A 104,087-nucleotide genomic window follows, 5' to 3' on the forward strand; every position below is an offset into this window, starting at 1 on the left:
CAGAGAAGCATATTAGAAGAATATTAGGTAGAAGCTATATCATACAAGTACCTTTCTTAATTAATGAACATTAAAGTTTTGCTCATTTAATTGTTTCTTAGAAAGCTTGTTCTGCGGTTCGCTCCAAAATAGGTTGTAGCTACTCCTGCAACCATGAGGCATTGTCGTCAAACTGTAAAAAAAAAAAAAAAAAAAAATACACTGCAGAATTGAAAGCTAGTACAATCTGTTTTACAAATTTTTAAAATGTGAAGGGACAAACCATATGGCTAGGTTCTAATATTCAATTATTCAATTTAGATAGTAACTTCCGTCAAGAGAAAACGACCAAGCGACGACGATATATGAATTATGGCACTTATGTCTGATTAAAAGCGAAATTACCCTACAACTTCCTGGAAAATTTCTTGAAAAACCTTGTCTCTTATCAATACCTAAAAAGAATAATCATCGTTTGTGAATATGTGAACATGAAGCTTTAACCTATTCTAAATAGAAGTTTATCGGTTGAAGAATTGATCTTTTCAACCAAATTTGAAACAGAATCAAACCGAAAATTTACCGAAATTTACCAATCACACTTTAACTGAAAATTCAACTACTTTCAAAATATAGCTTGATAATGCTAAGGAAAGAGAAAATTGAAATGAATAAAAGAGAAACCGGACTTAGTTAACTAGACTGGTTTCTCTAAACTAAACTGGAATTATGAAAAACAACCTTTTTTTTTCTTTCATATTTTCAAGTAGTCTCTCTGTCCGGATTCAAACTATCCGGTAACTAAACTCTTAGTCAACCTAAATTAATAAACTGGTTTAGAGTTCAGGTTTAGATAAACCGGTTTAGTTATTTTAAGCATCACTGGCAGTTTAGTTACCGGATAGTTTGACTGCAAAGATACAGACAGACTCTATCAAAAAATGAAAGAGAAAAATAGAGATTGTATTTTATAATTATGTGGTTAAACAAAAAGAGTGTTTGAATTTGGTTGGTTTAAGTATGTGCAAAACAACCTTAATATTCTTTATTCTTATGCTAAAATAGCATAAAAAAAAATCCAAAAAATTTTTTTTTTTCTTGGAATTTACAGACACCAGCTTTTCTCTCACGATCTGTGACAATTTGACAGCTCATAATAGTGGCAATCTGACACAGTCATGACCACGAAGAAAAAGACAAGCCATGCTAATTGATCAACATATTGATACTGAACAAGTTAATTATTAAATTGTGAAACCGGACTTAGTTACCTGAACTGGTTTCTCCAAACTAAACTGGAAATATGGAATACAATCTCTCTTTTTCTCTTTCATATTTTCAAGTAGTGCCTGTGTATTACAACTATCCGGTAACTAAACTCTTAGTCAACCTAATAAACAAGTGTAGAGTTCTGGTTTAGTTAGTTAAGCATGACTATCAGTTTAGTTACCCGATAGTTGGACTGCAGAGAAACAGACAGACTCTTTCAAAAACTTAAAGAGAAAAAGAGACATTGAATTATATAATTCTGTGGTTAAAAAAAGCGTGTTTGAATTTGGTTGGCTTAAGTCTGTGTAAAACAACCCTGGTATTCCTTAAGCTTGTACTAGAAATAGCATAAAAACACCTTAAAAAGCGTCAGAGAAGCATATTAGAAGAATATTAGGTAGGGGCTATATCATACAAGTACCTTTCTTAATTAATGAACATTAAAGTTTTACTCATTTAATTGTTTCTTAGAAACCTTGTTCTGCGGTTCGCTCCTAAATAGGTTGTAGCTACTCCTGCAGCCACGAGGTATTGTCGTCAAACTGTAAAAAAAAATAAAATAAAAATAAAATACACTGCAGAATTGAAAGCTAGTACAATCTGTTTTACAAATTTTTAAAATGTGAAGGGACAAACCATATGGCTAGGTTCTAATATTCAATTATTCAATTTAGATAGTAACTTCCGTCAAGAGAAAACGACCAAGCGACGACGATATATGAATTAGGGCACATATGTCTGATTAAAAGCGAAATTACCCTACAACTTCCCGGAAAATTTCTTGAAAAACCTTGTCTCTTATCAATACCTAAAAAGAATAATCATCGTTTGTGAATATGTGAACATGAAGCTTTAACCTATTCTAAATAGAAGTTTATCGGTTGAAGAATTGATCTTTTCAACCAAATTTGAAACAGAATCAAACCGAAAATTTACCGAAATTTACCAATCACACTTTAACTGAAAATTCAACTACTTTCAAAATATAGCTTGATAATGCTAAGGAAAGAGAAAATTGAAATGAATAAAAGAGAAACCGGACTTAGTTAACTGGACTGGTTTCTCTAAACTAAACTGGAATTATGAAAAACAACCTCTTTTTTTTCTTTCATATTTTCAAGTAGTCTCTCTGTCCGGATTCAAACTATCCGGTAACTAAACTCTTAGTCAACCTAAATTAATAAACTGGTTTAGAGTTCAGGTTTAGATAAACCGGTTTAGTTATTTTAGCATCACTGGCAGTTTAGTTACCGGATAGTTTGACTGCAAAGAAACAGACAGACTCTATAAAAAATGAAAGAGAAAAAAAGAGATTGTATTTTATAGTTATGTGGTTAAACAAAAAGAGTGTTTGAATTTGGTTGGTTTAAGTATGTGCAAAACAACCTTAATATTCTTTATTCTTATGCTAAAATAGCATAAAAAAAATCCAGAAAATATTTTTTTTTTTCTTGGAATTTACAGACACCAGCTTTTCTCTCACGATCTGTGACAATCTGACAGCTCATAATAGTGGCAATCTGACACAGTCATGACCACGAAGAAAAAGACAATCCATGCTAATTGATCAACATATTGATACTGAACAAGTTAATTATCAAATTTTGAAACCGGACTTAGTTACCTGGACTGGTTTCTCTAAACTAAACTGGAAATATGGAATACAATCTCTCTTTTTCTCTTTCATATTTTCAAGTAGTGCCTGTGTATTCAAACTATCCGGTAACTAAACTCTTAGTCAACCTAATAAACAGGTTTAGAGTTCTGGTTTAGAGAAACTGGTTTAGTTAGTTAAGCATGACTATCAGGTTAGTTACCCGATAGTTGGACTGCAGAGAAACAGACAGACTCTTTCAAAAACTTAAAGAGAAAAAGAGACATTGAATTATATAATTCTGTGGTTAGAAAAAGCGTGTTTGAATTTGGTTGGCTTAAGTCTGTGTAAAACAGCCCTGGTATTCCTTAAGCTTGTACTAGAAATAGCATAAAAACACCTTAAAAATATTTTTTTCTTAAAATATGGAGACACTAGCTTTTCTCCACTGTATATAGATATAATACAGTATGATCATATCCCTATCTCAACCATTATACAAAGCCGGACAGAGATGCGAGTGGTCAGATTTCTTTTGAACGCGAAACTTGGCTTCATCTTTGTAACACTAAATTTTAAAAAATCTAATACTAAATTAAATCGTTCCATTACATATATAAAAATCGGCAATTAGATGTGCAATGTTATTATTAGATGTTTTTAAAATTACAAGTTGGCTTCGAAGTTTCAAGTTGATTTCGAAGGCATTTTGAGAAAGTTTCTACGAAAATACGTGTTCCAGGGTAATATACACTGGACCGCTGATGAGAGATCAAATGAGAGGAGGTGTTTGTACGTGCAGAGAATGTAGTAGCCAAAAATCACTGAGGCGTGATCTGACTGTTATATTATTTATATACAGTGCTTTTCTCTCACAATCTGTGACTATTTGGCAGCTCATATTAGTGGCAATCTGGCCACGTAGGAAAAGACAAGTTATGATAATTAATCAACTTGTTGATACTGAACTAGTTAGTGATCAAATTATGATAGTCGGAAGTTATCAAATTAAGTGTCAAATTTACCAGTGGGGTCATTTATTAAGAATACTATTTTCTAAAATATAACACGTACAGGGCCGAATAATTTTGCTAATTACGAGATTCACCTTTACCGATTATTAATTATCTTTTGTTGATATCACCAAGATTTGATATACTCTACTTTCATTTTCATTTTCAGTTATCTTATAGTTTTCTTTTATATAGAAAATGATAAGTAGTTATCAAATAATAAATATATGATACTAGATAAAAAAAACTAATAAATATCAATATTTAAACAACCAAAATAATATTTATAATATTATTATTATTAATATTTAACAATAATACTAATAACAGAGTAATAACAGTGATAATAATACTGGATAAAATGTATGTAAATGTATAATTTCATTAAAGATTCCTTTTCCTACAAATCTATCTGTTTTTTACAAATCTACTATTTGTAATAGCAATAGAGTACATTAGGTAAAAATGCTCATATTTCCAAATTCAGACTGCAGTTGAGTGCCGGATTGTCCTGGCAAAGCATGATGGGGGATAGAACGGACGGTGATGTTCGTTACTTGCATAGATGTGGTGGCGGCTGCAATGTCCCTGGCTTGGGGGGTTGGAGCAGCGGGGCTCCCCAACATGTGAGCAGCCATCCACTCTCTTCTCAGCTTTCTACCTGGCTGCACAGGGGCTGGCACGGATGGTCCTTGGGCAGGCAGTGCTGGTCTGGAATGGATGTGGGTGGCTCCCGATGGGCCAGCTATCTCCAGTTGTTGCATTGGAGTAGCACCATAACCTTAGCTCTCTTTTGAGGGGGAGGGATGCATTCTTCCAAATTGTCCTTAAAAAGAAGACAAAATTTAGTATGGAAAAACGATTCCCCTTTTTACAGAAGAAAAAATTAGTACCCCTCGCTGCATCAAAACCAATACAATCATTTAAAATATAGATCTAAAAATAGTCAGCCATAAATATGCTATATTTAGCAGCTAACCAAACACTAAACTTCAGTGTTGCGTGTCGGAATGAGCACGTTCGTTTTCTTGTCAAAGGGTATACGTGTCTGCACAAAGAATCCCCCTCCCCCTTCTAGAAATAGAAGTTCTAGAAATAGTTTGTTTTTCACCTTACAACGAAGGTGTTAGAATTGATACATTGCCTCCCTTCCCCACCTTATATTTTTATAAAAGCCTCTTAATCGTCTGTGAAATCCATTTGCTTTCATCAAATACAATTGAAAATAGATTATCTCGTCTAATTTGGCCAAAAAAACTCTTTGTCAACGTGTCTTGAATCACACAAGCGCATGTGGCATTAATTTATGCCGATCAGAGAAACGTGTGAAGTTTGTCTTATGAAACTGTCATTTTTGTAACAGGATTATAAACACAGATAGTTTTATTTAGACCGGAAAAAGACAGCACACTCTATTTTTGATAATGGGAAAAGGACATTTTGAACACAAGAACTATTTGTAATGAATGAATTAAACTCGTAAACAGAGGGGGTGAGGGAAGATGGGGTTTACATAATGGAAAAAAGAGCGTATTTTACGTTTTCTAGTGACTATAATCATCATATTGTAGAGTTTGTATTGTTGGGGGGAGGGCTATGCCCCTGAATTTGAATTTACCAGAGGGATGACTATAGATTTTATTTGGAAATAAATTAAGAAAATTTAGTAGACTGAACTCACATTATAGATCGATGTATCCATAGCTTCCAAGTCAATAATATCAAATATGTTATCCATGATGTGTTAAAACATTATGAAAATTTAATCGTAACGCATGAGCATTTTATACAAAATCTCAAGGACGAATGAAAATCACTCCTTTTTATTTGAATCCAATTACCGATCAAGTTATCGTATATGGAGTAACTTCCACTCTCTCTCTGATATGTCCTAAAAAATGGGTGTCGTCTCAAAAACCAGTCTGGTTGAAAACATGGAGTTGAAGCAAAATTGTGTAACAAGCTAGACTTCAGGAACCAGTGGTGAATCCCCGCTCGTAGTGCTCGCTTTATGGGTGTTGTCTCAAAAACCAGTCTGGTTGAAAACGTGGAGTTGAAGCAAACTTGTGTAACAAGCTATACCAGTGGGGAATCCCCGCTCGTACATGCTCTGGAAAGTTGCCAAGGAACGTAAAGTAAGCAAATAGCACAGGAAGGAACATAGTTCCATAGAAGTATAAGTTAGCACTCTACTGTTAGCAATTCTTACTATATTTTAAAAAAATAACTTTTCCAAAAATGAGGAACTTCATAAGCTTTTCCAGATACTTTTTGCTTTGGCTGGAAGAGAAAGGGTCTCTCTTGTTTCTCAGAAATAAAGAAAAACATAATAAAATTTATACTTGATCAATAAACGGCATGAATATATGGAATAACCAACACTTTTTCCCCGTCCTTCTACAAAATTGTACAATGCCATCACTTACGCCTCGACACCATAAAATTGTACAATGAGACTCAAAGCTTAGCATCGAATCCAATACAAGCCTTTCCCTAGTAATGCAACGGATAAAATTTCCGTCAAGCTCTCATTCTTTTTCTTATAAAGAGATTTGAATTTTCTAATTTCACTCTTTAAAGAGACATTCTTTTCCTGCAAGAATATCGGTCACAAATAATGTCATGTGAAGTATTTTATAGACCCTAAAGACAATAAATTTTTACACCCTCCTTGACAAATAAATTTACTGTATGAAGAAAAAGAAGTTCCAAAAAAAGGCTTTCCAGTTAATAAATAGTCTCTTTCACTCCGTTAATTCACTTTTGTGTTGAAAGGTTGTTCACAAACTTTTAGAAGCAATGTTATAGTGTTCATTAAGCATAAAGCAATGTGCTTTCAATCTATTATTTCTTAATTTTGTTTTTCTCCTTGGCCATTTCGCATTGAAGGGGTGGTCGTAGAAACTTCATAGGGGACCCATTTAATTGGTCAAAGGGATATTCAAGTGTACTTTTAAGAGTCGGAATGATTCAAGGGTAACTAGCCCCCTATCATATCCTTTTTTGCTATACCACCCCACAGCCCCACCACATTCGATGCAATTTTTGAGACAGTCATTCTGTTCATCAAACAGTCCAAGGTAACGAACTGTAAGTAAGGAGTGACCCGGCTCAATAGTGACCGAAACTCTAAAAAATACAATTTTGATACAAATAGGTACATCAAAAGAATCAGATTTTTATGCTGATTTCAAATATATAAGTTTCATCAATTTTAGGACCTTATTATAGAAGTGCTACCCATCAAAATTTACGCGCCTGAGAAAATTTACCTTATTAGTAGGGTGCCTCGTCTGGATTTGCTTGCCTGTATAGGAATTTCCATGTTATTTGCTTGCCTGTATAGGACCATGTTATTTGCTTGCCTGTATAGGAATTCCACATTCCATGGCACCTTTCCATGCTATGATTACCAGACTGGTTATTTGGCAGTGTATAATGTGGTCAAGCATGTTTTGAGAGTTTGGTCATAATAATGTAATTTAAAGCAAACAGGTTTTTTTCTGTCTTTGTTGTCAATTGCACAATGAATGTACGTCATGAATTCACGTGTACATTCTTAAAAAAACTGGTATGATATAAAGTAGTCAAACATGTTTTGCTGGCATGCACGAAATTATGTAGCTCAACATCCGTTTTTTATTCGTCCTTGAAATCCCGTATAAAATGTTCATATATCGTAATTTAATTTTCATTATAATTTAACATATTATACATAGTACACTGAATTTTATTAACTTTTGGAACAATGGATCCGTCAATTGTCAATGTGAGTACAGCTTACTAAATTTCTGAATTTATTTCCAGATAAATGGTATTTTACCAGTAAATTCAAATTTCAGGGGTACTTAGCCCCCCTCCCCTCCAACAATACAAAACCTTAACATATGATGAGTATATTCGATAGAAAACGCTAAGTATGCTTTTTCTATTATGCAAAACAAAAATCCCCTCCCCCATTGTTTTTTTAGGAGCATAACCCCTTACTTTTAATTATTTCGTTCAAAAAATGTCCCTTTTTCCCAATTATAAAAAAAAATCTTTTTTTCCTGGTCTAAATGGAAGCAGGTGTGTTGCAACGGAAGGGACAGTTTTAAGAGCAAATTTCACACACTCATGCTATCATGTGATTGTGTTATCACCGTGATTAGTAACATATGTCATTGTCTGTTTCAAGATATGTTGACTAGCAAAAAACCTGGGTGAATGAGTTGAAATAAAAAATTTTAACAGGAATTGTGTTTGGTTAGCTTTTAATATGGTTGACTATTTTTTAGATCTATATTTTAAATCATTGTATTGGATTTGATGCAGTGGGAGGGGTGGGAGAGGAGGGTTCTTTGTGCAGACTAATTTTATCTTCTGTGAAAAAGGAGGATCGTTTTTTTTTTCATGCTAAATTTTTACTTATTTTTAATGTGGAGGAAGATTCTTACAATTACTCCCCTCCATAAAAGAAACCAAGATGGGGTGATAACACATTGATGCAAGCTACAGGGCAATCCATTAAAAGTTCTCTGGACCAACCAGGGCCCTCTCATGACAGTGTCAAATCTGCAAAGAATTCGATGAGAGAAAGTGTTATTCGCTATGCACCACGGTCACTTTGTAAGGAGCTAACTGCAACTTCTATGGTAAGCCCTATTTATCATATAGCTAAGGAGGGTTCAGTTAAAGAGGGTTCAGTTGCATGGAGGGATTCAGTTAAAGAATACCTCCTCGATTGATTTTTTTTTTTAATGTATTTTATGGCTATTACCAAAGCGATTTATAGTAGTGAAAGTGGCTAGTATCTATGGGACTAAAAATTATGGGGCCCAGTATGTTTTTTAAGTACATTTGATTAAAATTATATTCAAACAAAACGTTTGTGGCAGTTCAGTTGGAATCCCTGATTTTCTGTTCAGTTGGAGCTTGTTCAATTGGAACTCCTAGTAAATATACGTGGTGTGTCAAGAAACTTGAACCTTTCACAATACAAAAATTTGAAAAGGTTTTTTGCAATATCTAATAACTTAACTCATTGGTATGAGTTTACTCTAAAAACAACCCTTTGGTAGATCATACCTGCTTTGAGGTCACAGCTACTAAGTAGACTTAACTGTCACCTTTTCAGCACTTACTGAGGAACTTTACGACTCTGGGCCCTGATACAGGGATGAAGCTTTCTTTTATATTTGATTATCAACGTTGAAAAAGTCAATCGCCTACCAACAACTGGGCCATACCGATCATCTGGACCTTAGAAATGGAAGTTAAGGAAATAACCACGTCTAATACTTTTCTTGTAAATAGATCTAAAGTAGTTCTAAAATAGTTCTGATTTTCTTTTAATCTATGAATTTTGTCAAAATGGATTGATTGATTCAATTTAATAAGTTGCAAAAATCAAAGAAGGGAAGGAAAAAAATAGAATGAGAAACAGGCTAATTTGCTTTTTAGGGAGATATTCAATTTCTTTTCTGTATTTCCTTTTAATTTTCAAATGACATTAGTTCTTTGTATAATTATCCTGTTTCATTATTATGTGTAGGTCTATGTAGTTTGTCAGAATGGAGAAGTCCCTAAAAAAGTGGAAAAATTGCTTCGTAGTTCTTCTTACAGTTGAAGGTTTTGCTTTGAATATGGAGGAAAGCCAGGGGTGATAATTAGAGAAAACGGCGGAAAATTTTCCCTATGTTTTGAAAAAAAAATTGTGCGTTTTTATTGGAACAAATAAAAAAATAGATTTCGACAATATGTTGTTTTTGTATATTCTTTAGTAAAAACTTAAAAATTCTTAGTCCCAAAAATTTCGTTAATGGATGTCTTTGTGGAGATCAAGATTGTTTTTAAATCAAACAGTTCGTGCTAACGAACTGTAAGTAAGGAGCGACCCGGCTCAATGGTAACCGTAACTCTAGAAAACGGGTTTTTGATACCAATAGATACATCAAAAGAATCAATTTTCAATGCTGAATTTCAATATATAACTTTCATCAAGTTTACTTCTATCCATCAAAAGTTACGTGCCTGAGAAAATTTGGCTGAGTTTTGAAAAAAGGGAGAAAGACCCCCTAAAAGTTCTAGAACCTTAATGAAAATCACACCATCATATTGTATTTTATAGCAATTACCAAAACGTTCATTCATATGGAAAATAAAGTCTTTTTTACCATTTCAAGCCTGAGAAGAAAAAACGACAGAAGAAAATAAGAATAGTGGAACTAAAAACACCGACTGACATCTGGGATAGTGTACCACTAAGCATGGAGGAGGAGGTACATCTCATAGAGCAAACAGCTTCAGTAGAAAGATGGTATAGTTTCATGAAGAGCTGGGACCATCAAGCACAGTGCTATGAGCTAGACTCCTATTATGCATTTTCATTTTAAATGTTATTACAGATGAGAGTAAAACCATTATCAATATACCTCATTTTTTCATTCTAACTTAACTTGTAGGAATAGGACTTCATTCAAACAATTAAATGGATTTTTCAAAGTACATTTTGAATTTCTTTCATTGAAATGCAAGAGTTGGAATATTTCAGTAGTGTTTTGTCGTGGTTTACCATGTCACAGTTACATTCTCTTGATTTTTCAATGTTCATTTTGGATTTCTTTCGTTGAAATGCAAGATCTGGTATATTTCAGTAGTGTTTTGTCGTGGTTTACCATGTCACAGTTACATTCTCTTGATTTCTCAAAGTTCATTTTGAATTTCTTTCATTGAAATGCAAGAGTTGGATTATTTCAGTAGTGCTTTGCCGTTGTTTACCTTGTCACAGTTAAATTCTCTTAATTTTTCAAAGTTCATTTTTAGTTTTTCTCATGGAAATGCAAGAGTTGGATTATTTCAGCAGTGTATTGTCATGGTTTACATTATCACACTTACATTATCTTAATTTTTCAAAGTTCATATTGTATTTCTTTCGTTGAAATGCAAGAATTGTAATATTTCAGAAGTTTTTTTGTCATGGTATACCTTGTCATAGTTAAATTCTCTTAATTTTTCAAAGTTCATTTTGAATTTCTTTCATTGAAATGCAGAGCTGGAATGTTTCAGTAGTGTTTTGTTGTGCTTTACCTTGTCACAGTTACATTCTCTTTATTTTTCAAAGTTCATTTTGAATTTTTTTCTTTAAAATGCAAAAGTTGAAATATTTCATTAGTGTTTTCTAGTGGCTGACCTTGTCAAAATTATTTTTTCTTAATTTTTCAAATTTAATTTGGAATTTCTTTCTTTTAAATGCAAGAGTTGGAATATTTCAGTAGTGTTTTGTTGTGCTTTACCTTGTCACAGTTACATTCTCTTGATTTTTCAAAGTTCAGTTTTAAATTCTTTCATTTAAATACAAGAGTTGGAATATTTTAGTAGTGTTTTGTCGTGGTTTACCTTGTCACAGTTACATTCTCTTAATTTTTCAAAGTTCATTTTGAATTTCTTCTCACAGTTACGTACGCGCGCGTACGTAACTGTAAGAAGAAATTCAAAATTAACTTTGAAAAATTAAGAGAATGTAACTGTGACAAGGTAAACCATGACAAGACACTATTGAAATATTCCATCTCTTGCATTTCAACGAAAGAAATTCAAAATAAACTTTGAAAAATCAAGAGAATGTAACTCTGACAAGGTAAAGCACAACAAAACACTACTGAAATATTCCAACTCTTGCATTTCAACGAAAGAAATTCAAAATGAACTTTGAAAAATTAAGAAAATGTAACTGTGACAAGGAAAACCACGACAAGACACAAGTGAAATATTCCAACTCTTGCATTTCAACGAAAGAAATCCAAAATTAACTTTGAAAAATCAAGAGACTGTAACTCTGACAAGGTGAACCACAATAAAACACTACTGAAACATTCCAACTCATGCATTTCAACGAAAAAAATTCAAAATGAAATTTGAAAAAATAAGAGAATATAACTTTGACAAGGTAAACCACGACAAAACACTACTGAAATATTCCAACTCTTGCATTTCAACGAAATAAATCCAAAATGAACGTTGAAAAATCAAGAGAATGTAACTGTGACAATGTAAAGCACGACAAAACACTACTGAAAAATTCAAACTCTTGCATTTCAAAGAAATAAAATCAAAATGAAATTTGCAAAAATCAAGATATTGTAGCTGTGACAAGGTAAACCATGACGAAACACTACTAAAATATTCCAGCTCTTGCATTTCAAGGAAAGAAATTCAAAATGAACTTTGAAAAATTAAAAGAATTTAACTGTGACAAGGTAAACCACGACAAAACACTACTGAAATAATCCAACTCTTGCATTTCAATGAAAGATATTCAAAATGAACTTTGAAAAATCAAGAGAATGTAACTCTGACATGGTAAACCATGACAAAACACTACTGAAATATTCCAACTCTTGCATTTCAACGAAAGAAATCCAAAATGAACATTGAAAAATCAAGAGAATGTAACTGTGACATGGTAAACCACGACAAAACACTACTGAAATATTCCAACTCTTGCATTTCAATGAAAGAAATTCAAAATGAACTTTGAAAAATCCATTTAATTGTTTGAATGAAGTCCTATTCCTACAAGTTAAGTTAAAATGAAAGAATGAGGTATATTGATAATGGTTTTACTCTGATCTGTAATAACATTTAAAATGAAAATACATAATAGGAGTCTAGCTCATAGCACTGTGCTTGATGGTCCCAGCTCTTCATGAAACTATACCATCTTTCGACTTAAGCTGTTTGCTCTATGAGATGCACCTCCTCCTCCATGCTTAATGGTACACTATCCCAGATTTCAGTCGGTGTTTTTAGTTCCACTATTCTTATTTTCTTCTGTCGTTTTTTCTTCTCAGGCTTGAAATGGTAAAAATTACTTTATTTTCCATGTGAATTAACGTTTTGGTAATTGCTATAAAATACAATATGATGGTGTGATTTTCATTAAGGTTCTAGAACTTCTAGGGGGTCTTTCCCCCTTTTTTTAAAACTCAGCCAAATTTTCTCAGGCGTGTAACTTTTGATGGATAGAAGTAAACTTAATGAAAGTTATATATTTGAATTTAGCATTGAAATCTGATTCTTTTGATGTATCTATTGGTATCAAAAACTCGTTTTCTAGAGTTACGGTTACGATTGAACCGGGTTGCTCCTTACTTACAGTTCGTTAGCACGAACTGTTTGATTTAAAAACAATCTTTATCTCCACAAAGACATCCATTAACGAAATTTTTGGACAAACAATTTTTAAGTTTTTACTAAAGAATATACAAAAACAACATATTGTCGAAATCTTTTTTTTTATTTGTTCCAATAAAAACGCACAAAATTTTTTTTTTTCAAAACCTAGGGGAAATTTCCCGCCGTTTTCTCTAATTATCACCCCTGGTTTTCCTCCATATTCAAAGCAAAACCTTCAACTGTAAGAAAAACTACGAAGCAATTTTTCCACTTTTTTAGGGACTTCTCCATTCTGACAAACTACATAGACCTACACATAATAATGAAACAGGATAATTATACAAAGAACTAATGTCATTTGAAAATTAAAAGGAAATACAGAAAAGAAATTGAATATCTCCCTAAAAAGCAAATTAGCCTGTTTCTCATTCTATTTTTTTCTTTCCCTTCTTTGATGTTTGCAACTTATTAAATTGAATCAATCAATCCATTTTGACAAAATTCATAGATTAAAAGAAAATCAGAACTATTTTAGAACTACTTTAGATCTATTTACAAGAAAAGTATTAGACGTGGTTATTTCCTTAACTTCCATTTCTAAGGTCCAGATGATCGGTATGGCCCAGTTGTTGGTAGGCGATTGACTTTTTCAACGTTGATAATCAAATATAAAAGAATGCTTCATCCCTGTATCAGGGCCCAGAGTCGTAAAGTTCCTCAGTGAGTGCTGAAAAGGTGACAGTTAAGTCTACTTAGTAGCTGTGACCGCAAAGCAGGTATGATCTACTAAATGGTTGTTTTTAGAGTAAAGTCATACCAATGAGTTAAGTTATTAGATATTGCAAAAAACCTTTTCAAATTTTTGTATTGTGAAAGGTTCAAGTTTCTTGACACACCACGTATATTTAATAGGAGTTCCAATTGAACAAGGTCCAACTGAACAGAAAATCAGGGATTCCAACTGAACTGCCACAAACGTTTTGTTTGAATAGATTTTAAGCAAATGTACTTAAAAAACATACTGGGTACCATAATTTTTAGTCCCATAGATACTAGCCACTTTCACTACTATAAATCGCTTTAGTAATAGCCATAAAATACATTTAAAAAAAATATATATATATCGAGGAGGTATTCTTTAACTGAATCCCTCCATGCAACTGAACCCTCTTTAACTGAACCCTCCTTAGCTATCTGATAAATGGCGCTTACCACAGAAGTTGCAGTTAGCTCCTTACAAAGTGACCGTGGTGCATAGCGAATAACGCTTTCTCTCATCGAATTCTTTGCAGAGTTGACACTGTCATGAGAGGGCCCTGGTTGGTCCAGAGAACTTGTAATGGATGGCCCTGTAGCTTGCATCAATGTGTTATCACCCCAGCTTGGTTTCTTTTCTGGAGGGGAGTAATTGTAAGAATCTTCCTCCACCTTAAAAAGAAGGAAAAATTTAGCATGAAAAAAAAAACGATCCTCCTTTTTCACAGAAGATAAAATTAGTCTGCACAAGGAGTCCTCCTCTCCCTCCCCACCCACTGCATCAAATATAAAACAAAGATTTAAAATATTTATATAAAAAATATTCAACCATATTAAAAGCTAACCAAACACAATTCCTGTTAAAATTTTTTATTTAAACTCATTCACCCAGGTTTTTCGCTAGTCAACATATCTTGAAACAGACAATGACATATGTTACTAATCACGGTGATAATACGATCACATGATAACATGAGTGTGTGAAATTTGCTCTTAAAACTGTCCCTTCCGTTGTAACACACCTGCTTCTATTTAGACCAGGAAAAAATTTTTTTTTTTTGATAATTGGGAAAAAGGGACATTTTTTGAACGAAATAATTAAAAGTAAGGGGTTATGCTCCTAACAAAACAATGGGGGAGGGGGTTTTTGTTTTGCATAATAGAAAAAAGTATATTTAGCGTTTTCTATCGAATATACTCATCGTATTTTAAGGTTTTGTATTGTTGGAGGGGAGGGGGGCTAAGTCCCCCTGAAATTTGAATTTACTGGTAAAATACCATTTATCTGGAAATAAATTCAGAAATTTAGTAAGCTGTACTCACATTGACAATTGACGGATCCATTGTTCCAAAAGTTAATAAAATTTAGTGTACTATGTATAATATGTTAAATTATAATGAAAATTAAATTACGATATATGAACATTTTATACGGGATTTCAAGGACGAATAAAAAACGGATGTTGAGTTACATAATTTCGTGCATGCCCCCAAAACATGTTTGACTACTTTATAACATACCAGTTTTTTTTAAGAATGTACACGTGAACTCATGACGTACATTCATTGTGAAATTGACAACAAAAACAGAAAAAAACCTGTTTGCTTTAAATTGTATTATTACGACCAAACTCTCAAAACATGCTTGACCACATTATACACTGCCAAATAACCAGTCTGGTAATCATAGCATGGAAAGGTGCTATGGAATGTGGAATTCCTATACACGCAAGCAAATAACATGGTCCTATACAGGCAAGCAAATAACATGGAAATTCCTATACAGGCAAGCAAATCCAGACGAGGCACCCTACTCTTATTTTCAATAAAAGGATGAAACAACCCCTAAGAGTCATAGCACTTTAATGAAACTCCCACCATCAGATTCACTGTATCAGAGAACCCTACTATAGAAGTTTCAAGCTCTTATCTGCAAAAATGTGGAATTAGTGTTTTTTTTCCAGAAGAAACATCACGGATGCGTGTTTATTAATTAATTTTTTTTCCAGGGGTGATCGTATCGATCCAGTAGTCCTAGAATATTTTGAGAGGGCTCATTCGAACGGAAATTAAAAGTTCTAGTGCCCTTTTAAGTGAGCAAAAAAAATTGGAAGGCAACTTGGCCCCCTCCCACGCTTATTTTTTTCCCGAAGTAACCCAATCAAAATTTTGAAATAGCCATTGTTTCAGCATAGTCAAAAATTTAAAAAAAATTGTCTTTTGGGATGACTTAATCCCCCATAATTCCTGGAGGAAGAGCTGCAAGTAATGAACTTTGCCCATTCTTTACAAATAGTATTGGTTATTGGGAAGTATACAGACGTTTTCAGGAGGGATCTTTTTCTGGCGGGGGGGGGGGGGGTCAGAGTAGGGGGTTACAGGGGAGGATCTTTCCATGGAGAATTTGTTCTTTGGAGAAAGGACTTTTCTATAAAGGGGGTGCCGGATTTCCCATCATTATTCAAAAATAATCAAAAATTGAATAAAAAAATAAGTTTTTTTCAACTGAAAGTAAGGAGCAACATTAAAACGTAAAACGAAGAGAAATTATTACGTATATGAGGGGGCTCACCCCCCATGTCTATACCTTGCTGTTTACGCTAAAGTTTTTTTTGTACTTTCAAAAGAGCTAACTATTCTTATTAACCGGTCTTTGTGATTCAGGGGTTTATGATTCGAACAAAATTCGAACTTTAGCGGAAAGGGCGAGGTATTGACCAGGGGAACATTCGAATATACGAATATAGAAGTTTGATACTTAAGTTAATTCGTAAGTTACGTCAGAACAAAATTTCGAGAAAGGCAATTAGCCACAAAAAAGTAAATTTAATATGCATATTTTGTTTTAATTATTCATGTACGGTGAGCCAAAATCAAAACTGCATTAATTCATAAACGTTCAGAAATTAAATTAAAAAAAAACAAGTTTTTTTTAACTGAAAGTAAGGAGCGACATTAAAACTTAAAACGAACAGAAATTATTCCGTATATGAAAACGGGTTGTCCCCCCCTCAAAGCCTCGTTCTTTACGCTAAAGTTTGACTCTGTCTCACAACTCTATTTTTCAACCCAATAAAAAACTTTAGCGTAAAGAGCGATGCGTTGAGAAGGGGACAGCCCCTTTAATATACGTAATATTTTCTGTTCGTTTTAATTTTTATGGCCGCTCCTTACTTTCAGTTTAAAAAACTTGTTTTTTTTTATTTAATAATAATAAGGTTCGATGAATATACTTTCAGGGATGACATAGCCCCCAAACTCATTGGAGCAAGGGCCGCAAATAAGTCAAATTGCTGACTGTTTGCGCACAGGTTTTGTAATGGGAAAAGGGAAGGTTATTTAGTCTTGGCTCTGCGATTGGTTCAAAACTTTCAGGGATTGTTCTCTGGTTCAAATGTATCATGCATTTTGCTATGGAAGGGTGGGTTTGCGTTTGTTTAAGGGTTCCGAAAATGGACAAAATAATTTGGCCCTCATAAGTTTGAAATTTAAAGCCATAAGTCTTTGGGTCAAAAGGTAAATAATATATAGAAAAAGCGTTCAAGGATTTGGGCCCTCGAAAGCGGGTCCCAAATTAGAGCAAATCACTTTTGTTTTGAGATCGGCTTGAAACTTATATTCTTAATTCCTTAGACCAAAATGAACAAACGCTATTTTTTCTTTGAATAATTAGCCAAAAATATTGGTATCCTTAAAACAGGGCCTGACAGAGGCCCACAAAAGGGTTAAAAAAAAAAGTTTTTGCTAAGGTGGCTTCAAATGGAGGAGATGGTTGTGGAAATTTGAGATAGAGCGAATTCAACTGAAAACTGAAAGTTCCAAGTGTCTTTTTATAGAATATAATTATTGGAGGGAAAACAGCCCCCTCCTGTGCACTTTTTTGCTACCTAGCCTTCTGACCACCCCATGGTATCAGTTTAAGATTTTGGGATAGCTGTTTTGTTGAAAAACACCAAAGGTCTAACAATTATGCCTCCCGGGTCAACATCGCCAGTTGCAGTTCCAGGATTAATGGCCGTAAATTATGTGCATTACCTATTACTTACAAATAGGTGGCCATGTGTGGCTTAGAACTCTTAAGGATCGTTTACTATGGCAATATTCTCTCAGTTTCTCAATTGTATAGCCTGTAAACAGCATGCGTGCTTATGTAAATTAAAGATGTAGCGTGCAACTCAGTTTTCATGCCATGTGCAATATCTTGGGAAAGGCTTGGGGGCTGGAGTTGAAACTTTCAGGGAATTTTGGCGAGGATGTGGCAAATTGACGTTGAATATTGACTTTGGGAAGGGGACATGTGCCAACCAAGAGAAACTATGTGTATTCAGGTTGCAGAAATAGCATATCCTTAAGATCCTAGTAAGATTCAAGGAACGGCTTATGGGAATGGAGTATAAGTTGTAATATATTATAAGTTATATGTTTTATAAGTTAATGATTAGTAACTAGCATAATTTATAGACCTTTCCCCGAGGGCTGGAGGGGGTGGGTTCCCATCCGGGATCATAGTTATTTGATAATTTGATTATTTTGGCCAAACACACATGATCTGCTCTTAAAAAGGCTTAGGGGGAATGTACTCTTTCTTCTTCGTTTTAAGCTTTATTCTTTGTTTTAAATTGTTTTAAGTTTTAATTGATGATTTGTTTTCATTTTTTTTTCGTTTTAGAATTCATTTGTGCATCTATAGAAGTATCTATTGTTTTTACGTTTAATGTGATTATTCATAGTTTGTTTTAGGTTTCATTTATTCATTGGTAGCAATTACTTTAGTTTAATTTTAAACTTTATTTAAACTTAAACTTTATTTAAACTTATTTAAACTTTATTTAAACTTAAGTTTATGACTTTATTTGTCTGTATTAATTACTGTATTTAATTACTTTTAATTTTATTACCTTTAATTTTATTGACTTTATTTGTCTGTATTAATAACTGTGTTTAATTACTTTTAATTTAATTAAATTTAATTACTTTATGTCTTAAGTCTAAAGTATTTCATGACTTTATTTGTGCTTGTACTAGGTTTTATTGTGACCTTTCTCGGGATCCCTTTTTTTTAGAAGAGTTTAAAAAAGAAAATGTTTTAGAAGACGCAATAGATTATGCAGATTTGAGTGTTTGCTATGATTAAAACAGTTATAAGTCAAAAGAAAAAAAAATTGGGTACTTGGCAAAGGGACAAAAATTGTGTTCAACGACGATTTTATCAAGGAAATTTAAATAGTGAATTCCGAATCTGCACAAACCCAGAATAGTGTAAAGCTTAGTTTTTCACAGCAATTCAATACTTCACTGCCGAAAAATACTTTTTTTTAACACTTGGGACCTAGGTCTGTCTTAAGCTGGAGCCTGCAGAAACAACCAGGTAAAAAGAAAAGAACCATTCCGAATATGAGAGCTCTAATAGTAGGTACCGTAATGTCCTTTCTTAGTATGTTGCTTAAGATCAAGAGACCAGACAGCCCTCTCGATTGTTAGAAATAGAGAAGATGCGGGGATCTCTAATATTTAGAAATCAGGATGTGGTATTTTCACAGACTTGTTCTCGCCATTCGTCCTGTGCTAGAAACTGGGCCAGGCCACTAAACTTCCGAAAGCTGTCGAAAAAATGACTTTTTAAAGAATAACAAATAAACTTTGAATATGAGAATTATCATACTAATTGTCTTTTTAAGCGTTCTCCTGGGTCAAACCGGGTCAAACTCAGAAACTCCTCCTGGATACGACCTCACCCATATCCCAAGCTTTAAAGGTTTGTATTTCTGCAAATATACAAGTTTAAAAATAAGCAAAGCAACGAAGCAACTAAAAATTTTTTTTGAAGAGTAAAGTGGTCGAAGAGGCCGTTGAATTAGAATAAGAAGCTTTTTAAAAGCACTAAAAATATTTAGGGCAACAGCGAGGGGCTGAGGGGGACAGCCCCCTCTGTTTGTCTTAAACTTTAGTGTTGCTCCTTTCTCTCACTTGAAAAAAAAAAGTTTTAGTGATGTATTTAAGGGGGACGAAATGTTTTAGGATTTTTTTAGAATAGACTTTTCTCTCACTTGCAGTATTTTGCTCTATTGGTGTTACTATTGTTTGACAATATATTTAAAGTGACTCTGAGCAATAAAAATTTTGCCCTTTACACATACGATTTTACTTTTGAACTTCTACTAAGACTTCACTGTTAAGATCTTTCTCTCGTCATTAGCTATTTGATGAAGTCATATAATAAGTAAACCTTGGAACAAATGGAAAATACTAAGAGCAAACTGATAAGAACCAAAACGGACAGGAGTTAAACGAAGAATTATTTAAATATAAAACATATAAATAGCAAACACTGCTAAATATGAATAAATAAGTCCTAAAATAAACAGAAATTAAACTGAACAATCAAGTCAAACCTAAAAACGAAGTAAAAATTACTACAAACAGAGCCGGGCTACCGCCCCTTAATCCTGCTAAACTTGAATGAAAAAACTTTCAAAGGAACGGAAATTAAAATAAATAATTAAGTCAAACCTAAAAACGGACAGAAATTACTACACACAGGAGCCGAAATACCACCCCTAATTTAACCTGACTAGACAAACAAAAATTGCCCACTGATGTTCTTCTAACTTATTATGATAGTTACTGTTGTCCCATAATCCTCTTGCAAGATCGTGGAATAAATAGTTGAAATAGAGTCAATTTCTCACCACTGTGAAAAAGAACACATTTTAAGCCACGTTTCGAACAGGCAATAAAAAGATGTCATTCGTTTGCTTGTACAATCTTACACATCCAATTTTTCTGCGAGTCCATTTATATCGTTACAGAATGTCGGGTTATTTTCTTGAGGGAGAAAGACTGCAAATCTCTTTGACAATAAATTATAATTCTGGTACCAGGAAAAAGTAGATACTTTTCCTTTACTGTGGATGCAAAGAATGTGGCTGACTCTTCTGAGGGGTCCAGGTCTCTCTTGAGATTGTTCACTTTATCCTGATAAAAACTGAGGCATTATAAAACTTGCGTTCAATGTAGCTTATTGTATTTGATTTTCGTCACTACCAGCCAATGAATACCAATTTCTTTCAAGGCCAATGCTTTTCATTAGGCGTCAGTGATAAAATAAATTTGCAATCGATCGTGAGAAGCTACGTATATTGAGCTCGAAGTAAATCTGTTTCGGTTACTGTGGTTTCCTTCATAGGGTATTGGTGTTTCGAGTATTATCTTCCAGCAGCGATGGAAAACCGCTGAATTGCATGGGCGCCCACAAGGGAGACAGGGGAGCCACCCCCCTGGATGAATCACACTGCCTTACATTTAATATTTTTGTTTTTAAATTTCTATTATACCACATAAAAAGTGCCGATTAGACCAGGTAAGCCCCCCACCCCTAAATTTCAGCTTATGGGCGCTCATGTTGAATTGGTACACCATACGCAAAGATAGATCAGACACGTCTATTCGTAATTTGTGTCTACTGTTTTTGTTAACACTTCCGATAATTGTTAACAAAATACACCTCCATAACACCTCCGATAAAGGGTGAAAAGTCGTAGTCATTGTGATGGTTTGGTGGTTTCCTCTAAACCACTGGAACCACAAACACAAGACACTGTATTTATTCCCACGATCCATTTTCGACATTCCAACTGAAAAGCAAAGTCTTTTATTTAACCTCTTTTCACAAAGTCAGCAATCGTTTTTCTGCTTTATTCCAACGGTACCACAAAATGTTGGGATAATTGATCCAGCTGAATCAAACAGTTCGTGGTAACGAACTGTAAGTAAGGAGTGACCCGGCTCAATAGTAACCAAAACTCTAAAAAACGGGATTTTGATACCAATAGATACATCAAAAGAATCAGATTTTTAGTCTGATTTCAAATTTATAAGTTTCATCAAGTATAGTTTTACCCATCAAAAGTTAAGTGCCTGAGAAAATTTGGCTGATTTTCGAAAAAAGGGGGAAAGACCCCGTAAAAGTTATAGAACCTTAATGAAAATCACACCATCATATTCAGCGTATCAGAGAACCCTACTGTAGAGGTTTCAAGCTCCTATCTACAAAAATGTGGAATTTTCCATTTTTTGCCAGAAGAAAGATCACGGATGCGTGTTTGTTTGTTTTTTTGTTTTTTTTTGTTTTTTTTTCCCGATGGGTGATCGTATCGACCCATTGATCCTAGAATATTGCGAGAGGGCTCACTGGAACACAAATACAAACTTATAGGGTTATATTTAAGGGACCAAAAAAATGGATGGCCGCTAGGCCCCCTCCCACACTCATTTTTCCCCAAAGTCGTCCGATAAAAGTTTTGAGATAGCATTTTTGTTCAGCATGGTCGAAAATATGATAAAAATGTCTTTTAGGATGACTTGATCCCCCAAAGTCCCCAGGGGGAGGGCTGAAAGTTATGAACTTTACTCAATGTTAACAGATAGTATTGGTTATTGGGAAGTATACAGACTTTTTCAGAGGAGATTTTTTCTGGTAGGTGGGGGACGGAGAGGGGCGGGGGCTATATGGAAGGATCTTTCCACGAAGGAAGTTTTCATGGGGGAAGGGACATTGCTATGAAGGGGGCGCCTGATTTCCCAGCATTATTAAAGAAAAAGATCAGGAATTAAATATAAAAAAACAAGTTTTTTAACTGATCAACTGATTGTGATTAAGAGGTCATTTTTAAAGAACTGGAAAAATAATTCGAACTATAGTTTAAAGAGCAGGGTATTGAATAGGGGGCGAACCCCCTAATATAGGTGTTAAAAATTTATGAATATAGAAGTTCGTTAAGTAATTTAATTCTAAGTTACGTATATTTATTACTAATAAAAGCGTTCGTAAATAAAATTAAACAAGTTTCGAGAAAGCCATTTAACCAAATATAATATGCAAATTTTGTTTTAATTATTCATATACGATGAGCCAAAATCAAAACCTGCATTAATTCAAAAACGTTCAAAAATTAAATAAAAAAAACAATTTTTTTTTTAACTGAAAGTAAGGAGCGGCGTTAAAACTTAAAACGAACAGAAATTATTCCGTATATGAAGGGGCTGTCCCCTCCTCAACGCCTCGCTCTTTACGCTAAAGTTTGACTTTCTCACAACTCTATTTTTTAAACAATAAAAAAACTTTAGCGTAAAGAGCGAGGCGTTGAGGAGGGGACAGCCCCCTTCATATACGGAATAATTTCTGTTCGTTTTAAGTTTTAACGTCGATCCTTACTTTCAGTTAAAAAAACTTGTTTTTTTTATTTAATCTACTTGCAGAAGCTAGGGCTTCTATACTAATCTATATAAAATAGCAGTACAATTTCACTCATAGAAGCTCAGTAGCATACTGGGCAGAAGCATGTGGAAGGTGACATAGGGCTAGAGAAAAAAAGAGAAAGACTAAGTAGGTTAGAGAAGGTAAATAGAATCCAGGACAATCCCAGGTAATTTTAGCTATTTGAATTATAATCTTTCGATATAATCAAAGGTAAAGCACTTGATACAAATCAAATTTGCTTCCAAGATGACTTTATTTAGATAGCCAGATTTCCCATCGCCCTATAAAAATAAATTTCAGGCGGGAGAATATTCGGCTCCCTTCTGTTTCGGATCAGTGTTATAAAAATTGTTTTAGTGTTCTGCACAAGTTCAATTACTCAATCCCTGTTTTAAAAATGAAAATCGCACATACACTAACATTAGAATGCCCATATTATCTGTCAGCTTTAAATCCAAGAAGAGTGTTTTTATCTAGAATTTTTCTAGGAGGATTTTAAAGAATTTTTCGTTCAATTGGATTTAGCAGGCAAAATTCCCATAGTGACGCCACTTAGTTGTTTCGGTTTGATACAATTTGCCGTTTGTCAAAAGTTATATTTAAAGATTAAATTTTGTTTAATTTTGGAAGCCTTTTTCACAAAAACCGTTTTTCAGGACTTGTTCCTCTTTACTTCTGAGCATTCCAACTTATAATCATTCCAACGTGATGACAAGATTTCTCTCCAAGTTGAATTTATTCAAAAATATGCTTGAAAGCGAAGTTCACCAGCTTTATGAGATTTCATGAAAATGTAATTGAATAAAAAAGTCGCGTGTTATATAAAGTTATTTAGAAGCACGTGTGCTGACTAATTTATATCATCATGCTTCTACACATTCACCAAAACCTCTTTAAATAATAAAAGTGAACAATAGTGGCAAAAAATGTACTTCTTTCGAATTCAGCGACCCTCTCCTACCAAAATATAAAATAAAAAATGGGTAACGAACTGTAAGTAAGTAGCGACGCAGCTGAATAGTAATCGAAACTCTAAAAAACGGAGTTTTGTTACCAATAAATAAATCAAAAGAATGGGCTTATTATGCTGATTTTAAATATACAAGTTTCATTATATTTAATTCCACCCATTAAAGTATACGATTTTTGAAAAAAATGGGGGAAAACCTCTAAAATTCAAGGAATCTTAATGAAAATCACGCCATCAGGTTCCGCGTATCAGAGAACTCTACTGTAGGGGTTTCAAGCTCGTATCTTCAAAAACGTTGAATTTTGCATTTTTTGCCAAAAGAAAGATCACGGATGCGTGTTTATTTGTTTGTTTGTTTTTGTTTTTCCCCAAGGTGTGATAGTATCGAGCCAGTGGTCTTAGAATATTGTCAGTGGCCTCATTCGAACGGATTAAAAGTTCTAGTGCCCTTTCAACAGATCAAAAGGATTGGAGGGCAGCTAGCCCACTCCAACGCTCTTTTTAGTCATAAACTTTAGACAAAAATTTCGAGATGGCCATTTGTTCAGCACAGTTGAAAGGCCAAATAACTATGTCTTTGGAGATAACACTCCCCCCCCCCAGATCTTTTGGGGATGAGTGAAATTTGCCCATTATTTACGTATAGTATTTGTTATCGGGAAGTACGCATACTTTTTGGGTGGGGGGAGCGTCAATTTTCTGCTTGGGGGAACTTTTCACGGGGAGAATTCTCCTTGGGGAGGCTGTTTGCGGGGGGGGGGGGAATGAAATTTTCAGGGGAAGTTTTACACCGGGGGATTTGCCAGAATTCCTATTCAAAATTCTTTTAATGTGTCTTACTTTCTCTTGACGACTCAATTTTACATATGGAGATGTTGAAAGCAATTGTTTAAAGTATATTTCCACGGGATGGAATTGTCTAGAGGATTTTGTTGTGGAGGGGGAGCCGGATTTCCAGACATTATCTTCTCAACACTTAGCTCTTTATGCTGAAATTTAACTTTGTGTCCCAATTCTTCAAGAACGACACGTGAAATACAAGGGTCGGTTATTTGGAACAATAAGAAGCTTTTTAAGAAGTACTGATATACTTTGGCGTAAAGAGCGAGGTATTGACGAGGGGGCAAACTCCCTCGTATACGTAATAATTTTCGTTCGTTTTAAGTTTTAATATTGTTCCTTACTTTCAGTTGAAAAAACTGATTTTACTACTTTTCAGTTTAACATCCAATAGAACTTGGCGTAGAAGTGCAATGTCTTAGCACAAAAAATTCAAAAAATTCATAAAATTTCATAAATTTTCTGAATAAAAGTTCCTGGTCAGTTTTCAGTTTTCTTATGTACAGGGGACTAAATTAAGTGTTGGCATTTTACTTTACGATTTTGGGATATGGGCTTTTTTACAAGTTTCAAGAATTTTTACAAGTCTTAATGGAATACTAAGTATTTGGAATCTACATAATTATAAATTTCTCTGCTAAAAATAACGTAGGGGGAGGGGGGAAGCTATATCTGGAGGCAAGCATTTATATAGGACTCCATTTCGGCCAAAAGTTATATCAAAACAAGGGGGGACTAAGAGACAAATATATCGAACCATGAAAGAAATCGTAAAGATTCTGGTCTTTAAGGTGGCCGGAGAATTATTCTTGAAAAATAAAAATTCCTTATATGTTGCTATCTGCACATCACTTCATCATTTTTTTAATTTTTTTTATAGAGAACAGAGCGAATAGTAGTATTTCGAAATCATGTTGTAGATCAAATCAAGTTTTTCAATAAGTCCAGTGGAAAGTTTGATACTCATTGTCTTTATTATAGTAGCTATTCCTAATAGCTAGAATTTAGAAAGCAGATAAACTTAATTTTGGAAGCTCGCAACAAGGATTTATTTCGGGAAAGTTGCACAACGAAAAACAGGCAAATTATACGGAAAATAGTATATGAAAACAGAACAAAAACGCAAAATCTTGAGTTTTTAGAGGGCTGTGAAATTTCTAGTTCGAAAAATGAATATTCACATATTCTATATATATGCCTAAAAGTTCAGCATCTTTATTTCTTGTAGACTTTTACTGTAGAGACTCGTAGCTAAAATTCAGCACTTTAAACTGCAACGAAAATTTCGGTTGTTGTTTTTTGAGAGAGTATTTAGATCTGAAAGCTAGCATTTATGCAAAGGTTTAATTTTTGAAGTGTTTTTATAGACAGGTTAATATCAAAAAGAAAAATAAACACCAGGAAATGTTTGGGACCCAAAACCCATCCATTCGCCCTCCCATCCTGCATACGCAGCTAGACGAATCGCGCTAAACGTGTATACGCGTAATATTTGTATAGTTGATGCTATTCAGTCTCTTAACTTCGAGAAGATTTTCAGTCTGATGTTCGACACTTCTAGCTTTGGACGTTTGTTGGTCTAAATGTCTTTTTTCCACCATTTTGTTGTTGCGGCTTCTTTAGCATTCTCATCCATTTTCCTAGTTTTCTTTGACTTTAATAAAAATAAAATGAATAATTAAATAATAAAATAGTTTCGTGTAAATTGGAAATAATCGGTGTTTATTTTTGTTATACTCTTCACCCTATCCAAATTACGATTACATACAATCCCTATGTCAAATCCATCAAAATATTGCATAAATTACTCAAATTCATTATATTGGCCAACGAAAGAGAAAGAGTGAAGACGACACGTTTTACGCAGTTGGAAATCTCGAATAATTAGGACTATACTAGTTACTCGACACATCAGAGAGAAATTGGTTTGATGCCAGTACCTAAACCGAGGGAAAAAATGTTTTAAGAAGAATGTGATTTCCGTTAGAGGAGCTTAGAATGGATGTTTGGGAACGGAACTACTCTAAGACTATAATAAGCTATTAGAACTATTAACAGAAGGTTATCGCTTTGAAATAATTTTGCGAGAAAATGATATTTTAGAAATTACCAGTTTACAACAGCCGTTCCATATGGCGATAAATACACTTAATGAAATTTTGATATACGTTTTTCTTTGTAAACAAGCTTTAAAACGAGGGGGCGCCACTTGGTTTGAATCTCAGAACGCCATGTGTGGCACACAGCCCCGCCACGTTTTATACGACTTCTACTACGCTTGGAACCGTTGACACCCCGCTTGCCCCCAGGGGCCGCCGGAGGGGGGGGGGGCAAGGGGTCTGCTGCCCCCCTAGAACTTCAAACTTACACTAGATATGGCTGAAAAAGCAGATGGTTGAAAAGTAGAAGGTTGAAAAAGCAGATGGTTGAAAAGCAGAAGGTTGAAAAAGCAGATGAAAAAAAAGGTAGATGGCTAAAAACAAAGTTGATAAAAGGTAGATGGTTGAAAAAGTTGGATATAAACAGCCGAAATGACAGAATGAAATTCAAACAAGAAGCAATTATCCATAATGTCTTGGAAAGATTTGGCTCTAATCCAAGAAGATTAACTTATTAATAAAGATTTCATAGGTATGATAGAACTTTCTGGTAATGTACGGTTTTGTGAACTGACAATATAACTTCAGCCCCCCCCCCGCCCTTCATCACAGAATCAGATCCCATTCTCCCCTAAACATTAAGCTACGTACGCCAATGCTTGGCACGCGTCTGGTGTACGTGATTTTTGAAAGTGGGCAACGCCTCGTTTCAATCTTTAAGAATTAATGCCTAAATCTAAGCTTATTTCATGAAGTTTTATAAAAGTAGATAGAAACCTGTAGTATAATTTAACCCCCCCCCCCATATTTTTTATTAAGTTAGAACAAATATCGTCTAACTCAAAACAATAGAAGATACTCATAATACGTCCTGATTTTAAGCATGCGAGAAATATTTACAGCGATGCACCCCCAGCCCCTCCTCGGGCTCCAACGGCACATTTCTTAGTTATACTAGACTGGCGAGTGCCTTAAATTAAATAAAAAACTGATGCGGGAGAGGGGTGTCCATGGCCAACATTTAATAATTGAAAAAAGGATTCAGTTTTCATGGATATAGATCATGGAAAAAAAAAATACATTTGAGGTTTTTTTTGTCCTTTTTTAATTTCTTAATTATTCTGTCTTTTAAAGTTTCTGTTTAAAGAATAATCATAGAACTTTGCGGAAATAATTGGTATATGATGGTAAGATTAGGCACTGTGGCATTCTAGCATGACAGGTTCAGCTTTCCCCATCAATTTCCATCATTTTCAGCCCATTTACATCATTTTAACTTCAAAATATTGCATATTTTGAACATTTTCTATCTATACATTCAAAATGAAAACATGTCCCTGTCAATCAAATTTGTTCTCATTTTTATACCTTTTCACAAATATGAACACGGGTTTCTGCCTCAGATAGCTCAGATAGATAGAAAGTGTAAAATTAAATCTAAACTTAAATATATCTATAGTTAGAAAAGAAGAAAAAAGTTTAAACTTAAATCAATACAAAGTTAGAAAAAAAGTTTAAGCTTGAATCTACATAAAGTAAGCAAAACGTAAATATATCTAAAGTTAGAAAAGAAGAAGAAAGTTTAAACTTAAATCAGTACCAAGTTAGAGAAAAAAGTTTAAGTTTAAATCTACTTAATGTTAGAAAATAAAGTTTAAACTTAAATCTAATTTTAGATCGATACCAAAGTTAGAAAAAAAAGAAGTTTAAACTTAAATCTGTACAAAGTTAGATAAGAAGACGAAGTTTAAGCTTGAATCTACATAGAGTTAGAAAATAGAAGAAGCTTAAACTTAAATCCGTACAAAGTTAGAAAAAAAGGAAGTTTGAGTTTGAATTCAAACTTAAGTCTACACCAAAGCTAGAAAAAAGAAGTTCAAAAAAAAAAAAATCATTTCTGGTCTTTATAGATATATTTTCTTTAAAATGTGACAGGTTTCTTAAAGAAATATATCATTTCCATTTCTAAGGAGAGTTTATACAATCTTTTTGTGTTTCATTTGACATATAGAATCACTAAAACATTTCCTGGCTACTGCGATTGAACGAGTTTCACCCCGGAGACTTGTTTTGAGTTATAGACTAATAGGATGGAAATCAAATTTAGGTCCTTGGAATCCAATTTAGGTCTTTGGACATCAAAGCGTAATTACAAATCAAATTTCGGCACTTAGAAATCTAATTAGGTCCTTGGACATTAAGACGGAATTAGAAATCAAATTTGGGTCCTTGCAAAACCAAATTTAGGTCCTTGGAAATCAAATTTAGGTCCTTGAAAATTAAGATGAAATTAGAAATCAGATTTAGGTCCATAAAAATAAAATTTAGCTCCTTAGACGTTAAGAAGGAATTAGAAATCAAATTTATGACCTTGGAAATCAGATTTAGGTCCTTGGACATTAAGGCAGAATTATAAATCAAATTTAGGTCCTTGGAAATCAAATTTAGGTCCTTGGACATTAAGGTGAAATTAGAAATCAAATTCAGGTCCTTGGAAATCACATTTAGTTCCTTGGACATTAAGGTAGAATTAGAAATCAAATTTAGGTCCTTGGAAATCATATTTAGGTCCTTGGAAATCAAATTTTGGTTCTTGGACATTAAGGCGGAATTAGAAATCAAATTTAGGTCCTTGGAAATAAAATTTAGGTCTTTAGACATTAAGACAGAATTAGAAATAAAATTTAGGTCCTTGGCCATTAAGACGGAAATAAAAATCCAATTTAGGTCCTTGGAAATCAAATTTAGGTCCTTCGACATTAAGGCAGACTTGGAAATTAAATTTAGGCCCTTTTAAATCAAATTTTTGTCCTTGGAAATTAAGGTGGAATTAACATCAAATTCAGGTCCTTGAAAATCAAATTTAGGCCCTTGGAAATCAAATTTAGGTCCTTGGGAATTAAGGAAGAATTAAAAACTATATGTGTCTTGATCCGTCCGTGCATGATTTTATTTCACTGCAATTTATTTTCATTTTCAATGCTGTAAGAACAGGAAACGTAACTATTTGTAATATAATTCGTTTTCAGTAAAGCGCCATTGACACAGTTGGCTTTAGATTTTTATATTAGGCTTTAGAGTTTATAATTTTTTGTGCGTTTCATTTGACATACAGAATCACTAAAACATTTGCTGGCTACTGCGATTGGACCTGTTTTGCCACTGAGACTTGTTTTGAGTCATATACTAATAGGATGGAATTCAAATTTAGGTCCTTGGAATCAAATTTAGGTCCTTGGACATTAACGCGTAATTAGAGATTAAATTTAGGTCCTTGGAAATCAAATTTAGGTCCTTGGAAATCAAATTTAGGTCCTTGGACAATCATACGAAATTAGAAATTAAATTTAGGTCCTTGGAAATAAAATTTAGGTGCTTGGAAATTAAGGCGGAATTAGAAATAAAATTTAGGTTCTTGGAAATAAAATTTAGGTCCTTAGACATTAAGACTGAATTAGAAATCAAATTTAGGTCCTTGGAAATCAAATTTAGGTCCTTGGACAATCATACGAAATTATAAATCAAATTTAGGTCCTTGGAAATCAAATTTAGGTCCTAGGAAATTAAGGCGGAATTAGAAATAAAATTTAGGTCCTTGGAAATAAAATTTAGGTCCTTAGACATTAAGACTGAATTAGAAATCAAATTTAGGTCCTTGGAAATCAAATTTAGGTCCTTGGACATTAAGGTAGAATCAGAAATCAAATTTAGGTTCTTGATAATCAAATTTAGGAATTTTGGAAATCAAACTTATGTCCTTGGACACTAAGGCGGAATTAGAAATCATATTTAGGTCCTTGGACATTAAGGCAGAATTAGAAATCAAATTTAGGTCTTTAGAAATCTTATTTAGGTCCTTGGACATTATGGTGAAATTATAAATCAAATTTAGGTCCTTGTAAATCACATTTCGGTCCTTGGAAGTCAAATTTAGGTTCTTGGACATTAAGGCGGAATTAGAAATCAAATTTACGTCTTTGGAAATCAAAATCAGGTCCCTGGACATTAAAATGGAATTGGAAATCAAATTTAGGTCCTTGGACATTAAGGCAGAATTAGAAATCAAATTTAGGTCTTTAGAAATCTTATTTAGGTCCTTGGACATTAAGGTGAAATTATAAATCAAATTTAGGTCCTTGGAAATCAAATTTCGGTCCTTGGAAGTCAAATTTAGGTTCTTGGACATTAAGGTGGAATTAGAAATTAAATGTAGGTCCTTTGACATTAAGGAGGAACTACAAATCAAATTTAAGTCCTTGGAAGTCAAATTTAGGTCCTTGGACATTAAGGTGGGATCAGAAATCAAATTAAGGTCCTTGAAAATCGAATTTAGGTCCTTGGACATTAAGGCAGGATTGGAAACCAAATTGAGGTCCTTAGAAATGAAATTTTAGGTCCATGGAAATCAAATTTAGGTCCTTGAAAACTAATTGGATTTTTATATATAATTTATGTTCGATTTGGAAATTTGTTTAATAAAATCATCAACAAATAAATGGAGAAACTTTTAAGTGAAATGAAAACGGAAAATAAATATATTCGAACCAATAAGAAAAAAGATTTAGACATTGGCATAGAAAACACATTCAAAGGAATGAAATGTGTAAAAACTAAATATGAAAAAAAATCATTATTATTATTGATTTTAAAGGTTAAATGGTTGACCTATTTGCGCCTAAGTGTTTTGATTATAAAGCAGCTATGATCTTGAAAAGAAATTAAACAAAATTAGATTACGGTATGATTTTAAAGGTTATTCAAAGAAAAAATAAAGATAATATAAATTATTTAAATATTGATATTGATCTATCCCAGTGGTCGGCAAAGTGCGGCTCCGGAGCCGCATGCGGCTCTTTGGCCCCTCAAATGCCGCTCCAGCACAAATATTTAAATGCAGGCAGCAGACGCACATGTCGCGCCGAGGGTATCGGTCGGTTGACGATTGAAGGAAACGCGGCGCGGGGGAGATTCGCGCGTTTCTACAGGCCAGCCACTACCCACTGTGCCAGTCAGTTGCAGGTAGTGGTCGGAGCTTATCGTGCCTGTGCGTGTTACAAGGATACCTTCTTGAAGACTAAAGTTGTTGTATTTTTCCATCTAGCTGCACATCTAACAGGTATTTTTCTCATCAATTTAAAAATGACAATAAGTTTGTATTGCTGGCTTTTGAAAAGATTATAATTTGAAATGTTTTTTTAGGTGCCTTGAAATGGATACCAAAAAAAAGCAAAGAAAAATAGAAGATGAAAACCGTGAAGTTATAGCTGAGTGGACCGAGAGTTTCGCATTTATGGTAAACTTAAATGGTCTTCCGACATGTCTTATTTGTAAGGAACAATTCACGCATAACAAGAAGTCAAATTTGGAGAGACACTGTACAGCTAAACACGCGTCATTTAGCACTAAATATCCTCTCGATGATGCAAGGAAGAAAGCAGTTGAGGAACTTCAGAAGAACCAAGAGACATCAGCTTCTGTATTTTAGAACTGGATGCAATCTTCCAGCAATGTTAATATGGCAAGTTTTGTTATCAGTCAAGAGATTGCTAACAGAGGGAAACCGTACACAGACGGTGAATACATAAAAAGTTGTTTTATAAATGCATCTGAAGAGCTATTTCGGGGTTTTAACAATAAAGCAGATATTCTAAAAAAAATTAATGAGGGACCGTTGTCTGCCAAAACAATGAAAGATAGAACAATTAAAATGTCTTCGAATATTACCATCCAGCTAATCGAAGATCTGAAATTGATTTCGGCTTTATCAATAGCAGTTGACGAGTCTTGTGACATAAATGATGCAGCGCAAGTTTCGCTTTTTATAAGATTTATTTCTCATACTGGTACTAAAGAAGAACTTTTAGGATTATTGCCACTCAAAGATCGGACACGTGGAGAGGATATCGCAAATGCTGTAATTGAGTGTATGGATAAACATCATATTCCTCTCGATAGAATTGTGTCGATTTCAACAGACGGGGCCAAAAGCATGACCGGCGTAAGAAAAGGGTTTGTCGCTATTTTGAAAGAAAAAATTAATCACGAGATACTGGCTTATCATTGCATCATTCATCAAGAAGCGCTTTGTGTGCAGACATTTCCAGAAGAAATTCGTAAAGTTATGGAATTGGTGATTACTATAATTAACTCCATTTTGGCTAAAGCTCTTAATCATCGTCAGTTCAAGGAATTTTTAGTTGAAATGGAGAGTGAGTACGCTGATCTTGTGCTTTATAACAAGGTACGTTGGTTATCAAGAGGATACGTTTTAAAACGTTTCGCATCACTATTACCAGAAATCAAATCATTTCTTCTTGAGAAGGGTGTTCACTATCCAGAACTAACGGACGATCAGTGGCTACAAAACTTTTATTTCATGATAGACGTTACGTCTCATCTAAACCAGCTTAATCATAAACTACGAGGAAAAGGAAATAGTATTTTTTCGATGTTAGAAGAAGTCAATTCATACGAAAATATATTATCTCTTTTTGCACAAGATTTTGAAAGGGAAACTGTTTCACTTTCCGAGCCTGTTGATGCATCGCCAAAAAAATAATTCCTCTATTGACAAACACTACTTCAAAACCACCATTTTAAAAATGAGAGAAGCATTTCTCAGCAGGTTTCAGGAATTTTAAAACAGCAAAGCGACCTTAGCATTCGCCAAAAACCCCTTAAAGCTACGATAGCAGAGTTAAATTTTTCTCCTTTTGGCATCGACATTAGTAACTTCGAAATACAATTGCTGGATTTAAAAAATAAGGAAATATGGAGCTCTAAATTTGAACGTCTTTGTGTTGATTTGGAAATACTGGAGAAGAACAAATGTGAGCTTAGTTCACAACACAAGTGGTCTGCTTTGAAAGACATGGAGAAGGAAGACATGATCATGTTCAATGCCTGGAATAGTATTCCTGACTCCTTATGATCAGCTGAAAAAACTCGGGTTTGGTGTTCTTTGCCTTTTCGGTTCTACATATTCATGCGAACAATCTTTTTCATGCATGAATTTTATCAAGAGTAAATTGAGAAGTCGTCTTATTGATGAGAACCTGGAATCGTGCCTAAAATTAAAAACAAGAGCATACAAACCTAACATACTCAAACTTTCCAAGGAGATGCAAGGACATTGTTCGCATTAAGTGTTTGTCAGTTATTGTCATAATTAAATTTATGGATATCTTACTTTAATTCTTTTTTTAATCAATAAATATAATCTTTATTAATTTGAAATCAAGTTTCATTCAGTGTACCCGTAATTTAATGAAGGGGTAAAATCATAATAAAGGTTTACTACATTAATAAACCGATCTGGCTCTCTAATTTTTTTTTAATCCTGGTAATGTACATATATGGCTCTTTGGCGAAAAAGTTTGCCGACCACTGATCTATCCACTAAATTTTAAATAATAGTAAATGATTACATTTTTATCAGTGGTGAAGTAAGAAATTCTTATTTCATAAAGCCTGTTTTTATCTTAAAGCTCATGAGGCGAAATTGTAAAAATGTCGGGAATTTTTTTTTTAAATGGTGTGAATACAATTGAAAAGGGGGTAGTTTGGTAAGGCAGAAAAGGCAAGGCAGAAATCCATGTTCATACTTTGAAAAAGTATAAAAATGAGACCAAATTTGACTGATTTTATTGATTTTAGAATTGAAAAATTTAAGCACAATTTTAAATAACTTTTTTTAAAAGGGTATAAATCTTTTAGATGCATACTTTTTTTATATTCTTGATTTCTTTAATTCATAAGAATTATTCTACGTTAAAAAACATTCTTAGAATGATTTATGTCAATTTTAAGAAACGATTTAACTCATTTTCAAAATAGAATAAATCACAATCTAAAAAAACCATTTCGGAAAAAAATCATTTCTGGTGAACTAGGTTGGGCAGAACCCGTGTTTCCTATACTATTAAGAATAAATGAAACCCAAAACGAACAGAATTAAATGAGCAGTAATAGCAAAAAACATACAACAAGTAATAATAGGCCTACAAATGAATAAATAAATCTCAAAAGCGAGTCATCCTTATATTGAATATACAAATCAAGCTTAAAGCGAAAAAAAAATGTGATTGAAGTATAAATGAAACCCAAAACGAACAAAAATTAAATAAACAATCAATGCAAACAAACATACAATAGATACTAAAATAAATTAACAGATCAATCTTAAAACGAGTGAAACCTTAAATTCAATATGGAAATCAAGCTTGAAACGAACAAAAATCACTACGAACAAGAGTTAGGGTATCGCCTCCTTCTCTCACTGTAAAATTCTAAAACTTACTTCGTCATTGGCGCTTTACTGCAAACGAATCGTATTACAAACATTTTCTTTTTTAATTAATATTGAAAATAAGCATTAAAATTACAGTTAAATTTTTAACTGATGAGCTTTCAGCAATTAATATCGTTTTACATCAAATATTCAGTGTAATTTATTAGTTCTTTCTAAAATTGCTCAAGACGAATATATTTTCACTACAAACAAGAGTTTGGATACTGCCCCCTTCCCTAACTGTAAAAACCTAAATCCTAATGCGTCATCGGAGCTTCAGTGAAAACGAATTATATTGCAAATATTTACTTTTCCTTTTCTTACAGCATTGAAAATGAAAATAAATTACAGTGAAATAGAATCTTGCACGGATGGATCAAGACACATGTAGTTTTCAGTAAAGCGCCAATACCCAAACTCTTGTTTGTAGTGATTATTTTTTGTTTCAAGCTTGATTCCCATATTTAATTTAAGTTTCACTGGTTTTAAAATTTATTTACTCATTTATTTTAGTGTGTATTGTATGTTAGTTTATTTAATTTCTGTTCGTTTTGGGTTTCATTTATACTTTAATAGCAATTTTTTTTCGTTTTAAGCTTCATATGCATAATAAATATAAGAATTAGTCACTTTTGAGATTTATTTATTCATTTAAATTATTAGTTGTTGTATGTTTTTGGTATGATTTTTTGTTTAATTTCTGTTCGTTTTGGGTTTCATTTATTCTTCAATAGTAATTTCTGGTCGTTTTGAAATCTCTCTGAAGTTTCTACGAGCATCCCTTCTATAAGAACCATATATGTCCCTAGGGCAAAACCTACAACGCCTGTTCCCGGGCCCTGGGGGTTGTGTTGACCCCGAAATTTGAATATCTTATCTTTGAACTATTTCTAACAAAAAAGTCACCTCAAAAATTTATCGGATGGGCTTAGGGAAAAAAGGCGAGGAGGGTGGAGGGGTTAGTTGCCCTCCGAACTCTTTTGACTCTGACAAACTGAACTAGAACTTTTAATTTCCAATAAAATGAGCCCTCTCCAAAGTTTACACCCTTTCACAAGAATCATATACGCCCCGAGGACATAACCTACAACACCTTTCCCCCAGGCCCTGGGGGGAGAGTTGTTTCGACACCGGATTTTTTTGTTATCTGGCCTTTGAAATATTTTAAAAAATGGCTGTCTCAAAATTTGTATCGGATGGACCTGTGGGAAAAGGGTGTGCGGGGGGGGGACCAGTTGCCCTCCGATCTCTTTTGACTCTTAAAAACTGAACTAGAAGTTTCAATTTTGAATCAAATGAGCCCTCTCTGAAGTTTATACGAGCATCCCTTCCATAATAATTATATATGCTCCCCGGGGATAACTTACATCGCCTAACCCGGAACCTCAGGGATTGTGTCGACCCCGGAGTTTTCGTTATCTGATCTTTGAAACATTGGAAACTTTTTTTTTAATGGCTCTCTCAAAGTTCTTATCGGATGGGTTTGCAGACAATAGGGCATGGAGGGGAGTGTAGTTGCCCTCCAAACTCTTTTGACTCTTGAAAGGTGAACTATAACTTTCAGTTTCAAATCAAGTGAGCCCTCTCCGAAGTTTATTCGAGAATCCCCTCCATAAAAACCATATATGCCAACAAAGCATGACTTACAACGCCTGCCCCCTTGGGGGGTTGTGTTGACCAAGGTGTTTTTCTGATCTGACCTTTGAACTATTTTTAACACAATATCTATCTCAAAATTTTTATCGGATGAGTGGGGAAAAAAGTGTGTGTTGGGGGGGGGAGCTAGTTGCACTCGGATCTCTTTTTTGACTCTTCAAAAATATGAACTAGATTTTTTAGTTTCCAATCAAATGAACCCTCTCTGTGTCGACAATGGAGTTTTTGTTGTCTAATTTTTATCTATTTAATAAAAAGGCTATCTCAAAAGTTGTAGCGGATGGGTTTTGGGGAAAAAAGGCGTAGGGTTGGACTAGTTGCCCTTCGATCTCTTGACTCTTAAAAAAGTGAACTAGAAATTTTGATTTCCAATCAAATGAGCCGTCTATGAAATTTACACTATAACTTAAAACACCTGCCCCCTGACCCTGGAGGGTTGTATTGACAACGGGGTTTTTCTTATCTGAACTTTTAACTTTTTTTTTACCATAATAGCTATCTCAAAACTTTTATCAGATGGGTTCGGGGAAAAAGACGTGGGGCGCTAGTTGCCCTTGGATCTCTTTTTACTCTTAAAAAAGTGAACTATAACTTTTAATTTCTAATCAAAAGAGCCCTCTCTGAAGTTTTTACGAGCATCCCTTCAATAAGAACCATATATGCCCCCAGGACATAACTTTCAATGCCTGTCCTCGGGCCCTGGGGTTTATGTCAACCCCAGATATTTCGTCATATGATATTTGAAATTTAAAAAAATTGTTATCTCAAAGTTTTTATCCGATGGGTTTGAGGAAAAAAGGGCATAGAGGGGAGAACTAGTTGCCCTCCGATCTCTTTTGACTCTTAAAAGGTGAACTAGAACTTTGCTTTCAATTTGGGGGTTTTGTCGACGCTGTAGTTTTTGTTACATGATCTTTGAACTATTTTTAACAAAATAAATATCTAAACATTTTTATCGGATGCATTTGGGAAAAAAGGGCGTGGGGGATGGTTACCCTCCAATCTCCTTTGACTGTTAAAAAGTGAACTATACTCTTAAAAATAATAAGAAATCATTGGAGCCGTATGGTATTTACGATAGGCAACGCTATAGCATTGCCTACAACGCTATAGCGTCAGAAAAGAAGGTGTGGATGGGGTGGGGGTGAAGTTTCCCTCCATTTTCTTTTGACTCTTAAAAAGTTAACTAGAACTTTCAGTTTCAAATTAAATGAGCCCTCTCCGAAGTTTATACGAACATCCCTTCCATAAGAACCATATATGCCCCAAGAGAACTACGAAAAGCGCCTGCCCCGGGCCAAGGGGGGTGGTATCAACACAGGAGTTGTTCTTATCTGATCTTTGAACTATTTTGAAGAGCATGGACATCTCAAATTTTTATCGGATGTGTCTGGGGAAAAAGGGGTCTGTTGGGGAGGGCTATTTGCCCTCGGACCTCTTTTGACCCTTATAAAGTGAACTAGAATTTTTAGTTTCAAATCAAATGAGCCCTCTCTGAAGTTTACACGAGCATCCCTTTCATAAGAACCATAAACGCCCCCAAGAAAACACTTACAACGCTTACCCCCCCCCCCCCCAGCCCTGGGGTGTTACGTCGAAAATAGAGTTTTTGTTGTCTAATTTTTGAACTATTTTAAAAAACAAGGCTATTTCAAAATTTGTAGCGGAAGAGGGGGAAAAGGGCGTGAGGTGGCTAGTTTCCCTTTGATCTCTTGACTCTTAAAAAGTGAACTAGAACTTTCAATTTCCAATAAAATGAGCCTTTTATGAAATTTATACGAGCATCCTTTTCATAAGAACCATATATACCCCCAGGGCATAACTTAGAGAACGCCTGCCCCCGGACAACGGTGGATTTTATCGACACTGGAATTTTTCTTAACCGACCATTGAACTATTTTTAACAAAATGGCTATCTCAAAATCTTCATCGGATGGGTTTGGGTAAAAAAGGCATGTGAAGGGGGGGGGGGGTAAATTGCCCTCAGATCTCTTTTTACTCTAAAAATGTGAAATGAAACTTTCTATTTCCAATCAAATGTGCTCTTTCTGGAGTTTATACGAGTTTTTCTTTCATAAGAACCATATTTACCCCCAGGGCATAACTTCAAACACCTACCCCCGGGCCCTGGAGGGTTGTATCAGTAGAAATGACCCTATTGATCGTGACAGCACACCAAATATGGGCATATAGTCCCTAGGGAGAACACGTGGTTAATGGGGTCAAGGTCAATCGATCTGTTGTTGTTTGGCCACGTGTAATGACATGAGGGGTGATTTACATAATCGCTGGGGGAATGTATTGATTCACGAAGGGGAATTAAGAAACAAACATTGCTTCTTTGTTGTTCGGCTAGCCTAACATGAGAAATTGATTTACGTAATCGGCGGGGGAATGTATTGATTCACAAAGGGGGAATTAAGAAACAAACCTTGAATCTTTGTTATTTAGACTAACCTAACCTGAGAAATTGATTTACATAATCGACGGCAAAATGTATTGATTCACTACGGGGGAAATAAGAAACATTATGGTTTGTTTGATCTTTAGGCTAACCTAACCTGAAAACTTGATTTACATAATCTGCGGGAGAATTACTGGTTCACGAAAGGGGAATTAAGAAAAAAACATTATGGCTTCTTTAATCTTAGGTCTGAGGGATAAACGTTCTTTATGTCAGAGAGAAAAATTAATATTCTATTTTTAAATAGGGCTTCATTGATCTTTAGTGTCAGGAATTAGAAATGACATCACTTTTTATCTTGGAATTATGCGGGAGTCTAAAGAGATAGAAATTCTATTTTTAAATACGGCTTCACTGAGCTTTAAGTCGGAGAGATAAATTTATATTCTAACGAAACCTTAATAGTGTAGCTAGGAACATTTATGAGATGAAGAGATTAACGTAGGAAAGGGTTTCCTAGAAATTTGAAATGTGGCAGCGCAGGGATGCCAAAAACAAAAGGAACACACAGAAATTACTTTTATGGGATTATTTGGGTGAAATGGTTTTAAACATTTTAGGGAATTATTTCGGCGAAACAGTTAGAGACATTTTAAAAGATGATTTTAGAAAAGGTTTTAGAAGAGGTTTTGAGTGTGGTCGTTATAGTAAACAAGTTCTATTTAAACAGTGTCGTGAGGTCCTCTACCCCAACCCCAAAGGGCTCCGATCCCCCTACCCCAACCCCGAAGGAAGCCTTCGGTCCCCACAGGTCCCCCCGGCTGCCCAAGGACCACCCCCTCCCCCTTTCAAACATTTTTTTAAAAAAATTTTTGAATTTTTTTAACATGGCATTTTTTTTAACTTTTTTACGTATCTTAAAATGAAATGAAATATGCTTACGGCTCTACCAATCGTACTCTGTGCTTGTTCATAGATACGACATGGCTTTCCCACTGGTACTCTGTGTGTAAGTTTCTGTGTGTGTGTAAGTTTTTGTGTGTGTGTAAGGTTTTGAGTGTGTAAGTTTTTGTGTGTGTGTTTGTTAGTTTGTGTGCGTGTGTGTAAGTTTTTGTGTGTGTGTATGTTTTGTGTTTGTTTAAGTTTTTGTGTGTGTGTGTAAGTTTTGTGTGTGTGTTAGTTTTTGTGTGTTTGTGTAAGTTTTTGTGTTTGTGTAAGTTTTTGTGTGTGTGTTAGTTTTAGTTTGTGTGTAAGTTCTTGCGTTTGTCTAAGTTTTGTGTGTGTGTAAGTTTTTATGTGTGTGTAAGTTTTTGTGTGTGTGTAAGTTTTTGTGTGTGTGTGTGTAAGTTTTTGTGTGTGTGTGTTTGTGTGTGTGTGTTTAATATTTTGTGTGTGTGTGTAAGTTTTTGTGTCTGTGCAAGTTTTTGTGTATGTGTGTATGCTTTTGTGTGCGTTTTAGTTTGTTTGTGTTTGTAAGTTTTTGTGTGTGTGTTTAAGTTTTTTTTGTTTGTTTAATTTTTTTTGTGTGTTTGTAATTTTTTTTTTGCGTATGTCAGTTTTTTTGTGTGTGTAAGTTTTTGTGTGTGTGTAAGTTTTTGTGTGTGTGTGAGTTTCTTTACGTGTGTAATTTTTTGTGTTTTTGTGTAAGTTTTTTTTTGTCTTTGTAAGTTTTTTTTTGTGTGTTTTTAAGTTTTTTTTTGTGTGTAAGTTTTTGTGTGTGTTTAAGTTTTTGTGTGAGTGTAAGTTTTTTTGCGTGTAAGTTTTTGTGTGTGTGTAAGTTTTTGTGAGTGTGTAAGTTTTTGTGTGTGTGTGTGTTTGTGTGTAAGTTTGTGTGAGTGTGTGTGTGTGTGTGTGTGTAAGTTTTTTTGTGTGTGTAAGTTTTTATGTGTGTGTAAGTTTTTGTGTATGTGTGTGTAATTGATTTTGTGAGTTTGTAAGTTTTTCTGTGTGTGTTTAAGTTTTTTTTGTGTGTGTAAGTTCTTTTGTGTGTATGTAAGTTTTTGTGGGTGTGTAAGTTTTTATGTGTGTGTGTGTAAGTTTTTGTGTGTGTGTGTTTAATTTTTTTTTTGTGTGTGTAATTTTTTGTGTGTGTAAGTTTTTATGTGTGTGTAAGTTTTTTTGTGTTTTTGTAATTTTTTGTTTTTTTGTAATTTTTTTTTTGTGTGCAATTTTTTTTTGTGTGTGTAAGTTTTTATGTTTGTGTAAGTTCTTGTGTTTGTGTGTAATTTTTTGTGTGTGTGTGTAAGTTTTTGTGTGTGTGTAAGTTTTTTTTTTGTGTGTAAGTTTTTGTAAGTGTGTAAATTTTTGTGTGTGTGTGTAAGTTTTTGTGTGCGTGTGTAAGTTTTGTGTGTGTGTAAGTTTTTTTGTGTGTGTAAGTTTGTTTGTGTCTGTTAGTTTTTGTGTGTGTGTTTGTGTGAGCTTTTGTATTTGTTTTAGTTTTTGTGTGTGTGTGTAATTTTTAGTGTGTGTTCTAGTTTTTGTGTGTGTGTAAGTTTTTGTTTGTGTGTTAGTTTTTTTGTGTGTTTAAGTTATTTTGTGTGTGCTAGTTAGTTTGTGTTTGTAAGTTTTTGTGTGTGTGTTTTATTTTTTTTTTGTGTAATTTTGTGTATTTGTGTAACTTTTTTTGTTTGTATTAGATTTTGTGTGTGTGTGTGTAAGTTTTTATGTGTGTTTAAGTGTTTTTGTGTGTGTGTAAGTTTTTGTGTGTGTGTAAGTTTTTGTGTGTGTGTAAGTTTTTTTTTTTTTTGTTTAAGTTTTTGTATGTGTTTAAGTTTTTTGTGTTTGTATTTTTTTGATTTTGTGTGAGTAAATTTGTTTGTTTTTTAAAGTTTTTGTTTGTGTTTTTGTGTTTGTAAGTTTTTTTGTGCATTCAAGTTTTTGTTCGTGTGTAAGTTTTTGTATGTTTGTAAGTTTTTTTGTGTGTGTAAGTTTTTGTGTGTGTGTGTCATTTTTTGTGAGTGTGTTTATTTTTGTGTGTTTGTGTAAGTTTTTGTGTGTGTAATTTTTCTTTGTTTTGCTTTTTTGTTTGTTTTTGTTAGTTTTTGTGTGTGTGTGTGTGTAAGTTTTTTTATGCGTAAGTTTTTGTGTGTGTGTAACTTTTTTTTTGTCTGCAACTTTTTTTGTGTGTTATAGTTTTTTTGTGTGAGTAATTTTTTGTGTGTGTGTGTAAGTTTTTTTTTTTGTGTAAGATTTTTTGTGTGTGTAATTTTTTGTGTTTGTGTAAGTTTTTTTGTTTGTGTAAGTTTTTTGTGTGTGTCTAAGTTTTTGTGTATGTGTAAGTTTTTGTGTGTGTGTAAGTTTTTGTGTGTGTGTGTAAGTTTTGTGTGTTTGTGTAAGTTTTTTGTGTGTGTGTGTGTAAGTTTTTATGTGTGTAAGTTTTTGTGTGTGTGTGTAAGTTTTTGTGTGTGTGTAAGTTTTTATGTGATTGTGATTATTTTCTATGAAGATAAAAAGTTTCACTTTAATTCTAAATTTTCTTAAATTCAGTTCCGACTTTTCTCAAAGAGATGAAAAAATTTTAAGTTCTGTTCCAAATATTTTCTCGGAAGAAAAAAAGTCCCAAGACATAAAAAATTTAAAGTTCACTTCTAAATTTTTCCGTAGAAGATAGGAAAAGTTATACTATGATTGTGATTATTTTCCATGAAGATAAAAAGTTTCACTTTAATTCTAAATTTTCTTAAATTCAGTTCCGACTTTTCTCATCGAGATGAAAAAATTTAAAGTTCTGTTCCAAATTTTTCATAGAAGATAGGAAAAGTTATACTTTGATCGTGAATATTCAAGTTCTCTTCTGAATTATACCAAAGAACATAATTCAATTCTAATTTCTCCAGAGAAAATAGAAAGCTTCCACTTCAGTTTTAAGTTCACCAAGACATAAAAAATTTAAAGTTCAGTTCTAAAATTTTCCTTAGAAGATAGGAAAAGTTATACTATGACTGTGATTATTTTCTATGAAGATAAAAAGTTTCACTTTAATTCTAAATTTTCTTAAATTCAGTTCTGACCTTTCTCAAAGAGATAAAAAAATTTAAAGTTCTGTTCCAAATATTTTCCCGGAAGAAGAAAAGTTCAACTTCGATTCTGAATTTTCTCAATGAAAATGAAATAAGCTATTGATCAATTCTATTTTCCTAAAATAATATAAAATTTTCCACTACAATTCATATTTTTCTCAGAGAGATGAAAAAATTAAAAATACTGTTCCAAATTTTTCATAGAAGATAGAAAAGTTCAAGTTCTCTTTTGAATTTTACCAAAGAACATAATTCAATTCTAATTTCTCCAGAGAAAATAAAAAGCTTCCACTTCAGTTTTAAGTTCACCAAGATATGAAAAATTTAAAGTTCACTTCAAAATTTTTCCGTAGAAGATAGGAAAAGTTATACTATGATTCTGATTATTTTCCATGAAGATAAAAAGTTTTACTTTAATTCTAAATTTTCTTAAAGTCAATTCCAACCTTTCTCAAAGAGATGAAAAAATTTAAAGTTCTGTTCCAAATATTTTCCCGGAAGAAGAAAAGTTCAACTTCGATTCTGAATTTTCTCAATGAAAATGAAATAAGTTATTGATCAATTCTATTTTCCCAAAATAATATAAAAAGTTTCCACTTCAGTTCAGATTTTTCTCAGAGATGAAAAAATTTTAAATACTGTTCCAAATTTTTCATAGAAGATAGAAAAGTTCAAGTTCTCTTCTGAATTTTACTAAAGAACACAATTCAATTCTAATTTCTCAAGAGAAACTAAAAAAGCTTCCACAGATTATTTTCCATTAAGATAAAAATTTTCACTTTAATTCTAAATTTTCTTAAATTCAATTCTAACCTTTCTCAAAGAGATGAAAAAATTTAAAGTTCTGTTCAAAATATTTTCCCGGAAGAAGAAAAGTTCAACTTCGATTCTGAATTTTCTCAATGAGAATGAAATAAGTTATTGATCAATTCTATTTTCCTAAAATAATATAAAATTTACCACTTCAATTCAGATTTTTCTCAAAGAGATGAAAAAATTTAAAATATTGTTCCAAATTTTTCTTAGAAGATAGAAAACTTCAAGTTCTCTTCTGAATTTTACCAAAGAACATAATTCAATTATAATTTCTCAAGAGAAAATAAAAAGCTTCCACTTCAGTTTTAAGTTCACCAAGACATGAAAAATTTAAAGTTCACTTCTAAATTTTTCCGTAGAAGATAGGAAAAGCTATGCTATGATTGTGATTATTTTCCATGAAGATAAAAAGTTTCACTTTAATTCTAAATTTTCTTAAATTCAATTCCGACCTTTCTCAAAGAGATGAAAGTTCTGTTCCAAATATTTTCCCGGAAGAAGAAAAGTTCAACTTCGATTCTGAATTTTCTCAATAAAAATGAAATAAATTATTGATCAATTCTATTTTCCCAAAATAATATAAAATGCTTCCACTTCAGTTCAGAATTATCTCAAAGAGATTAAAAAACTAAAAATACTTTTCCAAATTTTAATATAATATAGAAAAATTCATGTTCTCTTATGAATTTTACTAAAGAACATAATTCCTTTCTAATTTCTCCAGAGAAAAGAAAAAAGCTTCCACAGATTATTTTCCATTAATATAAAAAGTTTCACTTTAATTCTAAATTCTTTTAAATTCAATTCCGACCTTTCTCAAAGAGATGAAAAAATTTAAAGTTCTGTTCAAAATATTTTCCCCGAAGAAGAAAAGTTCAACTTCGATTCTGAATTTTCTCAATGAGAATGAAATAAGTTATTGATCAATTCTATTTTCCTAAAATAATATAAAATTTACCACTTCAATTCAGATTTTTCTCAAAGAGATGAAAAAATTTAAAATATTGTTCCAAATTTTTCTTAGAAGATAGAAAAGTTCAATTTATATTCTGAATTTTACCAAAGAACATAATTCAATTCTAATTTCTCAAGAGAAAATAAAAAGCTTCCACTTCAGTTTTAATTTCACCAAGACAAAAAAAATTTAAATATCAGTTCTAAATTTTTCCGTAGAAGATAGGAAAAGTTATACTACGATTGTGATTATTTTCTATGAAGATAAAAAGTTTTACTTTAATTCTAAATTTTCTTAAATTCAGTTCCGACTTTTCTCAAAGAGATGAAAAAATTTAAAGTTCGTTTCCAAATATTTTCCCGGAAGAAGAAAAGTTCAACTTCGATTCTGAATTTTCTCAATGAAAATGAAACAAGTTATTGATCAATTCTATTTCCCCAAAATAATATAAAAAGTTTCCACTTCAGTTCAAATTTTTCTCAAAGAGAGGAAAAAATTTTAAATACTGTTCCAAATTTTTCATAGAAGATAGAAAAGTTCAAGTTCTCTTCTGAATTTTACCAAAGAACACAATTCAATTCTAATTCCTCCAGATAAAATAAAAAGCTTCCAGTTCAGTTTTAATTTCACCAAGACATAAAAAATTTAAAGTTCAGTTCTAAAATTTTCCTTAGAAGATAGGAAAAGTTATACTATGACTGTGATTATTTTCTATGAAGATAAAAAGTTTCACTTTAATTCTAAATTTTCTTAAATTCAGTTCTGACCTTTTTCAAAGGGATGAAAAAATTTAAAGTTCTGTTCCAAATATTTTCCCGGAAGAAGAAAAGTTCAACTTCGATTCTGAATTTCCTCAATGAAAATGAAATAGGTTATTGATCAATTCTATTTTCCCAAAATAATATAAAAATTTTCCATTTCAGTTCAGATTTTTCTCAAAGAGATGAAAAATTTAAAATACTATTCCAAATTTTTCATAGAAGATAGAAAAGTTCAAGTTCTCTTCTGAATTTTACCAACAAACACTATTCAATTATAATTTTTCCAGAGAATATAAAAAGCTTCCACTTCAGTTTTAAGTTCACCAAGACATAAAAAATTTACATTTCTGTTCTAAATTTTCTGTAGAAGATAGGAAAATTATACTATGATTGTGATTATTTTCCATGAAGATAAAAAGTTTCACTTTGATTCTAAATTTTCTTAAATTCAGTTCCGACTTTTCACATAGAGATGAAAAAAATTTAAAGTTCTGTTCCAAATTTTTCATAGAAGATTGGAAAAGTTATACTTTGATCGTGAATATTCAAGTTCTCTTCTGAATTTTACCAAAGAACACAATTCAATTCTAATTTCTCCAGAGAAAATAAAAAGCTTCCACTTCAGTTTTAAGTTCACCAAGACATAGAAAATTTAAAGTTCAGTTCTAAATTTTTCCACAGAAGATAGATTGTTATTATTTTCTATGAAGATAACAAGTTTCACTTCAATTTTAAATTTTCTCAAAGAAGTGAAGAAAATCTCAACTTCGATTCTGAATTTTCTCAAAGAAAATGAAATAAGTTATTGATCAATTCTATTTTCCCAAAATAATATAAAATTTTCCACTTCAGTTCAGATTTTTCTCAAACAGATGAAAAAATTTAAAATACTGTTCCAAATTTTTCATAGAAGATAGAAAAGTTCAAGTTCTCTTCTGAATTTTACCAAAGAACATAATTCAATTCTAATTTCTCAAGAGAAAATAAAAAGCTTCCACGTCAGTTTTAAGTTCACCAAGAAATAAAAAATTTTAAGTTCAATTCTAAATTTTTCCGTAGAAGATAGGAAAAGTTATACTATGATTTTGATTATTTTCTATTAAGATAAAAAGTTTCACTTTAATTCTAAATTTTCTGAAATTCAATTTCAAGCTTTGTCAATGAGATGAACAAAATTAAATTTCTGTTCCAAATATTTTCCCGGAAGAAGAAAAGTTCAACTTCGATTCTGAATTTTCTCAATGAAAATGAAATAAGTTATTAATCAATTCTATTTTCCTAAAATAATATAAAATTTTCCACTTCAATTCAGATTTTTCTCAAAGAGATGAAAAAATTTAAAATATTGTTCCAAATTTTTCATAGAAGATAGGAAAAGTTATACTTTGATTGTGAATATTCTTCATGAAGATATGGATCTCCACTTTAATTCTGAGTTTTCTCGAAGAAGTGTAAAATGTACAAGTTCTCTTCTGAATTTTCATAGAGAAGAGAAAAAAGAGTTAGCTCAATTCTGAAATTTACCAATGAAAATGAAAAAGCTTCCATTTCAGTTCCTAACTTCTCAAAGTCATAAAAAATTTAAAGTTCAATTTTAAGTTTTTCCATAGAAGATAGGAATGGCTATACTATGATTGTGATTATTTACCATGAAGATAAAAAGTTTCACTTTATTTCTAATTTTTCTTAAATTCAGTTCATTCATCTAACCACCAAATACAATAGGTTAGGTTAGGTTAGGTGAAAATAAATATTAATAAATAATTAGAAACATTTCTCCATGTTTAAGTTAGGCTAGGTTAGGTTAACTTATCATGAGCGCTCATGATAAGCTAACCTAACTTAAACATGGTAAAAAGAATAAATTAGGTTAGGTTAGGCTAGATTAAGTTAGGTTAGGTTAAGTTAGGTTAGGTTAGCCTACGTACGCGCGCGTACGTAGCCTAACCTAACCTAATTTAATCTTTTTACCCTGTTTAAGTTTGGTTAGGTTAGCTTATCATGAGCGCTCATGATAAGTTAACCTAACCTAACCTAACTTAAAAAAGGAGAAAAGTTTATAATTATTTATTAATATTTATTTATACCTAACCTAACCTAACCTATTGTTTTTGGTGGTTAGATGAGTGAACTGAATTTAAGAAAAATTAGAAATAAAGTGAAACTTTTAATCTTCATGGTAAATAATCACAATCAGAGTATAGCCATTCCTATCTTCTATTGAAAAATGTAGAATTGAACTTTAAATTTTTTATGATTTTGAGAAAATAGGATCTGAAATGGAAGCTTTTTCATTTTCATTGGTAAATTTCAGAATTGAGCTAACTTTTTTTTTCTCTTCTCTATGAAAATTCAGAAGAGAACTTGTATATTTTACACTTCTTCGAGAAAACTCAGAATTAAAGTGGAGATCCATATCTTCATGAAGAATATTCACAATCAAAGTATAACTTTTTCTATCTTCTATGAAAAATTTGGAACAATATTTTAAATTTTTTCATCTCTTTGAGAAAGGTCGGAATTGAATTTAAGAAAATTTAGAAATAAAATTAAACTTTTTATCTTCATGGAAAATGATCACAATCATAGTATAATTTTCCTATCTTCTACGGAAAAACTTAGAACAGAACTTTAAATTTTTTATGTCTTGGTGAACTTAAAACTGAAGTGGAAGCTTTTTATTTTCTCTGGAAAAATTAGAATTGAATTGTGTTTGTTGGTAAAATTAAGAAGAGAACTTGAACTTTTCTATATTCTATGAAAAATTTGGAATAGTATTTTAAATTTTTCATCTCTTTGAGAAAAATCTGAACTGAAGTGGAAAATTTTTATATTATTTCGGGAAAATAGAATTGATCAATAACTTATTTCATTTTAATTGAGAAAATTCAGAATCGAAGTTGGACTTTTCTTCTTCCGTGAAAATATTTGGAACAGAACTTTAAATTTTTTCATCTCTTTGAGAAAGGTCGGAACTGAATTTAAGAAAATTTAGAATTAAAGTAAAACTTTTTATCTTCATAGAAAATAATCACAGTCATAGTATAACTTTTCCTATCTTCTAAGGAAAAATTTAGAACTAAACCTTAGATTTTTTATGTCCTGGTGAAATTAAAACTGAAGTGGAAGCTTTTTGTTTTTTCTGGAGGAATTAGAATTGAATTGTGTTCTTTGGTAAAATTCAGAAGAGAACTTGAACTTTTCTATCTTCTACCAAAAATTTGGAACAGTATATAAAATTGGTTCCTCTCTTTGAGAAAAATTTGAACTGAAGTGGAAACTTTTTATATTATTTTGGGGAAATAGAATTGATCAATAACTTATTTCATTTTCATTGAGAAAATTCAGAATCAAAGTTGAACTTTTCTTCTTCCGGGAAAATATTTGGAAACGAAATTTAAATTTTTTCATCTCTTTGAGAAAAGTCCGAACTGAATTTAAGAAAATTTATAATTAAAGTGAAACTATTTATCTTCATAGAAAATAATCACAATCGTTGCATAATTTTTCCTATCTTCTACGGAAAAATTTAGAACTGAACTTTAAATTTTGTATGTCTTGGTGAACTTAAAACTGAAGTGGAAGCTTTCTATTTTCTCTGGAGAAATTAGAATTGAATTATGTTCTTTGGTATAATTCAGAAGAGAACTTGAATATTCACGATCAAAGTATAACTTTTCCTATCTTCTATGAAAAATTTGGAACAGAACTTTAAATTTTTTCATCTCGATGTGAAAAGCCTGAACTGAATTTAAGAAAATTTAGAATTAAAGTGAAACTTTTTATCTTCATCGAAAATAATCACAATCATAGTATAACTTTTCCTATCTTCTATGGAAAAATTTAGAACTGAACTTTAAATTTTTTATGTCATGGTGAACTTCAAACTGACGTGGAAGCTTTTCATTTTCTCTGGAAAAATTAGAATTGAATTATGTTCTTTGGTAAAATTCAGAAGAGAACTTGAACTTTTCTATCTTCTAAGAAAAATTTGGAACAATATTTTAAATTTTTTCATCTCTTTGAGAAAAATCTGAATTGAAGTGGTAAATTTTATATTATTTTAGGAAAATAGAATTGATCAATAACTTATTTCATTCTCATTGAGAAAATTCAGAATCGAAGTTGAACTTTTCTTCTTCCGGGAAAATATTTTGAACAGAACTTTAAATTTTTTCATCTCTTTGAGAAAGGCCGGAATTGAATTTAAGAAAATTTAGAATTAAAGTGAAACTTTTTATCTTCATGGAAAATAATCTGTGGAAGCTTTTTTATTTTCTCTGGAGAAATTAGAATTGAATTGTGTTCTTTGGTAAAATTCAGAAGAGAACTTGAACTTTTCTATCTTCTATGAAAATTTGGAAAAGTATTTTAAATTTTTTCATCTCTTTGAGAAAAATCTGAACTGAAGTGGAAACTTTTTATATTATTTTGGGAAAATAGAATTGATCAATATATTATTTCTTTTTCATTGAGAAAATTCAGAATCGAAGTTGAACATTTCTTCTTCCGGGAAAATATTTGGAACAGAATTTTAAAATTTTTCATCTCTGAGAAAAGTCGGAACTGAATTTAAGAAAATTTAGAATTAAAGTGAAACTTTTTATCTTCACGGAAAATAATCACAATCATAGTATAACTTTTCCTATCTTCTACGGAAAAATTTAGAAGTGAACTTTGAATTTTTTATGTCTTTTATTTTTTATAATTTTTTATTACACACACACACAAAAAAAACTTACACACACACACAAAACTTACACACACACACAAAAACTTACACACACACAAAAACTTACACACACAAAAAAACTTCCACACTCACAAAAAAATTACAAACACAAAAAAACTTAAACAAAAACAAAAACTTACACACACACAAAAACTAACACACACACACAAAAACTTACTCACACTAAAAAACTTACACACACACAAAAAGTTACACACACACAAAAACTTACACACACAAAAACTTACACACACACACACACACAAAAACTTACACACACACAAAAACTTGCACACACACAAAAACTAACACACACAAAAACTTACACAGACACAAAAAATTTCACACACAAAAAAACTGACACACACAAAAAAAAAATAACACACACACACAAAAACTTACAAAAATAAAAAAAAATACACACACACAAAAAAAATTACACATACAAAAACAATCACAAACACACAAAAACTTACACACACACACACACACACACAACAACTTACACACACAAAAAAAAATACACACACACACAAAAAATAACACAAACTAAAACTTACACAAATAAAAAAAAACAAACAAAAAAAAAAAATAAAACAAACACAAAAAATTACAAACAAACAAAAAATTACACACACACACAAACTTACACACACACAAAAACTTACACACATAAAAAAACTTACACACACCCAAAAAACTTACAAATACACACACAAAAACTTACACATACACAAAAAAACTTACACACACAAAAAAAAACTAACACACACACACACACACAATGTTACACACACACAAAAACTTACACACACAGAAAATCTTACACACACAAAAAATTACACACACACAAAAAAACTTACACACACACAATAACTTGCAGACACAAAAAACATAAAGATACAAATACACTTACACACACAAAACCAATAAAACAGACACAAAAACCTCCACACAAAATGAAAAATACACACACACACACAAACTTACACCCATAAAAAATTACACACACACAAACAAACATACACACACGCAAAAACTTACAGACACAAAAAAACTTAGACACCCACACACAAAACTTACACACACACACAAAAACTTACACACACACAAAAACTTACACACTTAAAAAAACTTACACACACAGAAAAAAACTTACACACACACAAAAAAATACACATACAAAAACAAAATAACAAACAAACAGAAAACTAAACACACAAAAAAAATTACACACAAAAAAAAACTTACACACAAAAAAACACTAACACACACACAAAAAAATACACACACACAAAAAAAACATACACACAAATAAAAACTTAAAAACACACACAAACTTACATAAACACAAAAAAACTTACACACACACAAAAAAAAAACTTACACACACAAACACATAAAAACTTACACACACAAAAAAACTTACATAAACACAAAAAAACTTACACACACACAAAAAACTTAAACACACACACAAAAACTTACACACTCACACAAAAAAATTTCACACACATAAGAAAAAACGTACACACACATAAAAACTTACACACACAAAAAAACTTACACACACATACACATACAAACACACACACACAAATACACACAAACACACACACACACAAACTAAAAAACACAAAAGAAATTACACACACACAAAAAATTACACACACAAAAACTTACACGCAAACAAAAACTTAAACACACACACAAACTTACAAACACACAAAAAATTACACACACAAAAAAAACTTACACAGACAAAAAAAAAACTTACACACATACACAAAAACTTACACACATACAGAAACTTACAAACACAAAAAAAACTTACACACACAAAAAAACTTAAACACACAAAAAAAAAATTACACTCACACAAAAAAACTAACACACACACACAAAAAATTACACACAGACAAAAAATTACACACACGCAGAAAAAACTTACACAGACAAAAAAACTTACACACATACACAAAAACTTACACACATACAGAAACTCACACACACACACAAAAAAACTTACACACATACAAAAACTTACACACACAAAAAAATACACACACACACAAAAACTTTAACACACATAAAAACTTAAAAACACAAAAAACTTACAATAAAGTAAAAACTTACACACACACAAAAACTTACACACATACAAAAACTAAAACACACGAAAAAACTTACACACACACACAAAATTACACACACACAAAACAAAACCACAAAAAAACAAACATACACACACAAACAAAAAAACTTACACACACACAAAAACTTACACACACACACAAACTTACACACACACACACACAAAAACTTACACACTCAAAAACTTGCACACACACAAAAACTTACACACACACAGAAACTTACACACAGAGTACCAGTGTGAAAGCCATGTCGTGTCTATGAACAAGCACAGAGTACGATTGGTAGAGCCTTAAGCATATTTCATGTCATTTTAAGATACGTAAAAAAGTTTAAAAAAATGCCATGTTAAAAAAATTCAAAAATTATTTAAAAAAAAAGGTGGAAAGGGGGAGGGGGTGGTCCTTGGGGCGCCCGGGAGCCCTTTGGGGCCGGGGGGCTGCCTGGGGGGTGGGGTTAGGGGGATCGGAGTCCTTGGGGGTTGGGGTAGAGGACCTCACGACACTGTTTAAATAGAACTTGTTTACTATAACGACCACACTCAAAACCTCTTCTAAAACCTTTTCTAAAATCATCTTTTAAAATATCTCTAACTGTTTCGCCGAAATAATTCCCTAAAATGTTTAAAACCGTTTCACCCAAATAATCCCCTAAAAGTAATTTCTGTGTGTTCCTTTTGTTTTTGGCATCCCTGCGCTGTCACATTTCAAATTTCTAGGAAACCCTTTCCTACGTTAATCTCTTTATCTCATAAATGTTCCTAGCTACACTATTAAGGTTTCATTAGAATATCAATTTATCTCTCTGACTTAAAGCTCAGTGAAGCCGTATTTAAAAATAGAATTTCTATCTCTTTAGACTCCCGCATAATTCCAAGATAACAAGTGATGTCATTTCTAATTCCTGACACTAAAGATCAATGAAGCCCTATTTAAAAATAGAATATTAATTTTTCTCTCTGACTTAAAGAACGTTTATCCCTCAGACCTAAGATTAAAGAAGCCATAATGTTTGTTTCTTAATACCTCTTTCGTGAACCAGTAATTCCCCCGCAGATTATGTAAATCAATTTCTCCGGTTAGGTTAGCCTAAAGATCAAAGAAACCATAATGTTTCTTAATTCCCCTTTCGTGAATCAATACATTCCCCCGCCGATTATGTAAATCAATTTCTCAGGTTAGGTTCGCCTAAAGATCAAAGAAGCCATGTTTGTTTCTTAATTCCCCCTTCGTGAATCAAAACATTCCCCCGCCGATTATGTAAATCAATTTCTCAGGTTAGGCTAGGCTAGAAATCAAACAACAAAGAAGCCATGTTTGTTTCTTAATTCCCCTTCGTGAATCAATACATTCCCCCAGCGATTATGTAAATCACCCCTCATGTCATTACACGTGGCCAAACAACAACAGATCGATTGACCTTGACCCCATTAACCACGTGGTCTCCCTAGGGACTCTATGCCCATATTTGGTGTGCTGTCACGATCAATAGGGTCATTTCTACTTGTGTCAACACCTGAGATTTTGTTATCTGACTTTTCAACGATTTTTAACAAAATGGCTATCTCAAAATTTTTATCGGATGCATTTGAGGAAAGGGGGCGTGGGGGGCTAGTTGCGCTCCAATCTCTTTTGACTCTCAAAAATTGAACTAAAACATTCAATTTCCAATCAAATGAGCCCTCTCTGCATTTATACGAGCATCCCTTCTATAAGAACCATATATGCCCCAAGGGCGTAACTTAAAACGCCTGTCCCAGGGCCCTGGGAGGTTGTGTCGCCCGGGGAGTTTTAATATTTGCTGTTTGAACTATTTTTAACAAAACTTACACCTCAAAATTTTTATCGGATGGGTTAGGGGAAAAAAGGCGATGAGGGTGGAGAAGCTAGTTGCCCTCCGATCTCTTTTGACTCTAAGAAAGTGAACCAGAAATTTTAATTTCCGAAAAAATGAGCCCTCTCCATAGTTTATACGAACATCCCTCTCATAAGAACCATATACGCAGGACATAACTTACAGTACCTTTCCCCCAGGCCCTGGGGGGTTGTGTCGATACCGGAGTTTTTGTTATCTGACCTTTGAACTAATTTAAAAAATGGCTATCTCAAAATTTTGTTCGGATGAATTTGGGGAAAAAGGGCGTGGGGGGGGGGGGACTAGCTGCCCTTCGATCTGTTTTGACTGTTAAAAACTGAACTATAACTTTCATTTTCCAACCAAATGAGCCCTCTGTGAAGTTTATAAAAGCATCCTTTCCATAACAACTATATATGCCCCCGGGCATAACTACCCTACCCTGGCCCCTGAAAGACTGTGTCGACCCCGGAGTTTTCCTTATACGATCTTTGAACCACTTTTTTTTCAAATGACTCTCAAATTTCTTATCGGATGGGTTTGAGAAAAATAGGTCGTGAAGGGGGGGGGGGGGGGTAGTTGCCCCCAATCTCTTTTGACTCTTAAAAGTGAACTAGAACTTTCAATTTGAAATCAAATGAGACCTCTCCAAAATTTATATGAACATCCCCTCCATAAGAACCATATATGCGCCCTAAACATTACTTACAACGCATGCCCCCGGGCTCTTTGGGGTTGCCTTGACAAAGCAGTTTTTCTTATCTGACCTTTGAACTATTTTTAACAAAATGCCTATGTCAATTTTTTATCGGATGGGTTTGGGGAATAAAGAGTGTGAGGGCGGGGGGAGGGGGCTAGTTGCCCTTGGATCTCTTTTGACTCTTCAAAATTATGAACTAGAACTTTAACTTCGAATCAAAAGAGCCCTCTCTGAAGTTTATACGAGTATCCCTTTCATAAGAACCATATATGCCCCCAGGTCAACACTTACAACGCCTACCCCCCCCCCCGGCCCTAGGGGGTTGTGTTGACAATGGAGTTTTTGTTGTCTAATTTCTTAACTATTTACAAAAAGACTATATCAAAATTTGTTGCGGATGGGTTTGGGGGGAAAAGGGCGTGGGAGGGCTAGTTGTCCTCCAATCTTTTGACTCTTAAAAAGTGAACTAGAACTTTCACTTTCCAATCAAATGAGCCCTCTCCAAAGTTTATACTAGCATCCCTTTCATTAGAACCATACATGCCCCCAGGGCATAACTTAGAACGCCTGCCCCCGGGCTCTGAGGGGTTGTATCGACAGCGGAGATTTTCTTATCTGACCTTTGAACTATTTTTAACAAAATAGCTGTCTCAAAAATTTTATCGGACGTGTTTGGGGGAAAGAAGTGTGGGGGAGGGGGTAGTTGCCCTCGGATATCTTTTGAATCTTAAAAAGTGAACTAGAACTTTCAATGTTCAATCAAATGAGTCCTCTCTGAAGTTTTTACGAGCGTCCGTTCCATAAGAACCATATATTCCCCCAAAGCATAACTTACAACGCCTGACCTCTGGCCTGGGGGTTTATGTTGACCCAGGAGTTTTCGTTATGATCTATGAACTTTAAAAAACATGGCTATCTCAAAGTTCTTATCGGATGGGTTTGAGGAAAAAAGGCGTGGAGGGAGGGGGTCTAGTTGCCCTCCGATCTGTTTTGACGCTTAAAATGTGAAATAGAACTTTCATTTTCAAATCGAATGAGCTCTTTGAAGTTAGTACGAACATCCCTTCCATAAGAACTATATATGCCCCAGGGCATAACTTACAATGCCTTCCCCCGGTCCCTGGGGGGTTGTGTCGACACCGGAGTTTTTTATATGATCTATGAACTATTTTTAATAAAATGGCTATCTCAAAATTGTTATCGGATATATTTGGGAAAAAAGGGCGTGGGAAGATGATTACCCTTCGATCTCTTTAGACTCTTAAAAAGGGAACTAGCACTTTCAATTTGCAATCAAATGAGCCCACTCTGATGTTTATACAAGAATTCCTTACATAAGAACCATATATGCCTCCAGGGCATAACTTACAACGCCTGCCCTCAGGCCTTGGGGGCTGTGTTGACACCGGAGTTTTTTTTTATATTATCTTTGAACTATTTTTAACAAAATGGCTTTTTCAAAACTTTTATTGGATGCAGTCGAGAAAAAAAGCCGTTGGGGGGGTCTAGTTGCCCTACGGTCACTTTTGATTCTTAAAAGGGCACTAGAACTCTCGATTTCCAATCGAAAGAGCCCCCTCCAAAGTTTATGCGACGACCCCTTTCATATGAAGTGCCTCTTGGAAAAGAAATTAACAAATCAATAAATAATAAAATATCGGAGCCGTATGGCCTTTACTGTAGGCAACGCTATAGCGTTGCCTCTGATCTATACTCTTTAGTTTGAATACATTTCTTAGCATTAATGTACACCAAAATAAATTTCCAACACAATAGAATCCAATTACTCCTTTTCTAGTCAGTCATTATCTTTATTTTATCTATCCTGTTTAATTTGAGCACATATCTTAGCATTTAATGCATTAGGAGTTAAACTATCAACAAACAAATCGATTATATTACATTAGTTTAATCAAATAAAATTTAATCAACTTAAACTTTAATGGATGTCAAGCTCTGAAATTGCAAAATCTAACGAATTCTTTTCTAGTAATTGTCTTCATTTTATCTATCTTGTGTAATTTAAGCATATGTCTTTGCACAAGATTACAATGCACAAGAATTAAGATTACCAACAAAGTGAATTAATCACTGACAACTAGGAACTTATAACTACCGACTGACTACAGAACTGACATCGGCACAGCTAAAAGTACTGACACGGGATCTTGCATTTTAATAATAGAATCAAAAATTCCCCTCAACCTCCCCCCCGCCCAGCAAGATGGGTCTAAAAGATGTAAATCAAATCAATAAAGTTACAAAAATACACCCACAGAATTAATAATAGTCAATTTACCTTGAATCAATAGTCACTGACACACTTGAGTCATTTAGAACCAATTTTTCAATGGCACTTCGCAGCTCTGGTGTTTCTGATTGGTCCATGGGGAAAATGCCAGCAAATACCATTGGTTTCGCAGGTTTAATGGTTGTAACCGGCATTATGTTGCAATCTTTTTGACCTAGTGTGTCCCCTATTAATGCTTCTGATGCCGACCTCATGTTACACGTTATATATCCTACTTGACCAGCATGCCTGCAATATAAATAAGATTAAAGTATTTTATGTTATACATGTCACACAACTATACATTTTAGAACTAAAATACTAAACTATACAGCCAACAAAGCCGGATCAATTATAAAAAACTAGAAATGCAAAGTTGTAAGACTATAAAAGCCAAAATTATGAAAGCTAATGTATAGAACTAAACCATTTTCTAGAACATTAATTAAGAAAAATGTTTCCAAAAAAGTATTTTGCAAAGTAAAGTAAAGTGCAATATTAAAACGTAAAATAAGCCTAAAAAATCAGATCAAACTCAAGTTGAGCAGAAATTACTATGAATTGGTTAAACGAAACCTAAAATGAATAAAACTTGAAATGTATAATAGAATAAAACTTGAAATGAGCAGAGATTACTACAAATAAGAGTGGAGCTACCCCCATCCCACTCCCTAAACTCTATAATGGCGAAGCAGTCATTTAGGGTTTAATGAATACAATTTGTATTTTGAGGAGTGCCATTTATAATTACCATATCTACATTACAAAAACAACATTGTTCAAATGCTCCCTGTAAGCTCCTTGAATTCTTCTTAAATTTTCTATCTATAGGAAACCCACACACAATGATAGTTATTTGCATTTCTTGTCAAACGACCCTCCTTCTTTGAAAAGAGGGGTTGTAATCTCTTTAGTCGAGACGATCATGTAGCATGTGAATTAAATCATGTCAAAGATGTTTTATTATATAATGGTTACCCCATTAAATTTATTGAAAAAATCATAGATAGAGGATTGAAAAAGGTAAAACAAGAAAATAATGAACCCATCCCCCTGTGTTTAGTTACCCCACCAATTGAAAACAAAACCTTCCCCACTCTACCATTTATCCCGAAACTCAGCGACAAACTTGGGACAATTTTAAAGAAACATAATCTCCCTGTTTCTTTCAAAAATAAACTAAAGGTTGAACGTTTTTTCAACTCTTGAAAGGGTAAAAAGGATAACTGAACCTACATTGGGTAGTTGTATTTACAGATTCCCGTGTTTATCTGGGAAGTATTACATTGGCAGGACCCCTCAATAGCTAGGGGAGCAACTGCATGAACACAAGACTTTCATAGATAAATCTCTAAGATGTAAAAAAAAATGATGATTTTGATTCTACTTCGGACCTCCACATCTTTGAAAATTCAAATCACTAGGTTCTTTTTGATGAAGCCAAAAAAAATTCAATGATTCAAAGAATATGAAAATTGCAACATGGAATGTTACAATTTAAAAAAATACCTATCGTATCGAAATTTTGACTGAAGAATCCAGTCACTTCGAACTGGACCTATTAGGAGTTTCAGAAACTCATGTCCCAGGGGGTATGAACCATGAAATTAGGTGATATAGAATTTGTTTACTCAGGCAGGATGGATGGGTTACACTGAAAGAGAGCAGGGTTCATGGTGAATAAGGAAGCTGCTAAGTCTTGTGTAAGTTGGGAGGGTGTTAATAATAGAATGCAAGTCGCTCATTTTATGACTAAAAAGCGCAAGGTATCAGTCATTATAGTATATGCCCCTGTACGACAGATCGAAGGAGATCATGGCGAATCAGAAGAATTTTACTTAAAGCTAAAAGAACAGGGTCCCAGGTAAAAAAATATGGTGTTCTTATTAGGAGATTTTAACGCCAAAGTCGGTAGAAATAGGGATAGATGGTATTCTATATAATGGTTATGGATAATGGTTACAAACTACTGCAATTTTGTAGGTATAACAATTTAATTATAATCAATATACGAGTAGTATCTGGTCATAAAAAAGCCCGTAAGTTAACATGGTATTCGCATGATGGTAAGACAGCTAACCTTATTGATTAAGTTATTGCAAACCGAGGACCGGCAGGATCAATACAAAATACTAGAACACATAGGAAAGCTGATGCTGATGTCAAAAGCAAAGGTTACTATCTACGAGTGTCTAGAGTTAATTTAAAGCTGAAATTTAGGAAGAGTAACTACCTTCCGAGAAGCTATCACGTTGACAGGCTCCTGATGGGAATTTGAGATGAACTTTCCAGAAACAGTTGAATACTAAACTGAAGAGTTTAAAATTTGACAATGTAGAAGAAGAATGGAATAATCTTATGAAAATAGTTTGTGAAGTCGCTGATGTCTATGGGAAGAAAGTTGGGAATAATCATGAAAATACTTTATGTTTAATAGAGAGGAAGAGGATCTTGAACAATAATTATTTGAGTGATGGATCATATGAAAATAAGGGAAATACAAAGAAAGTGGAGAACGCATTAAAATATGAACTAAGGAGGTTTGAGGTGGAGGTCATGAATAAAACTGTCGAAGATCTGCAAGATGCAGCCAGACGGCATAATAGTAAAATAATGCACTGGCATATTAATAAAGTGAGAGGGAATAGTCAATCCAGACTTGTCCCTGTTAAATATAGGAACAGGGTCACAATTAGGGATTAGGAAAGAGTTAAAAAGACCTGGGTAGAACATTTTGAGAATGCGCTAAACCATGGTAAGAAAAAATGACAGTAAAAGACACAGAAAAAATGACAAATTTTGTGACACTTTCGATGTGAAGGAAGATTTTTTTTTGTGAGGAAGAATTAGTGACAGCAATAAAAGGATTATAAAATAATAAGACCCCAGGTGGTAACAGTGTGGTAAATGAGTTTCTTAAATATGGCGGTTATGAGGTTAGAAATAAGCTTCTGAAGATTATGAATATTAGTTTTGAAAAGGGTGAAGTACCTAGCGATTTTAGGATAACTATAATTAAAACCCCCTATAAGAAATGTGACAAGAGCGAATGGAGTAATTATAGAGGCATTAGCCTGGTTTCTGTGGGTAGCAAATTACTTAGTATTATAATACCCTTTAGACTTATAGGTGCTGTAGCTAATGTTTTAAGAGAAGTACAGAGAAATTTTTGGAAGGACTAAGGATGCACCGACCAAATTTTCACTCTTAGATTAATAATTGAGAAGTGCCTGAGTCATCAAACACCTTTAGTCCTCAATTTTATAGATTATGAGCAAGGGTTTGGTTCAAGTGATAGAAGAGCTTTAGTGAAGGCCTTATCCTTGTATAGTATACCGGACAAATACATTTGATTAAAGTGATTAGTAATATGTACGAGAATATCATTGCTGCGTTTAATGTAGGAAATGAGGTTAATAGCTAGATTCGTATTAAATCAGGAATTAAGAACGTGTTACGCTTTATCCCCATTTATAATGCCAAAGATCGTCCTTGCCGGCCTACCGTCTAGGGACCCAAACGAAAAGCAGGTCGTCTCTAGTTGGAGTGAGAGGATGTCGTAAGGAAAAATTTAAGGGAAATGGGAATTCCCTAGGAGGGTGTAAAGTTGGAGTCTTTGATTGGATTGGGATGGAGATGCAGCGTGCGTAGCTATGTTAGCCTCAGGCGGCTTGATGCTGCAGTAAGTTGTTAGTAGCAGTAGTAATATAACCTGGGTACATATGTTGTCTGCTGATATCGCTGTTTTACTATGAATAGATTCTAGTCCCATAGGGGCGTAAAGTGCAAACAAAAAAAAAATCAGGCAAATTAAAACAAAGTATGTTTACCCCTCCTCTGCCTATTTTCCAAGTTAAAATTCAACCATATCATTTTTGTAACCATTCTTTGTTGTTTATAATTAGATTGCTGTACGTACAAAATTGCTGCTTCAATCCCTACACCAAACATAACTAAGTTAGGATGCAATCTATTCCCATTTGTACCAATCTTGGCAAAAAGTCCCCGAAAAAAAACACTGTACTTCTACCTGTGATCCTGTCTATCTGTTTCTGTAACTTAATATGCAATTCAGCAGAATCACTATTGTCTCCATCAGTCATAGAAGTGATCAGCTAGAATTCTATTATTAATCCCCTGCCAACCTAACCAAGACTTAGTACTTATCAAAACTTGCGTTCTATATTCTCTTGTCCCTTATAAAGGGGGAAAGTGGAAAGCACTAGAATAACTTAAAGACTGTAAAAGAATATATATTTTTATAGCTTCTATATATTTCTGGGAATTGTATGTGAAAGAGCAACATTTCCACGCGAATAAGGAATGCACGTGGATGAACTTCCAATGCATATGCAAACAAACAGACCGGATTCATTGTATATTCAGAGCAGACAATCTATGTTAGCACAGCTAATAAATTTTTCCAATCTCAGCAATTTTCTTAGAAAGAAATTTATGGGAATAAATTGCCCAGTTTAGTTTAAATATTAAAGTATCTTTTTAAAAGAGAATATAAATGAGAAACCAATTGAGGACAATAATTTGGAAAAAATACATCTGACCCTAATTCCTTGCTGTTACAATCTGCATTATCACCACAAATGTCCATCTTTGATTCTTTTCGAATTAAATAAAAAAAAAAAATTTTTTTTTAACTGAAAGTAAGGAGCTACATTAAAACTTAAAACGAACAGAAATTACAACGTGTATGAGGGGGTTCGCCCCCAAGGCAATACCTCGCTCTTACACTAAAGTTCGAATTCTGTTCGAATAACATCCCTGAATCACAAAGCCCGTTTAATTAGAATAGATAGCTCTTTTGAAAGTACTAAAAAAAACTTTAGCGCAAAGAACGAGGTATTGACTTGGGGGAGAACTCCCTCATATACGTAATAATTTATGTTTGTTTTAAGTTTTAATTTTGCTCCTTACTTTCAGTTGAAAAAACTTGTTTTTTTCATTTAATTTCTGATCGTTTTTAAATAATGTCGGGAAATCCGGCACCCCCTTCATAGAAATGTCCCTTCCCACAAGGAAACATCCTCCATGGAAAGATACTACCACGTTCCCCCCTCCTCCGACACCCCCCTAGAAAAAAATCCCTCCTGAAAACGTTTGTATACTTCCCAATAACCAACACTATATGTAAACAATGGGCAAAGTTCAAAACTTGCAGCCCTTCCCTCGGAAACTAAGGGGGACTATGTCATCCTCAAAGACATATTTATTAGATTTTCTACTATGCTGAAAAAAATAGCTAAATGCTGAACAAAATGGCACCCAATCAAAATTTTGACTGGGTGACTTTGGGAGAAAATGAGCGGGGAAGGGGGCCAAGTTGCCCTTAATTTTTTTGATAACTTAAAAAGGGCACTAAAACTTTTAATTTTCTTTCGAATTAGCCCTCTCATGATATTCTAGGACTACTGGATCGATACGATCACCCCTGGGAAAAAAAAATAAAAATAAATAAATAAACACGCATCCGTGTTCTTTCTTCTGGCAAAAAATACAAAATTCCACATTTTTGCGAATATGAGCTTAAAATATCTACAGTAGGGTTTTATGTTACGCTGAATCTGATGGTTTTATTTTCATTCAGATTGTATTACTTTTACGGGGTGTTATATTTCAACTTATATATTTGAAATCAGCATAAAAATCCAATTCTTTTGGTGTATCTACTGGTATCAAAATTCCGTATTTTAGAGTTCAAGTTACTATTGAGCCGGGTCGCCTCCTCAACGCCTCACTCTTTACGCCAAAGTTTTTTATTGTTTTAAAAAACAGAGTTGTGAGAAAGAGTCAAACTTTAGCGTAAAGAGCGAGGTGTTGAGGAGAAGATAGCTCCTTTCATGTACAGAATAATTTCTGTTGGTTTTAAGTTTTAAAGTTGCTCCTTACACTCAGTAGAAAATTTTTTTTATTTAATTTCTGAAAGTTTTAGTATTAATGCAGGTTTTTATTTTGGATCACCGCACATGAATAATTAAAACAAAATTTGCATATTAATTTTCCTTTATTTTGGCTAAATTGCTTTCTCGAAAGTTGTTTAATTTTATTTAAGAACGTTTTTATTAGTAATAAATATACGTAACTTACGAAATAACTTACGTAACGAACTTCTATATTTGTATATTTTTATTACGTATATTAGAGGGTTCGCCCCCTACTCAAAACCTAGCTCTATACACTAGTTCGTTTTAAGTTTTGATGTTGCTCCTTACTTTCAGTTGAAAAGATTATTTTTTTTAAATTTAATTTCTGATCTTTTTTTTAAATTGCTGTGAAATCCGGCGCCCCCTTCATAGCAATGTCCCTTCCCCCATGAAAACTTTCTCCATGGAAAGATCCTCCCATATAACCCCCGACAAATCCACCCTCCACTACCAGAAAAAATACCCCCTGAAAACGTCTGTATACTTCCCAATAACCAATACTATATGTAAACATTGGGCAAAGTTCATAATTTGCAGCCCTTCCACCGGGGACCGTAGGGGATTAGGTCATCCTCAAAGACATAGTTATTATGTTTTTGGACCATGCTGAACAAAATGGCTATCTCAAAATTTTGATCGAGTGACTTTGGGAAACAAATGAGCGTGGGAGGGGGCCTAGTTTCCCTCCATTTTTTTTGATCACTTTAAAAGGGCACTAGAAGTTTTAATTTCCGTTCGAGTGAGCCCTCCCGCGATATTCTAGGACCACTGGGTCGGTACGATCACCCCTGGGGAAAAGAAAAAAAAACAAATAAACACGCATCCTTGATCTTTTTTCGGGAAAAAAGTAAAAAATTCCACATTTTTGCAGATATGAGCCTAAAACTTCTACAGTAGGGTTCTCTGATATTCTGAATCTGATGGTGTAATTTTCATTAAGGTTCTATGACTTTTAGAAGGTGTCTCCCCCTATTTTTGAAAATCAAGCAAATTTTCTCAGGCGCGTTACTTTTGATAAGTAAGACTAAACTTGAAGAAACTAATATATTTGAAATTAGCATACAAATCTGATTCTTCTGATATATCTATTGGTATCAAAATTCCATTTTTTAGAGTTTTGGTTACTATTGAGCCGGGTTGCTCCTTATTTACATTAAATAAAAAAAAACAAGTTTTTTAAACTGAAAGTAAGGAGCGACATTAAAACTTAAAACGAACAGAAATTATTTCGTATATGAAAGGGGCTGTCCATTCCTCAACGCCTCGCTCTTTACACTAACGTTTTTTATTATTTTAAAAAATAGAGTTGTGAGAAAGAGTCAAACTTAAGCGTAAAGAGCGAGGCGTTGAGAAGGGGACGGCCTCATTCATACACGGAATAATTTTTGTTCGTTTTATGTTTTAATGTCGCTCCTTACTTTCAGTTTTAAAAACTTGTTTGTTTTTTTTTAATTTCTGATCGTTTTTCAGTTGATGCAGCTTTTATTTTGGCTCGCCGTCATTGAATAAGTAAACAAAATTTGCATAAAAATTTCACTTTTCTTTTGCTAAATGGCTGTCTCTAAATTTGGTTCTGACGTAATTTACAAATTAACTTACGTAACGAACTTCTATATTCGTATATTTTTCTTCTGGCAAAAAATACAAAGTTGCAGATTTTTGCAGATATGAGCTTGAAACCTATGTTATAGGGTTTTCTGATACGCTGAATCTGACGGTGTGATTTTTACTAAAATTCTTTCACTTTTAGGGGATGTTTCCCCCCTCTTTAAAAAATCAGGTAAATTTTCTCAGGCTCTTAGCCTTTGATGAGTAATACTAAACTTAATAAAATTCATATATTTAGAATCAGCATTATAAGCCCATTCTTTTGATACATTTATTGACATCAAAGTTCCATTTTTAAAAGTTTGCTTACTATTGAGCCGTATCGCTTGTTTTTTTTTATTGTTTTTTTTATTACGTATATGTTATTACGTATATGATGGGGTTCTTCTCTTATTCAATACCACGCTCTTTACGTTAAAAGTTAAAAAAAAATTTTAATTAAAACACCACTGAATCACAAAGGCCGTTTAATTAGAATAGATAGCTCTTTAGAAAGCACTAAAAAAACTGTAGCGTAAAGAGCGAGGTATTGACTTGGGGGTGACCCCCCTTATATAGGCTACGTAATAATTTCTGTTCATTTTAAGTTCTAATGTTGCTCTTTACTTTCAGTTGAAAAAACTTGTTTTTTTAAAATTTAATTTCTGATCGTTTTTTAAATAATGCTTGGAAATACGGCGCCCCCTTCATAGAGATATCCCTTACCCCAAAGAAACTTCCTCCATGGAAAGATTTTTCCGAGTTTTTTAAATTTAATTTCTGATCGTTTTTTTAAACAATGCTGGGAAATCGGGCACCCCCTTCATGGAAAATTCCCTTCCCCATGAAAAATTCCTCTATGGAAATATCCTCCCACGTAAAACAACTCCCCCCGCCCCCCCCCCTACCAGAAAAAATCCCCCTGAAAATATCTGTATACTTTGCAATAACCTATACTATATGTAAACAAAGGGCAAAGTTCGAAACTTGCAGCCCTTCCACTTAGGACTGTGGGGGGCTAAGTCATCCTTAGAGACATAGTTTTTACATTTTTCGAGTAGACTGAACCAAATGGCTATCTCAAAATTTCAATCAAGTGACTTTGGTAAAAAAAAGAGCGTGGAAGGGGGTCTAGCTGCTATCCAGTTTTTTTGTCACTTAAAAGGAGCACTACAACTTTAAATTTCCGTTTGGATGAGCCTTCTCACAATATTTTATGACCACTGGGTCGTAACGATCACACCTGAAAAAAACACGCATCGTGACCTTTCTTCGAGTAAAAAATGCAAATTTCCACCTTTTTGCAGAAAGGAGCGTGATACTTCTTTGATAGGGTTCTCTGATAAGCTGAATGTGATGGTGTAATTTTCGTTAAAGTTAATTAAAAATGCAAAACTCCACATTTTTGCAGATAGGAGTTTGAAGCTTCTTTAATAATGTTTGTTGATAAGCTGAATCTGATGGTGTGAATTTCGTTAAAGTTAATTTAAAAAATTTGCAATTAAAACAAAATTTTATTGTTTAAAAAAAATTGAGTTGTGAGAAAGTCAAACTTTAGCGTAAAGAGCGAGACGTTGAGGAGAGGACAGCCCCTTTCATATACGGAATAATTTCTGTTCGTTTTAAGTTTTAACGTCGTTCCTTACTTTCAGTTAAAATAACTTGTTTTTTTATTTCATTTGTGAACGTTTTTTAATTAATGCAGGTTTTGATTTTGGCTCACCGTGCATGAATAATTAAAACAAAATTTGCATATTAATTTTACTTTTATTTGGTTAAATGGCTTTCTCGAAACTTGTTGAATTTATTTACGAACGTTTTTATTAATAATAAATATACGGAACTTATGAATTAACTTACGTAACGAACTTCTATATTCATATATTTTTAATACGTATATTAGGAGGTATGCCCCCTAGTCAATACCTTGCTCTTTAAGCTAAAATTCGAATTTTGTTCCAATTCTTTAAAAATGACCCCTTAATCACAAAGGCCGTTAATTAGAATAAATAGCTCTTATGAAAGTACTAAAAAATCTTTGGCTTAAAAAGTGAGGCATTGACTAGAAGGTGAACCCAATCATATAGCTAATATTTTTTTGTTCGTTTTAAGTTTTGATGTTGCTCCTTACTTTCAGTTGAAAAACTTGTTTTTTTATTTTTAATTTCTGATTTTTTAAAAAAAATAATGATGGGAAATCCGGCGCCCCCTTCATAGCAATGTCCCGTCCCCCATGAAAACTTCCTTCATGAAAAGATCCCCATATAACCCCCGACCCACCCCCACCCCCCACTACCAGAAAAAATTTCCCCTGAAAACGTCTGTATACTTCCCAATAACCAATACTATATGTTAACTTTGGGTAACAACATTTGTTAACATTAAGTTCATAACTTTCAGCCCTCCCTCTGGAGGGTTCAAGGAATCAAGTTTTTTTAAAAGGCGTATTTTAAATATTTTAAATTAGTCTGAACAAAATGATTATCTCAAGATTTTTATCAGCTGACTTTGGGAAAAAAATGCGCGTGGGAGGGGGCCTCCATTTTTTTGGTCATTCAAACAGAACACTAAAACTTTTAATTTTCGTTCGAATGAGCCCTTCCATGATATTCTAGGACCACTGGGTCGATACGATCACCCCTGGAAAAAAAAAAACAACAAAAAACAAATAAACACGCATCCATGATCTTTCTTCTTGCAAAAAATGGAAAATTAAACATTTTTGTAGATAGAAGCTTGAAACCTCTACAGTAGGGTTCTCTGATACGCTGAATTAGATAGTGTGATTTTCATTAAGTTTTAGGGGGTCTTCCCCCCTTTCCCTTTTTTCGAAAATCAACCAAATTTTCTCAGGCGCGTAACTTTTGATGGGTAAGATTAAACTTGATGAAACTTATATATTTGAAATCAGAATTAAAATATGATTCTTTTGATGTATCTATTGGTATCAAAATTCCGTTTTTTAAATTTTCGGTTACCATTTAGCCGGGTCGCTCCTTACTTACAGTTCGTTACCACGAACTGTTTGATTAACTTAAAAAACTATTTCCACAAAATAAGTTTTTCAAAGAAAAGTAGAGAATTCCATTAAACAAAAATGAGCAAAAATAAAATCAAATAATCTACCAAGCGTGAAACTACCGCAAATCAGCATCGATAAATATGAAACCCAAAACGAACTGAAATTACAATAATTAACCGAGTCAAACTCAAAACGAGCAGAAATTAACATAAGTTGGGAGCAAAACCCCTATGCCTTCCCAAGGCCAGAACAAAATTTGCACTTTACTGAAAAAATATAAATTTTTTTACTTTTATAAGTTTAATAAGTCAAATAATATTAACATTTTGATTACTAAATATCAGTATATGTACATTAAACTGACAATGCATATTCATTTGTATTTTTTCAGTAAAGTGCAAATTTTTTTCTGGCCTTGGGAAGGCATAGAGGTTTTGCGCCGAACTTATGTTAATTTCTGCTCGTTTGTTGTTTGACTCGGTTAATTATTGTAATTTTTGTTCGTTTTGGATTTTATTTATTTATCGATGCTGATTTGTGGTAGTTTCACGCTTGGTAGATATTATTTTTTATTATTTTTGCTCATTTTTTGTTTAATGGAGTTCTTTGCTTTTCTTTGAAAAACTTATTTTGTGAAAAAAGTTTTTTAAATTAATTTCGGTTCGTTTTATATTGATATAGTCTTTTCAGGGAAAAAGAAAATACGAGAATGAACCTTTTTCGAAGTTCCCACGACAACTACTTCGATACGAAGTGCCCTGGTCTAAACAACAACAACAACAAAAAATAATACATTATACCCACTTCAATCTTTACTATAAAAATTTCAAGCCTTCCAATCACTTTCGACTATTAAAAAGGGCACTAGGTCTTTCGATTTCAAATTGAATGAGCCCTTTTGGAAACGACAACGCTTTCTATAAGCACCTTATATGCCCCCAGGGCATAACTTACAACCCTTGCCCTGAGTGCTGGGAGGAGTGGCATTCACAAAGACCTAATTTCCAGAACTTTCTACTACGTTGAACAAAATGGCTATCTGAAAATTTTGATTGGATGGGTTTGGAGGAATGGTGGGCGTGAGAAGGGGGTTAGTTACCCTCCATTACCCTTCAATCACTTTCGACTATCACAAAGGGCACTAGCCCTCTCAATTACGAATTGAATGAGCTCCTTTTGAAGTTTTACGACAACTCTATCTATAAAAACCTTATATGCATCTGCAGCAGAAATTAGAACCTTTGCCCTATGGGTTCTTGGGGGGTTTGGCAACCTTAAATGCATAATTTCCAGGACTTTCTAAAATATTGAACAAACCGAATATATCTAAACTTTGATTGAATGTTTTTGGGGAAATGGTGGGGGTAAGAGGGGGGTTAATTACTCTCCACTCACTTTCGACTATTAAAAAGGGCAATTTGAATTTCCAATCAAATGACCCCTTTTTGAAATTTCTACAACAACTTCTATATAAACTTTATATGCCCCCAGGGCATAACTTAAAACCCTTGCACTGAGGGCTCTGAGGGGGTTATCATCCTAAAAGACCTAATTTCGAGAACTTTCAACTCCGTTGAACAAAATGGATATCTCAAAATTTTGTTTGGATGTGTAACATGTGTTTGGGAAAATGGTGGGCGTGAGAGGGACGTTAGTCGCTCTCCAATCACTTTCAACTATTAAAAGAGGCACTAGCCCTTTCAATTTCCATTGGAATGAGCCCTTTTGAAGTTTCTACGCTTTCAATAAAAACCTTAATCGCCACCAGGGTATAATTTACAACACTTGCCATGAGGGCTGTGGGGTTCATCCTTAAAGACCTATTTTCCAAAACTTTCAACTACGCTGAACAAAAAGACTATCTAAAATATTGATTGGATATGTTTGGAGAAAAGACGGGCGTGAGAGGAGGGTTAGTTGCCTTCAAATCACTTTTGACTATTAAAAAGGGCACTAGCCCTTTGAATTTCCAATCGAATGAGCCCTTTTTAAGTTTCTACGACAAATATTTCTATAAAAAACCTTATATGCCCCCAGGGCATAACTTATAACCCTTGCCCTAAGGGCTGTGGGGGAGTGTCCTCCTCAAAAACATATTTTCTCATATTCGGAAATCAACTACGCTGAACAAAATGGCTATCTAAAAATTTTGATTGGATGTATTTGGGGGGATGATGGGCGTTGGGAGGGGGGGGGGGGTTAGTTGCCCTCCAATAACTTTCGACTATTATAAAGGGTACTAGAACTCTCCATTTCCAATCGAATGAGCCCTTTTGAAGTTTCTACGACGACCACTTCCATATGAAGTGCCCCTGCTCTAAAGGAAAAAAATACATAGTACATTGTGCCAACATCGTTCTTATATGCCCTCAGTGCATAACTTAAAACCCTTGCCCCGGGGGTTGTGGGGGAGTTTCCTCCTGAAAAACATATTTTATATGTGGAAATCAACTACGCTGAACAAAATGGCTATCTCAAAATTTTGATTGGATGTCTTTGGGGGAATGATGGGAAGGGGGGGATAGTTACCCTCCAATCACTTTCGATTATTAAAAAGGGCACTAGCCACTCCAATTTCCAATCGAATGAGCCCTTTTCGAAGTTTCTACGACAACTCCTTCGATACGAAGTGCCCCGTTGGAGAAAAAAAAACACACATTTTGCCCACATAGTTCTTTACTTATGCAGCTCTAGCGCTCTGCCTATGATTTCTTTACCGCGAACTGTTTGATGGTTGAACTATGTAGGCCATTTGATTACTACTACGACTACTACTACTGAGGCTAAGCGTAGGAAGTTAAAACTTTTATGGGATGTTGAACTAAATAAAAACAATATGTGCAACCAGGCTGTCAAATGAGCGTATCGGTAGTATTGTAGGAATTGTCTAGGGTATTAAGTTGAAACTTTCAGGACATGTAACGGGGGATGTTGAACTAAGCAAAATGCAAAATGTGCATACTACTACAACTACTAACACTACTACTGCTACTCCTACTGCAACTACTGCTATGACTGCTATTACTACTACAACTGCTATTGCTACAACTACTTCTATGACGACTGCTACTACTACTAGTGATGCTAAGGGTAATACAATAAAACTTTCAGGTAATATTGGAAAGGACAGTGAACTAAATTGAAACACGCTATATGGATGCAGGTTATTAAAAGGCCGTAACAGCTATATCTCAGGAACGGCTTAGAGCATTAAGTTCAAACTTACAGTGCATGTTAATGGGATTGTTGAGCTAACCAAACATGTATAAAACTCAAGGATAAGAGTATAAAGTAGACATTTTTATAAAATGTTACGAGTATGTTAAATTAAACTGAAACACGTTGTATGCATGCAGGCTTTCAAATGGCCGTATCAGAAGTATATCGAAAACGGCTTAGAGCATTAGGTTAGAACTTTTAGAGCATGCTTAGGGGTACGTTGAGCTAATAAAAATACACTATGTGCATACTACTACTAAAAGTGGTAGTAGTACTAATACCGCTGTTAGTAGTAATATTACTAAGGCCAATGGTATTAATGCGAACTTTCAGGGACTGTTGAGAGGATGTTGGGTTAAATTAAAACACATTATGTACATACAATTATCCACGGGCCGTATCAGAAATATCCCAGAAACAGCTAAAATGTTAAGTTGAAACTATCAGGGCATGAGGAGGGGATGTTGTACAATGACCAAAAAGGTACAATTCAACTAATATTACTATTGTTATCATTAACACTTTTCTTACTGCTTCTACCACTATCGTACTTCTGCTAGGGTACAGGATTACAGAGTACAAAGGGTATACCCTAGAATAGAGTATTAGAGTAGGAAATAGAAACTTCCACGGAAAGCTATTCAATTTGCCTATTATGCTTTGAAACTAAATTTAATCGATTAATTACCTTAACTTTGAATTAAATACTAAATTACCTTAAAATTAAATCGATAGGTACTGTATGTATGCTTGTTGCCAATGAGATGTCTCAGCAATATCTTAAGAAAGACGGAGCATATTAAGTCGAAACTTTCAAGGCTACTACTATTACTACTTCTGCTTATACAATTGAACTAAATCAAAAGCGCGTAAGTGCATCCCAGTTGTCATAGCAGAGATACGGGGTTTTGGGAATGGTATTAAGTTCTATTTTTCAGTAAAACTTGTGGAGGCATAACACTGAATTAAACAATATTATCTGTGTTCAGGTTTTAAATCGGGTGTATGATTAAAAATGTTAAAAATTCTCTCCAACATGAAAATAGAAAGCCAGACTATGAATTTTTATAGAAAAAAAAACTGAAAAGACTTAAAATATTCTTTTCATTTCCTATGAAAAAGACTATGTCAATAAAAAGGAACAGAATTTTTTTTTAAAAACTTTTTCCATAAAATACGTTTTCAGAGAAAAGTAAAGAGCTACATTAAACCAAAAATGAGCAGAAATAAAATAAATTAAAGTTCCAAGCGACAGACGACCAAACGTCACCATCGATAAATAAATGAAACCCAAAACAAACAGAAATTACCATACACAATCCAGTCAAACTCAAAACGAGCAGAAACTAACTTGAGTCGGGCTGACAACCTTTATGTCTTCTGAAGACCAGTACATAATTTGCACTTTACTGAAAAAAATTTAATTTTAAATTTTTCAACTTTTTTAACTTTAATAAATCCAAAATTATTAAGGCTTTAAATAATAAATGTCACTATGTGTATTAAACTGTCAATCCACATTCATTTGTTTGTTTTTTTTTCATTTATCTTGGTTATGATACTGGTCTTTATATATATATTTTTCAATATTATTCATATATTATTATTATATAATATTATTCATATATTTTTTCATATATTTTTCAATATTTCAATTTCTCACGCACATCATCAAGTGCAATCAATCAATCAATTTTATTCAATCAATAAACTCAACAACATACACTCCAATATAAACTCCCCCGTAAGGTTCTATGGCCAGGAAAAAAAAGGGGGAGAAACAAAAATGAAACAAATACATAAAAAATAAAAAAATCTCAACATCATACATTCACACCTTTAAGAGACTCAACACAAGAGAGAGAAAAAAAAACAAGCAAACAAAATAAATTAGAAAAAAATAAAATCATAAAATACAATGATCCACAAAAAAAAAGAAAATCCAAAAAAAGCAGGGGACTACCAAGCAATAAATTTATTCCGAGTGGACTACCCTATGATCAATCAATCAATCAATTTATTCAACCAATAAATTTACGACAAAAACACTTCAATAGTGAACCCCCGGTAAGGTCCTATGGTCAGGAAAAAAAGGGGGGGGGGACAGAAATGGCATAAATATTAAAAAAAAAGAAAACAAAAGGAAAGGAAATTTTTTTTTTTCAATATAATGCATTTCAACCTTTCAAAGACTCAACACAGACACACACACACAGAAACAAAACAAAGAAGAGAAAAAAAAACAATAAAAGACCGAAACAAAAAGCGATTTTATGAGATCCCCCCCCCCCCAAAACAAAAAAAAGACTTAGGACAATCCAATAAATTAAACTAAATTCCAAATATATATGTGAAACCAAGCAACAAAAAATATTAGACAAACTCAGTACCCCTCACAACAAACGATTCCAACCCAGGCAAATTATGCTCTGTTCTTAAGCAGGCACGGTATATGTATAAATATCACTATATGCATATTAAACTGTCAATCCACATTCATTTGTTGTTGTTTCTCAGTCATCTTGGTTATGATGGTGTTCTTTTTATTTTTTTTTCGATATTATGAGACAATTTCTCATTAATTTAGTGAAAAATGCCCCTAAAAATTCCCTGGACGTTTCATCTTAATAGCATTAGCCTCGCTATTAGCATTAATCGCAAAAGGATTAGTAGTAGTAGTAGTATGCTCGTAGTGCCTTTCGATTAGTTTCAAATCCGCCTCAACGTATCCTAAAAGTTTACTGAACTCTAAGCTGTTCCTAAGATGAAGGTGGTGCACACTTTTGACAATCTACATGCTCAAAGTGTGTTTTGACTTAGTTCAACATCCCCTTAAACATTTCCTGGAAGCTTCACCTTTATAACCTTAGCTTAAGTAATAACAATTGTTGCAGTAGTACCATTTGATAGCAGTATGTACATAGCTCTTTTTTCCCCTGTACGCACGCTAAATGTTTCAATTTGATACTCTAAACACTTCCTGGGATATTACTGATACGCCCTTTTGACAACCTGCATGCCCATATTGTAGTTTGATTTTGTTCAACATCCTCTCGAAATTCCCTGAAATTTTCACGATAATACCCCTAGGATTAGTATTAGTAGCAGTAGAGGTACTAATAGTAGCAACAGTAGCAGTAGTAGAAGTAGTAATAGCATGCAAATATTGCCTTTTGATTAGTTCAACATTCCCAACCATAAGCCCTGCGAGTTTATTTCTGATACACCCTTATGACAACTTGCATGCACACAGTCGGTTTAATTTAGTTTAATTTCCCCCTCAATCTTCCCTGAAATTTTCACCTTTATACTCTTAGTGCTAGAAGTAGTCCCAATAGCAGTGGAAGAAGTATTAGTAGTAGTAATGATACTAGTAGCAGTAGTAGTTACAGTAGTAGCTGTAATACTGGTAGCGGTAGTAGTATGAGCATGTTGCCTTTTGGTCAGTTGAATATCCCTCTCATATTGCGCTGAAAATCTCAACTTAATGCCCTAAGCCACTCCTAAGATATTGCTAATACGCCTGTTTGACAACCTGTGCCTTAATTTAGGTTAACTTCCCTGATTGAATTTAGGTTATTGCCTGAGATTTTCACGTCACCACCCTTAGCCTTAGCTGTAGTCACTATAGCAGTACCAGTTGTAGTAGTAGTAGCAGGAGTAGTTGTGGTAGAAGTAATATTAGTAGTATTAATAGTAGTAATAGCATGCACACATTGCCTTTTGTTCCATTGATCAGCCCCCCCCATCACTCCTTGAAAGTTGAAACTTCATCCTCTAAGCCATTTCTGAAGTACGCCCTTTTGACAACCTGCATGTGCCGAATGTGTTTTGATTTAAGTAGTTCAACTTTCCCTTAAATATTCCCTGAATTTTTCAACTTCATGAACTTTTCCCTTGACCTCTGTAGTAGCACAATAGTAGCAGTAGGAGTAGTAGTATCAGCAGTTTTATTAGTAGTAGCAGTAACAGTAGTAGCAGTAGTATGCATATACTGACTTTTGGTTAGTTAAAGATCCTCTATCATCATACCCTGGAAGTTTCAACTTAATACGCTAAGCCGTTCCTAAGATATTGCTGATATGCCCTTTTAACAATTGGTATGCAGATAGTGTGTTTTTATCTAGTTCAACTTTCCCGTCAAAATTTCCAGAAAGCTTCATCTTAATATTCTCAGCCTTCGTAGCAGTCACAATAACAGTAGTAGTTGGTATCAGCAGAGACGTGCACATATTACGTTTTCGTCTATTGACCGCCCTGTGTTGGTTCCCAAAGCCAACTATCCTTTCAAAGGAAAAATAAACCTTCTTAAACTTTTTGGTGCCATATGTTTTTAGCTCAATTTTAGGATTTTTCGCTTACATATTTTTTCTTCCTCTTATTAATTTTGCGCCCGCTACTGCCGAAAATCGCAGAAGTTCATATGGAAATCCTTTCAAAAAAAATGGATTTGTTATTTTTTTTTTTTTTTTTTTTTTTAGGTTTTTAAGATAATTATGATATGTAAATTACACTTTTTCACTTTCCTTAGATCTTCTTAACAAAACTAAAAAAAAAACACAAACCTCAAATAAAATTCTCAAATTTGGAAAACCTTACTTTCCGCGGGGGGAGGGGGGGGGGTAATCGCCGAGAATCCACCTGTTATTGATATCAACTTTCATTCATCCTGTAGACATCCTTTAATATACAAGTTCCCTAGTTCACCGTTATATTAAAAGAATATTTTCTTGTTACATTTCAATACAACCAAAATAGTAAAATTTCGATAACTACACAATAGGACGCTATGAACCAATACAACCACATTTTTTTCTCAGCTTGTTACCAAGTTAAATCCTTGGATAATGTTGAAACTCTCCAGACCTCTTCAGTCTTTACGGAGAGGGTGCTTTGTTTAAGAATTCTTCTAACCGATTTTGACAGCATACTCCGATTCAAAATACCCCTGCAACCGCTCTAGATACTACGTTGATTTGCGTAACAAATCTTTTTTTCCCTTTTAAAATAGGAGTCAAAAATAACCTTGCCCCAGGGGCTGCGGGGAGTTGTCATCCCCAAAGGCATAGTTAATGGACCTTTCAACTATGTTAAACAAAATGTCTATCTTAAAATTTTTGATCGGATGTCTTTGGGGAGAACTGGTACGGCAGTGGTACGGTAGTGGTACTGGAACTGGTACTGGTGCGGGGGATGGGGACCGGTTGTCCTCCAATCACTTTTGACTTTTAAAAAGCACTAGAACTTTCCATCTACAATTGAATGAGTCCCTTTTGAAGTGTTTACGCCAAATCCTTCCTCACGGAGTGCCTTGGTGACAAAGAAAGAAAGGAAAACAAGTAAATAAATAATACATTGTGCCCACATTGTGCTATTGCAATGCCTATGATTTTGTTTCAAAGTTTATTTCAGGCTAACGTCTCTTATTTTCTCACATATGGATGTCAAGAATTTTATAAGGGTGTCAAACAATATCTTAGGAACAGCCGAGAGCATTAAGTTGAAACTTTCAGGGGATTTTGAGCAAACCAAAAGGCACTATCTACATGTTACCATTATTGCTACTGTTACTGCTACTGCAATTACTACTTTTACTGAGGCTAAGGATATTAATACGAAACTTTCAGGGAATATTTATGGGGAAGAGCAGCTTAGAGTATTAAGTTGAAACTTTCAGTGCCTACTGGGAGGGATGTTGAATCAAGTAAAAAGTACTATATAAATACTACTACTACTACTTCTGCTGTTGCTACTAAGACTAAAGGTATTAAGGAGAAGTTTTAGGAAATGCTGAGGGGGATGTCAAATTACATTGAAACACGTTATGAATATGCAGGCCGTCAAAAGGGAGTATCAGCAGTACCAATAAATCAAATAAACCCAAAACGAAGAGAAATTACAATAAACAACAATGTCTAACTCAAAACAAGCAGAAACAAAGATAAGCAGGGCAGACGCCTCCCACGCCTCCTAAAGACCAGAACATAATTTGCACTTTGCTGAAAATAAAATACATTTTAGATGTTTACCATTTTTTGAACTTTAATAAATCCAAAATCATTAAGACTTTCAGGAATGAACATCAGCATGTAGATTAAACTGTCAATTTACATTAATTTTTTTTCAGTAATCTTGGTGGTGACTGATCTTTTTTTATAGATCATGAGAAATACAACACCAAGTTCGAAATAAGGATTGTTTTCAGTAAAGTGCAAGTTATGTTCTGATCTTTAGAAGGCACGGGGGGCATCAGCCCCACTCCTCTTAGTTTTTTCTTTTCTAGTTTGACTCGGTTATTAATTGTAGTTTCTGTTTGTTTTGGGTTTCATTTATTTGTTGATGGTGATTTATTACAGTTCTTGAAAAATTATTTGACTTCGTTTCTTCTCATCTTTGGTTTAATGTAACAATTTATTTTTCTTAAAAAAACTTCTTTCGTGGAAAGTATTCTAAATTAATTTTTAAAATATATCCAGAAAAAACGTGTTTGAGCTTTCTAAGAATTCCAAGATTCCTCAATATCTTAATTTTAATTTGACAAATATAACGCCTAAACGACCTTCATCAATAAGAATACCCAGGAACTGTAGATAGGGATCGACTTGGGATTGAAGTAACCAGAGCTCTAGAAAAAGGCAACTGCTTTGGTACAACTCGGTTTTCGGAGGGATGCCAAATACATAAAATCCATTAAGTTTGAAGTTACCCATAAGAAGTTACAAGCCAAAAAAAATATGCACGGTTTTCGAAAAAGGGAGAAAACAACCCCAAAAAGACGAGTGATGTTGATTAAAGTTACACCATCAGTTCAGCATATGAGAGAACTTTTTTATTATTATACTTTTATTTCCCTTATAAATACAGAATTAATAAGTAATACAAAGAAAAGGAAACAAAAATCAAATCATACAACATAAAATAACAGACTCAAAATAATAAGCGCGAAAAAATCACGTCAGAAATAAAAAAGTAAAGTGATGTGTACAAAATTTTAGATTTTTTTGAAAAAGAGGAAACATATTTCTGTAAAATAAATAGTTTCAGCTTTATGAGGAGATGGCGCTTATACTTTAATACCCCAAGCGGGTCTTTAATCATATCCATATTTTTCAAATATAGACGATTTTAACGCCTATCAAAGCTTTATCGTAATCCAGCGTAATCCTTTTCGAGGATTTCAACGACTGTAAAGAGGGAGACTAAGTAAAAATTAAACATTTTTGAAATATGCCACTTTAATCAAAACAGTTCGTCGTAACGAACTGAAGGTAAGGAGCGACCCCGCTCAATTGTAACCGAAACTCTAAAAAAACAGAGTTTTTGATGCCAATAGATATATCAAAAGTATTGACTTATTTTGCTGATTTTAAATATATAATGTTCATTAACTTTATTCTTAGCGATTAAATGCTACGAGCCTGAGAAAATGTGCCTGATTTCCGAAAAAAGGGGGAAACATCCTCTAAAAGTATTACAACCTTAATGAAAATCACACCATCAGATTCAGCGTATCAGAAAACCCTACTGTAGTGGTTTCAAGCTCCTATATGCAAATATGTGGAATTTTGTATTTTTTGCCAGAAGTAAGATCACGGATGCGTGTTTGTTTGTTTAGTTTTTTTTTGTTTGTTTTTCCCAGGGGTGATCGTATCAACCCGGTGGTCCTAGAATATCGGTAGAGGGCTCATTCGAACAAACATTAAAAGTTCTAGTGCCCGTTTTAAGTGACCAAAAAGATTGGAGGGCAACCTGGCCTCCTCCCCCCCCCCCTTTTCCCCAAAAACGTTCAATCAAAATTTTGAGATAGCCATTTTGCTCATTATAGTTGAAAGGCCCAATAACTATGCCTTTGGATATAAAATGACCCCCCTACAAAATTATTTTTAGATGTTTTGCTTTCTCTTTTGCGTCTCAATTTTACGGGTGGAGTTGTTAACGGTAAATGTCCGGAGTAAACTATCATCGGGATTGAATTGTCTAGAGGATATTTCCGTGGGGAGGGGGATTTCTCCTTGGAGGTGGGGGTATATTTCCTGGTATTACTAAAAAAACGATCAGAAATTAAATTAGAAAACAAGATTTTTTAATTGAACGTAAGGAGCAACATTAAAACTTAAAACGAACCGAAATTATTGCATGTATGAAGGGGATTGTCCCCTCCTCAACACATGCTCTTTACGCTAAAGTTTGAATTTTATCCCAATTCTTTAATAACGACTCCTGAAACAGAAGGGTCGTTTAATTAGAACAATAAGAAGCTTTTTTAAAAGTACTAAAAAACTTTAGCATAAAGAGCGAGGTGTTGAGGAGGGGGCAATCCCCTTCATACACGTAATAATTTCTGTTCGTTTTAAGTTTTAATATTGCTCCTTACTTACAGTTGAAAAAGCTTGTTTTTTTTAATTTAATTCGATGAGAAAAAGAAGGCCAACAACCTGTTAAGATTACTGCCGGAAAACTAACCAAGAAGAGAACCATCGATGAATGCCATGTAGATTCATCTACAGTCATGTAGATGTAGAACTGAAAAATTTTTGGGTCTATTCTTTTCCTTCTCCTTCTTTAAAGTCAGCCTATAAATGAGTTATTGATAAATGAGATGAATACAATCTTTCAAAAATATATATTAAACATTAGAGGTGACAACACTCCTCCTTGCCAAACCTCTCTTTGACTGATATTTTACCATCAGAAATACAAGATCCCGAAGCAACACGGATTTTAAGATAAGAGTGCCGTGAAGGAAAAACTTTAAGCAGGCTATGCGGTAAGCAGCATAGGCTATGTTAGATTGTGGAGCTATCAATTCACTATCTAAAAATTTGTAAAATTTGGTTGCTGTTTTTTCTCCGAGAAGGAGTATCATTGTTACGTGTTTATTTGTTTGTTTGTTGTTTCTTTTTTCCCCAGGGGTGATCATATCGACATAATGTTCCTAGAATGTCAGGAAACGACTAATTAGAAAGAAAATTGACTGTTATAGTTAGTGCTCTTTTTCAGAAGCAAATATGAATGTGCCACGGCACACAGTGGTGTTTTGCAGCGCAAAATGACAATTTTGGCTTGAAGGGTACCAAAAATCCATCGAATGAAAATTCTGAGATAGCTAATCAATTAAAGACAATGGAAAAACTACGTGTTGAGCGTTCCAGTGTCAGAGACAGTAATGCTACAATGTGGCACAATCGTAGGTAAAGACATCCGTAGTCGATACAAAAAAACGGTTAATATAGACATTTATTTTATAGCTTCATTTTAGTAACTTTATTCATTTGACACTTGATAATATTATGTATGCTACAGTGGTATATAACTGCGCATCAGACATTATGGAAGAGCCAGTGGATCTTTCTGTAGGAAAGGGGAGTGGGCTTGAAGCCTGCAAAAGTGCGCTTCCATGCACAAATTTCCTAACTCTTAGTGAGCTTTTATACAAAAATATAGAAAGGAGTTTGGGAGATAGATGGGGGGGGGGGGTTAATGTACAACTGATCTTGCTTCCCGGGAATATTTTAGACTACACCTGTAATATTGGTACTGAGGGGTGATTGCACGCCTCTTATTGCAGAATTAAATAAAAAAAAAAAACAAGTTTTTTTTAACTGAATGTAAGGAGCGACACTAAAACTTAAAACGAACAGAAATCATTCTGTATATAAAAGGGGTGGTCTTCTCCTCAACGCCTCGCTCTTTACGCTAAAGTTTTTTATTATTTTAAAAAATAAAGTTTTGAGACAGAGTCACGAACTGTTTGATATAATTTTTGATGCGTCATAAATGATTTAATACACATTTCTACCGACATAAAAATGGAGAGGTTCCCATTTCCCTAGCTTCATAGATCCTTCATTCAGTACTAACAAGGAACTCAAAATGAAAAAAACTTACAAAGCCGTAACTGGGCATTCATCCGGTCTTAATACTCCCACTTCTCTAACTTCATAAATCTTTTTTGTATGGTAAGAAAATATACGGCTGCCCTTAGAAATACTTCCATCAAGAACAGCAACAAGTGGAATGGCACCCCTGTAGCGATCATACCAACTGTCAAAAATTAACGCTTTGAAGTCAGAATCCCTCAAACAACTGGCTGGAGGAGGTATACGTTCTATAATGGCTTCAAGGACATTTGCCACCTGGAAGCCTGTTTTTGCAGATACCTAGAATGTAAAGAGCAGGTAAAATTTTTCTTTGTGATACCTACGTGATCTATGAGACAGCATTACGATTTATATTGTGTCGTATACAGGGTTGCCACCTTGTGAAAAAGGAATCGCAAGTGATTTTTTTTCAATAATCTAGTAATTTATGTACTGATTTAGGGATTTTTTCTGTAAGCAATATAAAAAATCACTAGAATTACTGATAAATCTCTAAGGGTGGCAATCTTGATCTATGGGCTGTGTGATAGCATATAGTGTAAGTGATATGTTGTAGTGATATATGATAGGATGGTACTAGATGGTTTTATTTTTTAACTGAAAATTTTGTTTTCCGCTTGTCTCTTAAAAAAATCAATTTTCTACTTTTCATTATCCACTTCTGAGAGTTAATCCTTCTTGGGAGTATTTTATGATTTTGCTGGCCATTTAAAAGAGGTATGTTAGAACGACTATTAGACCCATAGGCACGACCATTTCAAGACGCAGCATCATGATTCTATTTTGATTTATTGTTAAAAAAACAGCAAATAAATAAATAATTACCACTAATACCACTAAAAGGCTCCTTGATCTGTAAGGGAGGAGAATATACGCCTCTCACTGACATACTAGCACAAATATGAAAGAGAATTAAAGAGAGAGAAAAAAAGTGAGAGATAGAGAGAGAGAGGGGGAGGGTTAGAGAGGGAATGATGATGTTTTATCACAATATATCATCAATTTATACAATCATCAATTTAATCAAATTAGATAATAATCTATGCTGACCATAGAGTAAGTACAGAACGCTCCATTCAGTCTTCACTAAAGTTCTACATATGTAGGAGGCATATATCTGGAGGTACCAGCAGTTACGCTCTAAGCCTCTGGCACTCTATCCCTGGTTTCAAAGAGAGAGAGAAAGAGAAATAGAGAAGAGAGAGAGAAAGAGAAATAGAGAAGAGAGAGAGAAACAGGGAGGTACGATTAGTTTGTCAACTTCTCTCTTAAAGTATGTTATCAAAAATATTACATATTACCATGGGTCAACTTAACGTTTTAAAAATAAAAGAAGTAAATTTTTTTTTCCAATTTTTTTTCTAAATTTTCTTCTTAAGAAAATTTCTCTCTAAAAGAGAGCGAAGGAAAGGGGGGCACACGACTAGTTTATCAACATCTCCCTCAAAGTATGTTATCATAAATATTATATTATATCATAGGTCAACTTCCCATTTTAAAAATAAAAGAGGATACAAGCAAAATAATATTTTCTTTCTAAATATTTTTTTTTGCTTTTTAAATTTTCTTTCTGGGATTCTTTCTAAGAGGGAGGGAAGATTAGTTTATCAGCATCCCCCTCAAAGTACTACTACTACTACTACTAACAACTCACCGCACCATCAAGCCACCTGAGGCCAACAAAGCTACGCACGCTCCTCCTCCATCCCAATCTATTCAAAATCTTCCCCTTTACACTCTCCTAGGAAGTTCTCATTTCCTTTAAGTCTTTCTTTATGACATCCTTCCACCCCAAACTAGGACGACCTGCTTTCCGTTCAGCCCTTGCAAGTTGGCCGAAAAGGACAATCTTCGGTAATCTGTGATCCTTCATCCGCAGAACGTGCCCTAGCCATCTCAACCTTTTTTTCATTATAGCCCTAGAAAGCGGGATTGAACCACATTTTTCGTACAGCCTACTGTTTAAAATACGGTCAGTCACCCGGGTACCCAGAACAATCCGTGGGCTATTTCTCTCGAAAACATCTAGCAAATCATTTTCGGATCGCCCATGTTTCACAGTCATATTTGACCACTGTCATCACTGTGGCTTTCAATATTCTAATCTTGGTTTGCAGACTTATCTTTCTATTCTTCCAGACTTTTTTCCAACTGTGAAAAAACACCCTGAGCCTTGGCTATTCTACTTTTAATATCTTCACTGCTGCCACCGTCTTTACTAATAATTAATTAAAAGAAACTTTTTCCACAAAATAATTTTTTCAAAGAAAAGTAAAGAACTCCATTAAACAAAAATGACCAAAAATAAAATCAAATAATCTACGAAGCGTGAAACTACCGCAAATCAGCAATGATAAATAAAGGAAACCCAAAATGAACACAAATAACAATAAATAACCGAGTCAAACTCAAAAACGAGTAGAAATTAACATAAGTTGGGCTCAAAACCCCTATGCCTTCCCAAGGCCAGAACATAATTTCCACTTTACTGAAAAATATATAAATGTTCTTACTTTTACAACTTTAATAAATCAAATAATATTAACATTTTGACTGCTAGATATCAGTATATGTATATTAAACTGACAATGCACATTCATTTGTATTTTTTTCAGTAAAGTGCAAATTATGTTCTGGCATTGGGAAGGCAAAGGGGGGTTTTAAGCCCAACTTATGTTTAATAGATAACAAAATGAACAAATTGGATATATAAAAATTTTGATTGGATGTGTTTAGGGAAATGGTGGGCGTGGGAGGGGATAAGTTGCCCTTCAATCACTTTCGACTATTAAAAGGGCACTAGCCCATTCAATTTCAAATTAAATGAGCCCTTTTTGATGTTTTTACAACATCACTTTCTATAAAAACCATACATGCCCTTATGGGCATAACTTACAACCCTTCCCCTGAGGGTTGTGGGGGAAGAGGTTGTCATCCTTAAAGACCTAATTTCCAAAATTTTCAACTAAGTTGACTAAAATGGCTATCTAAAAATTTTGATTGGATGTGTTTGGGGTAAAGGTGGGCGTGAGAGGGTGGTTAGTTGCCCTCAAATCACTTTCGACTATTAATAAAGGCACTAGCCCTTTGAATTTCCAATCGAAAGATCTCTTTTTCAAGTTTCTACGACAAAGATTTCAATAAAAGCTTATATGCCCCCAGGGCATAACTTATAGCCCTTGCCCTGAACACTGTGGGGGGAGTGTCCTGCTCAAAGTTATAATTTCCTGAATTTATAACTGCGTGGAACAAAATGGCTATCTCAAAATTTTGATTGGATATGTTTGGGGAAATGTTGGGCGTGGAAGGGGTGTTAGTTGCCTTCCAATCACTTTCGACTATTAAAAAAGTCACTAGCCATTTCATTTTCCAGTCGAATGAGCCCTTTTTGAAGTTTCTATGACAAAGCGTTCGATAAAAACCTTATATGCCCCCAGGGCATAACATACAACCCTTGCCCTGGGGGCTGCGGGGGAGTTCCCTCCTTAAAAACCTAATTTCTATCTGGAAATAAACTAAGCAGAACAAAATGGCCTTCTAAAAATTTTGATTGGATGTGTTTGGGGAAAAGGTGGGCGTGAGAGGGGGGTTAGTTGCCCTCAAATCACTTTCGACTATTAAAAAGGGCACTAGACCTTTGAATTTCCAATCTAATGAGCCCTTTTTGAAGTTTCTACGACAAAGATTTCAATAAACAGTTATATGCCCCGAGATCATAACTTATAAGCCTTGCCCTGAAGACTGTGGGGGGAGTGTCCTGCTCAAATGTATAATTTCCCGAACTTTAAACTGTGTGGAACAAAATGGCTATCTCAAAATTTTGATTGGATGTGTTTGGATGAATGATGGGCGTGGGGGAGGGGCTAGTTGCCCTCCAATCACTTTCGACAATTAAAAAGAGCACTAGCCACTCCAATTTACAATCGAATGAGCCCTTTTCGAAGTTTCTACGACAACTCCTTCGATACGAAGTGCCCAGGTATGGAAAATAAATAAATAATACATTGTGCCAACATCGTTCTTTACTTAGGCAGTGCTATTGCGCTGCCTATGATATCACCAAGGTAAAAGAAGCTGCCCATCTGATCAATCTTTTCGTTACCAAACGTCACTTTTTCATCTTCACTTATTCCAAGCCTTAGTGACGCAGTCTTCTTAATGTTAGTTTTTAAACCTATTCTAGCACCCTGAACTCCCAAACTTCTAAAAGTTCATTCATTTTGCTCATATTTTCATCTAGGATGCTTAAATAATCAGCATAATCTAAGTCCAGGAGAGTTTTACCTCTCCAGTTGATTCCGTGGTCTCCCATTGCCTTTCCTGTGCTCCTTAAGACAAAGTCCATCAAGATAATCCATATAAAGGGGGATAGAACACAACCCTGCTTAACTCCTAATCATAGGCAGCGCAATAGCGCTAAATAAGTAAAGAACGATGTTGGCACAATGTATTTTTTTTCCTTTAGACCAGAGCACTTCGTATCAAAGGAGTTGTCGTAGAAACTTCACAAAGGGCTCATTCAATTGGAAATTGGAGTGGCTTGTGCCCTTTTTAATCGTCGAAAGTAATTGGAAGGCAACTAACACCCCTTCTCCCACCATTTCCCAAAACACATCTAATCCAAATTTTGAGATAGCCATTTTTTTTCAGCGTAGATGATTTCCAGATAGAAATTACGTTTTTGAGGAGGACACTCCCATACAACCCTCAGGGCAACTGTTGTAAGTTATGCCCTGGGGACATATAAGATTTTTATAGAAAGCGTTATCGTAGAAACTTGAAAAGGAGCTTATTCGATTGGAAATTCAAAGGGCTAGTGCCCTTTTTAATAGCCAAAAGTGATTGGAGGGCAACTAACCCCCCTTTCACGCCCTCCTTTTCCCCAAACACATCCAATCAAAATTTCGAGATAGCCATTTTGTTCAACGTTGTTGAAAGTTCTGAAAATTCGGTCTTTGAGGATGAACCCCCCCCCTCACATCCTTCAGGACAAGGGTTATAAGTTAGCTGTGGGGGCATATATGGTTTTCATAGAAAGTGTTGTCGCAGAAACTTCATAATGGGCTCATTCAACTGGAAATTGAAATGGCTAGTGCCCATTTTAATAGTCGAAAGTGATTGGTAGGTAACTAACACCCCTTTCACGCCCACCATTTCCCCAAACACATCCAATCAAAATTTTGAGATAGCCATTTTGTTCAATCTAGTTGAAAGTTTTGGAAATTATATCTTTGATCAGGAAACTCCCCCCACAGTCTTCAGGGCAAGGGTTATAAGTTATGCCCTGGGGGCATATAAGATTTTTATTAAAATCTTTGTCGTAGAAACTTCAAAAATGGATCATTTGATGGAAATTCAAAGGGCTAGTGCTTTTTTAAATAGTCGAAAGTGATTGGAGGGTAACTAACCCCCCTCTCACGCCCACCTTTTCCCAAAACCCATCCAATAAAATTTTGAGATAGTCATTTTGTTCAAGCTAGTTGAGTTTTGGAAATTGGGTCTTTAAGGATGACAACCCCCGCCCCACAGCCCTCAGGGAAAGGGTTTTAAGTTATGCCCTGGGGGCATATAAGGTTTTTATAGAAAGCCTTGTCGTATGAACTTCAAAAAGGGCTTATTTGATTGGAAATTGAAACGGCTAATGCCTTTTTAATAGTCGAAAGTAATTGGAGGGCAACTAACCCCTTCCTTCACGCCCACTATTTCCCTAAACAAATACAATCAAAATTTTGAGATAGATATTTTTTTCAACGTAGTTGAAAGTTCTGGAAATAGGTCTTTGAGGATGACAAACACCCACCCAAATCCCTCAGGGCAAGGGTTGTAAGTTATACCCTAGGGGCAAATGAAGTTTTATAGAAGGAGTTATCATAGAAACTTCAAAAAGGGCTCATTCAATTGGAAATTGAGCCCTTTTTAATAGTCAAAGGTGACTGAAGAACAACTAATCCCCCTCTCACGCCCACTATTTCCCCAAACACATCCAATCGAAATTTTAAGATGTTCATTTTCTTCAACGTAGTTGAAAGTTCTGAAAATTAGGTCTTATAGGATGACAACCCCCCCCCCCTCCCCAATACCCTCAGGGCAATGGTTGTAAGTTATGCCCTGGGGTCATATATGGTTTTTATAGAAAGTTTTGTCGTAGAAACTTCAAAAAGGGCTTATTGTATTGCAAACTGAAAGGGCTAGTGCCCTTTTTCATAGTCGAAATGGAATGGAGAGGAACTAAACCCCCTCTCACACCCACCATTTCCCCAAACACATTCAATCAATGTTTTGAGGTAATCATTTTGTTCAACGTAGTTAAAAGTTCTGGAAATTATGAATTTGAGGATGACAAACCCCCGAGAGCCCCGACGGCAAAGGTTGTAAGTTATTCCCTGGGGCCATATAAGGTTTTATAGATAGCGTTGTCGTAGAAACTTCAAAAGGGGTCGTTCAATTGGAAATTCAGAGGGCTGGTGCCCTTTATAAAGTCGAAAGTGATTGGAGGGCAAGTAACCCAACTCTCACGCTCACCACTTCCCCAAACACATGCAATCAAGATTTTTAGATAGCCATTTTGTTCAACATAGTTGAAAGTTCTGGAAATTATATCTTTGAGGATGACAACCCTCCCCCCATAACCCTCATGACAAGGATCGCAAGTTATGCCTTTGAGGCATTTAACATTTTTTATAGAATTTTTTTTCTTAGAAGCTTCAAAAAGGGCTCATTTGATTGGAAATTGAAAGGATTAGTGCCTTTTTTATTAGTCAAAAGTAATCAGAGGGCAAATATTTCCCTCCACGCCTATCATTTGCCCAAACACTTCCAATCAAAATTTTGATATTGTCATTTTGTTAAGCCTATCAGAAAGGTCTGGAAAATTACGTCTTTGAGGATAACCAATCCCCCAAGCCCTCAGGGCAAGGGTTGTAAGTTTTGCCCTAGGGACATATTGGGTTTTTATAGAAAGTGTGGTCATATAAACTTCAAAGGAGGGTCATTGGTAATCAGACACTCTAGTGCCCTTTTTAAGAGTCAAAGTGATAAGAGGGTAGCTACCCTCTCCCCCTTACATACACGTCATATTGTTCCGAAGTGCGTCTAATAGAAATTTTGAGATAGCCATTCTATCAAAAATAGTCTAAATATCATATAATAAGGCTTTAGGGGTTGAAAAAAAAACCCAGAGACTACAGGCATAGGTTGTAAGTAAGGCCCAGGGGTATTAAAGGTTTTTATGGAAAGGATGGTTGTTTAACTTCAGAAGAGGCTCGCTGTTTCTCCCTGAAAAAGACTATGTCAATACAAAACAAACAGAAATTTATCAAAAAAAACTTTTTACACAAAATAAGTTTTTCAAAACAAGTAAAGAACTCCATTAAACCAAAAATGAACAAAAATAGAATTAAATAATCTACCAAGCATACAATTACCACAAATCAGTATTAATAAATAAATGAAACCCAAAACAAACAGAAATTAAAATAAGTCAAACTCAAAACGAGCAGAAATTAATCTGAGAAGGGTTACCCTATGATTTCTAAGAGCCAGAATATAATTTGTACTTCAATGAAAAATATTCTTTTAAATTTTTTCACTTTTATAACTTTAAGAAATCAAAAATTAATTAAGATTTTAAAGATTAAATATCAGCATATATATATTAAACTGTCACTACACATTTTTTCAGTAAATTCATTTGAATTTTTTTGAAAAACTTATTTTGTGTAAAAAGTTTCTTTGAATAATTTAAAAAAAAACAGCTGCTAATCTCATTTCCTACCTTAACCGGAGCAGTGTTATTCTCATACATAGCACTAATCACTTTAATTAATTTATCTGGTATACCTTACATGGATAAGACCTAAAAGTATGTTATCATAAATACTATATATTATCATGGGTTAACTTAAAATTCTATAAATGAAGCAGAACACAAGTAAAACAATTTTTTTTCAATTTTTTTTCAAGAATGAGAACCTAGAATAATGCCCCAGGCCTATGCAAAAAAAACCGTCTTTAGTCTCCAGTAAACTCATTACTGTTCAAAATCTTCTACCTGCTTTTTGTCCTTTGACATTACAAATTACAGGAAATCGAATTTATTTTAGACGATACGGAAGCAAGAAGCTTAACGTAATCAATTTTTTTCCAAGCTTTTTATTCATAGAGAAGAGAGAGATAGGGCAATTGAGATGTAAGCCACATTATAAGGCACATATAGGAAATTTAATATAAGACAAGAACAAATTACCTATTACAAGGGTAGATAAAATACAAGGAAGACTTTCTTTTATGGTTCTACTTGGAGTAGAAGCACAACCAAGAAAAAATTTTTGTTCCTAAATAGTGTTCGAATTTGGAGATAAATAGTTTTTAGACTCCACAATCATAAAAAGAAATAGACCTTGTTGGTCAGGCACGTAGATAGGACATTTTACTGATTAAGCGGGGACAATAATAATAAAAAACAGTTTTATATGGTTTTGAATAAGAAGTACCCTGAAATTCGGGTGAATTTAGGACTTAGAATGTTTCACGCCCCCCCCCCCGTATATTTCCCTTGTGTCAGCCTCTTGCACAAGAGCCTGTCAATTCAATCCTCATCATCAAATCGTTAGCCTACTATAAATTTTTTGAGTAGCCGAAAAGAGATAAAAATCAGAAGCTAATTAATTCTGAAAGCCCGAAGAACTTAATATCAACAAGTTCAATACTTTCAAACAAGTTCAACACAAGTTCAAACACTTTCAACAAGTTCTAGCCCATAAAAGCTACATCGCCTTGTCTGGCGTCTTAAGGGAGAAGAATTATATGTCTTCTTCAAATAACTTGCCGCTTTTTTTGGCGATAAACACGTCTAGTTTAACTCAAAACTATGAGCCTTATCGCCATGTTAGTTCAAATAACAAGATAGCAAAATTATTAATTGGTAGACCGGTGTTGTGTAGCAAGATCTTGTTGTCAACTCCCTTCACGGCATTCGAATGCCTTTTTTTTGAAGACAAACACTATCAGCCCATCGTGCCAGGGTCTGGTGTCCCGACTGATTCTTTTATTTGTATAGAATTTCGGCCGGTTTTATCTCCTCTTAGGTAAGAAGAAACAACAGTCTATTACGAAGTCTGCGATATTGTTTGACTCGCTACTGACCCAATCAAACGAAGCCAGCCGACTACCTTGATCACTTCTGTAATACCTATCTGAAAAATGGCCTAGTTTTAAATGGTTGACCAAAAAGCGCATGATATTTTTGATGCGCTTTCGTAGTGTCAAATGTGTGTTTTTCAGTTATAGTCAGAACGTCTAGTAAAATTTTATATATTATTGCACAGTTTGCATCACATTCTATTCTAGCTTTGCTCCACCCTCGCATCTCTGGTTATCGCTAAGTTGACAAAGGGGATGCCGATTTCAGAAATGTAAAGACTGCCTGGAGACAATTAGCCCACGCAATATAAGTGTACCTCTGTTCAGCTCCAAGTCGGATATTAGATGACTGAGTACCATGCTTGCAACTAGACCCCGGTGCCACGCCGGCACATTAACCGAACATTGCCAACGAAAGGCCCGATTGACTGCCGCCGAAGTGTCGCTTCACCATCGGCGCGCCATCGCGGAAGAGGCGCCGGCATTTGGCTGACTTTGAATTAATTTTGCGGCAATTCTTTATTGCGTCAACCGCAAAGTCGGAGCTTTTCTTTTCTCTTGTGATGAAGTATTTCGATTTTTCTGATTAGAAATCAAGCAGGGCTTGTAATATCCCCGAATTTTCAAGGATTTCCCCGATAATCTATGTGTTATACCCGAAAAAAAATTTGGTTCCTTTAATCCCAGAAAATCACCCAATCATGGTGCCACCCCTAGTGATTTATCACTAGTGACTTTCCCTGCCAAATAATACTTTGTATATAATAATTCTTCACTACTCTCTTGTTCGTTAACTTTCTTCTCTTGTGTTATATAAAACCGACAGATAGGCTACAATTGCAATATACACGATTCTTCATATGTTGACGAAAGTATCGTCTTTATGAAATTAAATTTAAAACATAAGTTTTTTTTACTGAAAGTAAGGAGCGATATTAAAACTTAAAACGAACAGCAATTATTCCGTACATGAAAAGGGCTTTCCCTTACTCAACGCCTCGCTCTTTACGCTAAAGTTTTTTATCCTTTTAAAAAGTAGAGTGGTGAAAAAAAGTCAAACTTTTGCAGTCGGTTAAAGTTTTAATGTCGCTCTTTACTTTCAGTTAATAAACTTATTTTTTATTTAATTTCTGAACGTTTTTCAACTAATACAGGTGCGATTTTGGCTCACCGTGCATGAAAAATTAAAATTCGATTTGTATATTAATTTTGGCAGATTTATTCCGGATATGAAGGGTCACCCTCTCCTCAATACCCTGCTCTTTATGCTAAAGCTATTAGCACTTTAAAAAATCTTCCTATTCTAATTAAACAGCCCCTGTGTTTCAATTTTAGTAAACAGTCAAACTTTAGCATAAAGAGTAAGGTATTGAGGAGGGGGCAACCCTTCATATATGGCATAATTTCTGTTCGTTTTTCAAATAATGCCGCTAAATCTGGCTCACCCTCTATGAAATATACACTGCCCTTACGGAAAAGTGCTCTGTGGAAATTTCATCAAACGTAAAGTGCACCCCCCCCCCGTCAAATTCCCTCCAGACACTTTCTTCCTCGTGAGAATCCCCCCTCTCTGTGAAATTGCTTGTGGACGATTCACCCTGAAAAATTATCCTTAGCATTTTCTCATTGGCTTAAGACTTTAATCTCTAATTGGTTTCTCGATCACTCCAGAAAAGCCCCCTTCCGTGAAAATTATTTCCCAGAAAAAAAACGCACGGAAAAAAAACCCAGATAGTTCCGCCGGAACATCTCCATATAAAAAATTTGGCAAAGAGAATGTAAAACAATTACAAAAAAACTCTTATAGTAATTCTGTCAAAACCCCCCAGTGTAACATTTCCCCTAGAATATTCACATACCAAAAATTTCTCTCCCAAAGGAAGACTCTCCCCTTAGAAATCATCCCCAAAGACAACCCCCCCCCACAAAAAAAAATTGATGAATAACGAAGAAGACTAGCGTCCAGCCAGCGACGGGCAAAGTTTTAACTCATGAATAGGCCCGAATCTGTTGTACATTCAAGCTGGGATTTGCGAAAGACTGATGAAAACATTAATGTTTACGGTCAACATTGATCGTGACGACATCTCACCGGTGGCTGTGCGAAAAAATCCTCGGCGGCTTGTCGGTGGTGCGCCACAGCTGCTTTAATTTAAGCTCCACCGCCACCGGCCTTACCTTATCGGCTTGGCACCGAGGTCTAGTTGCAGCGGTAGCTGCAACCTAGTAAAGAGCGAACCACAGCACACAGTAACCAAAATTTAAAAAACGCGTTTAAATAAGAGCTACCTAGTGAAAAATAATTGCCATCTGACACCGATTCAGGGATGGTAACTATTATTTCGGTTCGTCCTAAAAATAAAAGTTTATTGCGAAAAGAAATGCATGGTGATTTCAAAAAAAACTAAAACCCCTCGAAAAATTGCGTCAGATCAAAATGAAAAGTGTACCATTGGAATCAGCATGGTCCAAAATCTTGTAAAGGGAAATTACAGCCACCCTCCTTGAAGAACAATGAAAACCACTTTTTTGCATGGGTAGGACTGATCTGTCTCCTGTTTGTTTTTTGTTTTTTTTTCGTTTTTTTACCAGGGCTAGGGAGTGACCAGAGCATCATAGAGAGATGTGTAATAGCTCATTCTAACAGAAATTAACTTTGCTAGTTCTCTTTTTAAGTAGCCAAAAAGATTGGAGGGCAACTAGCCCCCTCCCTAAGGCCCCCTCCCCCAGAGTCATCCAATTAAAATTTCAAGACAAACATTTTGTTCAACATAGTTCAAAGGTCCAATATCAATGGTTTTGGTGATGATATGGCCCTCCATAGTCCATGGGAAAAGGGCTGTACGCTGTATCGGTATCGGACGTTACGATATCATTCGTATCGGTATGGGCGCATTGTTATTGGGCGTATTGATATCGCCTGTATCTTACATATTTTTAGTAGCTCATATAAAAGATATTGCTCATGTATACGTCCTTCCTATAAATTCCACCATCAGCAAGTTCCAAATGGCACTAAAAACAGCACTTTTGGTGCCTTGTCTCAAGTGGAAAAGCTGGGGCTACTGAGCTACCAGAACTTTTTAGAGTGACGTTTAATGGCTCATTTCAAAGCTATTTCTCATATATACGTGATCTTTATCATTTTTTATCATCCGTAATTGAGATATAGCACTAAAAACAGGGGCGCAGTTTTGTCAAAATCCTGGGGGGGGGCAAAGGTGGACCAAACTTTCCCAAATCAAGTGAAATTGTCAGTGAGAAACGAAAAATAAGCCTTATAGTACCATAAATGCAAAGAATTACTAAAGAAATCTGAGCCATTTCTCTGAATTATGCAGGCTTATCTTAGTTTTGACAATGCTTTTGAAAAAAAAAATTTCATCTGGGGGGCAAACTGGGGTCAAGGGGGGGTAAGTTGGAATCTGAAGGTGCAGTTGCCCCTCTACCCCATCGAAAATTACACCCTAACTAAAAACAACACTTTTGGTGTCACTTCTTATATAGAAAAGCTTGGAAGTAAAAAACGATATCATCGTTGAAGTAATTATAGTCAAAAACCCTTAACTGGAGGTTTGCAAGAACACCTCTCGTATGTTACTCCTCCCAGCTCCCTTAATAACGTACGCAAATAATGTACAAACACCAATATATCAAATCAGATTATTAGAGGCGTTTTTCTGTTAGTACAGCGTTGGACTTCAAGTTAGAGCGTCTTCGGCTCGATTCCTAATTTTTTTTTTCGATCACGGTTTTGTCCCCTTCCATATGATCATTTTCATATAATTTCACTGATTTTATAAATGTGATGCACTTATTTTTTTTTAAAGCATGTCCCGGGAAGTATTTTGTCAACTATTTTGATTCAAAGGGGAGTAGAAGTCATCCAGTTCATGGTTTGCAACGACATTCTTAGTAGATCACTGAATCCATACCCCAATGTACTACGTAATTTTGACAAAATTCTGTGGGGAGGAGATAAAAGCTGGAGTCAATTTTCCAAAATCAAGTAAAATGACAGAGAAAACTGAAAAACGAGCCATATAGCAATAAAAAAGGTAAAGATGTACTAAAAAACTGACCTGTTTCAGTGTATGCTTGAATTAGGCAGCCTTATCTTAGTTTTGACAAGATTTTTGGAGAGACTTTAGTTTTAGGTACATTTTTGAGTTGTGTGATAGTGTGAGTGATATAAATACTGTTGGGTTGACTGAGACTTGGCTTAATGATCGTAATGACTTGCTACTTGATATTAATGGTTACTCGTTTTATAGGAAGAATAGAATAATAAGTCAACATGGTGGGCTTGCAGCGTATGTAAAGTCAAGCCTTACTTCTAAGGTAAGAGAAGATTTATCAGTATCTGTTGAAATGGTATTTGAGAGTATGGTTTTGCAGTTTGATATCAATAAGGATACATTTTACGTAGTAATTGTATATAGAACTCCTTCAAGTTCGTTACAACAATTTATGGATTATATGGAGTCGCAACTGATGCAACTACCATCTTTGGGCCATTGTTTTGTGATGGGTGATTTTAATATTGATATGAAGAATGGGGAAAATGTGGTTCGTAATAGTTTTTGTAATCTTATGTTTAGTTTTAATCTTCACCCAGCTATTGATGTGTATACTCGTATTACTGAGACGTCTGAAACTTTAATAGATAATATTTTTTCAAGTGTTAAATATGATAGCCAAATTGTAATCCCAAATGATGTTTCCGATCACTGTTTAATTATGGTATGTATAGATATTTAAAAAGACATGAATAATGATTCTGAGAATAGAAATAGACAATACTCTTATTTTGATAAATCAATCATTAATTAACTGACAGAGCGATTTGTGGAGTATGTTTGAAGTTGTTTAAGTGAATGCGCAAATTATGGTGACAAGTTTGCACTGTGATATGAAAAAGTCACGAATTTGAGCAATGAAGTGTGTATTAATACAACTATAAAGAAAAAAATAAAAGAAGTGCAAAAAAGCCATGGATATCCCGCAGTCTTTTGGCTAGCATTAAGAGGAGGCATGCATTGTATAAGGTTAGTAAAATTACTGACCGAGAATTAGACTGAAATATTTATAAGAATTATAATAACGCGCTCAATAAAGTGTTAAGAAAAGCAAAAAAGGATTATTACTCGAGAATGTATGAGTCGTGTAGAGATAGCTCTTTTGAGATTTGGAAAGTTATTCGGTCGATTGAAGGAATTGAAAAGAAGCCATGTGGAAGTGAACAATACCAGGCAGATTTTAATGAAAAACTGGCCGATCATTTTTCTAACGCAGGTAATGAAATTAGACGGTCAGTAAGTAGAAATCAAACCGAAGGGTCGTTTCACCAGTATATTGGGCCAGCTAGTGAAACAAGTATGTGGCTGCAAAGACGAATGAAAGTGAAGTGTTAACAGTGATTTCTAGAATACAGAATAATTCCGCTGGATCAGATTTTCTATCCGTCCGCTTCCCGAAAGAAATTTTTTCAGTTATTAAGGATCAACTTGTCGAACATATTAGTGGTTTTTTTTTTAAGGATGGAATCTTCCCTCAGCCGTTTAAAACTGCAAAAATAGTGCCAATTTTTAAGTCAGGTGACCGAGAAAACCCTAGCAACTACAGACCAGTATCACTGCTTCCGATTATAGCTAGAACAATGGAGAAGATATTATGCTTAAGGGTTGAGACATTTCTAGAGAAGAAAAGATTTTTCTTTAAGAACCAATTTGGTTTCAGAAAAAAAACATTCTACAGAGCATGCAGTTTAGTTTCTTAAAACGTTGATCAATGATGGCCTTGATAAACATCTTAAAGTCATAACTGTGTGTTTAGATATTTTAAAAGTGTTCGATTCTCTGGACCATGAAATTCTATTGTGTAAATTAGATAATGCTGGTATAAGAGGACGAGCTCGGAATCTGTTGAAGTCTTACCTAAGTGATAAAAATTATATTTGAATGATGGAAAACAAGCTACATGTGAATATGATGTCGAGTCTGGAGTCCCACAGGGATCTCCCCTTGGTCCACTATAATTTGCTGTATATATTAATTATCTATGTGGAGTTTTATCTAATATTGTTGATTCAATAAACAGTGGAGACCCAATTGTGATCCCTGTAAAAGTGTTTGTTTTATTTGCCGATGATACTAATCTAACTGTATGTGCGAGAACAGAAGAAGAGTTGATCCGAGCAGTTGAGCAATATATAAGTTTGATTGAAAAGTGGACTAGGTTGAATAAGTAAAAAATAAACTTTTAGAAGTGTAATTTTGTATTGTTTGCCCGTTCTAAAATGTATTACCCTTGGATAGGTAAGTTGAGGTGTGGGAATTCATTTATTAAAAGAGTACACTCGACTAGGTATTTAGGCATTATTGTAGATGAGGCGCTTAGTTTTTCAGATTATATAAATTGTATAACATCTAAAATTGCCCGTAATGTTGGAATTACTAGGAAATTGAAGCACATTTGTCCGAGAATTGTCCTTAGACTTTTGAATTTTTTACTTGTCCATTGTTACCTTTTATATTGCTATTCGGTATGGTCTTCAACTTTTCAATCCCATCTGAAACGACTTAGAGCTTTGCAGAATTCTGCCATTAGGATTTTAGCAAATTATGGACCGAGAGATTCAGTGAGAAATGTGTATTTGAACCTGAATATTCTTCCTCCAGCAGGTATATTCCTTTTCTATCGATCTATGCTAATGTTTGATATTACTACTAACTTTACCTCAGAATGTTTTAATGGCATGTTTATAACTTGTGTGGATCTTCACAATTATAATACAAGAAATGCAGATGCTTTTCGGCGGCCGTAGTATGAAACAACCCGGTCACAGTTCTCTGCTCGGCATGTTTTGCCGAGCTCCTGGAGTCATTTACCAATTGGGGTTGTGCGTGAGCATGACCGAAGTATTTTCCGGGGAAAATTGTGGGATTTTTTTAATAATATTTATCAGTTCGTTTGATTTTTTTTTTTTTTTTTTTGTAGTAGTGCCATAATGGAATTTTTAGTTGTATTGTTTTGTTAGCCCGTCAGTGGGGGATTATGTTTTGTTTTTGTTTATTTATATTGAATTATGTGTTGGAAGTTTGAGTTGGCCTAACGAACCGAAAGGTTCCTTTGCGTTTGTTTTTTGTAATTTATGTCTAAATAAAATTATGCTCCTGAAAAAAAACGACTAAATTTCAACGGGGGGGGGGGGGGCCGGGTGCAAATTGGGGTCTGGGGGAAAACTTTGGTCTGGGAAAGGGAGTTGTTCCCGCTGTCCCATAGGAAATTACGCTCCTCACCCCAACCCCTTGCCATTTAGTGGTTGGAGAAGTGTAGGCATGTAGTTCTCGAGCCACTCAAACTTTTACATTAATAGAAGGACTACTCATTATTATACTTACTTATTCAAATTATTTACTTGATAATTCCAACGTAATATTCTCTTTATACGTAAGATTTTGCATCCAAAGAGGAAGAAAGACAAATGAAAACGGTTCTGTAAGAGAATTTAGGTAATTCTTCACAGTTTTTTTTTTAAATAAAAACAAACTTAGTTTATAATACCATTTATCGTACACAAGAATTGATCTTTATTGAAATTAATTTTAAAAAATTTTCCACAAAATAAGTTTTTCCAAGAAAAGTAAAGAACTCCATTAAACCAAAATGAGCAAAAATAAAATCAAGTAATCTACCAAGCATGAAACTATTACAAATCAGCATCGATAAATAAATGAAACCCAAAAGGAACAGAAAATACAATAAATAACCGAGTCAAACTCAAAACGAGCAAAAATTAACATGAGTAGGGATCAGAACCCCCTATGCTTTCCCAAGGCCAGACATAATTTGCACTTTAGTGAAAAAAATTTAAATGTTTTTACTTTTATAACTTAAATAAACCAAATAATATTAACATTTTGATTAATAAATATCAGTATATGTAGATTAAACTGACAATGAACATTCATTTGCACCTTATTGGGAATTAAAATTAACACAGTGCATTTTGCACTGTGCAGTGCACTGCACTTAATCTTAAGGCAACATTTAGTTTTTAAACATAATGGACAAATGGGAGGGTGAGTTTGGGGGGAATTAGTTGCCCTCCAATCAATTTCAACTACTAAAAAGGGCACTAGCCCTTTCTATCTTCAATCGAACGATCCCTTTTCGAAGTTTCTACGACAACTCCTTCGATATAAAGTTCCCCGGTCTAAAAAAAAAAAAAAATTGTACCCACATCGCTCTTTACTATAAAAATGTCAAGCCTTCCAATCACTTTCGACTATTAAAAAGGGCACTAGCCCTTTCAATTTCTAATCGAGTGAGTCCTTTTTGAGTTTCCACGTTAACACTTTCTATAAAAATCTTATATGCTCCAAGGGCATAAATTACAACCCTTGCCCTAAGGGCTGTGAGGGGGTTATCATCCTCAAAGATCTAATTTCAATAACTTTCAACTGCTTTGAACAAAATGGCTATCTCAAAATTTTGATTGGATGTGTTTGGGAAATGGTGGGCATGAGAGGGGGGCTAGTTGCCCTCCAATCACTTTGATCTATTAAAAAAGGCACTAGCCCTTTCAATTTCCAACTGAATGAGCCCTTTTTGAAGTTTCTACGTTAGCGCTTACTATAAAAATCTTGTATGACCCCAGGGCAAAACTTACAATCCTTCCCCTGAGTGTTGTGGGGGGAGTGTCATCCTCAAAGACATAATTTCCGGACCTTTCAAGTACGTTGAACAAAATCGTTTGAAATTTTTAAAATTTCAAAATTTTCAAAATTTTTATTACATGTGTTTGAGGAAATGGTGGGCGTTAGAGGGGGGTTATTTGCCCTCCAATAACTTTCGACTATTAAAAAGGGTACTAGCCCATTCAATTTCCAATTGAATGAGCCCTCTTTGAATTTTCAACGAGAAAGCTTTCAATAAAAACCTTATATGCCCCCAGGGCATAATTTACAACCCTTGCCCTGAGAACTGTGGGGGTGTGTCATCCTCAAAAACATAACTTCCGGACTTTTTCACTACTTTGAACAAAATGGCTATCTCAAAATTTTGATTGGATGTGTCTGGATAAATAGTGGGCGTGGAAGGGGTGTTAGTTGCCCTCCAATCACTTTCGAATGTTAAAAAGGGTACTAGCCCATTCAATTTCCAATGGAATGAGCCCATTAGAAGTTTCAACGACAAAGCTTTCAATCAAAACCTTATATGCTCCAGGGCAAAACTTACAACCCTTGCCCTGAGAACTGTGGGGTCGTGAAGAAAATAGGCTATTTCGATTTCTTTTCATTTTCACAATTTTCAGGTATGAATATACTTAACATTGGCCCAGGGGGGCAATATTTTTTTTTATTTCGATGGCCTTGCAACTATTAGTTACATCCGCTGTGGAACAAAATGAATTTAGATTAGAATTGATGCGTCGTTTTTCTCACACAAAAAGTAATTAGTGAAAAATAATTATCAATTAAACAGTTACTTTCTTTAGTTACTTTCTTTACTTTCTTCGGCTATCCAGCAAAGTTTACACAAGTGTGGCAACAATTACATTCTCCACTTTCATAGTTGTCTTGTGGATATCACCCTGGAGTTGAGAAAGAGTAAAAGGTGTACTTGAAAGCTTACAAAGTGATTCTAGGTTAATTAACAGCTCATTTGTGAAAAGCTTAATTTCCTAACTATTACATAGGAAGGTAAATCATAAACCTTAGAAAACAGTGTCAGGGAAGAAGAAACGTTAGGATTAAAATAATCGAAAATGGAAAATGGCAAAAAAAAAACTTCTTACCAATAACCGTAAGAAGGGCTTTCTCTGGTGAGAGGACGCCTTTTATTATGGGAAGACAATTTTTTTTGAATGACTTTTTGGGATAAATGGTGGTTTGAAGTGTGTCCAGTCTGGCGGCTGTTTGATAAAAAAAAGTAGGTGAAGTCAAAATTTTTAAGTTATCTAAAATTTTCATCACCGAGAGGAGCGGAGGTGACATTAATTGAAAAAAATAGAGGAAAATAAATAGAAGCAGAAAAAGATAGAAACATAAACAGATAAAAATCAATTAAGAAACAATTAGGGCAGGAAAATTAGCAATAGTATTCTCTTAAACAAATCATTCAAATTTGAAACAAAAATTTGACTCCCTTCTCCTAGAAATAGCCAGGGTAATTTTACAGGAAAAGAAGCAAACGCCTCAAAAGACGGCTAACACTTTTTATCGTTTGGAGCAAGAAATAATGTATGACCAGGGTTGCCACCCGGTGAAACTAAAAATCACTAGATTCTTGAAAAGAAAAATATTGAATGACATGACACATCTCAATGATATTCTTGAAATAACACAGATGACATCAAGCATATACGTCAGGAGCCTTAAGGCCCTTAGGTCATTTTGGCTCTAGATATACCCTGGTTCTGGCTGCTGCGTCTACGCTAAACGCATTCACTTTTACTTATAAATAACAGAAACGTATTAAAATTAAGCAATAAACAATAGAAAGTCGTTTCTTTATGCAAATATCGTAAAGATTGATAAGAATCTAAAAATATTTAAACAGTTCGGTTAAGTTATTTGTCACTGGATCTCTGAGTCTTGTTATAATTCAAGCTGTCTAGAAAACGAAAGTTTCAAAAGCCTGGGCCACCAGAACACAGTCTCAGCCTGTAAGCATCTAAATAAGAAATTACAACAAAGATATTAACTCTCTTCGATCATTCTATTTTGTCTGTATTTTTTTTTTTGGTTTCTGTAATTTTCCCCCTTCTTAAGAAAAAAAATTAAAAAAGATTCGGATCAGTCAATGTGGATTTTCATAAATTTTAGTGATTGCTTCCGCCTTGAACAGAAAACTGGGTTCTTATGGAAGAACTTTTAGATTCTGATATTAAAGTAAATGTGAAAGTGCTGCACAGAAAGCTCTAAAATACAGCATGTATTTGTATTTCTCTGGATATCACCTTATCTGTTTTTTTTTCATTTTTTAGTTGCTTCCTTTTTTTCCTTATTTAGTTTGTTTCTCGTTTTATTTTATTGTGTGCTAATGCACATTTTAAACTTTTTTGGCGTGGTTGAAGAATAAGCAATATTAGGAGTGAACAGGAAAAATACAGGGTTCAAACTTCGCAATGTTAGTAGAGGTGACCCTAAAGCTCGTGACAGCACACCATATATGGGCATAGAGTCCCTAGGGAGAACACGTGGTTAATGGGGTCAATGACCTCTTTTTTCCAAGGTCAATGTTGTTGTTGTTGTTTTGTGCACGCTCTCAGCGAATGTCAAGGTCGATTTATTTGTTGTTGTTTTGGTCAAGTGCACACTCTCAGCGAATGTCAAGGTCAATTTATTTGTTGTTGTTTCCGAGGCAAATGTCAAGGTCAATGTTGTTGTTGCTGTTGTAAGTGCACGCTCTCAGCGAATGTTATGATCCAGAAATAGTATTTGTTGTTGTTGCTCGAGCCAAATGTTATGAGTTTCCCGGAATTTGGAACACCTGTGCTGTCGACCTCAATTCACCTATTGTGAATCAATAATTCCCCTTTTCAATAGAAACAACAAATTAATTCCCCTTTCTTGACAGATCAATCAACCAATGACATCATCTGTCAGACTTTAAAAATTTTCGCATAGAAAAGATTCTCCAGGAATAGATCCAAGTCATTAATGTCTTTGCCTCGGAAACAGTTCTACTGGTCGAACTCCAAAAGATATTACTAAACATTGCCATGGAAACAATTCTCCAAGAAACATCTTAGCGATGAATTGTTTTAGCGCGGGAATCAGGTTTCTTATTAATTTGAAATACTTCAGCGCAGAGATGCCAATAGCAAAAGGAACACGCTGAATTTACGTTTAGGGATTATTTGGGCGAAACCGTTTTAGACATTTTAGGGAATTATTTCGGCGAAACAGTTAGAGACATTTTAAAAGAAGATTTTAGGAAAGGTTTTAGAAGAGAATTTGAGGGTCAAACTCTGTGGTCGTTATAATACACAAGTTCCATTTGAACAGTGTTGTGAGGTCCTCTACCACAACCCCAAAGGCTTCCAATCCCCCTACCCAACCCCGAAGGAAGCCCCCGGTACTCAAAGGTCCCCCAAGCTCCCAAAGAGCCCCAGCCCCCCAAACGCCCTCCTCCGACCCCCAAAGGCCCTCCCCTCGTCCTCAAAAGACCCTCGGACCCTCAAAGGACACCCCGGACTCCAGATGCCCTACCCCCTGTCCTCCAAGGTCCCCCGGACGCGATAAGTACCCTAGGCTCGGAATGCAACAACGGAGAATGCGCCGCAGGGGGAGGCGCCACGGGTCGGGGGAAGCACCGCAGGGATGCGCCGCAGGGATGCGCCGCAGGAATGCGCCACAGGGATGCGCCGCAGGGATGCGCCGCTTTTTGTTAGAGTTCTAGTTTACTTTAATTTTAGTTAAGAGTTTGATGTTTTACCTTTGAGTTTCAGTTAGAGTTCTTGTTTAGTTTTAGTTAAGAGTTTATAGTTCTTAGCTTAGAGTTTTTGTTGAAGTTCTAGTATAGTTTAGTTTTAGTTAATAGTTTAGAGTTTTTGCTTAGAGTCTTAGCTTAGAGTTTTTGTTAGAGTTCTAGTTTATTTTAATTTTAGTTAAGAGTTTAGAGTTTTAGCTTAGAGTCTTAGCTTAGAGTTTTTGTTAGAGTTGAATTTTATTTTATTTTTAGTTAAGAGCTTAGAGTTTTTAGCTTAGAATCTTAGCTTAGAGTTTTTGTTGAAGTTATAGTTTAGTTTACTTTTAGTTAATAGTTTAGAGTTTTATCTTATAGTCTTAGCTTAGAGTTTTTGTTAGAGTTCTAGTTTATTTTAATTTTATTTTAGAGTTTATAGTTTTAGCTTAGTCTTAGCTTAGAGTTTTTTTGTTAGAGTTCTAGTTTAGTTTAATTTTAGTTAAGAGTTTGATTTTTTTACCTTTGAGTTTCAGTTAGAGTTTTAGTTTAGTTTTAGTTAAGAGTTTGGTTTTTTACCTTAGAGTCTTAGCTTAGAGTTTTAATTTGATTTCTAGTTTAGTTTAGTTTTAGTTAAGATTTTAGAATTTTAGCTTAGAGTTTTTTTGTTAGAGTTCTAGTTTAGTTTAATTTTAGATAAGAGTTTGATTTTTTTACCTATGAGTTTCAGTTAGAGTTCTAGTATAGTTTTGGTTAAGAGTTTAGAGTTTTTAGCTTAGAGCTTTTGTTGAAGTTCTAGTTTAGTTTTGTTTTAGTTAATAGTTTAGAGTTTTAGCTTAGAGTCTTAGCTTAGAGTTTTTGTTAGTGTTCTAGTTTAGTTTAATTTTAGTTTGGAGTTTGATGTCTTACCTTTGAGTTTCAGGTAGAGTTCTAGTATAGTTTAGTTTTAGTTAAGAATTTAGAGTTTTTAGCTTAGAGTGTTAGCTTAGAGTTTTTGTTGAAGTTCTGGTATAGTTTAGTTTTAGTTGAAAGTTTAGAGTTTTAGCTTATAGTCTTAGCTTAGAGTTTTTGTTAGAGTTCTAGTTTATTTTTATTTTATTTTAGAGTTTAGAGTTTTAGCTTAGTCTTAGATTAGAGTTTTTTTTGTTAGAGTTATAGTTTAGTTTAATTTTGGTTAAGAGTTTGATTTTTTTACCTTTGAGTTTCAGTTAGAGTTTTAGTTTAGTTTTAGTTAAGAGTTTGATGTTTTACCTTAGAGTCTTAGCTTAGAGTTTTAATTTGAGTTCTAGTTTAGTTTAGTTTTAGCTAAGATTTTAGA

At 34.2% G+C, this 104,087-nt stretch overlaps 1 protein-coding gene across 1 annotated transcript; it reads right to left on the reverse strand.

Moving 5' to 3' along the window:
• Nucleotides 1–1,696: 1,696 nt before the first annotated feature.
• LOC148951808 (translation factor waclaw, mitochondrial-like) lies at nt 1,697–90,840 on the reverse strand. The gene is made up of 4 exons (XM_089089071.1): nt 90,760–90,840; nt 81,222–81,493; nt 57,576–57,815; nt 1,697–1,790 (listed from the first exon to the last, which is right to left on the reverse strand). The coding sequence occupies exons 1-4, from the start codon at nt 90,838–90,840 to the stop codon at nt 1,697–1,699; spliced, it is 687 nt and encodes a 228-aa protein (XP_088945197.1).
• Between the last annotated feature and the right edge of the window lie 13,247 nt (nt 90,841–104,087).

The sequence above is a fragment of the Artemia sp. Qi Xiang Cuo genome, chromosome 5 (assembly GCF_049724085.1).
Source record: "Artemia sp. Qi Xiang Cuo chromosome 5, ASM4972408v1, whole genome shotgun sequence".
Classification (NCBI taxonomy): Eukaryota; Metazoa; Arthropoda; class Branchiopoda; order Anostraca; family Artemiidae; genus Artemia; species Artemia sp. Qi Xiang Cuo.

Bases quoted from the DNA above. Each gene is read 5' to 3' on its own strand.
- LOC148951808 (XM_089089071.1), bottom strand. From the start codon at position 90,840: ATGCCGGCGCCTCTTCCGCGATGGCGCGCCGATGGTGAAGCGACACTT. The intron at 81,494-90,759 runs GTTCGGTTAATG...TTTACATTCTAG, and splicing joins TCGGGCCTTTCGTTGGCAAT to GTATCTGCAAAAACAGGCTT. The intron at 57,816-81,221 runs GTAAGTTTTTTT...TTTATATTGCAG, and splicing joins GAATGCCCAGTTACGGCTTT to GCATGCTGGTCAAGTAGGAT.